This window comes from Chenopodium quinoa, unplaced genomic scaffold (assembly GCF_001683475.1).
Source record: "Chenopodium quinoa cultivar QQ74 unplaced genomic scaffold, ASM168347v1, whole genome shotgun sequence".
NCBI classification, from domain to species: domain Eukaryota; kingdom Viridiplantae; phylum Streptophyta; class Magnoliopsida; order Caryophyllales; family Amaranthaceae; genus Chenopodium; species Chenopodium quinoa.
The window spans coordinates 596,275-740,453 of NW_018743575.1; the positions used below are offsets into that span (position 1 = coordinate 596,275).

General features: G+C 38.7%; 5 protein-coding genes across 5 annotated transcripts; all 5 read left to right on the top strand.

Annotated features, from left to right (window-relative positions):
• The first annotated feature begins 6,028 nt into the window (after positions 1–6,028).
• On the top strand, positions 6,029–11,501 carry LOC110682671 (DNA repair protein RAD51 homolog 4-like). The gene is made up of 10 exons (XM_021859004.1): positions 6,029–6,473; positions 7,314–7,393; positions 7,485–7,597; positions 7,685–7,766; positions 7,888–8,022; positions 9,595–9,708; positions 9,797–9,875; positions 10,866–10,936; positions 11,057–11,206; positions 11,301–11,501. The coding sequence occupies exons 1-10, from the start codon at positions 6,386–6,388 to the stop codon at positions 11,340–11,342; spliced, it is 954 nt and encodes a 317-aa protein (XP_021714696.1). The 5' UTR covers positions 6,029–6,385; the 3' UTR covers positions 11,343–11,501.
• A 33,409-nt stretch (positions 11,502–44,910) lies between these two features.
• On the top strand, positions 44,911–45,498 carry LOC110682639 (basic leucine zipper 23-like). Its single transcript, XM_021858975.1, has one exon. The coding sequence runs from the start codon at positions 44,911–44,913 to the stop codon at positions 45,496–45,498; it is 588 nt and encodes a 195-aa protein (XP_021714667.1).
• A 6,206-nt stretch (positions 45,499–51,704) lies between these two features.
• Positions 51,705–88,276, top strand: LOC110682673 (basic leucine zipper 19-like). Its single transcript, XM_021859006.1, has 2 exons — positions 51,705–52,289; positions 86,822–88,276. Exon 2 carries the CDS (start codon positions 86,831–86,833, stop codon positions 87,599–87,601), a length of 771 nt encoding a protein of 256 aa, XP_021714698.1. The 5' UTR covers positions 51,705–52,289; positions 86,822–86,830; the 3' UTR covers positions 87,602–88,276.
• Positions 88,277–88,295: 19 nt separating this feature from the next.
• LOC110682672 lies at positions 88,296–90,938 on the top strand. The gene is made up of 2 exons (XM_021859005.1): positions 88,296–88,454; positions 89,049–90,938. The coding sequence occupies exon 2, from the start codon at positions 89,053–89,055 to the stop codon at positions 89,869–89,871; it is 819 nt and encodes a 272-aa protein (XP_021714697.1). The 5' UTR covers positions 88,296–88,454; positions 89,049–89,052; the 3' UTR covers positions 89,872–90,938.
• Positions 90,939–106,763: 15,825 nt separating this feature from the next.
• LOC110682640 (germin-like protein) lies at positions 106,764–107,417 on the top strand. The gene has a single exon (XM_021858976.1). The coding sequence runs from the start codon at positions 106,764–106,766 to the stop codon at positions 107,415–107,417; it is 654 nt and encodes a 217-aa protein (XP_021714668.1).
• Positions 107,418–144,179: the final 36,762 nt, after the last annotated feature.

A 144,179-nucleotide genomic window follows, 5' to 3' on the forward strand; every position in this document is an offset into this window, starting at 1 on the left:
TACCAGTCGGCATGCCCCTCAATTGATGAAAATGGAGAGTAGCCGACTGCTAATGAAGCAGGCGGGATGCCCCTCTGTTTACAATATAAATGAAGAAGAATAGCAAGTTTTATTAGTAGCTCTCGACTATTTACATCATTCAAAAATAATATTTCTTTAGATTATCTACATTCTAGGTTAGAGGCAAGGGTTGGCCGTCTGGTGTTTCTAGGCGGTAGGTGCCGTCCCTGACCTTTTCATAGATTCGGTAGGGTCCTTCCCAGTTGGGAGTTAATTTGCCCAACTCATTGGATCTACCGACTGCTTCCATCTTTTGTAGTACAAAGTCTCTCACTTTGAGTGGACGCCTGTGTACCCTTTTGTTATATGCCCTTGTCATTCTCAGGCGGTAGATTTCATGGCGTAGGGCTGCATTGCCCCTACGTTCTGGGAGTGAATCCAATGTCAGGCGCATGGACTCCCAATTTGTTTCTTCGTCATACAACATTATACGAAGAGTCGGCTCGTAGTGTTCAATTGGTAGAACAGCTTCTGCCCCATAAGTTAGGAGGAATAGAGTTTCTCCAGTTGCCCCTTTTTCAGTTGTCCTTATGGCCCAGAGAACATGTGGTAGTTCGTCTGCCCATAGGCCGCCTGCCCTTTCAATCTTGTTTTTGATATTGTCTGAGATGATTTTATTGAAAGCTTCCACCTGGCCATTTGCTTGTGGTCAGCCGACTGATGCAAAGCAGTGAGAGATACCTTGTTCACCCAGCCAGCTTTTAAGAACAGGCGTCTCAAACTGGGGACCGTTATCAAAAACCATGGACATGGGTACCCTAAATCGAGTGATGACATTTTTCCATATGAAGGAGATCATGTCTTTAGTCTTGATACCCTTAACTGCTTCTGCCTCCACCCACTTGGTGAAGTAGTCGACTGCAACCAGTATGTACCGCCTATCGCCTGTTGCATGCGTATAGGGACCTAGGATATCCATGCCCCACTTTGCGAATGGTATAGGACTATGGATGGCCGTGAGGTCTGTGGCCGGACAATGGATTAGCTTGCCAAACCTTTGGAACTTGTCACATTTCTTAACCATTTCCATGGCATCAGCTTCCAAGGTAGGCCAGAAGTAACCTTGCCGCCTGGTTCTTTGAGCAAGCGACCTACCACCTACGTGAGAAGCGCAGTACTCTGAATGTAGATCTTCTAAGACCTCTCGTCCTTTCTCTAGGGTAACACATTTTAGGAGGGGCTGAAGATACCCTTTCTTGAAAAGTTCCCCTTTACACATCTCAAAGTTAGACGCCCGTTTTTTCAGTAAGGCCGCCTGGGAGTAATCACTCGGCAAGGTGCCGGCTGTCAAATAGGCTCGGATGTCATCCATCCAAGTTGAGCTTCTATCAAGGATTCCAATAGGTTCTTCCTCAATTGCTTCGTTTCTCCATAACTTCCTAGAAAACGGTCCTTGGTGTGTCACAGGAGGCCGAGGATGCTAGTTTAGAGAGGGCGTCCGCTTGATTATTCTTGGACCTGGGTACTTGAGTTAGATGAAATTCCTCAAGTGACCAAGCTGCTTGTCTTACCGCCTGTAAATATTTAATCATGGCCGGATGGGTGGCTTCATAATCACCATTGTATTGGCTTACTATCAACTGTGAGTCTGAACAGGCGTCTATTTTCCTTGCCCCGGCCGCCTTGCACATGCGGATACCGGCCAGTAGGGCTTCATATTCTGCCTCGTTGTTTGAGGCTTGGAAGTTGAATCGCAGTGCATACTCATACCTGTCACCTTCAGGCGACTGACATATGACGCCTGCACCACATCCATTCATAGTGGAGCTCCCGTCCACATAGACCTTCCAGACTTGGTCTGGAATTGTAGAATCAGAAGGCCGAGTCATTTTTACTATGAAGTCAGCAAATGCTTGCCCCTTCACTGCTTTTCTTGGATCGAATGTGATTTCAAGGCTCTGTATCTTTATTGCCCATTTTATCATTCGGCCTGACGACTCCATGGTTGTCAGGGGCCGCTTGATCGGCTGGTTTATATATACCACGATCACTGGATGCGCCAAAAAATAGGGCTTCAACTTTCTAACTGCCATGAAGAGGGCAAGGCCAAATTTTTTAACCAGGGGGTATCTCAACTCGACATTCTTTAAGACATGACTGACAAAATAGACCGGGAGCTGGCAGCCGTCCTTCTCAGCAAGGAGGACGGCACTTAGAGCATGGTCAGACACTGCTAGGTACATATAGAGGACTTCTTTTGGCAAAGGGCTGACCAGCCTTGGTAAGGAGTGCAAGTGTGCTTTCAGCTTCTGGAAGGCCGCCTCAACATCCGGCCCCCATTCAAACATAGCCTTCTTTTTGATTGCCTGAAAGAAGTAAAGGCATTTGTCGCCTGCTCGACTGAGAAATCTCCCCAGGGCCGCCAGACAACCTGTAAATTTCTGGACCTCTCGAACAGTACGGGGCGGCTGCATGTCTATGACCGCCTGCACTTTTTCGGGGTTAGCCTCTATGCCCCTTTGATTGATAAGAAATCCGAGAAACTTCCCAGACTCTAACTCCAAAAACACACTTCTTGGGATTGAGCATGACTTGGTGCCGCTTGAGTGTGGTGAATGTTTCTCGGAGGTCGGTCAAATGGTTTGTTTTGAGTTTAGACTTCACAATCATATCATCTATGTACGCCTCAACGTTCCTCCCAATTTGGTCAAAAAAAGACCGTGTCAATCATTCTCTGGAAGGTGGCCGGGGCGTTCTTCAAACCAAACGGCATGACCGTGTAACAATAGAGACCCTGATCTGTGACAAAGGCCGTCTTCTCTTGGTCCTTCTTCCACAGGGGAATCTGATGGAAACTAGAGTAGGCGTCCATGAAACTCAATAACGCGTGGCCAGCTGTAGAGTCGACTAGACTGTCGATCTTGGGCAATGGATAACTATCTTTGGGGCACGCCTTGTTCAAGTCTGTGTAGTCCACATACATGCGCCAGGTACCATTCGGCTTTTTCACAAGTACAACGTTTGCAACCCAGTCAGGGAAATAACACTGCCGAATGAACCCTACATCAAATAGTTTTTTAACCTCGGCGGCGGCTGCCTGGCTTCTTTCTTCACCATGGTTTCGCTTCTTTTGCCTGACCGGCTTCTTTTTCGGATCCACAGCTAACTTATGCACTGCTAAGTCTGGACTTATACCTGGCGTCTCATGTACTTCAAATGCGAAGATATCCTTGAATTCCTTCAAGAGTTGGTGAAAGTCATCACCAAGCAAAGCAAGAGCAGTCGTCCCAACCTTAACTGTTTGGTCAGGACGTGAGTCGTCCAGGACGACGTCCACATGCTCACTAGCCGGCTGAGGCGGAACTCGTCTGACCGCTCCTCGGCCAGTGATTGCTATCGTTTTTCTTTTCTTTCGGCCCCTAGTTGGGCGGCCTTTCTCTTCTTGCCGCCTACTAGTTGAGCAGGCGCCTCATCCTTGATTTGCTCAAGGTCATTTTTCTCTCCACTGGGACCAGCAGTCGCCACAGTGGCCTTTCTTATAACTATTTTTATTGCTTTATTTAGGTACTCTCTTGGTTTTACCTTACTCTTAAAGTAGGGGTTTTACAAGTGAGTTTTTAATAATGTTTTAATTATTTTCTTAGTAGTAGTTATGGGGCCTTGGGCTTCCAAAGTTGTCTGAATTAATTAGTGGGCTCTCTTGATTCATTAATTAATTATTAGGGCTTTTTATTTAGTTTACTTGCAGGGCAAGTAGGATAGATTTATTTTTCCTATATATACTAGTTGTATGTCAATTATTTTAGGAAGATGTTTTATGAATTATAATTTGAGATTATTGAGCTTTTGCTTGAAGAGAACTTTGTTAAGGTTCAAACTAGTTGTTAACTAGGGTTTTGGGATCGTCGCTCCTAAAATCAAACTTAGAAGTCGTTGCCTTCTAAGACTATCTTTCAAATTTCCACCATTAAAACCACTCAAATCCTTCCATTAAATATAAACCGTCAAAAATACGCATCAGTCTGGTCTAGCAATTAATATGCACGTGTGTTTAGGCTTCTCTAGGCGAGAGTAATTATTGCTAAATCCTCTTAAATGGAGGCTTAGTTACTGTATTTATAGCCTCGGTATGCGTGCCTAATTCTAGGGTTTTTGGTAAACCCTAGATCTGACTGGGCTTCTCTCGGGAAGTGGGCGTAGGTGGCCTCCTTCCAAGTTGGCGATCAGTAGGCCACATGGCGTGGCATGACTGGTCCATGGTGGACAAATGGCTGTGTGCCACGTGGCAGACCCTGATAGATCCAAATGGGGGACACTTGGCAGGACCTGATTGGTCCACGTGACGTACACTGATTGGGCGGGGAAAATCCCCTAATCAGTTTGAATTGGACAAAATAGAATAGTTGTCCCAGGTCACGAGACAACAACACTTGGCAATCCAGTTTTTCGCCAAGTGTCGAGCCACGTAGGCGATAAATAGGTTTTATTGTGATTCATATAATGCTGAAGTAAGCGAATTTTGGATAAATTTTTTAAGATAGAATTATTGTGTAGAGTTTTATTATCGATATACTTCTAATATTCATATACAAAATTAATCATAAATTTTAATAAATGTCCTACAACTCAGTTCTATTTCCATCATAAAATTCGTTTTACAAAGTTCTTTAAAATAAGATTCATTTATAATATATTTATTTTATAAAATTAATAGAGAATTAGTAAAAATCAGTTTTAATCCGTAAAAATAAGTTTTAGTTTGGTAAAAGTACTTTCGGTTCAGTAAAATAATTTAAGTTCAATAAAAATAATTTCAATTCAATAATAACATAGGTATCTTATTTTATACTATTGAATAGTCTTTTTGATAAATTAAATATCATATATATAACTAATATATAAAGCTAAACTTTTAGCCAGGCCACGAGACAGCGACACTTGGCAATTAACTTTTCGCCAAATGTCACGCCACGTAGACAACAATTAGTTATTAGTATGACACGTAGGATGAAAATGTTGGATATATTTAGATATATTTTGTAAGATAAAAAAGTTAGTTAGAGTTTTATTTTCAATAAAATTTGGATAGATTTAAGGATAAAATTACTGGTTTAGAGTTTTATTTTCTACAAAATACCAATATTTTATGTGTACAAATAAAATTAAAATCCTATTAAAATAATAAATTATAATTTTCAATAATTATTATCTTAATAATTTATTATTCTTATATCATAATATTTGTGTTAAAGAGTATTTCAAAAAAATCCATTTATGATATACTTTAAAAATTATAACCCACAACTTTATGATCGGTAGTAATATATTTTTACTTAACAAGCTGATGGTTTCAAATAAAGTCTAGAAGTACTCAAATTATTAAATGTCAATGGAACTGTAAAATTAAATTATTCATTCGCTTATGAACATCTAAAGCAACTAATGTTTCAAACGTGGATAGATTTAGACATTAGTAATAAATGCGTTTGAGATTATAATTGTTCCTTATAATTATTTTAAAAGTAGCCAATTAATGCAAGGATTTTAAAACATAAGGATATATATTATAAAGGGAACGCGGGGCATCGCCCAGGGTTACGTACAAGTATATTATGAAGGGGAGTTTTTTTCCCGAGTTTTTAGAGAGCCACGTAGGATAAAATTTTCTAAACGCGCCATGTAGAATAATAAATTTTAGTGATAGCCAATCAAATAAAAAATTTGTAAATTCTTTTAGAATTAAAAAATTCAAATGCCACATAAGCAAAATTGGGAAATGAAATTTTAAAGTTTAAATTAATGAAATATAATATATTATCTTTAGAAATTAGAAATTTTGTTTAAATATTTAACTGGAATTCACAATTTATTTTAAAATAAAATAAAATGATATACTGCATATTACGAATAAAATAACAAATTTTATCACACATATAAAACAAATATTTGTTTTAAAAAAAACAAATAAGCCATGAGAGAGAAAATTGGATGTTGGATTGTGGACATATTATCAAATTCAATTGAAAAAGTATAGTAGATTTTCATTTTCAAATAAACGTATTTTCAAAAAAAAAAAAAAAAACAATCGGTTGAGGGCTCGACCGCTCTAGTTTGGGTTGAGTCTGATTTGACCAGCAAATTTACGGGTTGTATGGGTTCTGGCTATATTGGGCTTCCAGTCAAAAAAAATTTGTTCAAAACCCAAAAAAAGGGTTGGGATTGAGTCGGATTTGAAGATCAGGTAAAAATTAACAAGTCTAGGTGCAACAAATTGGTCGAAGGAAATAGTATTCGTTGTGCTTGAAAGATTTGATGCAAGTCCAAGTAAAATCTAGGAATTCCCAACATCTTCCATATTTCAATTCCATCTTAACAGACAATAGAAATGGTAATGCTTAAATCAATGGAAGAGAATTACCCCTTAATCGATTCCAACTTCCTCGAATTTTGCGGGTCTCGTGGCATTTTTACTGGTAATCTTTTCTTCATCTTTCTCTTCAAAGTTATAAATTCATTGCTTAATTTTTTTTTTTTTTTTTGAAGAAATTCATTGCTTAATTTGGTTTATTGCTACTGCTATTACTAATTGAGTGAATATATAACGCTGAAATTTTCCTACGAAACAAAACCCTTCATTAATTTTACTTTTTTAATTTCCTTGATTAGTTGGAATTCTCCAATTTGATGGGATATTATATTGCTATACATTTTCTGTGTCACCCAGTTGGTTTCTTCAGTTTAATGGAGTTAGTAATTTGCTAGAAAGAACTGAAACTTCTGGGACCTGAGGCCCTGAGGGTTACCCGTTTCTGTATTAATGAAGCTCTGGAATATGTGGGGCTTGAGGTTTTCCTGTTTTTGAAACGTTTCTGTTTCCGAAACCTGAGTCGTTTCCGTGCTACATACTTACAGGCAGTTCATGTCAAAAGTGTATTGCTCTCCGTTAATTTTTAGTTGCGACATTTTCATTTGTTTGGACAATGCATAACTTCAACCATTAAAGAATTATAACATTATTTGCCCATTAAGTAATAATTTGTAACAGTTGATAATTTGAAAGTATACATTGAGATGATCTAGTAGGAACCCATATGACCATTTTTTTTTTTCTTTAAAACTATCAAAGATGGTCAATTACGGTGTGTAAATAGCGAAAAAGTTAAAGTGTTGCAATTGATGATAAACGGGTTGAAACTGTTGATTAGAATAAGCTGATGTAATAGTTGGAAAATTTCGTTGCATTACACCTTGTTAACACTTATAAAAACATTAATTTTGTTATATGACAAATGCAACTTTCGATTTTTCTCCAGTGGAAGATTTCCTAATTTATGATCTGAATTCTTTGATTTCCTTCACTGAAAAGAAACCAAATACAGAGAGATTGAAGCAGGTTTTGCTCCACCTCCTTAAAATTGCTTATATGCTTCACACCGATGTCGGTTTTGTGCATGTCTGTGATAGGATGTAATGTGGGTGTTTAGGGAATTGAGCAAGTGCTTTCAATAGTTGATAGTCTTCATAGACCATGGTTGAACGGTGTGGAGTTACATAAAGATGCTCAGAAAAGTAAACAAACATTCCTTGCTTATGAAGGGTAAGATTTGAGCCTGAACACTCCCTTGTTATTCAGAGTTGGAAGGATGTTGCTTATTTGGAGAGTCCTATTATTGTGTGTTTGTAGGATTGATCCTTTTCTACATGGGGTGCTAAGAGAGGGGTTTGTAACAGAACTAGTTGGACCGTCATCTTCGGGCAAAACACAGGTGAATCTTGCCTCAGTTGATTGTCTTGTTATTTTTATACATTGCTGGGACATATATGGATGGGAGTACCTACTGTGAACATGTTGTAAAGATTGGATTTAAACTTACTGTTAATGTTTAGGTATGTCTCCAAGCTGCTGCAACTGTTGCGAAGGAATATGCAAGTGGTGTTGTATTCTTAGACTCAGGAAATTCCTTTTCTGCACCACGAATTGCACATCTTGTGAATCAGGCTTCATTTTCTACTTCGAAGCAGGTTTCCTTCTTTTCTTTGCGTGCATTGTTTTGTTTTGGAAAGTGATCTTTGCAGTTACATGGTTTTGTTTCAGTGCAAGGCTGTTTTTGTATCTTATTTTTCCTTGGAATGGAAACTTTCTGCTTTTTCGAGTGAGAAATAGGCAATGCCTATGATCTTTTAAAATGATGGACTCCTTTCATCCTGATATTATTCTTTCATTGCCTTAACACCCATCCCTATACAATTAAGGATTTCATTATGATTTCACCAATATATCCGTTATAATTGTTGTGCCATTCACACCCTCTCTTCATGCAGCACTTATATACTTGATTTAAGTGCATGTTTTGGAATATCTGATCAAAAGCCTACCATTCTCTCAGCAAATGTGGTTTTTATGCATCTCACAACAATACCTATTTCACAATACTTCGTATAAGGGAACATTATAGTAGGATTTGATGATCATTGTGATATTAATGACCGTTTTCACTTGATACTGATTGCTAACATCTCAAACATTTATGATGTAACTAGCAGAAACACATTGTATGATTGTTAACACATTTTAAGCTGATTTGCATCCTACATCTGTTTTTATAACATTGTTCTAAATATACTTGCTATCTTGCTAACAGAGCTCAGATTAACTTTGTATTTGCTACCTTCTGGAATCAGTTGACTTTCTCCAACTTTCTTACCTGTACTTGGCTAATATCCTTGTGCTATTCCTTTGCATTTGGTGCCAGAACTCTTGAATTTCTTACATAATATAAATGCATGTATCTTAAGTTAAAAGCAACATATTTTAATTAGGATTACATATATACAAATTGGAGTTGAAATGTTATTGGTTAGTTTGCTTAGAATCTGTCCACCTGGAGAAAATTCATGACACTTATCATAAAACTGAGTTAAGATAGAAGTATTAAAATCTGGTTGTTCACCCTGCCATGTGTTTGCATGCTTCTCTTGAAAGACAGACTTTTAAGGGCAGAATCGCGTTGGTCCAGAAAGTGAGCTATAGAGGAAATAGGCTGATAGAACGAGCAGATGATTTGGTTTGATTCTTGCAAGTCCAAAGTAACGGCATAGTTACCCCTTAAAGGAATTTGCTGGTAGAAGCACATTACCTGCTAATATTGCAGCTTTCCCTCTATCTCTGTATCAGGCCTGTCAGCTTTAGATTCATCTTTTTAATCTTGTCCAAGTTTTCCAGGCTCAATGCTTATGGTTATACCTTTGATATTTTTGTTTTTCATCTGTTGGATAGATTGTCAGTATTGAAAAGTGCAATTTTTTCATTTAAGACCTGAAAAACATTAGTCTCATTCTGGCTCACTGTGGAAGCCTCTAATTTTGTGTTTCACAAGGAGTCTCGTAGTACTTGACTGAATACATATTGCACCTGTAATTAATGTTGTGGCCTCAGTGACATTGCTGTTACGTTTTGAAATTTGTACCCTCTTAGGCAACTTCTTATTACTGAGCTTTGATGATGCCTTTTAGTTTGAACTTTTTTGTTGCATAGCTGTAAGTTTTAGTCTTAAGACTACTTTGCACTTATCTTGCTATATCATGATGTTGTAGGCCAATAATGAAGCTCTTCATATTGTTATGAAGAACATATGGTGCTACCCAGTATTTGATATCTTTTCCTTGTTCAATGTACTGCATCAACTAGAGTCGAAATTAAAAAGCGAGGTTTGTATTATTAATTTATGCTTGCAGAACACTGCATACAAGCTATCTTATTGTAGATGATTTTGGATTTATTTTTGGTTATTGTTAGATGTGTTCAGTGCGGTTGCTCATTGTGGACTCATTTTCATCTCTCATTATTCCTCTTCTCGGAGGTGGTGGTCCATATGGTAAGTTTCTTTTGTGCAAATTGAGCTTCCATATGTCTGCATTTAATTTTGTTATGCTTCATTCTTTATGGTATGGTAATTCTTTTAGCTCCTATCTCTTAATTTGAAGTGGGTTTTTGGAAACTCAGGCTTGAAATAATTTGTTCTGAAAAAAAGGTAAAGAAACCTAAATTTATTAATTCAGTTGCTTCTCATATGGCCATGTGTTTCGGACAAGATTAACACTTCCGCTGTAAAAAGAAACATGCTAATATATCTACATTCTTACTCTGTAGTACAGGATGTACTTCTTCCTTTTCCTCACCGTATCTCTAGAAGTTAGGCGTTTACTTGGCATTGGCATTTGTTAATTTCCAATGTATATAAACACCACACCAATGCACTGGCTATCTTTACTCACTCCTTGCAATAATACCTACTGTGGCTTTAGGCCAGTTTGTCTAGGTAATGGTAAACATGAGGGTGAAGTTGCTATATGTGGTTTGATGTGATGCTTTCCTATGACCAATCTGTCAGCAGACATCAATGGACTGAACCTAATTAATAGACGAGCAATTTCATGCGTTAAGAACCACTTAATTGGAGGGAGCCTATGGGCTATGGTGTTTGTGTAACACAGTAAACCTCTCTTGTAAAGCTAAAAAAAAATTCTGTGTTTTTTCATAGTGACATTACTAGAATTTTTTGATCTTATTCCCTGTTTCTCATTACATACACTTCCCAGAATTTTGTCTTTTCACAGTGGTATTATTACCAGAATTTTGTGATCTTGTCTCAGTCATTTTCATTACATACTCTTTTTATAGTTGTTTATGAGGGATTCTCATCAGATAGTTCATCTGTTGTATAATTGTCCATTTTTTGAAAGAGTGAGAAATTTGCTGATTGTATGTGGCTAATTGTTCATCTCTAACATGGCTAATTGTATGTGGGACTCAATGTTGACATTTGGTACTTTCATTAGATAATTACATGTTTGATGGATTTCAGGACATGCTCAAATGATTTCTGCTGGAAATTTGCTAAAGAAGATAGCCCACGAATACAGCATTTGCGTACTGGTGAGTGGCACTCTTGAATATTTGAAAACCTTGACATCTTTGAGTCAGGCTTAAGAAAGATGTAATCCCATAGCTATTGTATTGTCGCTTACATAGATATATTTGATGGCATTTGCTTAGGTGACGAATCATATGGTAGCTGGAGAAGGCGGTTCAGCAAAGCCGGCTCTTGGAGAAAGTTGGAAAAGCGTCCCACATGTGAGGTTCCTCCTCTCTCGTGATCGAGAGACAAACACATGTACCATCTCTGTTGTCAGACACCCATCCATGGTAGGTTCTTTAAAACGATGTATAAACTTCTGGTTACATTCAAGGGCATTTGTTTGTAATTCCGTAGTATTGTTCACAACTCCTCGCTTCACAGGCTGCTGGAAATCAAGCGAAGTTCAAGATTTGTGATAGTTAAGAGGAGCTCAGCTCAGATAGTGTAATGGTTATATACAACTATTGTAATGGTATTATAAAACTCTTTGACGTCAATTTATGACATTATCTCAAACTATTTGAAACAGAGATCTGTGAAACACACTTTTATACAATGCAAATATGCTAATATTCGAATTCAGTACCAGTAATTTATTTTTATTTTTATTTTATTGTTGAACCCTACATCCAAAGCACAGAGGCTGTATTCATACTGATTACAGTAACCAAAAATGTAATCTACTCACCTCCTTATGTTGCTACAAGTGCCGAATTCATTCTCGTTTCAATCCGCAAAGGAAACTGAAGAGTACATTCAGCTAGGTTCAATCAATTAAGGAACCTCGAAAGTGTAATCGATTAAATTGGTCCCTGGAGCATTCACATGAGTACTATACGTTCACATCTGAAGGGATGCATGTACATCACATACTGTCGTGCGTAGATACTTCGTATTAGACATGCTTGTTCAACCGCAAAGAATTCTCATATTAACTTTCCAAAGAGAAGTAGGGGTGTCTATTCGGTTTTCGGTTTGGATTTAGATCAGATCTAATCCGATCCCAAATAAAATTCGGTTTTAAATTTTTAAATTTAATCCAATCCGAAATAAAATTTGGTTTTTAATTTTTAAATCCAATCCGATCCGAATTTCTTATCAATCCAATTTGATACAATCCAAATTAAAATTCGGTTATTTGGATCCAATCCAAAAATCCGAATTAAAATACATTACAAATTTTTAGGGCCTAAAGTGACTATTAAAATAAAAATGCAATTACAAAAATTTTAGTCTTGAAAACATAATTGTACATGATTAATACAAGTATTGAAAACATAGTTTTACATAACAATATTAATGAAATTATTAATATGATTAATATAAATAATCCTTCTTTGTAAAAGTGTGATTTCATATTTTGGTTAATTCGGTTTCATGGATTCAAACAAGGTCAATCCGATTCGATCCAAAATCCGAATTTTTAAAAATTTTCAATCCGATCCAATCCGATTTAATGTTTGGATCCGATCCGAATTAATAATTCGGTTTGGATTGAATTGGATTTCGGTTTTTATCCGAATAATGAACACCCCTAATTATGAGAAGAGTAGCTTTGATTATGCACCATCTTTTTATTGTCTTGATATCTGATAAAACATAAAAATCAAGTCAGCTCAACATTAGAAGTTTGGAACCAATCAACCAAAAGATGCTGTGGAAGCCTTACTGACGACGGACGATTTAACATGGCAATGCCAATGTCTAAACAAGACCATGTCTTTACATGCTTCAGGAAAAAAAAAATGTACAAATCATATTAAATAACTAACTAGTTTTGCATCTGGGTGATGCCTAAGTTGTTGATTAAATTTTAAGATTAACTATTCATGACATTATCGTTATTTTTATGATAAGTTGATATAAAATATCATTGTTTTAAGTTGAAAAACTAGTTTTTGGGCCTAGCCGATACCCCAAATTATTACATGTATTACAATAATTATGAATGATATTCATGATTCAAAGTATTATAATGATTATGCATGACATTCATGATTTAATCCTACTTTTATTGATTTTTGGGAAATTATCACTGATACACTCTAGATTTTGACTTTTATCTTTAATACACCTCATTAAGTTTTCATTGTCAGCGGTACACTCATAATTATCACTAAATTACTACAGTAACCAAAATGTTAATCAAACGTTTAGTTAGTTAATCAAAAACGTTTTAATTGAAAAAAAAGGAAAAGACCTCAATGCCCTCCCATTTAATATCCCTCTAACATTTCCCACCTTATTTTTGAATAAAAATTCAATTCCCATCACATTAACACTTATAAATACATGCTCTTCTCCATACTTTCTATTCTAATTTCTTTCTCTTTCTTTTTTTTTGCTTTCTCACTTTTACTTTCAAATCTGCAATTGCTTCCTCTGGCACAAGATCTATTTCAAGCAACAGAAATGTAAGAGGTGTGTGGTTTAAAAGCATTACCTATAATTGAATCCTCCAAGATTTGCAGACATCAGGTTCTCAAACTCAGCAGCAAATCCCGGAAGGCCCTATTACAAATGCAGGCTCCGTGACTTCTTCTTGTGGGTGACTAATGAACATAGTGTAAGGGATGTTGGTGGAAGACCTGGTGACATGTCAAAAGCAACATATGTCAACTTTTAAGGGCAGAATTCACTGAGTTCATGAAGAAGACAGATGAATTTGCTGATTTTGAATTATGTAAGTTAGAAAGTAAAAAATTTAGCAAGCATACATAATCAAAGGCAAATCGAACATAAATCAAGGAAAAATCAAACAACATTAGAGCATAATTCAACCAGTCAACATAATTCAACCACTTACACAAAATTGCATACTTCATCTAAAACCTAGCAATTTAAAGCGAAAAAAATCAGAAATTACAACAACAAATAAGCACTAACCTTTTACAATCCACAAGCAGGCCTGAATCTCCACGAATTTTGCTTCAAAAGCGTGACAATTAGGGTTTAAGGAAGAATAAGAACAGGGGAGAAAGTGAAGGAGATGAAAAAAAAAAAAAAAAAATTGGAGTTAATGTTGACAGTTGGGCTTGGAGGGAGAGTTAATGAGTGGGGGAGCATTTTAGCCAAGTCAAGTCTAAGCAAAATCCCTGTCATTAACCCTAACTTAACGTTTGATACTGTAGTAATTTAGTGATAATTATGAGTGTACCGCTGATAATTAAAACTTAAGGTGTATCAAAGATAAAAGTCAAAACCTGGAGTGTACCATTGATATTTTTCCTAGATTTTTTGTATATTATGTTGTCATAATAATTTTTTATTGATTTTTTGCATTATGTTGTCATATAATATTTTTTTTGCTATTAAAGACACATTAAAACATGGTTCAATGGTTAAGTTCCTATTAGTTAACCTTGTGATCAAGAGTTCAAATATTGTGCAAATCATGAATCCAGAATTTTGAATGTGTAATTAATCACATGAAATAATAGTCAACAAAGAAAGTCAAGAAAGTACATGTCACGTGGCATGTGGACTTGATGTTGGGAGGAGAGAGAAAAGGAAATATTAAAATATGATAGTTGGGGGTCTACTAGGAAAGAAGAAATTAGTAAAATATTATAAAAGGTTTTCAAGAAAGGAAATGAAGCAAGTAATAAAATATGGCCGCAAAGGAAAGTGGAGCAAGTACTAAAATACGGAGGGAGTATGTTATATGAAGTACAATTTATGTGTTCTAATTCTGTTGATTCTATATTAGGAGAAAATACTATATTAGTTTTGATTAAGGAAATTTTATCAACAACTACCATTAAAATAATCACTTCTGACACCAACTCCCTACTAATTTTCTTTTTTTTTTTTTGAAAAAACTAGCACAAAAACACAGATTGTTTAAGTAGCACTTGCACTTTTGGTTTTCCGGCAAAAATCTCCGTTTGGTGGGGTTTACTTTATACAATTTCAATCAATTGGGGTAAAGACACCAACAGAATTCAGTGCCCGAACACAATTATAGGTTAATTATTATCTTTAATTTAGCATTGTGGATGATTTAATATCTCCATTGAATATTAAAATTAGGGTTACAAAAAAAAGAAAAAAAAAAAAAATTTAATTTAGGGTTTTACGAAGTTGTGGGCCGAATTTGGTGCAATTGAATTGTATTACCCAATTTAGTGTTAATGTAGAGACAATTTTGTTAGTTCATATAGATTTTTGGACGGAAATTTTATAAATTGGGTCTCTTTAACCGGAGATTCTTGCCGGCAAACTAAAATTGATAGTGCTACTCAAAATTTTTGTGTTTTTGTGATAGTTTTTTCAAAAAAAAAAATTATTAATAGGTAGTTGTTCTCAAAAGTGTTCATTTAAATGGTAGTTGTTGACAAAATTTCCTTTGATTAATTGCAACTAACGTACGCACTTTTCTTTCATCTTTAATTGCAACAATTACTTGTTTGGTAGTTTTATGAGGAGCTCACCCCAATTGATCTTTATGATCAACATATTTTGTCAATCTAGTGGTTAGTCATAACAGCCAACTCATACTTGTGTTTCTTCAGTTGCTTAATCACCAAACAACCATAGCCTAGATCGTAACTTTGTTTGTTAACGTACGCTAACAAAGGTATCTATGTTGCTTCCTCCATTGAAGCTACCACCGCACTATCATCTTCATAATCATGCCCAAGCTTCATCCATTAAACCGTCCATACCACATCTCTAACGGCTTTGCCGCCAAATTAAACAAAAATCCTAGAGATGAAAGGTGAAATTAAGGGCTTGGTCAACCCCAAAGGGTAGTGGTGACCATTTCACCTTAATAACTTGAGGAGCTTGCCATTGTTGAGAGGGAGAAAGAATGAGTGATTTTGGGGGGGGGGGGGGGAGGGGGGGTGGTTGCCCAGTTGAGAGAGAGACAGAGACAGAGAAGGAGTGATTAGAGACTTGCCCCTAGCTAACGGACGTTTGGTAGTAGAGTAATGAATTGGCAATTGCCAAATAATTTTGTTGCTTTTACGTACCAAAATGTCCCATATTAAATAAATGAAAATCCAAAATTGCGCATACGATTGATAAAATATGTTGATCTTAAAGATCAACATGTATTTAGTCTTTTATTAAGTAAATATATATATATATTTTTTTGACGAGTTTTATTAAGTTAATAGATGTCTATATTATTTCACTCTACTACTCATGAAATTTGTTATTTAAGAATTAATGATCACTCGAATACTCGATAATTATGTTTGTAAAATAAATAACATCACGTTTATTAATAATTTTACTATCCAAAAGCTACAACGCACAATATAACAATCATATTAGATTGGGTTTTTTTTAAATCATATAAATTATATTCTTAAGGCCCTATTTTCTTCACATTATTTTTATTGAAACTAAAATACTCCATTTTTACTTATAATATAACACCTTGTCTAATAGGACTAGAGGCGATAGTGGAAATAACATTAAGATGACAATCTAATATATCATATCATATCACCAATAAATAAAGCCGGTCTCGCAGCCAGGCCTCGAGACATCGACACTTGACATTCCACTTTTTCGCCAAGTGTCGCGCCACGTAGGTGATAATTATCGATATGCTTCTAATAGTTCATATATATAAAATTAATCACTACTTTTAATAAATATCCTATAACTCGAATCTATTTTCATCATAAAATTCATTTTAAAAAGTTCATTCTTTAAAATAAGATCCATTGATAATATATTTAATTTATTTAAAAAAAAAATAGAAAATCAGTAAAAATAAGTTTTAATAAGAAGTAAAATAGTTTTAATTTGGTAAAAATACTTTTAGTTCAATAAAAATAATTTAAGTTCATTAAAAAAAAATTTCGAGTCTAGCTGGAGGCCGCTTCCGATCAATAATATTAATGTATAATTAATATTACAGCTTAATCTTGACTGAACCCTTCGGGTCACACCCCAATCGAGTAACCAATCCGAGGCGACGAATTAATCCGAAGGATTAGATGAGTCATTAGAGTATTACGAACAAAGACGTCGGATATCGAGCTTAGAGCGTCGAAACCGAGCGCCGTAAGTCGATTCGAATTTAGAATTCTACGAGACGAGAAATCAAGCAAACGACAAGTTCGAGCTAAGCCGTAGCTTCGCATTGGCCTAGCCATGCAAAGGTTAGGCTAGCATAGGGCACCAACCGCATCGCATGGCTATGCCGCAAGCCAAGCATGCATGTGCGTGCTAGGCTTGCTGGGCGAGCATGCTTGCGGGGTTGGTGCGCCTAGTCGCACGCACGCTAGCACCAGCACGCATGGCTGGGCTAGCCAAGGCCTTGCAAAGGCATCAAGCAGCTGGCGCGCAAGGGCGAGCATCACCCCTCGCAAGCATCGCACCAGGTGCTAGTATAGCACGCTGGGCATCGCTAGCGAGGGATGCACCCAGCAGCAGCCCGCTAGCAGGCGCGGCATGCGTGCTGGTCTGCTCGCACTCGCTGTCGAGCTAGCAGGCCCAGCTAAAGTACCAAGCCGCCAGCTGGGCGTGCCTTGGTGCTTAAGCTCGGGGCCAGCTGTTGCGTGATGGTTGAATGCATGTGGGGAGCCCGTCCTTAGTGGATTTCTTGGGGAGCAAGGGGAGTTGGTTTCCCCTTGTGGTCCTCACCTAACCCCCTTGCTCACCTCTTGACACTTGGCGTTTTGTTGATTCACTTGCATTACAATTTGATTTTTGAAATTAAAATAAATTGAATGAAGTGCATTTTACCAACTCTCCCACATTGATGGGAGATTGGAATTCAAGGCTCCGTTCCCTATAAATACTCCTCATTTGGGATTGGGAAGGAACACTTGAGTTGTGAATTTTAAGAGATCTCCAAGAAGAGAATACCTTAATTCTAATACTCTAAGTTTTCTTGGTCTAGCCCCGACTAAGCTTCGGGCTAGGGGCCGTACGGGTCGGGTCTTGAGGGTGAGAGCTGTCGGAGGCTTGCGCATTTGCGGAGCTTAACGCTTTCAAGTACGAGCTCTTAGAAAGAACGAAGCACGTGTCAAGGGTAAGATCGTCTTTCCTTCATTCTCTCTCCTTGTTAATTAATAATGTGATTGTTAATTAATTAATATGCATGATTAGTTACTATAATTTGTGTGCGAATTTTGGGAGGGTTTCATCCCGCGTAGTGTCGGACACTACTAAACACAACAACGGTATCGGAGCAGCGCTCATTTAATTATTGTAACTAATAACTAATTAAGGTGATTTAAATGGATTTAAATTTTTGGTTTTGCTTTCTAATTAGATTAGAAGCTCGTTTTAATTAGTTTTAATCTCGTATTTATACTAATTTTGGCTAAGAACCCAGATTTTGACCCAAAAGTACTGAATTTTGGGTGGAATCGATGTTCTAAATCAGTTTTGACCTAGAAACATGTTTTTCGAGGGGTTTTTCGTTTTTGACGAAAATTTTTAAACCTTTAAACCTTGATTAATTATGGTATGTTAATGTTAGATTATGTGTATGGTTACATCATTAATCTACTGCAATAATAACCTTTATTAAGCATGTTTATGAAGTCATATTTGGTGCTTAATTTGGTGAATCCATTTTTCACATAAACTTGCAATTTCACATTTTTGCAAAATAATTGCTTCAAGTGTGAATGTTTATGGTGAATTTGTAAAAAATGTTAAAGATCCAATCTTTAATTGTTTATTTGGTTGGAACTGTACTTTCTAAATTCCATGTTGAACTAATTTTTAGAATTAATCATTTTTGAGTTGATTAAATTCTTAAAAGTTTAAACCTTGTGATTGAAATTTAATTAATCTTCATATTGGAAGATGTAATTTTTCAAGTTTACACAAGTTAGTGTTGGAAATTTTTCATTGGATGATTGTGTTTATTTTCCAACCCCTTTTATTTTGTCAAATCTCATTATTAATTTATGTTTGGTTAAATTAATTGTGAGTATAGCCCTTCAATTTTTGTAGCATCAATTTGAGCCAAAAATAATTTAAAGAATGGTTCTTGAATTAATTTTGGTTTGTGCACTAAAATTGAATATATTTAAGTTGGACTTGATTTATTTTAATTTTTTCTCAATATTAATTCTAAAATTAATTTAGAATTTATTTTAATATCACACAAAAAATCGGGATTAAATCTCGAGGTAAGAGCACAGAAATCAAGGCACATAATGCCCAAGCACTCCCTCGGCCAGCTGGGCTGCTTGCGCAGCTCATATCTGGCTGCTGAGGTGTGCGGGGCTGCTAGTGCGTCGATGGTGCACTGCAGTGTGGTGTGTGCGAGCTTCGTGCACGCTTGGTGCATGCTCAGTGCAATGTGTGGAGTGCTGCGGTGTGCGGCAGTGGGCAGCACAACCCTGCACACTATAGGGCCTTTGAGGCCATGTCTTGCTTGCACGCAAGCACTCTGATGCGGCCAGCATCACGTGCAAGTGATGCTGTCAGCCACTCCCACGTGCTTGGCACAGCAAGGGATGTGCGAGGGGTAGCAGCCACACATGGCAGTCGTGTCTTGGTGCCTAGCACACCGAGCCTGGGGGTTTGGTGATAGGCACTTGGGCATTGTTGGGCTATGCGATTTTGAGATTTTGCTGTTTAATTTATTTAGTTATTTTATTTTAACGAGGCTAGGCCTCGGTTTTTCCGGCACTTGCAAAATAATTTGGCAAAATTTGGGTTAAACCGGCTTAATTAATTGGATTAATTAAGTTAGATGCAGAATTTAGTGGGAGCTTCATTAATTAATTGAGCTAGTTTTGTTGCATTTTAATCACATAATCGGTTAACAACTTTGACTAGTTTTAATTAGGCGAGTTAATTGGATTAACCACCTAAGTTAGTTACTAGTTTGAGCGTGTTATGCATTGTTACTTGTTTTACGTTGTAAAATGCATGGGCCATTCACATATAACGAATAGATGAATGATTGTATATTCTATCACAAGTTTTGTAAAAATGACAACTAGTGGGGCCCGATTAGGATAGTAAATACGGACTGCGATCCGTTATGTATTTTTGTAAATCTAAATATGGTCTGCGTACCGTGGCGTATTTTTGTACCTTAATATTGAGATTAATCCTAGTCATAATTACTAGTAGTTGCATAATTGGTGGAGATGTCTCGAAGACGGCGTTTCTAAGAAGACTAGCTGAGAGGATGCAACGAAGACCCTTGAAGACTTGAAGACTCAAGGGGTCATGCTAGTTTCCAAATGCATCTTTTACTTATGTTTTCTATATATATATATATATATATGTATATGAATGATATGTTAGATGCATGTTTAGGATTTCGAATGTTGCGATGATTAATTAAGTTCACTTAAATCAACAAAATAGAAACCCTAGGTCCCTATAAAATTGAGCCAAATTTGCCATTCCAAGACAACACTTACTGAACTAATGCGCATAGTGATGGGCTATGCAAAAAGCAAGGCATCACTATCTCCCTAGGAACGTAAGGTATACTAGGTATACAAGTTGATCTTGGTTAAGCTCAACGATATCAGTGAGGAGTCCTTAGATGTCGTGGCAATGGAGATGAAACATCAAGAAGGCATTAGATGCGACGTTTTATCAAACCAAGAGTAACTTAGAGCTATTAGCGATTGGATTATTGCTTACCTTAAAATATTAAGTGTTAAGACAAGCCAAAGCATGCTTAATCACTTCTTGATTTTTGGGATCTTGGAATGCATTATTCTCGCTTAAAAGGGACAATTTTTTAATATGTGGATAAAACACTCAATAAGATTGAAAATTTGCATGTATGCTTTAAATTTCAAACTTATTGGTCTTATGAATGGTTTTTCATTGCAAATTCTTTCAATTGTAGAATCATGTCTGCAACTAACAACAACAACAACTTTATGTGCCCGGAACTCCCCAATAAGTTGGCTTTTAGCCTAAACTTGGTCAACTTCAAGGAATGGGAAGAGGAACTCCGGAAAACTCTTTGGAATTGTTCCATGGAGTACATTCTAGACACTCCCATTCCAATCTTCTTCTCTTAGGGAATCATGAGTGATGAAGCTCATGATGCATGGTCTTCCGATTGCAAGAAAGTCTCATGACTAATGGCTAGTTCTATCCCGGAAAAATGGAAGGAAAAGTTCTCCTCCTATTTTTTGGATATGTTTCTCAAAGCACTTGAGGACATTGTCAATGTGAGAGTCACCAAGAGTCTCAATGGAAACTATGATGGACTCGTGTTTGATGTGACTAGGTCACTCTCAAACATGAAGATAAAGCCACCGGAAGAGGGTTGTCTTCCTAGGGAGAGGTACCGACTTTGGTCAAGTTTCTAAAATACCAAATTGAGACCCGGTATGCCCCTCCAACCTCATGTGATAAGAATGACTAGGCTCTTCAAGCACATGGAGCTTCTCGGAATGCCGTTGGAGGATGAGATGGCGGGTCATATCTTGCTTGCCTCACTCCACTCGGGCTATGATGCACTTAGGATGCATATAGCTGCGGGAAATGAGTCACACTCTTTAAGAGATGTGGTGGAGCTACTTCGCCAAGCCACCTCCTATGGAGCAACCAAAAGGCCCTTGAGAGCAAAGAAGAAGGAGTTCAAGAACAAAGCAAAGATGCGATGCTTCTATTGTGGTGGGCAAGGCCACTACAAGAGGAATGCAAGATCTTCCAAAGGGATGAGGAGGAGAAGAATGTTTCATTTACCTCAGGTATCTTCATTAACACTTGTGTATAAAGTATGTTTAACTCACTTTATGCTCCCATTTTCAGGGACCAAGTGAGAGGGCTTCACAAGTGGATGTGCAACTACGAGCGGACGATGAAAATGGTCTTTTTGTCGTGCGTGTAGGCACATCATTTTTCTTTGGCTTGTAATGAACTAATTCTTGTTTGTTATGTTTTGAACATATTTTGATCTATGGCGTTGTATGCCGGGTTATTTAATCATAAGACTATAACAAGTTTTTTTTGAAGGTCTTGCTTATATGTTCTATTAGATTACACATTTTATATGTGATTAGAAAAATGTTAATGATACCACCAAAAGAGCTAAGACCATTGAGTCGAATCAAACCTACTTGTGGCATTGTCGTCTTGGCCACATTAACATCAAACGCATCAAGAAATTTCTTCATGAAGGTATTCTTGACTCATTCGACTTAGAGTCGTTTTAAAATTGCGATAATTAGGCAAGATGATAATGCAACCATTCTCCAAGTTAGGAGAAAGGGCTAGTAACTTATTAGTCCTTGTACATACGGATGTATGTGGACCAATGAGTACACCCGCAAGGTATAGTTATCGATATTTCATCACCTTGACGGAAGACTATATTAGATATGGATATTTCTACCTTATGTCGAACAAATCTGAATCTTTTGAGAAATTCAAAGAGTTTCAGAATGAAGTGGAAAATCAGCTTGGCAAGAAAATCAAAGCACTTCGATCGGATCGAGGTGGCGAGTATTTGAGCCATGAATTCGACGATCATCTGAAAGAACATGGTATTCTCTTAGAGTTGACACCTCCCGGGACTCCACAATGGAACGAAGTGTACAAGAGGAGGAATCGAACCTTGTTAGACATGGTTCGAGCAATGGTGGGTCTTAGTGATCTTCCAATCTCTTTCGAGGGACACGCACTTCTAACCGCGGCACTAACCTTGAACCGAGCTTCGTTAAAAGCTGTCGACAAGACTCCATATGAATTATGGACGAAGAAACCTCCAAGGTTGTCTTTTCTTAAGATTTGGGGTTGCGAAGCGTATGTCAAGAGATTAATTTCTGACAAACTTCACCCAAAATCAGACAAGTGTTTCTTTGTGGGATACCCAAAAGAAACTAAGGGGTATTACTTCTACAAAAAATTCGAGAACAAAGTGTTTGTTGCTCATGATGGTGTCTTTTTTGGAAAAGGAGCACCTTCCCAAAATGACAAGTGGGAGGAAAATCGAACTCGATGAAGTTCGAGAGGACAAGCAACAAAGTCAACCTGACAAAACTGACAATCAAAGTGCTTTAGAAGCAGCTATTGACATTAGTCAAAGTTAAACCGATAATGCAAATGCTCAACCTATTACCCTACGTAGGTCGCAACGGCCAAGATCTCAACCAGACAGATACCTCGGTGTTGTCTTAACCAAAGATCAAGACATCCTAATTATGGATAGAGATGACCCAACGATGTACAAACAAGCTATGACGAGCCCCAACTCTGCATAATGGCAAGAGGCCATGAAATCCGAGATGGGCTCCACGTTTGAAAATCAAGTCTGGGACTTGGTGGATTTGCCTGAAGGCTACACACCTATCGATTGTAAATGGATTTTCAAGTTGAAAACCGACAAAGATGGAAATGTATCTATATACAAAGCTAGATTGGTGGCAAAAAGTTACAAGCAAATTCACGGCGTTGATTATGATGAAACCTTTTCGCCAGTCGCCATGCTTAAGTCCATCCGGATTATCCTAGCAATTGCCGCATATTATGATTATGAAATATGGAAAATGGATGTCAAAACCGCCTTCCTTAATGGGATTTTGGAAGAAACTGTGTATATGACACAGCCGGAAGGTTTTGTTGATCCAAGCAATGCTGGGAAGGTATGCAAGCTTAAGAAGTCCATTTATGGATTAAAGCAGGTAAGCATAAGTTAGAATCTGTCATTTGATGAAGCCATTAGTAAGTTTGGTTTTATCAAAATTCCAGATGAATCTTGTGTTTACAAGAAGGTTAGTGGGAGTGACATCGCATTTCTCGTCCTATATGTCGATGAAATATTACTCATTGGAAACAACATTCCAATGTTGGAGTCTGTAAAGACTTGGCTTGGAAAGTGTTTCTCAATGAAGAACTTGGGAGAGGCCTAGTACATATTGGGCATCAAGATCTATTGGGATAGATCTAATAGGATGATTGGATTGAGCCAATGTACTTATATTGATAAGGTACTGGCACGATTCAACATGGAAGGGGCCAAGAGAGGGCACCTACCCATGTCACATGGTATAGCTCTCAGCAAGAAATAGTGTCCACAAACACCTGATGAGCGAGTGAGGATGAATCAGATCCCATATGCTTCGCTTATTGGATCGATCATGTATGCCATGATATGTACTAGGCCGGATGTATCATATGCCTTGAGTGCCACAAGCCGATACCAATCAGACACAGGAGAGGCGCATTAGATTGCGGCCAAGAATATCCTAAAGTACCTTAAAAGGAACAAGGATAAATTTCTGGTCTATGGTGGAAGTGATGATTTAGTTGTTGAAGGTTATACCGACGCAAGCTTTCAGACTGACAGAGATGACTCCAAGTCGCAGTTTGGGTACATATTCTGTCTAAATGGAGGAGCGTTTAGTTGGAAGAGTGCTAAGCAAAGCACGCACTACTGCAGATTCTACAACTGAAACCGAATACTTGGCAGCTTCAGAAGCAGCTAAGGAGGCAGTTTGGATTCATAAGTTCATTAGTGAACTTGATGTTGTACCCTCCATCAAGGGTCCGATAGACTTCTATTGTGATAACAATGGAGCTATTGCTCAGGGAGCCAAGGGAACATCAGAAGGTCAAACATGTCAAGAGGCGATTTCACATGATAAGGGAATGGAAGTCCGAGGGTGAAATAAGAAATTGTAAGATTGGAATGGACGACAATGTAGCCGATCCACTCACTAAACCTCTGCCTCAAGTGAAGCAGAACAAGCAAGTTGAGGCAATGGGAATCAAGCACGTTGGAGATTGGCTTTGATTTCCTTGTTCATGTGTTTTAATTAAATTTTGAGGATTTTAATGTAAAACGAGGATTTTAATGTAAAACACTATGCTGAACCATTCGTTTTTAGAGTAATTAAATTTTCTACAAAATTATTATCACTCCATTTCTATTTAATTGTGGTTTAGAATTAAATAATGAGTCCATTCGATTTATGAGAATATTCAAAACAGGGTATCAAGACCATGTCTTGGATAAAGAAACACCTGTTAAGTGAGCATTGAATTCAATCGAAATTTATCCCTAATCAAGGTCATTTAAATGATGGACGATTAATGACCACTTGAGATTAGTGTGTAGTATGATATAGCAACGTTTCTTGTGCTACAAGGACAGGATTGTCATAAGTCATTTGCACAGGTATTGGTTTAGAACTATACCAGATCGACCTATGAGAATACTTTAAGAGATTTAAAATCCTCATAAGTATATTTCTCATTATAGCTATCGTAACCTCTTTCCTCAACCATGAGTATTGTGAGTTCTCTTGTTTAAGTGCTAGTCCGTTTTGATGTTGTCAAACGTCTACCGTAAATGGGGATTATGACGGCAACACTCGGGCGGCTAGGTCCTCTTAGTAAGGAAGCTAACAATACAAGACTGGAAATGTCCCGCTATAACAATAGGGAACATGTCTTTGTTGTTTACAAGGCCTCTCGAAGAGCAAGACTGTGAAAATGTATGGAAGTGCTCGGATGGATTTTAGAAATCATCTGCTTATTGACAGTCGAACTCGAATCGAAAAACACTTCTGGACGTAATAAGGATGACGAAGAATCTTACCTTATAGTTCATGAAGAGACATTAAGTGACATAGGAAATGGGCGATACACTAACATCGCATTTGTTCGGAAGGACAAGTGGGAGATTAAAAGGAATGGTGTCCTTCGAACAAGTGTATTATTCCAATAGAGGGTTCGGAATTATTAGAAAGTTAATTATTCAGTGAGGTCAAATGATCGGAATGTATAGCTAGAGGCCGCTTCCGATCAGTAATATTAATGTATAATTAATATTACAGCTTAATCTTGACTGAATCCTTCGGGTCACACCCCAATCGAGTAATCGATCCTAGGTGACGAATTAATCCAAAGGATTAGATGAGTCATTAGAGTATTACGAACAAAGACGTCGGATATCGAGCTTAGAGCGTCGAAACCGAGCGCTGTAAGTCGAGTCGAATTTAGAATTCGACGAGACGAGAAATCAAGCAAACGACAAGTTTGAGCTAAGCCGTAGCTTCGCATTGGCCTAGCCATGCGAAGGTTAGGCTAGCATAGGGCACCAACCACATCGCATGGCTATGCCGCAAGCCAAGCATGCATGTGCGTGCTAGGCTTGCTGGCCGAGCATGCTTGCGGGGTTCGTGTGCCTAGTCGCACGCACGCTAGCACCAGCACGCATGGCTGGGCTAGCCAAGGCCTTGTAAAGGCATCAAGCAGCTGGCGCGCAAGGGCGAGCATCACCCCTCGCAAGCATCGCACCAGGTGCTAGTATAGCACGCTGGGCATCGCTAGCGAGGGATGCACCCAGCAGCAGCCCGCTAGCAGGCGCGGCATGCGTGCTGGTTTGCTCGCACTCGCTGTCGAGCTAGCAGGCCCAGCTAAAGTACCAGGCCGCCAGCTGGGCGTGCCTTGGTGCTTAAGTTAGGGGCCAGCTGTTGCGTGATGGTTGAATGCGTGTGGGGAGCCCGTCCTTAGTGGATTGCTTGGGGAGCAAGGGGAAGTTGGTTTCCCCTTGTGGTCCTCACCTAACCCCCTTGCTCACCTCTTGACACTTGGCGTTTTGTTGATTCACTTGCATTACAATTTGATTTTTGAAATTAAAATAAATTGAATGAAGTGCATTTTACGAACTCTTCCACATTGATAGGAGATTGGAATTCAAGGCTCCCTTCCCTATAAGTACCCATCATTTGGGATTGGGAAGGAACACTTGAGTTGTGAATTTTAAGAGATCTCCAAGAAGAGAATACCTTAATTCTAATACTCTAAGTTTTCTTGGTCTAGCCCTGACTAAGCTTCGGGGTAAGGGCCGTATGGGTCGGGTCTTGAGGGTGAGAGTCGTCGGAGGCTTGCGCATTTGCGGAGCTTAACGCTTTTAAGTACGAGCTCTTAAAAAGAGCGAAGCACGCGTCAAGGGTAATATTGTCTTTCCTTCTTTCTCTCTCCTTGTTAGTTAATTATGTGATTGTTAATTAATTAATATGCATGATTAGTTACTATAATTTGTATGCGGATTTTGGGAGGGTTTCATTCCGCGTAGTGTCGGACACTACGAAACCCAACACAAAAGGGATTATAGGATCATATTTAACATTCAAGCCAATAAGTTTAACCTAAAATTTTATTAATAATCTAGGCATCGCCTGAACAATCTAGGCGTCATAGGACTAGAGGCGATAGCGGAAATAAGCTCAAGACGACAATCTAATATATCATATCATATCATATCATATCATATTACTCATAAATAAAGCCGGTCTCGCAGTCAGGCCACGAGACATCTATACTTGTCATTTCAGTTTTTCACCAAGTGTCGAGCCACGTAGGCGACAAATAGGTTTATTATGACACATATGATGCTAAATAAGCGAAATTTGGATAACATTGGGGTCTAAGTTTTTGTATTTTTCACCTTTTTGGACCTGTGGTTAACAATCCGGCTAATTAACTAGATTTTAACCCACCGGAACAAAACTTAGGTCCATCAATTAATAAATTAAGCAAAAATCATAGGTCCTTCAATTAATACTATGTTAATTCATAAAAACATAGGTCCCAAATTAGATAAAGTCAATAATAATGTTCTTTTTTTCACTAGGTACTTTTTTTTTTAGTTCTCTATACTGTTAAATGATGAATTAAATTAGCAACAATGATGAATTTGAATAGGGGGAAAGAAAAATAGTGTCTCCTTGTCATCATCTACGTACTTCTTGCATTGTTAGGAATTTTACAACAATGGCATGCTCAAATTTCAACCGGTTTTGAGCTTTGCTTTTGGACTAGCAAATCTGAAACAACCTTTAAACTTTCTCTCCTATTTGTGAATTAATCCACATTGTCTATTGGCATTAAGGATTTAATTTGTATCCTAATTATAGATGACATCTTTCTGACAATCTGATGTATCTGCACCCTTAATTTGATATATCTATTAATGATTCCTTATGTATCTATAATTATTGCTCTTTTTCCTTTTTTTTTTTTTTTTTTTTTTTTTTTTTTTTTTTTTGCGTATTAATCCTAATTAGAGAATATTATAAGTTGGTCCACGTCCACAAATAAAATTTAGCTAGATTAAGTAGTAACTTTGAAGGCCTTAGGGTCTGCATGCATGTAAGAAGTGCCTAATGATGTTTATGATGAGCTTGTAATGGCTATATTAAGCCCCCCTCCTCCCTAATAATGCAACAGGTTTTTTGTCAAAAAAAATAAAATAAAATTGGTCCCTTAGTCTGAAAACCATTTATTTATTAATTTTTTTTAGCTTAAGAGTTTTGATGATGATGAATAAAAGCAAACTTCAACTAATGTGATTTCTCTAAGTGTTGTAACTAGAACAGGTGAAGTTGACTTTGGAAGTGGAAGAGTAACCTGACTATAAAGACCCAAGGAGACTCCAAGGAAAGTTAAAGAAAGTAGAAGAAGAGTTCCTTAATGGAACTACTGAGTTCCCTAACAGGAACACTAAGAGAAGTTCCCTAACAGGAGCTTGACAACAAGTTGAGAAGATTAACTTGGTCTGCATAGACGACATCAAGTTCCATAAGAACTTGGCCTGCGAAGTTCTAGCAAGGAGCTGGAGAGTAAAGGACAGCAGGATCTTAATCCTGGTCCGCGTGAAGCCCAAGTATCCTTAACTTACAACAATTGACGAGACAATCCAGCTAATATATAAGTTTATGTTAAATTTATTTTTCTAAGGATTGTTGTAAATATGTTAGGAAAGTTTTTATGCATGGAATTTATTAGAGGGGTGACAAAGCTTGGCAAGCTTTGTAAATGGAAAGTTTATAAAAAATAAGTTTTAACTTATGAAAAGATTTTCTAAAGATTTTATTGTGTGAAATCCGGTTTGTAAAAGATAAGTTGAGAAGATTGAAATGGTCTGCTTAGAAGATAGCAAGTTCCATAAGAACTTGGCCTGCAAAGTTCCAGCAAGGAGCTGGAGAGTAAAGGACAGCAGGATCTTAATCCTGGTCTGCGTGAAGCCCAAGTATCCTTAACTTACAGCAATTGACGAGACAATCCAGCTAATATATAAGTTTATGTTAAATTTATTTTTCTAAGGATTGTTGTAAATATGTTAGGAAAGTTTTTATGCATGTAATTTATTAGAGGCGTGACAAAGGTTGGCAAGCAATGGAAAGTTTATAAAAGATATGTTTTAACTTATGAAAAGATTTTCTAAAGATTTTATTGTGTGAAATCCGGTTTTATAAAATAATATTCTTTTCATAAATTATATCTTTGATAAGTTTTCTAAAAAGATTTTCTTTACAAATGATTTACTTAACAGCGTGTTTTATGAAAATGGTAGTTTTATAATTTCTATCTTTTTGAAAACCCTACTTTGATACGAGTACTTCTTGTATATAAAGTAGAATTCATAATTTACACAACTTGTGAGTTTATGCGTGAAGAATCTGAAGAGAGCTCTAAAGTGTAAGTTTGCCAAGTCTAAACTTTGTCATGTTAGTTTTGGATTCCACGTGTAGCTTTCCTATCACATATTAGAGTCAAAGAGTTTGTATTGTTTTGGTTTGGGTGAGTGTTTAGCTTATTGCATACAGATTGTAGGCTTCTAGTTTGAAGTTGAGAGAGTGGACATTCAGGGAGTGTCGAGTAGAATCTAAGTCCGGGACTTAGATTTGGTAGGATAAGGTCCTATCGAGTAGCAAGTTCAGTTTGGAACTTGTGAGTAAAGGTCTGATTATAATATGTTGTAACTAGGAGAGTTTGCCCTATTATAGTGGATTGTTTTGGTGTTTGAAACCCTTGGAGGGTCGAGGTTTTACTTCCAGTTGGGCCCTAGAAGGTTTCCTCCTAAAATCTTGTGTGCTTTGCTAAGTTCCTTTTATATTTTGTGTTATTTACGCAAAAGTACGTAGTCACTAGGAACTCACATACAATTCACCCTCCCTTGTAGTGTTCGTCTCAACTAACATTATGTATTTCTTTAAGGGAAAAACATAAAGATCAATAATATTAATATTTAGAGGGACTATCTTTTTTTTGGACTATCTTTTTTTAGGGGCTTTTTAGGGGATTGATTTTTTAATCCAAGGGACTATCTTTTTTACTCACCTTTGGTTACTTTTTGGTCGAAAATTAGATTTGAGGTCCCAAACGGTGAAAAAAACTACGAGATCCGAAAAGGTGAAAAAATAAAAAAGATAGAACCCATTATTACACTTAACTCACTTTTTTTAATAAATTTGTTGTACTATCTCTGTTTCATATTTTTTACAAATTTGGAATATTTTATATCTCACAAATAATACCCTAAAATTGCAAAAAATATAAAATGGAGGTAGTATAAAGTTTTATCTATTTCATATATATAAAATTAATCATAACTTAAAATATTATATCACATTCTTTCATTCTTATTACAATGATTAAAGGAATAATCTGCGTTGTATTTATTTAGACAAAGTCTGCTCATTCTTTCCTCTCCCTCTCTTTCATTTTCTCTGAACTCTCAAACACTACGCATTGACGTGTTATCAAGCTTGCCAACGAAAGGTACGCCATTTAGATCAATTAGCATCGTTTTTTTTTTTTTTTTTTTTTTTTTTTTTTTTTTTTTTTTTGTATAAACTTTCTATGTCATACTCTTAATTGTTCAAATTACATTTATTATTTATTATAGAGTGAATTATTTTATTTTGAATAACAAGTTTACGGGTATGGCTAATTTTGCTTGTTTGTTATCTAATTCCTGTATTATCGAGTACGAAGTATTATACAAATTAAAGCAAGGTTAAACCTATAAATACTAATCTTTAAGTCTTAATTGTTTTAATTTTGACTTTTTTGTAAGGTTATTGGCACTACAATGTTTCGAAGTATATATTATCACTTAATCTTGTCGTAGATCTCCTCTGATTAGAAAAAATATAGGTAGTTAAAAACACAATGCTTAATTTGTGTCAAAACAACTTGAGTGATTTGTTTTTCTGATGCCATGCAAGTGGCATAAATGCATGACCGCATAATGCAAGGTACACACAGTTTTTTAATTTTATTGAAAATAAGAAAAAATAACATTATAAAACCTTCCTCACGAATCAATGGTGCGCATAGCATAAAATTGAAAGGGTAAATCTAATATCCGGATATTGCGTGAAACCTACAAGTTGTTGACTTCAATAGACCAATTGTGACAGGTGCTTTCTACTGATTTCGAGCTATTAAGAAATTGTAACATAAATTATTGACATTGTAGGATCAAATCAGGTCAGTTTTTATTGTAAAGTGATGTTCAAGTTCTTTAAACATATATTGTGCACCCAAATTGTTTTAACAAAAAGGGCCATGTAAAATTTTCCAACTTAAATGGCTTAAGTCTACTGTGTTGAATGCGTGATGGGTGAGCAATAAGACCATGAGGGCGTGATTTGGGTAAAAATACCCAGGTTATGTGGCCCAATTAGAAGGGGACACGTGTCACCCCAGGAAAGGTTTAGAAAGGACCAATCACCAGCTGACACATGACATTCCCAATCATCAGGGAAAAAGGCGGCTTTCAAAGGCCCAAATCCCTAGAGCGCTGTAAAAAAGGCGCAACCTATTTACCTAGGTTGATGACCTAGAAAAGGGGAGCATTGATTCCCATGACCCTATAAATAGGGATATTTACCCCAATTTGGGGACACATTCATTCATTACATCACAATCAATTCTCTTACAATAGAGAAAACACCTGATCTCGGGATTCAAGAAGATCTACTTTTATTTTCCGCACTTTTACTCTCCTTCGACTCTTACTAACTTGAACGTTGGAGGCGAAACTCCACATAACCGGAGCTTCCGTTTGATTGCAGGAACAACCAGCGAGGACCCAGTCTTGGTGACGTAACTCTCTTGCAAAACACATAAAAAATCCCGAAATATTTGGCGCCGCCTGTGGGGAGAGTACCTCAAAGATGGTTTCTCAAGAGATTGTACCGCCTCTTGAGGACAAGCGTCCAGAAGTAGAGGTTCATTCGGACCATGATACAGGTTTTGATCCAGAGGTCAAAATATACACGGCCAAAGATCGGTCCCTTAAAACCAAACGCATCCGTTCCAAGGATAATAGGGAACCGGGCGTTGATCAGGCGGGTCCGAGTAAGTCAACCGGCCAGCCCCAGGCAGCAGGACAAACTGCTCATATCACCCGAGACGAGTTCATGAAATTCATGACAAGTTTCAAGGGAGAAATGAAGGACCTGATCTCCAAGAAAACGGCTGGATCCAACAAGAGTCAGTCGGCAAAGAGGCCCTCTCACTCTGAGAAGGCTAAGTCGGTGAAACACAAGCAGCCTACTCCGCATCCCAATACAAAGGAGGGGGCAAGCCTTTTATCTATTGGTCCAAGTTCTGCTTCCCAGACTAGGGAAAGAAGAAGAGCCGGATGGCAACAAGAAGACTTACTCTGATGCTCAACTTATCATTGAGCAAAAGTGAAACAACAACTGTTTGACTCGGCTTCAACGTCGACTATGCCAGACAGCTTTAGGAATACCTTGATAAGTTATTCCCAATCTATGCACGAGAACCTACAGGCAGCCCGTCCGTCCATTCAGGTCCTCAGATGATAGGCTCAGTCGCCCCAAAAACCGTACAGGTCGTTTGACCAACCATATCAGCAACCTACCCTCTTCGGGGGTCAGGCAGCATATCAAGCCCAACTAGTGGACTGGCAGCTCCATCTGCTAAAACTTGGTGAACAGCCTTCTGCGTTCTCCAAGGAAATAACCGATGTGGCACAGCCGCCCAAGGTTAAGAATGTTTTCATTGGAGCCTATGACGGCACCACCAACCCTGAAGACCACCTGATGGCCTAGACCAACCTTATGTATCTACAAGGGTTGGATGATGCCGCATGGTGTAGGTGCTTCCTAGCCACACTGAAGGGCATTTACTAACAGTGGTTCGGCAACCTGCCGCCTGGGTGTATAAACAATTTCAAGACGCTTGCGTTCTTGTTTGCCTTCGTTCTTATGTCAGGCGGTTCAATCTAGTGAGAATCCAAATCCAAGGACTGTCTGACGTTGTTGCTTACACAGACTTCTTCAAGGGTCCAAAAGACAGTTTAACTTAAGTTTGACCTCATCCGGAAAAGAATCGCCACTCTTCAAGAGGCGCTGATGGAGGCGGAAGCTTATATACAAGCGAACAAACTCTGCTCCACCAGCAAGCACTCGGACTCAAAGAAGTCTGACAAACAAAAAGGGAGTCGGCAAGATCAGCCGACTCAAAAAGGTGATGAGAGAAAGAAAAGAAAAGAAGTTTGGGCGGTTGAAGACTCTAATCAGCCGTCCAAAAAGAAGAAGAAAGAGTTTAAATTGTACATTCCAAGGTACGAGTTTAAAAAAGACTGCTATTCCATCCTCATGGAGATAAAAGACCGGGCGACTATTGAGAAGGCTGCAACAATGAAGGGTCCGGCCAAAAACAGGAAAAAAGAGAAGTACTACCATTTCCATGAGGATATTGGCTATGACACCAACGACTGTTATAGCCTCAAGCGGTTGTTAGACAGATTGGCTGATAAGGGGGTGTTGAAGTCATACGTCCTTAAGTCCAAGGTGACCCTGAAGACGGACCCCAGGCAGCCGTCAAAAAAGCAAGCTAAACTTGCTAGCAGTTCTGAAATACGGGCAAAGTCCGTCGGCCGCATTTCAGAGGCACCAGACCATATCAGGCAATTGGATGCAGCTCGGTCGATGAGGGTCAGGCGTCTACCGACACTTTTCCTAGTCATTATCTCTAAGAAGGACCGGGGCGAAGTCCGCCGGCCGCATGATGACCCCGTTTTCGTTGAATGCAAGGTGGCCAACCAAAGGGTTGGTCGTATTCTCATTGATACCTGTAGTTTGTCTGACATCATCAGCTAGAAATGTCTGTTCAAGCTAAAGTATAAGCCAGGCAACATGCACAAAGTCACTCACCCCCTAGTTGGTTTTGGGGGTGGAGTTGTGCACCCACTCGAACGAATTGATCTACCCATCCGGCTGGGAGAGAAGGGAGAGGGGCGTCACATGGTCGTCCGGTTCTTGGTCATAGACGAGCTAACTGCCTATAATCTCATTTTGAGTCGTCTGACTCTGAAAGAATCTAAGACCGCCATTATCCCATCCCTTATGCTGCTAAAATTTGAAAGAGATGATGGATCTGTTGGCTCCTTGAATGGAGACCAGAAGACGACTCGAGAGTGCTATCTCTCAGACGTTAAGCCCACGGTTGTTGACAGGGACGTGGAGTCAATAGACCTTGACGATGTCAAGGAAGCAGAGCCTGCCCCACAAGAAGTCGACAAGAAGAGAAATGCCGACCAGCTGGTGAATGTGAAGAAAGAGAAGCAATAGCAATCACTAACCAGGGAACAGTCAGATGACCTCCATCCCCAGCTGGCTGGTGAACATATTGATATCGTTCAGGATGACACACCTCTGGAGCATACTGTAAAGGTTAGGACGGCTGCTGTTGTAAAGTTGGGGCTGACTTGCACAATCTGCTGAAGGAATTCAAGGAAATTTTTGCCTTTGAAGTGGAAGAGATGCCAGGCACAAGCTCGCTGTGGATTCAAAAAAGAAGCCTGTTAGGTAAAAGAAAAGAAATCACGGTGAGGAGAGAAGTAAGGCGATAGCTGCCGAAGTAAAGAAGTTGCTAGACGTCAGGTTCATTTGGCAATGTCACTTCCCAGGTTGGGTTGCGAATGTTGTTCTTGTGAAGAAGCCGAATGGTACATGGAGCATGTGTGTTGATTATACTGATCTGAAAAAGGCATGTCTGAAGGATAATTATCCGCTTCTAAAGATCGATAGTCTGGTCGACTCTACAACCAGACATGCCTTGATGAGCTTTATGGACGCCTATTCAGGCTTACATCAGATACCCTTGTGGGAGAAAGACGGTGATGCCAGGTTATTCTATTATACTGTAATGCCGTTTGGCTTGAAAAATGTGCCTGCTACTTTCCAACAAATGATTAATACAATCTTCATTAATCAAATCGGAAGAAACATAGAGGCGTACATTGATAACATGATAGTCAAATCCAAACTACAGACGGACCACCTTGCTAACCTCCGAGAAACCTTCACCACACTAAGGCGACACAAGGTCATGCTCAATCCTAAGAAGTGTGTCTTTGGTGTTGAGTCTGGGAAGTTTCTCAGATTTTTGATTGATCAAAGGGGGATAGAGGCCAATCCAGATAAAATACAGGTGGTCATTGATTTGAAGTCACCCCATACTGTATAGGGAAGTTTAAAAGCTAACTGGTTGTCTGGCGGTATTGAGGAGATTCCTCAGCTGGTCAGGTGACAAGTGCCTCTATTTCTTTTAAGCGATCAGGAAGAAGACATGTTTGAATGGGGGGTTGATGCTGAGGCAACCTTCCAAAAGTTGAAAGAACACTTACACTCTTTGCCAAGGCTTGTTAGCCCTCTACCTGAGGAGATGCTTTACATGTACTTAGTTGTCTCAGATCATGCCCTCAGTGCTGTCCTCCTTGTTGAGAGAGACGACGTCCAGCTCCTAGTCTATTTCATTAGCCATGTTCTTCGAAATGCTGAACTTCGATATCCCACGGTTGAGAAAATTGGCCTTGCTCTATTCATGGCAGTCAAGAAGTTGAAACCATATTTCTTGCCACATCCGGTGGTAGTCTATACAGACCATCCTCTCAAGCGGCCAATGACAACCTTGGAGTCATCCGGTAGGATGCTCAAATGGGCTATTGAAATGCAAAGTCTTGAAATCTTTTTTGAACCAAGGAAGGCAGTGAAGGGTCAGGCGTTCGCCGACTTCATTGTTGAAATGACAAGGCTGGTTGAACTGGAAAATCTTGATCAGGTTTGGAAGGTGTATATAGACGGGAGCTCTACCATGAACGGCTGTGGTGCAGGGATAATATTTCAGTCTCCCGAGGAGGACAAATATGAATATACACTTCGGTTCAAGTTCTAGGCCTCAAACAATGAAGCTGAATATGAGGCCCTGCTAGACGGTATACGCATGTGTAAGGCGGCAGGGGCAAGGAAGATTGACGTCTACTCTGATTCTCAACTGGTTGTTAGCCAATACCATGGTGACTATAAGGCCACCCATCCGGCTATGATCAAATACTTGCAGGCGGTCAGAACAAAGGCTGGGACACTTGACGACTTTCACCTAAGGTGCTTAGTTCAGAAAACAACCAAGCGGATGCTCTATTAAAATTGGCATCATCCGCCTCTTGTGATACACCTCGGTCAGTCTTCTAGGAAGTAATGGAAATACGAAGTATTAAAGAGCAACCCATTAGAGTACTTGACCGAAGTTCAACGTGGATGGACGACATCCGGGCCTATCTGGTAGATAGCACTCTGCCGGATACATATCTTGAAATGGTTGTAATGAAAAAGGTGTGCGGCCAATTTTGAGATCCGAAAAGGAGAACTCTTCAAAAAGGGCTTTTTGCAGCCTCTATTGAAGTGTATCACCCTTGAAAATGGGCATGAGATTCTGGAAGACTTACACTCGGGCTATTGCGCCTCACATATAGGCGACAAGGCTCTAGCAGAAAGGGACAGGCGGCAAGGATACTTTTGGCCCACTCTTGAGGCAAACGCCGTGGAAAAGGTGAACAAATGTGATAAGTGTCAAAGATTTGGCAAGCTCATCCACTGTCCGGCCACTAATCTGGCGGCTATTCGTAGCCTTGTACCATTCGCCAAATGGGGCATGGATATCTTGGGTCCGTATACAACTGCGCCAGCCAGACGACGGTATTTTCTAGTTGCTGTTGACTGCTTCACCAAGTGGGTAGAGGCAGAGGCGGTCAAAGGTATTAAGACGAAGGATGTCATCTCCTTCATCTGGAAGAACATCATCACCCGGTTTTGGGTACCTATGTCTATTGTCTTTAACAATGGCCCTCAATTTGAGACGCCTACCCTCAAGAATTGTTTAGGAGACCAAGGAACCTCACACTGCTTTGCCTCAGTCGGCCGACCCCAAGCAAACGGCCAGGTTGAAGCCTTCAACAAGATAATCTCAGACGACATTAAGAAGAAAACTGAAAGAGCTGGCGGTCTATGGGAATAAGAGTTAACTCATGTCCTATGGGCCATCAGAACGACGGTAAAAGGGGAAACCAGCGAAACCCCATTCCTCATGGTATACGGTGCTGATGCCGTTTTACCTATTGAGCTTTATAAGCAGACTCTTCGAGTCATGTTGTATGATGAAGAGGTAAACTGGGAGGCCATGCGACTGGCATTGGACTCACTTCCTGAACGTCGGGGCAATGCCGCCTTACGCCATGAGATCTACCGTTTGAGAATGACTAGAGCCTACCAAAAAACGAGTACACAAACCCCTCGGGGACTTTGTGTTGCGGAAAATGAAGGCAACCGATAGGGCCAATGAGCAGGGCATGTTGACTCCCAATTGGAAAGTCCCTACCGGATCTGTGAAGAAGTAAGAGGTGACACTTACTGCCTGGAAACTCTAGACGGTGGGCAGCAAATCAGAATTTGGAATGTAGAAAACTTAAAGAAGTACAACTTCTAAGACTTGTAAAATTTTTGTAAATAAAAAGCTTATCAATGAAAAGTTGCTTTATATTTTCAATCTTTTTTTTTGCTTTATTAGATATGTCTCCCTATAGGAACACCGCTCGTGCAATGTGCAAGCAACAAAATCTAAACCAACCGTCTGCTCTTAAAAGAGTAAGACATCCAGCGACGCTCATCTGGGCGAATTCGTTGCAGAGAGCATCTCCCATTTGGGTGGTACATTGCTCTATAAACTCAAACACAAACGGTTTGATTGAATACCTTAATAAGGATTAGCTCATAGCCGTTTGACCTGGATAATCTAAAATGGAACCTAAACGGCGTAACAAACCGCATGTCTTATCGACAATAGCCGGTACCCCTCCGTCATTTAAACTTAGATTAAAAATTTTACAATAATTGTACAAATTAACAGTCCTCCCAATGGGGCAAAAGGACGCTTGAAGTGCATTATTTTCATAGAAAATCTAGTTAAACTTAACAAATGACCTAGACGGTGAAGAAAGTATTCTTTGCCCAACGGACAGTAATACCAAAAATCGTCTGGGTATCCAAGTTCATACCGCCTGAACCTTGGACGGCTGTGTACTTGGTTTTGGTCAATCACGGTAGTGATTTATTAACCAAGGAACTCGTCATACTCGTTAAAATATCAAGAGTTCCTAAGTTAATCAATTTACTTTTTGAAATTAACCACACAACCGCCCAGGGGTAAGAGGCCAGCCGGTTTGTTAGTTGCCGTATGCGATTAACATGTTAGGCAGAATTCAAAGCATATATAGCAAAAATTCAAAGAATTGCAAAATTGAAAAGTTAAACTCAAATTGAAGCAAAACCTACTCAGTCGGCCATTTTATTAATAAAACCCGACCCTAAAGCCGAGGGAGATATTGTCAAATCGGATCCACATCCAGGCAAATCAAAGATTGTTAAAATTACAACACAGATACTTGGCACGCAGGCCGGAAAAGCAGACGACTCAAGGCCGAAAGAAAGAAATAAAGCTTAATTTTGTTGAGGCGGGGCCACCGACGAGTCCTTCCCAGGCGGAGGCAGAGCACAGTTCACTTGTGCATCTTCCGCTTGCTACTCTTTCTCTATCTCCTTCGGCTCCTTGTCTTCCGTTGAGTCCTCTTTGTGCGCCCATACATCAAACGGCTCCGGCTCTGGCTTTCCCTCTGCCTTAGCAGTAAGAGCAAGATCTGCATATTGATATCTCAAGGAAAAGACACCCCATTCGGTTCTCGGATGAAGGAGGTCCCATGCCATCTTCATGCGATCTTCGCAGTCTTGTTCATTCTCCTCTATGAGGCGGCTCTGCTCAGCCTCCAAAGTTGCTTGATGACTGGTCCTTGTCTGAGCCAGCTCATTCTTCAGACGGTCAACGTCTGCCCAGAGAGTGGTGTTCTCCTTGTGAGCACCTTCCAAGGCTTTGAGGTCCAACTCGGCATTTTAGAGTGCTCCCTCAAAGTTGGAGGCTTTCATGTTCGCCTCATCCAGTGCTGACGTCAGCTGCCTGAAAGACATCCCCTGCGTCAGTAACTCAGCCTTAGTCTCAAGATCATTTATTATACATTGATATTGGGCGACATCCGCAGACTCAGCAGCCCGGACTTTGGCAGCCCTTACCTCTTCCTGTTTGTGGGTATACGGCTTCTTTAGCCCGTCAACTCTTAGCATGACCTATATTATACAAACGGCATGTTAGACACCCAGTCGATATTTTACTAAGTAGAATATCTAAGGGTTTGAGTTAAGTTAAGATACCTCAGACAGCAAGGCAAGGATGCGTTCAACATTGAACGTGTGCACCCCGGGGATGACCTCCTTGTCCTCCTTGGATGTGGACCTTACAATGGTCTTGGAGAACTGTTGCACATCCGGCCATCGGGGGGATAGATTTGCAGTATAAGGTAGATTTGGTGAGTAAGCAACATAGGCGACACCAATAGATTGCCGACTGCCTGAAAAACCTTCTGACTGCTGTTAAGAGTGTGACTTGACCCGCATGGGCCAAGGAAGATGAAAAGAAGTATCAAAGAGGTCATCCGTACCTTGGTGTAATGGCTGAAGGCTTAGATTGCCTACAACCGCTGCAAAACTGCTTGCAGCTTTGGGTGGCTCGCCACCCTTCAGCGCCTTAGTGGCGATCGACTTACCAAGGTTATCCCAAGACCAAAGTTTTTTGTGGTCTTCCCCCCGTTGGTCAGACGACCCTTCCCAAGCAAAAGATCAGGAACCGTCTAGGATGAAACCTTCCTGGACTTGGCTGAACTTTTGGCCTCATCCTCAGACTTTCGTTTCATCAGCTTTATAAATGATCTAGGAGGCTCCTTGTCTCCATCCTGGATGAAGAAAACAAATTGTCAGGCATAGTCGGCATATATGTATGAAAGAAGAATGATCATGACGGACGAGATATACCTGATCCTTCTGGGAAGCCGCCTGCTAGGCTCGTTTTTTCTTAACAATGTCCCTCCTTATTTGGGCAGCTGAGCGGGCAGGCGTCTTCTGTTCTAGAAGCATGCCTCTAGCGTCCTCTACAATAAAATCCGTATATTAGATCACCAATAATAAGAAAACTTAAGTGTTGAAGCAATAAAGACGGCATTAAAATGCCGGATGGTTTTGACATACGTTTGTCAAACATGGTATTGAGACCGCAGGCGGACAAGAAGCACTCATCCTTCAGCCACTCATGCTTTAGTACCCAATTTTTGGCCCCAATAATTTGTTTGTCGGTTGATAGGGGCATGGTGGTTACCCCAAAGAAATCCGGCTCTATTATTTTGTCCTAGTCGTCTGGGATATGGGGCATAGCACACTTCTTGCCCAGCAGCTCCGGCTTCTTATTGTAACGATGATATTCAGGATTTTCTCGCCGTTTAGGGGAAGAAACAAGATAGAACTTGTTCCTCCAATCAGACCACTTAGACGGTTTGTCTAAGGTCATAAGGTATTCCGGGTAAGTGGTCAGTGTGTACCACGCCTGCGAGCAGCCTGGGTTACGGCTCAAATAATGCATTTTGGAAAAAGCCTCCCAGCCGGGATGGAGGTTCTGCATCCCGCAGGCGGCAATGTAGCCCAGAATGTTGACCCAGGAGTTTGGGTCAACTGCCACACGCCTAAGCCATATCCTCGAAGAATAGCCATTATTGCGTCATGGAAGGGGAAGCGGAGGCCGGCTAAGAATGCCGCCTCATAACAGCCAAAGTAGTCATTGGTGTTTCGTTGGCCATCTTCCCATGCTATGATGCCCAATTCAGGCGGCACCCGGATGGCACGGTTCCCCCCAAGGGGTCGTTTCTTCTTGAAATTTTCAAGGCCTGCCTGCATGTTTGCCCTATCCCTGGCTGAAATATGAATTTAAAATGGACTCGTCTTATTACTCTAGAGGCGGCGCTCCTCCTCCTCATTATTCACCATCGGTTCTAATGAGTTGCTGCTGCCCTCTTCAGAGTCCGACCTAGAGGCGGACTCCCCACTATTTCTCTCCTCAGAGTTAGGCCTAGAGCTGGCCTCTTCACCGTCTCCAGACTCAGACTATGCTAAGATACTATCATTTGGAGTGCTAGGGGCAGCAGGTGGAGAATTCAATTCTACCTCAATCGGTCTAACTTCGTCAGACGATACTTCTACAATGTCTTCCTCTCTATAATCCGGATCAGGTGTCGTCTGCTTCGTCTAAGCCATAGTGTCCTGCACAGACACAAAGACGGCCGGATTTGGCAAAGAACAAGGGTGCTCCATACACCCAGAGGCGGCACCCCCAGTCCTAGACTTAGCCGTACCTGGAGACCGGCTGAATTCTGTCCTAGGCTGTGTCGTGTGTGTTGATGGTGAATCCATTTATTTCAAAACAATATGCACAACCGGTAAAAGGATGAGAGAGAGAGAGACGGTTACCTCAAATACATTTTTTTGAGGTGATGAGGTTTCAAGCGCTGACCGGCTGTAACAAGCGGGGAAAGTAAGCCAAATTTGTAGAAGGAAGTACAGGCAGTTATTAGAGTTTCTCTCTCTAGAATTGTTGACTTTCTCTCTGTAGACTTTGAAAAAATGACAAAAACGAGGGAGGGGTAAATGCCTATTTATAGAAGGATAAATTCAGGGGCATCCCTGTAATTTCCCCAAAAGGGGAACAGTTAAAATCTGTTCACCAATGCCAGAGTGACAAGTGTCACAAGCGCCACGTGGTAGCCACGTCACCCCTCTGAGGGGCAAATGATTTAGGTAAAAATACCCAGGCCACGTGGCCCAATCAGAAGGGGACACATGTCACCCCAGGAAAGGTCCAGAGTGGACCAATCACCACCTGACACATGGCATTCTCAATCATCAGGGAAAAAGGCGGCTTTAAAAGGCCCAATTCCCTAGAACGCTGTAAAAACGGCGCAGCCCATTTACCTAGGTTGAAGACCTAGAAAAGGGGAGCACTGATTCCCATGACTCTATAAATAGGGAGATTTACCCCAAATTGGGGACACATTCATTCATTATTACAATTAATTCTCTTACAACAGAGAAAACACCTGATCCTGGAATTCGAGAAGATCTACTTTTATTTTCCGCACTTTATACTCTCCTTCGACTCTTACTAACTTGATCGTTGGAGGCGAACCTCTGCACAACCGGAGCTTCTGTTTGTTTACAGGTACAACCAGCGAGGACCCAGTCTTGGTGACGTAACTCTCCCGCAGAACACATAAAAAATCCCAAAACATGGCGCATTCTAGTCACCCTAACAAAAAAATAAATAAATAAAAATAAAAAATAAAATAAAATAAAAAAATAAAAAAAAATTGTTAAGAAAAGTTTTTAGATAAGTTCAAAGCAATTTCAATAAATTTCATTAATTTCCGTTATGGTTCAATAAGATTAAAAACAAATTATAATCGGGTCTAATAAGTTTTTCTAATAAGGTTCAATAATAATTTTACATAAGTCAAAAGATACGTATTAGGAGTTTTGGTATAATTAATTTACTACTAGCTTATTAATTTATAATTGTTTATATATATGTTGTAGTTGTCTTAACAAATAATACGTTATAGTTAAAAGTGATGATTTCACTTTAATAAAAAAAAAATAGTAATTATTTTATTATTGATAAATAATTTAAATGATGATCCTGAAAAGGTTTCAAAATCATCCCAAACAACTTTTAATCAATAACTTTCAAACAAGTCCAATTAGTTTTAATACGATTATATCTTATTTGAATCTAATAAGTTGATAAGTTACGATATTGCTCAAGTGAGATAAGTTTAGGAAATTTAAGGTGAATAAATTGCATTCTAAAAAGAGAATGCATCCCCAAAAGCCTTACATGAAATTTCAAGTCTCGCCATAACATAAAAAATTAAAGTAAGAGAGATTTTAATTTAACCTTTAATACTTTTTCAATGATGTAAATAATATTCCCGGCTTAAATTTAATTATGCCTTTTTACTTTTGAGCTCCCCTTTTTTTTTTTTTTTTTTTTTTTTTGAAAGTAAGATACAGGGGTAAATTAGGAACGTCTTCTTGCAAGGTCGTGCCCTAATCTATCTAAAAGTAGGAAATAAGAAAATTTGCTATTTATAAATGGGTCAATATCTTGGTGCGTCGGAGTGAACTTTTGAACTACTTACAATCACTTCTTTGACTATTTTTATGACTTATAGATAACAAAAACATAGTCTTGAGCTTGTTATTTCTTTTAATATGTGTATTTTTACATTATCAACTTTGCATAATTTTTATTAATTAGAGATATTAACGGTTGAACTCAAATATTGATAATTGTAATAAAAAAAACAAATTAACTAATTTAAAACGGAGAAAGTACAACAAATTGTCATAAAAGATTTTGAGCATATCAATAAATTTTTGGCAAATTTTACATATCAACATCATGACAACTATGCGTAACATTTGTGACTTGGACTCGGGTGGTCATGTAGTCCTATAAGGTACCGATTTTCTCAATCTTAATTTCCATCTTTGTTACTTAGAATTGGGTGGTCATGTAGTCCTATACAGGTACCGATTTTGAGTGAATTGCAAAATGTGAAAGTACAAAAATAAACTTGTATTCACTTATTAGTCAAATCAAACATTTTTTTTCATAATAAAGCAGTATTCCTTGATTTATCATACTCCTCCATTTAGTAAAATTTGAATCAATTTACACGTTATAGTGATATTTTTGACTTTCTTTATTTGATTCATATTTTAGTTTGAAAAAATCAGATAATCTTAACTTTGGCTGATTAGCTTTTATTAATTCCAATCATCAATTAATTTTTACTAATTAAAATTTTAGAGGGGGAGGGGGTGGAATCGTTGTTTTCAATCCCAGTAGATATTTTATGGATTATAACTAGTTTCTTGTCATGTAACAACACCTAATTGGTGAACAAAAATTAATTTGATTGTATAATATTAAATTTACTTTCCTCCAATCCCTACCAATTACCTTCACTTCCAACACCACCACCCGACTAACAACCTGGCCGTGCCTAATCGGGCCAAAGGGTGGGCCAGGCCGTGCTATACCCGTGATGCTTGCGCCCGGCCCGTGCCCAGCTTTACTCCCACCCCTCTACTCCCCCACCATTGAAAACTAGCCCTTTCAAGTTTCAATTCCCCCCTCCCTAATTGTAATAAAGTGAGACAAATTTATTACGATACGATCCTAAAGTCAAAATAAAGTATGTAAATAGTTTCTAAAAGTTAAAATGTATTAACCAAAAAAAAAAAAAAAAGAAATATTCAAAAAACTCAGATATTTTTTTAAGTTAAGAAAAATGCATCCTGAACCTCTACCGTCCCTTGAATGTAGAGGAGGGGAGGATAACAAAATCCCAACCCCAAATTGATCAAATATTACCATTTTGGCATTCATGAAACTGAATTATCCCTCACTTGTGTCCCTTCCCATACGGAAAAATAAATTAAAATAACCCTAGCTATAGATCCCAATGATTTTAATTTATTTATTTATTTATTAATTTTTTTATTTGTTTAAAGTGAACACAATAATCTAATTTAACAGATGAGAGTCGTAGTCCCTGAAGCTGGCATCTTCAGTAATGTGTCCTCCATGTTGTAACAACAATTAATAAAGGAAAGAGGTCAACAACAATATTTGATCGTGCTTCTAACAACTGTTTATTTATTTATTTATTTTTATTCTATAACTACATTCCTCAATAATAATCATGATGATTTAGCATGTCAGATGGAATTCCAACAGCCGAGTTACATTGCTAAATTACTTCTCACCTTATAAGTGGTGTTGTGCATTGCCCTACTTAGAGTTTGTGTTATTGGACAATTCGACTTATAATTGTTCCATCCAATTTTACTCAAACTTTGTTTCATAATCCATATATTAAACATGTGGACCAAAAAGTTTTAATCTTAAAACAGATTTATTTCTATCAGTATATTATAATGATTCGTTACTTTTTGTTTTCTTTAGGTTATTTTCAAACTTAATGGATTGTAATAACAACTATTACGACAATCATATCAGTTTCAACTACAACAATGAGAGTTGCAATAGAGACCTAGTGACTCTATTAGATGGTACAAACCTCCCCAATACAAACGTAGGTGAGGATCACAACATCAAATTGGACAATATTTTACAAGATTTGTTCAAAGAAGTTGATACAAGTACGTGTAACTTGAGCGGAAAAAGTAGTACTGATAACGACGATTCTACTCCAATCAACATACATAAAAGCAAAAAAAGGAAGAGGAGAGGTCGAGAAGATAACAAAGAAGCTGTTCGAAGATACCGTGAAAAAGTTAAAGCGAAAGAAGCCTTACTAGAGGAAGAGATTCAAATGTTACAAGAATCAAATCAAGAGTTACTTAAGAGACTAGAAGGCGAAGGTGCATTGCAAGCAGAGATTACGTGGCTTAAGTGTTTGCTCGTCGATATAAGAGGGAGAATCGAAGGGGAGACTAGCTCTTTTCGGTATGGTGGACAACCCTACACAAGTTGTTATGATTATGATCAAAGGTTGACATACGACGGGTCTTATGGCATTGGTGGAAGTAATGAGAAATCAAATTAATTCGATGATATATATGGTCATGGTCTTAATGGTAGTGAATTGCATTGAAGAAGCTTAATTCAAATTTTAGTTTAGCATTTAAACCAAAAGACATTTCAAACTCTTGAGGTGAATTGAATGTACTAACTTTGAATTGTTGAATTGGAAATGCAAGGACCAAAAGTTATTTGTCATGTAATTTTAATTTGTTGTTAGTAATCCTACTTGGATTATTATAAAAATAGCAAAACAATATTGTTTATTGTTTGATTTTTTTTTTTTAATTTTTTATTTTATTTTAATTGAATCTTGTTCATTTTTAAAATCTTTGACTATATTTTTTTTTATTGAAATAATCAAGAGTAAGTCTTGTATGTGGCTAGCCACATGATGTGACCACATTGATTTATAAGAATAATCCTTATTAATATATATGAGTAACCCTATTTATTCATAAGAGTAACCTCATTTTGTCCATTAAAGTAACTCCAATTCATTACATGAGTAATATCAACTAATTTAGAAATAAGTAACCTCATTTGTTCATTTGAGTAACCCCTATTTTTTTGTTTTAGAATTTGAAAGAATGATTCCACTTATGTAAGAGATTAACCCTTTTTTTTCATTTAAGTAACCCACATAGGTCAAGGTAACCTCATTTATTTATCACCGTAACCCCCTATTACTTAATTAAATGCCTTACTATGAAGTGGCACACTGTGTGGCTAGCCACATATAAGAATTTGTGAATTGTCTTATATGTGTTTATGTGAAGTGGTCACACCAGGCCATGTGGCTAGCCACATATAAGAATTTGTGAATAGTCAATTTATTAATAAAAAGTCATACGACATTTACAAATGAAATCTAAAATTACCAAATATATAGAAACAAATCAAACAAAAGTTTTCTTCATTGAAGCCATGATCGTTTAATAGTTCTTGCACATTATTAGTACATCCCTCGCATACAGTACTAGAATATAAAACTTTTTCGGAGATATGGTCTAACAATTCTTTGTAGGCAAGAGGAGGAATTTCATCTGATTCTTTTGATCGTATTTGAAAACTTGACATCTTTGTAATCCTACACACACGATTCTTTACCAACGAATGAATTAAAGGGCAGAAGATAAATTTTTTTATAAACCCTATTCATAATAATTCCCTAAGAGGAACCAACAACTACACAACGACCAACAATGTAATTACCATATGGAGACCAGTACATGTACACTACTCGTGTAGATATTTAAAATCAACAATGAAAATTTAAAGCAAATCATGGAGAATGGGTCGGAAATATTCTAATTTCTTAAGAGATTAAACAATTTTAAGTTATAAACTACTTGTAAAAACAAAAACTCGGAATATATAAATACAGTATCATAATGATCAAAACCATATCATTTGGGATATTGCTAGATGTGTCTTAGAATTAATTTTCAAATTTTTTTTTTATAAAAAATATTACTCATATCAAACTGAACTTATTTTTGGCCAAAGTTATATGAATAGGAGACCATGTACGTACGAATGTTTATATATATATAAAAGGAGTAAAATAATTTATTCTACTTGCAGAGATTAATGACAATTATTATGTATACTGGTCTTACTACTTGTACAATGCATGGGTTTACAAATTTGGGGGAGCTCTACATTTTACATTGCATATTGCTTTATTCTTCTTTGGAAAAATAGCCTGAAATAATCTCACTTTTGGGACTTCCGTCCAAAATAATCCCACCTTTGTGTTATTTTTAAATAATCTGATTTTTATACTCAATCCGCTCAAAAAGATCCCGAGTGACTCGTAACTGGTTGAAGAGGTAATTTCTTTTATTAAGTTTAATTTACACGAGTCACAACTTGATTTGTCTAAAATTAAAAAAAAATTAACAAAAAAAAGTAAAATAGAATAAAAAAAAAAATCCACCACCACCTAAGTTTCAGCCACCACCATCCCCCACCACCACTCAAACCCAGACCCCTGAATCACCACCCGACCCAGACCCGAAACCACCGCACCAACCGGGATCCCACCCCAGACAACCCAACCCCAAAACCCCCTTTGAAAAATTGAAAACCGACCAAACAAAATGAGTTTATGAGATCGGCGCGACCTTAATCGAGATCGAAGGAGGACGGCCCGGTCGGATTGGGGGACAGGGAAGGTCGGCGTGGCTGAAAAAGGGAAATGGGACGAGAAAGGGGCTGAGATCGGGATGTGAAAAGAATTTTCAAGGGTTGGGGGGGGGGTGGTTTTAAGGTTGCTGGTGTTTTTGTTTTCGTGGGGGAGGGAGGGGATTAGTGGTTCAGGGGAGGGAGAGGGGGGTCAGTCACGTGCCGTAGCCGGCGCTGGGATTGGGGGCTTGCTGGCCGGAGCCGCGTGGCGGGGATGACGGTGGCTTGGGCGGTGGGTGGTTTTTTGAATATTAATTTTATTTTTAATTTTTTCTTTTAATAAAAAATTTAACTTTTTTAAAAAATTTATTTTATTTTATTTTTAATTTTTTTGACCAATCACAGGCCGCCACGTGTCTGGTAATTTGTTATAACAAGTTACATGACCGGTTGGGACCATTTTGAGCCGATTGATTATAAAGGCCGGATTATTTAAAAATAACCCAATGGTAGAATTATTTTTAGCGGACGCTCCAAAGGTGGGATTATTCCGGGCAATTTTTCCTTCTTCTTTTTTCCCTTTCTACCTAGTATTCAGAAAAAGTGTAGAAGCTAATAGTGTTACGGTTATGCAGCCAATGGCGGATCTAGCATTTTTGAGATGGTTAATCACCATTCATTATTAATCACTAGTGAAAAACAAATATTTTTTCCAGGTCTTGTTCATAATTAATTTCAATCCAAAAATTATACTACGTATAAAAAAAATATATTTCATCAAATTGATTTCAATCCAAAAAAAGGACTCAAAAATCCATAATACAGGATTTAAAATTTCAATTTTACAAGTCGAAAGTACTACAATAACATGTTACAAACAAATGGTACTATTAACTTTATGATTTTTTACTTAATTGATAAGCTTTGGGGGAAAATATTAATATTGGTTACACACATATAGGATATAAATAGAAGCAAAATTATAAAGAAAAAAAGAGTGAGATAACTTAAGAGACTGGCTACTAAATATAACCGGTCTCTTTAATTATAAAAGAAAGCAGCGCAAAACTCATGAAAATGCAATTCTAGCGCAAAGCGGTTGTTATTATTAAAAAAAAGCGCAGCGCAAAGCTCTTGAAAATGCAATAGCAGCATATAATAATCGGTTATTTTAAAAAAAAAAAAAAAAAAAAAAAAAACGCACCGCAAAGCTCTTGAAAATGCAATAGCAGCATATAATAACCGATCTCTTTGAATTTTTTTTAAGAAAGAAAAACTGAACAACAACTTTTTTTATTATTATTTTTTTTTACTAGTAAGTCACGTGCACCATTGTACACATGAATAGGTCCGCCCCTGTATATAGCCTCGAATCAGGTCCCAAGGTAAATAATATATAACTGAATTTTTAAATATTGGTCAAGTCTGGTGTAGTTTAAATTTTTCTGATCTGATCTAGACATCTAGTTAATTTAGTCAGATTGACCAATTTAACTAAATTTTGACCTTTTTGTACATCAATGTATAAGAAAAAAAAAGCACTATAAAGTGAGATTTTGTTAGATTCATCTCAACATGTATTTTTTGAAACATATAATTTTATAGCTTTACAAATACGAAATTAAAGATATATATCAATAAGCTTATATAACTAATACGATCTAGTCTTGCTTGTTTACAATACTCAGATTTGGTTTGACCTAGTCTAATTATAATAAGAATTATATTATACTATTAATATTACGGAGTAGTTTTATCTAGCAATAAAATATTAAATACTACATGCCATAAATAATAATGTACTCCCTCCGTATCTTTATTAAAGACCTATTTGAGTTTTTTCACGGAAATTAAGAAAGTTAGTGGAAGTACATAAGTGCATGTGGGGTTAGAGAGAGATAGAGAGAAAAAAAAAATGGTTGGGAATAATTGAAGAGAGAGAGATCAGAGAAAGTGTTGGAAACTGATGAAAAAGGTCATTATTAGTACAAAAAAGTGATGACAACTCATCAAAAAATGGAGATATTCTCAAATAGTACAAGCTTAAAATAGAAACAGGTCTTTAATTTTAATTTGCCAAAAAAGGAATACAGGTCTTTAATAAAAGGATGGAGGGAGTACATATTAATATTTTAATCAAAGAAGAATAATAGATGATAATAGGATTAACATCGCATTGCGCTTTTTGTGTGGCTGGTTGCATCGTCGTATGATCGTTGGTAAAAAAAATTGAGCAATCTAGATACATGAACAGTGTAACCCTTATTACACTGATAGACTAACCCCTTATTATACTTATTAAGTGATGAATCACATTTATATAGGATTTATAGGCACGTTTTTATGCTAGTTTTATTGTTGCTTTTTCGAGAGAGTGAAGGGTAGCTCAAGTTGTTAGGGTTCCCCTCCCGCTTCCAAGAGATAATATTGGGATCAATTCTCATCACCCGTCCTTGTGGCTCTCTAAACACCAAAAAAAATATAGTTGCTTTTTAGGTCTTTTGTTGCCTTTTAGGTAGAAAATGCATTTGTTTTATTCTCTATTATATTTCGTTTATGTTTTCTTAATGTTTCATGTAGTTTCTATAATTATTTGGACGCTTTCGGAGTGGTTTTAGACGAATGAAACAATGAAAGGATGAAAAGTAGATGAATCGAAGTCGTTGAATGAAGGATATGTGTTTGTGGAAGCCTAGATTGAGATTTATAAGCATATGGAATGAACGTAGCATCCTTAAGAATCGCTATGCACCTTTTGGGAATGAATTTGAATTAGAAACGAAACGATGGTTTTTTTACAAAGTAGCAAAACTGACATTTATTCACTCTTTTGATCATAACTTGAGTTCTACATATCGGATTAAAGTGATTCAAGTTGTGTTGGAACTAGATTTGAATAGGTTTCCAAAAGGTAGGTCACGTGGCTATATACAACTTATGAATTAGAAGTTATAAACCCGTGAAGTTGACGTTGTGCCTGTAGTGCGAGCTCGCGAGCTAGCTCGCATAGGCCGCAATCCCACCAGCAGTTTGCGATAGCTTACTTGACGAGGGAGCTATAACTCCAATTGACCCACGTTCAACAGCAGCAAGCAAGGGGCATCGCAGCACATCCTTTGCTTGGCCCTCGATTTCATCGAGCATCTTCGTGCCACGTCATCTTCTATCGTCCAATCGTTTGATAAGTTGTGTAATTTATATTTTCTTATTTCTTTTCTTTAATTATTTTTAGATTAGAATTTAAGGAATTATAAAGACTTAAGGAAATTTTATATTCTCCTCATGCTTTTTATTATTGTTTTACGTTCGTTTTAGTTTTCTCTCTAGCCATAGTTTCTCTTGGACAATTCCGTGATTCTTTCATGGTTTGCTCCTGAGTTTGTTACATTAATTCGTTAAGGTATTTTATTTCTCACTTTTATTATTCTTTCTTTGTTAGATTTAGTTTTAATTTTTTATTTTACTTGAATAGTTTATTTCTAGGGTTTGAGAATCCACATTTATACAATGAATTTTAATTAATGTTACTGATATTTTGATTATTCATATCTCTAATTGATAGTGTTATAATGTTAATCTTAAAACCTGGTCAATTGTTTGATTAATTATTGTTAGTAAGAGTTTGAATTGAAAGATCGTACTTTTAGAGGCTTGCCTACAATTAACAATTCTGATTATGTTAACGATCGTACTGCAAATGTTGAATTGAGAGTGTTAATACCCGACTGTAGGCTTAGCAATTGTTCTAGATACTTGATTAATTAATTGTTAATGGTATTTTGATAGATTTAGAACTATAATCATGGTGAACCATAACCCTAGAACTTTTTATTATTTTTATTCTTATTACAAATTAGACTACTTTTCTATTCCCGAATTTTGTTAAATAATTTAGTTTCTCCAATTCCTTAGAAGTTAGGTTCAATAGTCACCTCTCTGTGGATTCGACCCTACTTACCCTACTACATTGTTAATTGGTTTTGTTAGGAATTTATCTTTGACTGTTGTACGACAACCTATCATTAAGTACTATGAAATAACGTAACAAATTAGGTCCTACAAAACTGACAGAGTAACCCTTACAATACTAATTAATTAACCACTATAACCCTAGATGAATAACCCCATGTTGGCTAGCCACATATAAAAGTTAGTGTAGGACTAAATTTTTTTTTGAACTATCATCACATTATTTCAATTTTTTATTTATTCTATATTATATTACCATCAGCTTTGCACCACTTCTCATTTTAGAAAACCCCAACCTTATCCTCCCACTAGTTCAACTGTTCTCAACCCCTGCTCGCCGGCGCCCCTCTCTTAGCCATCGCCGGCGAGTCTTGAACTTCTTTAATTTGTTTTCTTTATTTTGCTTTATTTTCTAGGTTTTTTATGGTAAAGGAAACAAGGGAGTTTCCATAGCTGGTTTGTTCTTCAAGTTCATCGGTGGTTAATCTCGTTTTTGTTGTCGTCAAGTGGTTTAGCTTCTTCTCCAACGAAACAAGGAGCCAAGGCTATTCTTAACGCCGCCGTTGAAAGGAATTCCGTTTATTGTTTCCCGACGATTAAGGTGAAGTTAAGGTTAAGGTTTTATCGCTTAATCGAAGTTTTATTTAGGTGAGGCGGCTTTCTTGCGTTAGCCTTGACGGTTGATCAAAGTTTTTCGGGTGTATTTCTGCTAGTGAGGTAGTTTTTTTGTTTGCTTTTTCGCTCCCCTCAGTATTATTTTTCCTTGTTTTAGTTAGTTTAGCCTTAGTTCTCTTGGTTAGTTCTTTGTTTTGCCTTGTTCGAGTAATCTCTAAGTTTTATGTTGTATTTGTTTAGTTTATTTTCCTTAATAAGTCTGGTAATTAGGCTTCGAATAGTTGGAGTTCCTTTGTTTGAATTTGTTGTTGGCTGTCCATGATATGGATTTTCTATTGTCTCGGGCCGTATTGTTTTGCTCCTTGGTCTGTTCCTTGGTGGGTACAGGGGCTAAGAAAGGTAGTTTAATTTGGGGTATTGCTTTTAGGAATTGGCAGGTGCTTGTCCTTTGGTTTAATTCACAGCAGTTAATTCTATTTGTGGTTTTGAGGATGGGATGTTTTATCCTCTATAGGCTTAGAATTTTAGAAAAGCGTTTTAGCCTATTTAACTTTGCAGATTTGTAGTCTTTAGAATGCAGGTTGTTTATGGGTAGTGTTTTAGTAGTGGTTTGTAGAAGAACAAAGGATTGTGTCTTTTGGTCTTCGATTGAGTGTAGAAGGGTCGTGAGGTGTTAGGTTTTGCGGTGTACAACACCGATGGAAAAAAACCCGATAATCGAATCGCATGCATAATAATTACAACATAAACAAAAGCATGCAAATAGGCAAAACACAAACACATAAAGAGAAGAGAGAGAAAGAAACTCACCCTAGATGCGTGCTTTGCTCACTCAACGAGCTCAAACTTGGAAAGCTTCAAGCTTCGCAAGTGAGAAACCTCCGACGGCTCACACCCTCGCTCACCGAACCGGAACTGGCCCCTACCCCGTAGCTTAGACAAAGATAGACCAAAAATAACTTTGAGTTTACGAACTAAGGTTTCCTTGCTTTTGGAGATCACTTAGATTTCACCAATTCAATTGAAAATCCCAATACCCAATGACTGGTATTTATAGGAAATTGTTCCCAAGAATTCCCATCATCTTTCAATGTGGGATAGTTGGTAAAATGCCAAATGAAAGAATTAAATTAACTCTAAATTAAATTAAAATGGAAAAACAATCATCAAAAAACAAGTGGCACAAAAAGAGCAAGAGAGTAGGTGAGGACCACAAAGGGAAGGATCACCTTCCCTTGCTCCTCAAGCAAAACCCTTCTAACAAACCGGCCCACTATCATGCAGCCAGCAGGCAGGCTGCCTTGGCCACCAAGGCTACCGTGCTGGTGCTTGGTGCCTTGGCTGGCCTGCCTTGCTGTGCGATACGGGGATGTTGCTGCTCTTGTTGGGCAAGCCGCTCGGGCTAGCTAGCACTAGCAGTAGCTAATGAGGCCCAGCGCATTAGTGTGAGGCTAGCCTTGCTAGCACTGCTAGCACGCGAGCTCGGCCAACAAGCTCCAGCTAGCACCCGCATAGGCTGCTAGGCTTGAGGCTTTGCTAGAGTTCAGGTTAGCAACCCTATATAGCCTAGCCCTCATTTAGCTAGGCCAATGCAAGGCTAAGGCTATGTATTGACTTGTTGTTTGAGGTTATTTCTCGTCTCGTCGATTCCTAAATTCGACTCGACGTTCGACGCTCGGCTTCGACGTTCTAAGCTCGGAATCCAACGTCTTAGTTCGTAAAATCTTATCAACTCATTTAATCCTTCAGATTAATTCGTCGCTTTGGTTCGATTACACGATTGGGTATGACCCGAAGGATTAAGTCTAGAGCAATCTGTAATATTAATTATACATTAATATCACTGATCAGAAGCGGCCTCCAGCTAGACATTTCGATCACTTGACCTCACTTAATAATTAGCTTTCCAAATTAATTTCGAACTCTCTACCGGAATAATACACTTGTTTGAAGGACACCATTCCTTTCAATCTCACACTTGTCCTTTCAGACAAGTGTGCTGATTGTGTATAGCCTGTTTCCTATGTCACTTAATGCCTCTCCATGAATTATAAGGTAAGATTCTTCGTCATCCTTATTACGTCCTGAAGTGTTTCTCGATTTCCGAGTTTGACTGTGAATAAGCAGATGATTTCTAAAATCCATCTGAGCACGACCATGCATTTTCACAGTCTCGCTCTTCGAGAGGCCTTGTAAACAACAAAGACATGTTCCCTACTATTAATAGGGGGACATTCCCAGTCTTGCATTGTTAGCTTCCCTTACTAAGAGGCCCTAGCCACCTGAGTGTTGCCTTTATAATCCCCTTGTACGATAGAAGTTTGACAACATCAAAACGGACTAGTACTCAAACAAGAGAACTTACAATACTCATAGGGGTGAGGAAAGAGGTTCCGATAGCCATAATGAGTAATATACTTATAACGATTGTTAAACCTCTTAAAGGATTCTTATAGGTTGATTCAGTATAGTGCCAAACCAATACCTATTCAAATGATTTATGACATTCTTGTCCTTGTAGCATAAGAAACGGTGCTATAAATCATACTACACACTAATCTCACGTGGTCATTAGTCGTCCAACTTTCAAATGACCTTGATTAGGGATAATTTCAATATAATATTCAACGTTCACTTAATAGGTGTTTCTTTATCAAAGACATTGTCTTGATACCCTATTTTGAATATCCTCAAATCGAATAGAGTCATTATTTAATTATAAACCAAAATTAAATAGAAATGGAATAATAATTTACAGAAAAATTAAATTACTCCATAACTGAATGGTTCAACATAGTGTTTTACATTAAAGTCTCCAAAACTCAAATTAAAACACATAAATAGGGAAATCAAAGCCAATCTCCAATATGCCTGATTCCCATTGTCTCAATGTGCTTGTTGTGTTTCACTTGAGGTAAAGGTTTAGTGAGTGGATCGGCTACATCGTCGTCTGTTCCAATCTTGCAAATTCTTATTTTGAACCTCAGACTTCTATTCCCTTATCATGTGAAATCGCCTCATGACATATTTGACTTTTTGATGCTCCCTTGGCTCTCTGGCCTAAGAAATAGCCCCACTATTATCACAATAGAGGTCTATTGGTCCCTTTATATAGGGTATAACACCAAGTACAACAACAAACTTACGAATCCAAACTGCCTCCTTAGCTGCTTCTGAAGCTGCCAAGTATATATTCGGCTTCATTTGTAGAATCTGCAGTCGTGCTTTGCTTAACACTCTTCCAATTGAACGCTCCTCCATTAAGATAGAACACGTATCCTGATTGCGACTTGAAGTCGTCTCTATTAGTTTGGAAGATTGCGTTGGTATAACCTTCAACAACCAAATCCTTACTCCCACCATAGACAAGAAATTTATCCTTGTTCCTTTTCAGGTACTTTAGGATATTCTTGGCCGTAGTCCAATGCGCCTCTCCTAGATCTGATTGGTATGGGCTCATAGCGCTCAAGGCATACGATACATCCGGCCTTGTACATATCATGGCGTACATGATCGATCCAATAAGTGAAGCATATGGAATCTGACTCATTCTCTCTCGCTCATCAGGTGTCTTTGTACATTGTTTGTTGTTGAGAGTTATGCCATGAAACATGGGTAGGTGGCCTCTCTTGGCTTCCACCGTATTGAATCGTGCCAATACCTTATCAATATAAGTACTTTGGCTCAATCCAATCATCCTCTTAGATCTATCCCTATAGATCTTGATCCCCAATATGTATTGTGCCTCTCCCAAGTCCTTCATTGAAAAACATTTTCCAAGTCAAGTCTTTACAGACTCCAGCATTGGAATGCTGTTTCCAATGAGCAATATGTCATCGACATATAAGACGAGAAATGCGATGTCACTCCCACTGACCTTGAACACAAGATTCATCTGGATTCTTGATAAAACTAAACTTGCTAATGGCTTCATCGAATGGCAGATTCCAACTCCTGCTTGCCTGCTTTAATCCAAAAATGTACTTCTTAAGCTTGCATACCTTCCCAGCATTGTTTGGATCGACATAACCTTCCAGCTGTGTCATAAACACAGTTTCTTCTAAAGTCCCATTAAGAGAGGCGGTTTTGACATCCATTTGCCATATTTCATAATCATAATATGTGTCAATTGCTAGGATAATACGGACGGACTTAAGCATGGCAACTGGCGAAAAGGTTTCATCATAATCAACCCCGTGAATTTGCTTGTAACCTTTTGCCACCAGTCTAGCTTTGTATACATATACAACTCCATCTTTGTCGGTTTTGAACTTGAAAATCCATTTACAACCCATAGGTGTGTAACCTTCGGGCAAATCAACCAAGTCCTATACTTGATTTTCAAACATGGAGTCTATCTCGAATTTACTGGCTTCTTGCCATTTTGCAGAGTCAGGGCTTGTCATAGCTTGTTTGTATGTCAGTGGCTCATCTTCATCCATATCTAGGATGTCTTGATTCTCGGTTGAGACAACACCGAGGTATCTGTCTGGTTGAGATCTTGGCCTTTGCGACCTACGCAGGGTAATAGATTAAGCATTTGCATTGTCATTTTGACTTTGAACATTGTCGATTTTACTTTGACCATTTTCTGTTTGACCCTGACCATTTTCAACAGCTGCTTCCAAAGTACTTTGATTATCAGTTTTGTCAGGTTGACTTTGTTGCTCATCTTCTCGAACTTCATCAAGTTCGATTTTCCTCCCACTTGTCATTTTGGAAATATGCTCCTTTTCCAAAAAGACACCATCACGAGCAACAAATACTTTGTTCTTAGATTGGTTGTAAAGTAATAGTCCTTTATTTCTTTTAGATATCCCACAAAGAAACATTTGTTAGATTTTGGTGCAAGCTTGTCAGACATGAGTCTTTTGACATATGCTTCACAACCCCAAATCTTAAGAAAAGACAACCATGGAGGTTTCTTCATCCATAATTCATATGGAGTCTTTTCGGCAGCTTTTGACGGAGCGCGGTTCAGTGTTAGTGATACAGTTAGAAGTGCGTATCCCGAAAAAGAGATACAAAGAATACTAAGACCCATTGATCGAACCATGTCTAATAGAGTTCGATTTCTCCTCTCGAATACTCCATTCCATTATGGAGTTCCGGGAGGTGTCAATTATGAGAGAATACATAAGTAGACATGAAAACTTTCAATCTTATTAAGCGTTTTATCCACACATTTAAATTTGTCCCTTTTAGGCGAGAATAAAACGATTCCAAGACCCCAAAAATCAAAAAGTTATTAAGCATGTTTTGGCTTGTCTTAACACTTAATATTTTAAGGTAAGCAATCAAATTGCTACTAGCTCTAAGCTATTCTTGGTTTGATAAACGTCGCATCTAGTGCTTTCTTGACGTTTATCTCCATTGCCACGACATCTAAGGACTCCTTACTAATATCGTTGGGTTTAACCAAAACTAACACGTATACCTAGTATACCTTACATCCCTAGGAAAGTAGTAATACCTTACTTTGGCATAAGCCATTACTATTCTCATTAGTTCGGTAAGTGTCATTTTGGAATGATAAATTTTAACTTAATTTTATATGGTTGATTTAAGGGATCGGAACTAACTAATCATTCAACATTCAAAAACCTAAACATGCATCTAATATCGCAATTATATGTATAAGAAAATATATAAGGCATAAATAAAGATGCATTTGGCAACTAGCATGACCCCTTGATACTTGAATCTTCAAATCTTCAAGGGCCTTCATTGCATCTTCTTGGCTTCGTCTTTTTAGAAACGTCGTCTTCGAGACATCACCACCAATTATGCAACTACTAGAAAAGCTAAGACTAATCTAAATAATTTAAGTACAAAAATACTTAACGGCACGCAGTCCGTATTTAGATTTACAAAAATACAAAACAGAACGCAGTCCGTATTTACTATCCTAGTTGGGCCCCATTAATTGCCATTTTGTAAAACCTGCATTAGAATATCTATTCCATCACCCATTCACTTCTAAAGTGAATGGCCCATGCATTTCACAAAATAAATCAAGCAACAATGCAAAACCAGCGCAAACTAGTTACTAACTTAGGTGGTTAATCCGATTAATGCGCCTAATTAAAGTAATTATCCGATTATGTGAATTAACGCAATAATAATAGCTCAAAACGATTAATGAAGCTCCCACTACATTCCACATCCAACTTAATTAAAATTAATCTAACTAAAATTAATTAAGCCGGTTAACCAAAAAATTTTGCAAAATAATTTAGCAAGTGCTGGAAAAATCGAGGCTTAGCCTCGTTTTAATTAAAAAAAACACAAAATTGCAAGAACCGATAACAAGTGCCTAGCCTTGAGCAAAAAAGGCCTAGGGAATTGGCTAGGCACAAAGCATGGTGCGTAAGGTCGGCCGCACGCACGTGGCATGCGCACCAAGGCATCCTTGGCGCGCGCCACTGCTAGCTATAACAGCTGCCCAGCAGCTCCGAGCCTTGCAACATGGTACAAGTGCTTATTGCACCCAAGCCCTGCAACACTTTTAGGTGCTCCCGTGGGCATCCTAGCAGTGTCCATTTCTAGTTGTGTGGCACGTAGTCACCCGCCTAGCCTGCTAGCCCTCCTCGCATACACTCACGTCGTAGCCACAAGCATCTGCACGCTCGCACTCCCTCGGCAGCAATGTAGACACCTGATTGTGTTTCCCCAAAAACGAAACCCAGTGATGAGTACCTTTCACGTCTTTGATTATCGAGTTAGGTGAAGAGTTGAAGAATCTCACGAATTTCCTTTAGCCTTGACCATTTCTAGCCTTTCCCTAATGTTTTAAACCAAAAGTCATCTATTTCATGTCCTTAAACCCAAAATCATTCGTTTCGTGTCCTCTTTATAAAATCGTCCAAACCAGTCTATTTTGATCCATAATCATGGTCCAATTATTACTTAATTAGATGGGGATTGAAAAGATTTTTCCAAAGATATATTATAAGCCCAAATCTGAGTTATAACGAGGAAGTTATGGGCAAAATACTAAACCGAGCCCAAATCGAGCCTTATCTACGACCCAATGATCATGTGGAGGGTCCATTAACCTTAACCTCATTCCTAAATCCCTTAACCTTAACCTCATTCCTAAACCAATTAGGATTTATAACAAATTTCTAAAATCCTCTAGAAGGTAGTTTTCGATCCTAAATCCCTTAGGATTTATTATTAGCTTCTAAAATCCTCTAGAAGGTTCTAATTTAACCTGTGTTTGAAAAGATAAGACTTAAGAATTTTACACCGAATAAAACACTTGTTTTTTTTTTTTTTTTTAATGATTTTTACTTATGATAAAATTAGAATACATACGAAAATTCGATTAACCCAATTTAATTAGAAGTCGGATTCCATACGGATACAATCTTCCAAAAACCATTGCTGAGCGACAGTACCATTGCGTTGCGATAAGCCTGTCACGCCGCTATGGAACCTGTTTTATTCCGATTCGAATTCTGATTCTCTTCTAATCCTTCGATCCTTTTTTCTAATAAGTAGATTTTGTTTCACCGTGTTTTTAATCATCAACAAGCTTGATCACCAACAATCATCATCAATACCCTCTCTAATGTTTTTTCTCTCTATCTTGATTCTTTATATTCTTAGCCTAGCCTAAACAAATACTAACACATCCTTGATACTTTTACCTAACCAAACACCATACCTCCTTAACGAGCTACGAATACTCTTAGCCATCCTCGACGTTTCCTTCGACCTCGACGTGAAAGGTTGATAGTTCTAAGGGTTTGGTCCCAAATCTATATTTCAATTATTATTTTAATTCTTATTTATTTGATATATATTATCTTGAATTTTACTAACATGTTTATTGTTTTGATAGAAAGAGATACGAGGCATCAAACTAAGTAATTCGATTACTTAATTATTCCTTTGATATAGAAATCATGCTTACAATATTATTTTAATTCCTAGTATCATGTTAGGATATTGATTTTGATCCCTAGTATCATGTTTAGGATGTTTTTATGATTTCTAGTATCATGTTATGGCTAAAGCTTTGATCTTTATTATTATTATTATTAGTGACATGCTAGGATTCGTTATTAATCCGTTTAATATCATGCCTAGGATCTTGTTAATCATGTTTTGATAATAATATTTTGATGGTGATTGTTGTGTTAATTATTATGTTGCTTGATTATTCATGATTTATTGTTATTGCTTGATCACGCCTTTCAGCAGGTTTAAAGGGAATTTGTACTTGAAATCACGCCTAATAAGATAATTATTGATTTGATTTAGGTTAATATGATTTTAATTCAAGTGATCGCAAATAATAGATTTATTTGTGCATTAATAATCAACCAACATAGATTAAACAGGTTTAGGGCTAATTTAGTGTATGTATGTTGATCGAAAAGCGCACATGAATATCATAAGAATTAAGTAGAGGCCGATTTAGGGCGTGTTCAATCTTTTGTAGGTTGGATTCGTACCATCATCCCCGAATATCCAGTCATGGTTCCAGACCACTATGGAGTTAGCGATCTCCATGATCGTGAATGGGGTGTAACCTTCCCACTCGTGAATGGTTTACAAGTTTCTAAAACTTGTTGGCGACTCTTTTATCTCTAGCTTCCTTCTCTTTGGACGCTACCATGCCTAAAAGCATGATCACAGTGGGGCTCATCAAAAGGTTGAATTTGAAAAATTCCCTACAATTTTTTGGCAACTCCACTGGGGAGGATTTCTAATTTTTATTCCTAAATTTTTTTTTGGCAATTGACTATAGAATGAGTTGATGAGACTTGAAAGATTCTAGATATTCATGTGCGTAATTTTGTTTAACATTGTGGCATAAGCATAAAAAAGGTCCGCATTGGAAAGACCATCCGAAATGCGTAAAAAACATAGGATTTTCACACGTAGGAAAAGCTGGAAATATCTTTCACAACTAGAATCGAAAAGATACTACGAAAATCAGAAAAAAAAAATCGTAGAACATAGAAAACTGCCGCGGCGTGCAAGAACTGTCGTGAGACGACAGGGTCTATCGCCATGCGACAGCTTTATCGCGGCGCAATAGAGTTGTCGTTGTGCGACAACTCCTGTCTTCTCGTGCCGAGTTCTTACGACATCAAGCCAGGAATCTGTCTTCTTGTTTTGACCGATTCTAGTACTGTCTTGCCGATTCTACTTCCTGATTGAGTTTTTCCGACTTTTTTGAATCCATATGTGTTCTACATATGGTCTTATCCCCTGGGAATTCACGCTCCATCCACCCTAATGAACACTCCGTGCAACAATGGGTGCATCCGAGATTGTGAATTCACCAAACCATGGAAGCAAGTCTAACTTGCGGGGTCCAATCCATCGTGCCAACCTTTCCAAAAGTAAGGCTTCCGCATGATGCATCCGGAGTCATAACCATGGACCCTCTTTGACACCATAATCCTTGCCTTTAGAGAACTAGAGCAATGGTTAGGTTGCAAACTCATTGCATCATGTTGTGACTACTTTACTACTTGTGCATAGCTTGTTTGTGATTAAACTAACCCTTTGTTGACTTGTTTCTTGTAAATATGTCTAAACATAATAACCAAGGACTTGTTTCTCTTATTTAACTCTCTTCTTTTTTATTAAGTCGAGTCATAGTTCTTTTATTTTTATTTTTTTTATTTGAGTCAACTCGGATTTTTTTATTCCCGTATACTGTACAAGTGTCACTTTGTTTTGATCATAGCCAGAGTTCTAGAAAGAGTTACGTGTCGTGCCACTATGGATCTGTAGCCCAGAGTTTTATCTTTCATTTGGCGTTGGTTTTGTCCCAATCAGAGTCACAAATCAAAAGTTATGACTGAAATACTACATCATGTCAAGTTTAGGAGTTCTTTTTAGTGTCCAACCTTTTTTTTTTTATTTCTTTTCGTGTCAAGCTAGTCTTAGGAAATCTTCTACTTTTCTTAGTCCTCTAATCCGTGTCAACTCGTATAAAATAGGATTGTAGATTTTATTTTTATTTATTTATTCCCATGAGTCCTTACTTTTGTAGAATTTTAGTCCATCTTCCTAGTCTTTTGTGATTATTGTGCTAACCTCAACATGTGTTCTTTGTCAATGATTGTGGTTTAATCTTATTTATGACAAACGTTTGCCAATAGACTGCTTTCACATAGTAAATAGCACAAACATTAAAATTGGACAAAATTAATCAAGTTAGTTTGCCTATCTTTTAGTCTTTCGGCTATCTGGACCTTGAATCCTTCGTCTTTTCACATCGTTCTCATGTCTAGTCACATGGTCATGACACGAGTCTTGTACATATCACTTTCAATCACCAATCATAGAACACACTTTGTATATGTCTTTTCACCAAGACCATGTCTTAGGTCCATGCATGAGTCTTCTTTCCGTCATTTGAGTTGAGTGTTCATCTTATTCCCAAAAATTCCCATATCCTTCCACATTCACATATACCTTCCCACATACTTTCTATACATTACACTTTCTCTCTTAAAAAATTTCCACATTCAAATACTTTCCTCTTACATGCTTCCCCCAAACATATCATTCCCTCATATACTATGATCTTTCCCCATCTATGCATGTTGAATCGAGTTCGAGTCATGTGATTGACAAAGATAAAACACAAAACACAAGGCGGGCTTCAACGACAAGATTTCATGATTCTTTTCTTATTCTTGATTTCCCCTTTCCCTCAATGAGTCTAGCATAGGCACCCTCCATCATGTTCCTTCATGGGTTTGTTTTTACCTTTTCCATTTCAATAATGAGTATTTCTTTCCTTGCATATGATTATTACATTGCATTTCAAAAAAAAAAAAATCCATGCTAAATTAAGCATAAGGTATACCAATGATTTGAGGCACCCTTGTAGCAACATCATATCACCTTTACCCCTTTCGAATATACAATCCTTTCTTGATAAAACACTTTGAGCCTCGCTTACCGATAGACCTTTCACTTTTCAACCCACATCAACCTAACCTTGCGATGGGATGGTGTGCAACTTATGCAATTTTCAAAGACAAATACAAAATCTTTAGTGATTTTTACCAAATTTCTAACATTTTGAAAGTTCAAAAAAGCGATAAAAGTGTGCCAAAGGGCAAATGTTCCAATGTCTTTGATGTAAACACGCCTCAGATTGCGTCTCTTATCGAGTGCTCGGTACCGTGCCTGGGAAACATCAATGCCAAGTGAGTGATAGACCACATGATCGGGATTGCCCACACTTATAAAAAAATTAGAAAAAATAAAAAAAAAATAAAAAAATAAAAGAAGAAAGAAAGAAAGAAAAAAACAAATCTCAAATCCAAAAACAAAAAGTAAGTTCAAAAGTGAGAAACCTCAAGCATACAAATACCAAGATTCAAATGCAAGGTTACACACCTTTGGGAGTTATTTTGTGTCTGGAGCCTTTATCCTTTCTTCTTCAACCTTTAGCCTAACCCCGTTACAACCCTTGAAAGACCTTTTTGAGGTATACACACACGTGTGCGAGGTTTGGCTAGAGCTATGTTCGGCTTGATTCCTAACGGTACGGATACGTAGGCAACCATACATTGAGGTGCGGCCGTAATAAAAATGCATTCATTCATCCACATTCATGCATGATCACATTAAGGGATCTCCAATGCTCATCCCTATCCATTTAGAGCTAGACTTGGGGGCTTGATCCTTACTTCATTAGCCTACCTAGCCTAAAAGTCACCATCATTTGGCTCTTCTCAAAATATATTTTTTCCACACCCTTAGCCTTTGCAGCTTAACCTTAGTGTCACTCTCACACACATCACACATACATAGCCGAACCTTAGGAACCCTTTGTCATGAAATCTTGATACAACCCTGACGCATGCCTTGTCATCTTAGATCATTTATTATCATAATCATTATTGCATCACAAGGTATGAAGTACTTAGCCTCCGCACCTAAGTTACCCAAATACTTTCATTATCGAGTCATCATCAATTGAGATAGTCTAGGATGTTACAATCCTTGCACCATGAGATACAACATCAACGCATACACTTGATTAAGCTCATTCAACATGCACCATCGCCTGATTCATTCTTTTCATCTTGAGGAATTTCAAAGACTTCATCTTTCACCAACACTTTACCTCTTTTCCTTTTCACGTTTTTCTTTTCGGGAGAAAGTCGGTACCCTCCACAAAAATGACGGAAAATTTTCACGTCTTACATTAAGTCATGTCAAGTCATATCACATCGAGTTGAGTCGGCACACATGTGTCAAAACACATCGAATCGATTTAAACACATTGAGTCACAAAATGAGTTAAGTACACCAAGCCTTGAGTCAACCTTAAGCCAATCAACCACCATGAGTCAAGTACACCAAGTGTTTCGGGGTTTTCTGAAGTGTCCTGCGGGAGAGTTACAATTCCAAGAATGCCCTTCGACCGCCTGTACCTGCAAAACCACGAAGACTCCAGTTGGGTGGAGTTCCGCCTCCGACGATCAAGTCAGTTATGTACGGGAGGAAGAAAGTGCGTAAAAGAGTGAAATTACTTCTCGCGTAATGGGAGAATTCCGCAATTAAGATTGCTCGGTTTTGGTGTTAGTGTATTTATAAATGTATTGAATGCAATTGCCTGGAATTGAATGCCTGCTCCATTAATGAGGATTCTCCCACTATTTATAGTGGGGAGACTTGGTTCCCCATTTAGGGTTTCTAGGACACGTGTCAGCAGGGGATTGGATCCCGGCTGACCAATGGCGAGGTGCCATGTGTTGCTTGGCCATTGGGCCACGTGGCTGGGGTAATTTTACCCCAAACATTTGCCCCTCTCAGGTGCTGACGTGGCAGGGTGCCATGTGGCACCTGAGAAGAAAGCTAACGCATATATATATATATATATATATATATATATATATATATATATATATATATATATATATATATATATATATATATATATATATATATATACATATTTTTTTTTTTGAAACCCCGTATATTTTTTTTTTTTTTGAAACCCCTTCAAATTCGAATGGAAGAGGGAAAAGCAGAAGGGGAAGGGTCGCGTCCCTTCACCTTTTGAGGCAACCCCTTTAAATAGGGGAGGAAGCACACGAGAGTTCATTTACAAACTTCGTGAATTTTCTTGAATTTTGAGAGCATCCGGCATTTGAGAGCATCCGGTACTTGAAATTCAGAGCACACGGAGATTTGATAGTTTTAAGAGCAGCCAGTTTCAGACCGCCTGTGAAGTAGTAAGCAAGCAAAAGATTTTCGAGAGGGTACCCCAGAGAACCCAGCCGGTCTTCAAACCGTCTGTGTCTTCGCAAGCATCCCCAAGAAATTTCTTGAGGTTTTCAACACTCTACTTTAGGTACCGTCTCTATTCTTTCTCGCTTTTCCATGTATTTCCGTTTGCGTCTTTTGCTTGCATTTTTGTTTACAAGTCCCATAGGTAGATGGACCCTTTATACCCCTATCCGGACCATAGTTGTGAACTCAGCCGGTCAATTAGTACGGCTGAGTCTAGAACTGGATCTGCCGCCTCTGATCTTTGGAATTTCCCCTTTTCAACGCCTGTATCGACCGACTCCGTGTCTGTGCAGGACACAATGGCCAGAATTAGGGGAACAGCTATGGACCCCAATTACAGAGGCAGAGACTCAAATGAGTTATCGCCTGAAAATCAAGGCCCAAACGGGGCGGTTAGAGAACCATCCGGCAGTACCCCCGCCACCCCAAGCGATAGCATTCTAGGCTCCTACAACGAGGAGACCTCTCCGGCTCAGGAGGCTGAGCAGACAGAAGCCGCCAATAAGGCTCCCAACTCCCCATCCGGCTCCGATGACGGTCGGGCTGAAAGCAGTAGCTCTAGCTACTTAACCATGTCAGAGGATAGCGAGGAGGCGGAGAGGCCTTCGTGGAAAAGCCGAAACGACCCTCTCATGATCGCCGTCTCCTTGAAGGACCGCGCCCTCATGCGGTCTTCTCTGCAAGACTTTATTACCAGGCGGCCGCTTGGTGAAGGATACAAGATGACCGTACCGGGGGAGTTCGGGACGGTTGTATGGGAAGATGACCAGCCCAACGCTAACGGTTGGTTTGGATGCTATGAGGTGGCTTTCCTAGCCGGCGTCCGCTTCCCCCTTCACAACACGATCAAGGCCATACTTAGGGTGTATGGCCTAGGCATTTGGCAACTTACCCCGAATTCTTGGGTGAATATATTAGGGTACATCGCCGCCTGCGAGATGCAAGGTCTCAACCCCGGCTGGGAGGCATTTGCCCATATGCACTATCTGAGCCGGAGCCCAGGCGGCTGGAGGGCCTGGTATACCTTGACAACTCACCCCCAATACATGATGACCTTGGACAAGCCGTTAAAATGGTCGGACTGGAAGAACCGGTTCTACCTGGTCAAGGCCCCGTCTGAGGAGGAAAACAAGGAGTACCGGACCTACAACCGGAAACCAGAGCTTCTGGGGCAGAAGTGCCGGCTGCCCCCAGTTCCTGATAATGATAGGAAGGCCATTCTGGACTCCGGATTTTTTGAGCTGACCTCTACCTCTCTCTCAACCGGAGAGATAATAAGGGTACCCAAGAACTGGGTGCCCAAACACGAATTTTTCAAGGACGAGTGCTTCTTGTCCGCCTGTGGGCTTAGCGGAATGTTTAAGAACAAAGGTTAAAAACCCTAGCCGGTTAATTTGATGTCGGTTGACCTTTTTCTCTTGATTGCAATGAAATTCATATTTCTGACCGGATGTATGTTCGTTTTGCAGAAGAAGCTAAGAAGATGCTGCCCACCGCCAAAACACCCGCAAAAAAGGCTTCAGATATCAGTAAGGAGAATCTGGAGAAGAAACTCGCCGCTCAGGCGGCTAAAAAGGTTAGCCCGCTTGACCTTCTCTATGTGTTTGGATTTGATGTTGTTTTAGCTATTTATTCATCTAATCGTTTGTGGTCTTGTTTCAGGATGGGGGTGTTATTCCCCGCTCCTTGCAAAAACAGATCCGGCAAAGGCCGTCTGTTGAAGAGCCTGCACTCAAGGTGCAGAGAACCGCTTCTACCGCCTGGGCAATAACCGGCGGTAGAACAATAAAGACCCCAGGCGGGTCTAACACTGAAACGACCTCGAAAGAGGTCGCTCCAATAAGGACCGCAACCGGTCCATCTGCTGCCGGAGGCCAAAAGGCTTCCCAAAAAGGTACAAACCCCTTCAACCTCACGTTGCTCGACCTACCCATGCGGGTAAAATCATACTCCTCGTCACAATCGGGGGATTCTCCGATCAGCCGGCTGTCCGTAGGTGGAGCATACGCAGTATTCTCCCCGTCTATTTCTGGTGCAGATAACTCACCACGCTGGCCGGACGCTGCTCAATACGCCCGGGCCATGCTGAAAGCCGTCCCCCGGGACGAGAAGGAGGCGATTCCTGGAATCAATACCTTCATTGCCGACCGGGTGATGGTCGACCTGGCCGATGTAAGTCAATGAGTACGCACCCGGCATTTAATTTGTAGTATACCCATCCGGTCTTTCAACTAATACCGGTTATGTTGTTGTTGCAGGCACTGCTCCGCGTGGAGGGGCTTAAGAAGGCTTACATCCGCAAGCAGGAAGAGGTAAGAAGAGCCAAACGTTCTGCGGATGACGCACATAGCGTTGCTCACTATTCCATGATTGTGCATGACTTAGAAACTAAAGCTATAATCATGCAACAGGCGGATCAGGTCAAGTCCCTCCAACGGGCCCTCTCGGAGTCCAAGCTCAAAATCGACAACCTCTAGGGGATAACGCTGAAGATGAGCTAAAAAAGCATGAAGAGCCCCTCAAGCGGCTCGACCAGGCGGAGAAGAGCAGCAAACGGCTGCAATTAGAGAATGACCGCCTGGTCAAGGAGGCTGCAGATGCTCAGCGCAACTTCCAGGCCACCCTAGAAGCTGATCAGAGCCGGCTCATTGAGGAGAATGAGCAGGACTGCCAAAACAGAATGAAGAGGGCGTTCTCCATCATCAACCCGGGTGCAGACTACAACGTTTGGGAGCTCGCCTACAAATACGCAGACCTGGCCATTCTGGCTGAAGAGGAGAGCAAGCCGGGGCCCGAACCGTATGAGCAATGGGTGGACGTCGAGTTCCAACGAATGCAGGCGGAAGCGGCTGCTTTGGAAGCGACAATCGAGGATGAGGTTGCTCCCGGCTCCGTTTCCGACACCGACCCAACTCATCCGAAAGGGAGCCAGGCTCAGGGCGACCGGGTAACAGTGCAGCTAGAGTAGCAACGACCTCCCGGCCTGCGCGCCGTGCATTATCTTGTAATAGCGCCGGAAGGGTCGGCTTACTCTGCTGTTATATTTCATTTTGAGCACTAATATTTTCACCGGCTGAGCCGGTTTATTCTGTAAAGAAGTTAACATTTTCACCGGCTGTGCCGGTTAATTCTGCTATATTTCTACCGGTTGGTCCGGTTTTGAATGAATTTGCTTCTTTCTTTTTGCTGTTTAATTCTGCTATATTTCTACCGGTTGGTCCGGTTTTGAATGAATTTGCTTCTTTCTTTTTGCTGTTTTGAATGTCTTGAATATCGCATTTTTCTTGCTTTGAATGAATGTTTTCCCGCATGACTTGTTGGGGTTAGGGTAGGTAATTGCCCCTGGATAGGGGGCTGGCATAGGCGAAATGGTGCCAGGCGGCTATCCATATGCTATAGCGCAAATGCTAACGACTTTAGCTAAGTGCTAAGTGTCAGCCGTTTTAACCGATTTGCCGGCTGGGTTTTTGGGAAAGACCTTTTCAAAGGTTTTAGGGTGTCAATTTGCCGGTTCGGCTTTTGCAAGAACACCCTTCATAGATTATTGGCCTAACCCAAATTTTTGAGGCCTGCCTTCTCTTAGTCGACTAGGCGGTATGTTAAGTACCGGCTGTCTGTTTTGAGATCAGCTTTAAATGGTACTTGATCCAAAGAGGGGGCCGGTTGCATGTTTGGGAATGCTAACCCACAATTCTTTGGTGCCATGGATCATTCAGGCGGGTAGGACCACCTGATTTTTTATCACCAGAACAATTTTCCACCCAAATGGGAGATGTTCTCTTCGATGAATTCACCCGAATGGGTGTCACCGGCTGGTTTGTTAATTTTCCGGGCCCGCTTGTGTTGGGCACAAGAAAGGGCGCATGGGAAATCGGTAAAGGGGGCCGCTTATGTTAAGCACAAGACATGGCGCATGTAAGCACTATATGTAGTAAATCTTTCTCATTAATTATACAGAAGTATACAAAAACTATACAATTTCTAGAAGTAGTACTTTTTGAGATTATCTACATTCCAGGTTCTAGGCAGCTTTCTACCGTCTGGGGTTTCCAGGCGGTATGTGCCGTCTCGTACTTCTTCAAATATCCGGTAGGGTCCCTCCCAATTTGGAGTTAGTTTGCCTTGTTCATTGGCCCTACCGGTTGCTTCCATTTTGCGAAGCACAAAATCTCCTACTTTCAGGGGTCGCTTGCAAACCCGCTTGTTGTAGGCTCTTGTCATTCGCAGACGGTAAATCTCATGACGCAAGGCCGCGTTGCCCCTTCGCTCTGGGAGAGCATCCAGTGCAAGCCGCATGGCTTCCTAGTTGGCCGCCTCATCATATAGCATGATGCGAAGCGTTGGCTCATAATGTTCAATGGGGAGCACCGCCTCAGTGCCGTATGCCATAAGAAAAGGGGTTTCACCGGTTGCCCCTTTTTCAGTGGTCCTGATGGCCCAAAGGACATGAGGTAGTTCCTCTGCCCATAGTCCACCGGCTCTTTCCACCTTCTTTTTTATGCTGTCTGAGATCAGCTTATTGAAGGCCTCAACTTGCCCGTTTGCCTGAGGACGGCCAACGGATGCAAAACAATGAGAGATTCCTTGGTCTCCCAACTAGCTCTTGAGGACAGGCGTTTCCAATTGAGGTCCATTATCAAAGACCATAGACATTGGAACCCCAAACTGGGTAATGACGTTTCTCCAAATGAAGGAGATCACGTCCTTTGTTTTTATGCCCTTGACCGCCTCTGCTTCAACCCACTTGGTGAAGTAATCTACTGCCACCAAAATATATCGGCGACCGCCTGATGCAGGCGTATACGGACCCAAAATGTCCATGCCCCATTTTGCAAATGGAACCGGACTATGGATGGCTGTCAAGGCAGTTGCCGGCCGGTGTATCAGCCGGGCAAACTTTTGGCATTTATCACACCGTTTCACCAAATCCATGGCGTCTGCCTCAAGAGTGGGCCAAAATTAACCCTGCCGTCTATTTCTTCTTGCCAAGGACCTGCCGCCAATGTGTGAGCCACAAAAACCCGCGTGCAGATCCTCTAGAACCTCTCTTCCCTTTTCAGGGGTTACACACTTTAGAAACGGCTGTAGATAACCCTTCCGGAGAAGTTCTCCATGATGCATAACAAAGCTCAGAGCACGCTTCTTGAGCGCCATTGCTTCAGAAGAGTCATCCGGTAAGGTACCGTCTGCGAAGTAACCCCGGATGGGGTCCATCCAGGTGGCAATTTGATCTAGGATACCTATGGGGTCATGATCGATGCTTCTTTTCTCAATGACTTCCCAAAAAACCGTTCTAGGTGCATCACAGGAGGCGGATGATGCCAACTTGGAAAGGGCATCCGCCTGATTATTCTCGGACCGGGGCACCTCACTTAGATGAAATTCATCCAGTGACACGGCCTCTTCTCTGACCGCCTGCAGATATTTGATCATAGCCGGATGGGTGGCCTCGTAGTCACCATTGTACTGGCTAACAATCAATTGAGAGTCTGAGCAGGCGCTGATTTTTGTTGACCCTGCTGCCTTACACATGCGTATACCGGCTAGCAGGGCTTCATACTCCGCCTCATTATTAGAGGCTTGGAACCGGAAACGTAGTGCATATTCAAACTTATCCCCTTCCGGAGAATGGCATATAACGCCTACACCACAGCCGTTCACCGTAGAGCTACCGTCTACGAATAACTTCCAAACCTGATAAGGATTTTCCGGTTGCACCGGCCTAGTCATCTCGACAATGAAGTCGGCAAACGCCTGACCTTTCACTGCTCGCCTGGGTTCAAAAGTTATCTCGAGGCTCTCTATTTCAACAGCCCACTTGATCATTCTGCCGGAAGACTCGATGGTGGTCATTGGGCGCTTGAGTGGCTGGTCTGTATATACAATCACCGGGTGAGCCAAAAGTAGGGCTTTAACCGTTTGACTGCGACGAACAGGGCCAACCCAAAATTTTCGATCATGGGGTACCGGTGTTCAGCATTCTTGAGAACATGGCTGATAAAATACACCGGGAGCCGATTACCGTCTCTCTCAGCAAGGAGAACGGCACTAAGGGCATGATCAGAGACGGCTAGATACATATAGAGGACCTCCCGGGGCAGGGGGCTCACTAGCCTTGGCAAGGAATGCAAGTGTTGCTTTAGCTTCTGGAATGCCATTTCCGCCTCTTCACCCCACTCGAATCTGGACCTCTTCCAGATGGCTTGGAAGAAATAGAGACACTTGTAACCTGACCGGCTGAGAAATCTTCCCAACGCCGCCAGGCAACCGGTCAATTTCTGGGCTTCTTTTACAGTGCGGGGAGACCGCATGTCAAAGACCGCCTGTACTTTTTCCGGATTAGCCTCTATGCCTTTTTGGTCGATCAAGAATCCGAGAAACTTCCCAGACTCAACACCAAACACACACTTCTTTGGGTTAAGCATGACCCAGTGCCGCCTGAGTGTGGAGAATGTTTCTCGGAGGTCCAGTAGGTGATCCGTCTGCAGCTTGGATTTGACTATCATGTCATCAATGTACGCCTCTACATTCTTGCCAATCTGATTGATGAAAACGGTGTTTATCATGCGCTGGAATGTAGCCGGTGCATTTTTTAACCCAAACGACATCACCTTGTAACAAAATAACCCCTGATCAGTGACGAAGGCCGTCTTCTCTTGATCTTTTTTCCATAGGGGTATTTGGTGGAAACCTGAGTAGGCATCCATGATTTTCATCAGAGCATGACCGGCTGTAGAGTCGACCAGATTGTCGATCTTTGGAAGCGGGTAACTGTCCTTTGGGCATGCTCTGTTCAGATCTGTGTAGTCTACACACATCCGCCAGGTACCATTCGGCTTTTTCACGAGGACAACGTTTGCTACCCAATCCGGGTAGTAGCATTGCCGGATGAACCCAGCATCTAACAATTTTTTGACCTCAGCCGCTGCCGCCTGAGATCTCTCTTCACCGTGATCCCTCTTTTTCTGCCTGACCGGCTTCTTTTTAGGATCCACGGCAAGCTTGTGGACAGCTAGATCCAGGCTGACGCCTGGCATCTCTTCCACTTCAAAGGCAAAGATGTCTTTGAATTCTCTTAGAAGTTGGAGCAGGTCTGCTCCCAACCGTCCCAACCGTGACAGCTCTGTCAGGACGGCTGTCGTCTAGGACGACATCAATGCAGTCACCAGCCGGCTGAGGTCGTTGATCATCTGATCTTTCCCCGGCTTGTGATTGCTATTTTTCTTGCTTGACGGGATCCGTCTGGCCCGCCTCTCTTTTCTTACCGGCTACCCTTGGAGCCGGGACTGCTGTATCGCAGTTATCAAGGTCTATGGGGTTGCCGTCTCCGGCTGCCCCCATAGTAGGTCTGACGTCAGAGAGATAGCACTCCCTAGCCGTCCTCTGGTCCCCCTTAAGGGAACCGACTGCTCCATCGTCCTTTTCAAATTTGACAAGCATGAGAGAAGGAACGATGACAGCCTTGGACTCATTGAGGGTCGGACGGCCAAAAATCATGTTGTAGGCGGCGAGCTCTTCTACAACCAAGAATTTAATCACCATATGACGTCCTTCCCCCTTTTCACCAAGCCGGATGGGAAGATCTATGCTTCCTACCGGATGCACTACGCCTCCCCCAAAACCAACAAGCGGGTGGGGCGCCTGGTGCATGCTACTGGATTTGTACTTGAGCTTGGTCAAGCACTGATAACTGATTAGGTCAGACGAGCTCCCGGTATCTATTAGGATCCGGCCAACCCTCTGATTAGCAACCTTGCATTCGATGACTATGGGGTCATCGTGGGGCCGCCTGACCTTGCCTCGGTCCTTTTCAGAAATAAGGACCTCAGGAAAAGTGTCTTTTGACGCCTGGCTCTCCTCAACTGAGTTGACCAGCTTCCTGATGTTATCTTTGGTGCCCCTGATAGTGGGACCCCCTCCGGCAAAGCCGCCTGCTATTGTGAAGATGGTCTCTTCATCCGTTTCTGAATTTGCAAGAACAACTTTTGCTGCCTGCCCTTTCTTGGCCAAGGTGTTACCCTTGGCTTTGGGCAAATAAGACTTCAGAGCCCCTTCATCAGCCAGACGGTCTAATAGCCGCCTGAGGCTATAGCAACCATTATTGTCATGGCCAACGTCCTCATGGTACTGGCAGTATTTGCTTTTGTCCCGGCTGCCTACGGAGCTTTTCATAACAGCCGGCTTGTCGAGAGACATCCGGTCCTTGATCTCCATGAGGATGGAGGAGCAGTCCTTTGTGAACTCGTACTTGGGAACGTATGGTCCAGATTTCCGTCTGAGCTTCTGAGCCGGCTGACCAGATCGGTCTGCCGCCCAGACCTCCTTTCTCTTCTTTTCTTCCTTTTTAGCCGGCTGTTGTTGTGGTTGCCGGCTGTCTCTTCTGTCGGATTTTTTGAAATCTGACGGCTGCTTTACAGCACAAAGCTCCGTCGCCTGTATGTAGGCTTCAGCTTCCATTAACGCCTCTTGGAGGGTGGCTACCCTTTTCCGGACGAGGTCAAACTTGAAGGTTGACCCATCTCTCAGACCCTTAAAGAAGTCTGTGTAAGCAACTTCATCAGACAGCCCTTGAATCTGAATTCTCATCAGACTGAACCGCCTGACATACGACCGGAGTCCTTCTCTGTCACCCTGCTGTATTGCCCCCAGATCGAGGCTAGTCTTTTTGGCCGGGATGTTCATTGAGAAGTTTGACGTAAATAGGTACGCCAAGGTCTTGAAGCTGTTGATGCAGCCGGCTGGTAAGTTACCAAACCACCGTCGGGCAATGCCCTTCAGGGTAGCCGGGAAATATCGGCACCAGACGGCATCATCCAACCCATGTAGGTACATGAGGTTGGAATAGGCCATTAAATGATCTTCTGGGTTGGAGATATCTTCATAGGCCCCTACCAACACGTTTTTAATCTTAGCCGGCTGTGCCGTCTGGGTTATCTCAGGGGAGAACGCCGAGGGCTGTTCTCCCAAATTCAGCAGGCGCTGCTGCCAGTCCATGAGCTGGAACGACTGCTGCATATTTCTGCCAAACGGATTCGTTTGGGTAAAAGGGGATCCACCCAGCCCATTCGGCGAACCAAATAGACCAGGTTGGATCACTTGGGGTCCAGACCGGGCGGATGGTTCGCCTGTCTGACTCCCTAGACTTGTTCCCGTACGCCTGTTCGAGGTGTCACGGAAACTGTCTGGAAAGGTCTACGTTGAAGCCGACGCAGATGCCAGACTTCTCTTTTCTTGGAGAAACGTCCGGGCGTCAGAGAATATCTTTTTTGAACCATCCGGCTGCAAGTGCCGGATGGGTTTTCTGGGTTCCGCTTGCGGGAGGCGGAGCCGATTTTGATCGAACCTGAGGCCTTCCCCCTCCTTTGGCTTTGGATGAGGGGTAGGGACCCGGTCCTTGATTGCCTTCTTGTTAGAAGGCTTTTTCGCCGGCTGACTCTTCTTGGGAGTAGCTGGCCGAATAAGGCTCTGAATTTCGCCTTTGAAACTATTCATGAAGGTCATGAGTTCGTTCCTTGTGACGGGAGCAGAGCCTTCTGCCACCTGTGCAGCTCCAATCGGGTTGCCGGCTGGGTTGCTTGGAGCAGCTTGGATGTTATCCCGTTCCTTTTTATCCCTGGAACGGGTGTGCTTTGTTCTGAGGGACCCGTCTGGGGCCACGTAAGTGTTGAGTCCGTAATCATCACCGCTTTCATGGTCCGTCTGGACCTCAGGCTCAGCCGATGGCCGCTTGTCCTGATCCGGTGGTACAGGGTTAGAAGTCATCTCAGAAGTACTCTCCCCACAAACGACGCCAAATGTTTCGGGGTTTTCTGAAGTGTCCTGCGGGAGAGTTACAATTCCAAGAATGCCCTTCGACCGCCTGTACCTACAAAACCCCGAAGACTCCGGTTGGGTGGAGTTCCGCCTCCGACGATCAAGTCAGTTATGTACGGGAGGAAGAAAGTGCGTAAAAGAGTGAAATTACTTCTCGCGTAATGGGAGAATTCCGCAATTAAGATTGCTCGGTTTTGGTGTAAGTGTATTTATGAATGTATTGAATGCAATTGCCTAGAATTGAATGCCTGCTCCATTAATGAGGATTCTCCCACTATTTATAGTGGGGAGACTTGGTTCCCCATTTCTGGTTTCTAGGACACGTGTCAGCAGGGGATTGGATCCCGGCTGACCAATGGCGAGGTGCCACGTGTCGCTTGGCCATTGGGCCACGTGGCTGGAGTAATTTTACCCCAAACACCAAGTCTTGGGTCAACCCCAAGAAAACCACTAGCAAAGTCCATTGGCAATATTTGATTTTACAGGATACAACAAATCATCAAAGCTTTTGTTCGAAGTCAATCGAGCAATCTCACCAATTCATCAAGGCTCCTGTTCGCAGCCAATCGAACGCTCTCACTATTCCTTTTCAAAGCTCTTTTGTTCAGATACGCGTGGATATTTCATTCAAAGCTCTTTTTCTCAAAGACGCGTGGGCATCCTTTTCAAAGCTCTTTTGTTTAGTGATGCGTAGACATTTCATTCAAAGCTCTTTTTCTCAGAGACGAGTGAACATCTATTTCAAGCTCTTTTGTTCAGAGACGCATGGACATAACATTCAAGCTCTTTTGTTAGGAGAGGCGTGAACATTTTTCCGAAGCTCTTTATTCAGAGACACGTGAACATCCTTCCAAGGCTCCTCCATTGTTCAGAGACGAATGAACATTTCAACAAAACAAAGTTCTTTTGTTCAGAGACGCGTGGACATTTCTTTATGAGCTCTTGTGTTCAGAGATGCGTGGACATTTCTTTCAAGCTATTTTGTTCAGAGACGAGTGAACATTTCATCCAAAGCTCCCTTGTTCAGAGACGAGTGAACATTTCATCCAAAAGCTCCCTTTTTCAGAGACGAGTGAACATTCCTTAAGTAAGCTCTTGTTCAGAGACGAGTGAACATTCCTTGAGTAAGATCTTATTCAGAGACAAATGGACATCGACAGCGCTTCCTAATAATGAGGATGTTATCAAGCAAAAACAAATTTAATTCGACAAGATATCACCCAGAGACCTGTGCTCAGCAAACCCAGATACGCGTTTCTTTTCCCTTAACTCCTTTATTTGTGGAACCGACGCTTTTCTGCAGGTATCGGCGTTAAAAAGGATGATTTAGGATCGCAAAACATTTTGAATCATTCTCCATCCCTATTGATCTGCTTTGAATTTTGTTTTCGAAACTTACATTTCTCCAAACTCAGTCAAAGTAGGGGCTTCTTTAGACACCTGATTGTGTCTCCCCAAAAACCAAACCCAGTGATGAGTACCTTTCACGTCTTTGATTATCGAGTTAGGTGAAGATTTGAAGAGTCTCATAAATTTCCTTTAGCCTTGACCATTTCTAGCCTTTCCCTAATTATTTTAAACCCAAAATCATCTATTTCGTGCCCTTAAACCCAAAATCATTTATTTCGTGTCCTTTAAAATCATTCGTATAGTGTCCTCTTTATAAAATTGTCCAAACCAGTCTATTTTGGTCCATAATCCTGGTAAAATGGGGCTTGAACAGTGTTTTCCAACGATATATTATAAGCCCAAATCCGAGTTATAATGAGAAAGTTATGGCTAAAATACTAAACTGAGCTCAAACCGAGCCTTACCTACGACCCAATGATCATGTGGAGGGTTTATTAACCTTAACCTCATTCCTAAACCAATTAGGATTTATTACAAATATCTAGAATCCTCTAGAATGTTGTTTTCGATCCTAAATCCCTTAGGATTTATTATTAGCTTCTAGAATCCTCTATAAGGTTCTAATTTATCCTGTTTTAGAAAAGATAAAGACTTAAGAACTTTACACCGGATAAACACTTGTTTTTTTTTAAATGATTTTTATTTCTGATAAAATTAGAAAACGTACGGAAATTCAATTAACCCAATTTGATTGGACATCAGATTTCGCACGGATTCAATCTTCCAAAAACCATCACTGAACGACAGTACCATCGTGTCGCGATAAGCCTGTCGCGCTGCGACAAGCTTGTTGCGCTGCGATTGAACCTGTTTTATTCCAATTCGAATGACTCTCTTCTGATCCTTCGACCCACTTTTTCCTAATAAAATAGAGGTCGTTTCACCCCGTTTTCAATCATCAACAAGGTTGATACCAACAATTATCATTAATACCCTCTCTAATGTTTTCTCTCTCTATCTTGATTCTTTATATTCTTAGCCTAGCCTAAACACATCCTAACACATCTTTGATACTTTTCCTTAATCAAACACCATACCTCCTTCACGAGCTTTGAATACTCCTAGCCATCCTCGACGTTATTTTAATTCCTAGTATCATGTTAGGATATTGATTTTTATTCCGAGTATCATGTTTAGGATGTTTTTATGATTTCTAGTATCATGTTTAGGCTAAAGCTTTGACCTTTATTATTATTATTAGTGACATGCTAGGATTTGTTATTGATCCGTTAAGTATCATGCCTAGGATCTTGCTAATCATGTTTTGACAATAATATTGTGATGATGATTGTTGTGTTAATTATTATGTTGCTTGATTATTCATGAATTATTGTTATTGCTTGATCACGTCTTTTAGCAGGTTTAAAGGGAATTTATACTTGAAATCACTCCTAATAAGATAATTAATAATATGATTTAGGTTAATATGATTTTAATTCAAGTGATCGCCAATAATAGATTTATTTTTGCATTAATAATCAACCAACGTAGATTAAACAGGCTTAGGGCTAATTTAGTGTATGTATGTTGATCGAAAAGCGCACATGAATATCATAAGAATTAAGTAGAGGCCGATTTAGGGTGGGTTCAATCTCTTTTAGGTTGGATTCATACCATCATCCCTGAATATCCAGTCATGGTTCCGGACCACTATGGGGTTAGTAATCTCTGTGATCGCGAATGGGTGTAACCTTCCCACCCGTGAACGGTTTACAAGTTCCTAAAACTTGTTGGCGCCTCTTTTATCTCTAGCTTCCTTCCCTTTAGACGCTACCATGCCTAAAAGTATGATCACAGTAGGGCGCAAAAGGTTCAGTTTGAAAAATTCCTTACAAGCAACATGTGGGCTGCGCAAGCAACCCTGCTAGCCGAGGGTGGTGCTTGAGGCTTAGGGCCTCGTTTCACATGCTCATGCCTTGGAATTTCATTCCGAATTTTTGTGTGTGACATAAATTAATTCTAAATTGATTTTATAACAAATATTGAGCAATATTGAAAATAAAACCAGTTCAACTTAATTAAATTAAATTTTAGTGCATAAACCAAAATTAATTCAAGAACCATTCTTTAAATTATTTTTGGCTCAACTTGATGCTACAAAAATTAGGGCTATTCTCATAATTAATTTAACCAACATAAATTAATAATGAGATTTGACAAAAATAGTTGAATAAATAATCAATCATCCAATGAAATAATTTATCCAACACTTACTTATGCACATTTGAATATTGTAACCTTCCAATATGAAGAACCATAATATTTCAAGCACAAGTATGAACATTTAAGATTTTAATCAACTTCTAAAATGATTAAAACCAAAAATTAGTTCATTATGAATTTTATTAGCAAGTTAAGATTCAACCGTTTAAACCATTAAAGATTGAATCTTTAACATTTTAAGGGCTTCAAAAATCATCTTCACCATAAACTTTCACACTACAAGCAATTTATTTGCAAGAATGTGAAATTTCAAGTTAATGTGAAATTAAGAGCTCACCAAATTAAGCAACCAGTATGACTTCATAGACATGCTTAATAAGGTGTAAAATTACAGAAGATTAATGGTACAATCAAACACATAATCCAACAATTGCATGCCATAATTAATCAAGGTTTAAAGATTTAAAATTTTTCGTTCCAAATGAAAAACCCCTCAAAAAACCACTTTCAGGGTGGAATTTGGCTTCTAGAAGGTCATTTTTAAACTTTTTGTGGGTAAAATGAATGATTTAAAACGTCGATTCCACCCAAAATTCACTATTTTTGAGTCGAAATCGCGGTTCATAGGCCAAAAATAGCATAAATACGATTTAAATCTAATTAAAAACGAGGTCATAATCTAATTAAGATGCTAAACCAGAAATTTAAATCCATTTAAATCACCTTAATTAATTTTTAGTTGTAAAAATGTAATGTAAGAGGCTCTTATACCGCTGTTGGGTTTTGCGATGTCTGACATCGCGCGGAAACAAAACTCGATAACCGGTTCGCATGCATAATAATTACAACATAAACAAAAGCATGCAAATAAGCGAAACACAAACACAGAAAGAGAAGGGAGAGAAAGAAGCTCACCCTAGACGCGTGCTTCGCTCACTTAACGAGCTCGAACTTGGAAAGCTTCAAGCTCCGCAAGTGCGAAACCTCCGACGGCTTACACCTTCACTCGCCGAACTGGAACCGGCCCCTACCCTGTAGCTTAGACGGGGCTAGACCAAAAGTAACTTAGAGTTTACAAACTAAGGTTTTCTCGCTTTTGGAGATCCCTTATAGTTCACCAACTCAAGTGAAAATCCCAATACCTAATGATTGGTATTTATAGGGAATTGTTCCCAAGAATTCCCATCATCTTTAAATGTGGGATAGTTGGTAAGATGCCAGAAGAAAGAATTAATTTAAATCTAAATTAATTTAAAATGGCAAAACAATCATTAAACAACAAGTTGCACAAGGAGAGCAAGGGAGTAGGTGAGGACTACAAAGGGAAGGACCACCTTCCCTTGTTCCCCAAGCAAAGCCCTTCTAACAAACCGGCCCACTAGCATGCAGCTAGCTGGCAGACTGCCTTTGCCACCAAGGCTGCTGTGGTGGCACTTGGTGCCTTGGCTGGGCCTGCCTTGCTAGCCCATGCCGCGCCAGGCCGCATAAGTTGCTTTACGATGCGGGGCTACTACTGCTCTTGCCGGGCAAGCATCCCGGGCTAGCTAGCACTAGCATTAGCCAGTGAGGCCTAGCGCGCTAGCATGCGGTTGGCCTTGCTAGCACTGCTAGCACGTGAGCTCGGCCAGCAAGCTCCAGCCAGCACCCGCATAGGCTGCTGGCTTGCGGCCTTGCTAGCGTTTAAACTAGCAGCCCTATATAGCCTAGCCCTCGCTTGGCTAGGCCAATGCAAGGCTAGGACTATGTATTGACTTGTTGTTTGACTTTATTTCTCGTCTCGTCGATTCCTAAATTCGACTCGACGTTCGACGCTTGGCTTTGACGCTCTAAGCTCGGAATCCGACGTCTTAGTTTGTAAAATCTTTATCGGCTCATTTAATCCTTCGGATTAATTCGTCGCTTTGGTCTGATTACACGACTAGGTGTGACCCAAAGAGTTCAATCAAGAGCAAGCTGTAATATTAGTTATACATTAATATCATTGATCGGAAGCGGCCTCCATCTAGGCATTCCGATCTCTTGACCTCACTGAATAATTAGCTTTCCTAATGAATTCCGAACCCTCTATCGGGATAATACACTTGTTCGAAGGACACCATTCCTTTCATGAGGGAATTAGCAAGGAAAGGTAATTCCCAATGTCGGCTAGCAATGATCTTTGAAGTCATTGCTTTCGAAAATTTCTATCTGAAAAAGGCTCCCCTTACACAATGTTTGGGGGTTCATAACGCTTTAATAAAGTTGTATCTTATCCCTTTCAAGGAGGATATACCAACTGTACCCTTTCAAATGGGTACCGAGTCACAAGAAAATGTGACTTAAGTTGTGGTAATGAGCCAAGAATCTCACTTGACTATTCTTACTTTAGGTTATTGGGATTGCTCATATTGTGAGCATCAAGTCTAGATCATAAGTTAGTATCTCTAAATTAGGCCATGGTTTCTCGTTCCTTTTGCTTTTCCCATGTTTTGTCAAGCTCTATTGGTGTTTTTTTTGTTCCATTTTGAGTATTCTACCCCAACTTCTACACTATCTCCTACATCAGTGCAGCCAGCTGGTGTTATAGGTTGATGTCAATGCATAGCACAACCCAGGTATAGTTTGTTTTGACAAGTTTTACCGCTACCATTTGTGAATTTCGTCCAACAATCAAGCCTCCATCAAGCGCAAAAGCCGCATTTTACCATTTGTTATTGTTTTGTTTCAGTTCGGTTTGTACAAGCTAGATTTTAGTGTGTTGTGTTTTACTTCCTTTTACTTAGTCTAGGTTTTAATCATTTTTTTAATTAAATGATCTTTTTGTCAAAAAACAAAACAAAAAAATTAAATAAAAACCATCACCTTTGTGTAAATACTTTTCATTATTTGCTAACTAAATATATATTAATGGTGAAATATTTACATTTGCATTGTATAGGTACTCCATCCAGTTCAGATTAATTAGAACACTTTCTTTTCTACATATTCATGATTTATTACCACACTTTTTTTGTTTGTTAAGGGCTGCTATTGTTTTATTAACTCTCACTAACTAAATATACCCGTACCTACTATACTATATCTTACATTATAATCACTTTATCGAGTAATAACTAGTCAAAATATAGCCAATTTTTTTTTGTTTTTTTTATTTTTTTATTTATTTTTTTTTTGTTTTTGTTTTTTTTATTTTTTAGACAAGAGCTTACACAGAATAGGAAAAAACAGAACAAACTGAGAAACATAATCAAAAGAGGAAAAACTACAGTTCGCTGTTGTAGCAAGAATGTGAGCTCTCTCCACTACTGCCCGATCCACCTTTAGAATGCTACACCACTCAAAACTGCTGCTCAAGCGACGAATACTAGCAAGTGTCTAATGAATAGAAATTTTCGAATCTTGCACATTCGAAGGCACCGGACGACCGTAGTAGAGTCTGTATAAATTGAAACCGCACAAATCGACCTTGTGTCGCCCATTGTAACCCCGCCAGACATGCTGAGCATTCAATTCCGCATGCAGAGCTGATTGAGCAAGCCCAAAAGAAGCCCCTCCAAGCCACCCCTGTTCCCCGTACTCCCCAAATTTTGGACACCAACCCATATTTGATCTGTTAGTTTGCTTATTCCACGAGTCATCACACAAAATAACCGTCGGCATTAGTAAATTTCCAGATTCTGATTCGTGAAAAACAACTCGTAAAACCCCCGGAGGGTAATCACTAACCAGTTCAGGCGGGTGTAGAGCGCGAAGGCCCCTTGCTTTCTTAGCAACAAAAAGTTGTTGTTGGCGAAGACCTTCTGAAATGATTGCCGGAGTCGACAAAGGAACAGCACCCACCGGGTTGAAAACCCTCTGATTACGCAATATCCACAACCCCCAGAGAGTTGCGATAAAAAAAGGTCGTTCTGTGACCATCATAACCATCCTGGCTTAGAAACAGCCGTATATAGTACAGAATCCAATCGCCGAAGGATTGGTCCACGTTAGCTTGTGAGTGGATATGTAAACCACCCCTCGTTGCATCCCGTGCAACACTGCAAAATCTGAATAAGTGCTGTAAATCTTCTACTTGTGTCCCGCAGAGGTCACAGTGTATACTTATAGCCAGACCCCGTCTCCCCAAATTAGTCTTTGTAGCTATTCCATTCTGCAGGAGTTTCCACATAAACAGTTTCCATGCCCAAGATACCTTTGAACAAAGTTTGTAAGGAGCGCGTAGCATTAGGGATCACTTTAAAGTGTGACTTGGCCAGGTTAATTTGTTATCCTGAGATGTTGCTGAATTTGTGAATAACGGCTGCAATGGCCTGGGTACTACGAACACTAGCTTTGTAGAATAAAAGGGTGTCGTCTGCAAAGAAAAGATGAGAAATAGAAGGACCTTTGAGTCCCAACTTTATTCCGTCGAAAAGGTGCATGTCACAACCTTGCTGTAACATCCTCGAAAGAACATCCATACAAAAAAGGAAGAGGTAAGGGGATAATATATCTCCCTGACGTAACCCACAATTAGGTCTAAACTAGTCACTCATCTCCCCATCTAGTAAAACTTTGTACGATACCATTAAGATGCATTGGCCTATCATTTGTAACCAAGTAGGAGGAAATTCGTAACGTTGCAGTACTCGGTTTAGAAACACCCAATTAACACTGTCATACGCCTTACTCATGTCGATCTTTTACGCTGCCAAGTAGTCATACCCTATAGTCTTCGATCTTATTGATTTTGTCCAACAATTATATTCGTGGATTAGAAGTCAATTATTTTGGGATTGAGGAAATACTGATCATGAAGGTGGGGGTTGACAAAGTTTATTTCTTGAATTAAATATATATATATATATACCAATTCTGTTTGATTATGAATAACAACATTAAGAGTTATAATTCTTAATTTCGTTAGTCAACCTCTTGTAGATGTTTTTTTTTTCTTTTTTTTTAATTTTAATTTTAAAATTTTTTTTTAGAGGAACCTCTTGTAGATGTTAAAAATCAAGAACTCCAACTATAATTCTAAATTTCGTTAGTCATAATCAACGAGAATTGGTATGTTATTAAATTACATTATATTGATTTTCTTCAAGTTCAAATATTATTTAATTAGCTTTAATAATTCAATGATAATTACAAGAAGATGTTGCTAAATTACACATGAATGACGAAAACAATGATTAGGGGAATCTACTAAACCATGTCAAACTGGCTGCATGCATGCCCACTAGGCCACTACTGCTCTTATTAATGCAAAGTCTTCTCATCCTCCTTTCTTTCGAATTATGTGTGCAAATTAGTCTTCTCATTTACCTAATTAATTTCCTCCCTTTAATTTTATTTCTTTCTTAAAATTATCATAATTTCAAGATCTTTTTACCAACCACAGGTATGTATTTTTAATTATTATCCTGTTTTTGTTATACAAAAATTATGTTGTTTTTTTTTTTTTGGCATTGGCAATATATAAATATATGAATTATGATAAAAATACTAAGGTTGGTTTGAAATATTTACATGTTAATTATATTTCAAAGATTATTACTCGTAGTTACTTGTTGTCCGGTTCTTGTATTTTTGTATTATTACAAAGCAATATACTAAGTGTTAGCGCACCAATATGCGTTTACATTTGATTGGTTTTTTTTTAACAAAAGAGAAATGATGTAAAGACATGCATATACTTGATTAAATATTTTGTGGCTCTTTTCCTAAAAATAAAAATAAAAAATAAAAAATAAAATAAAATAAAGTAAAATAAAAAAAAAAACATTTTGTGGTTCTTACTCAAATAGCTAAAAAGTGTTCGAACTACCCAACAAATCTAATTACATAATACTAAAAACGAAATTAGGAGGACACTTGGCAAAAAACTATTAAAAATTTTCCCTCCAAAAAAAACTTTCTTTAAAACAAAATCATTGTTATACAAAAATAAAGTTTGTATCTAAATTATAACTTTTCCTTTATACAAAACTTCTAAATTATCAACTTGCACATTATAACTATTACATACAAGTATTTAAATATTTTATTATCTCATACTGTATGTTTTTATTGTTTTAATATATTTCATGAATTCAAATACTTGGTGAATCAGTTCATTATGTTTATATTCTTTTAAATAATTATATTGTCATTATAATTACGAGTATTTAACATCCGTGCATTACACGGGGTTTAACGTAGTGATATATAAATGAAAGATAGTTCATTAAATAAAAAATAAAGTATGAAAGGTAACTATTTCAATAAATTAATGAAATGTTATGTGGCAATAAATTTAAAAATAACAATTAAAAACCAATTTATCCTAAGTTTTAGGTAATATTTTCTGTCCAACCCCAAAAGGAAAAGTTAATAGGTAAGCACTTTTATGTGTTATAATACATTAATACTATATGTAGTAATGTTTTTAACACATCATTTATTCATTTTAAATGTGCTTAACATATTTATTCCATTTTTAAAAACATTATCCTACTACATTAGCCCTCTTATCACTCCATAATATTTACACCATTTCCCTCAATTTCTCTATCTATCGCCACCACTCTTTCTCGTAATTCATCCTCTTTTTTTTTTTTTTTTTTTTTACATCTACCACTATCTTGCACTTTTGAAAACCATGTTGTTTAGATTTAAAAAAATAAAATAAAATAAAATAAAATAAATAAATAAAACAACTACCAGATGGATTGTTTTTTATTTTTTTTATTTTTTATTTACTTTTTTTTTGAAAAAGTCTACCAGTGATGAATTGCTCTCTTCCTTAATACTTGTGCACGAATATTTTTGAAACAAAGGTAGTATAATTTATTACAGTATTTTATTGTTACACCATTTCTCACAAGATCAAATTAGACATTGCCGATTTTGATATTCTTTTAGATAATTTTTCATTTTTTTGTTTTTTTTTTATATGGGCAATAGGCATTAGTCGTTGATTCCTTTGAATTATTTTACATATTGTTTATATTAGCTATTTATATACGAAATATATGTTATGTTGGCTATTTTATGAGAGATAACTTTTATGAATTTTTATAAACATAAAGTCTTAAGTGTGGCTGACTGGATGATATAAGAATTTATGTATTCAAAGAGTATCTCGGTCTGGATTAGGTTTCTATCGATATAAGAAAATGACAACTAGAATTTTTAAAAATGAACAGTTAAGATTCAAGGAAATTTTAACTATTTTTAAATGTTAATATTAATTAAAATGTAATTTTATTATTTTTTGATAAAACATTTAATTTATTTTACTTACTTTAAATTTTACTAATAATTAAAAAAGTTTCATAAAATAATTTGAATTTTTTTAAAAATTAAATTAATTAATTTCAAATTTAATATGAATTCTAAAAAACATAATAAATTAATTAATTTTCAAATTATAATTAATATGAGGATTAAAAAAAATTCATAAATCATTGTATCACCCATCCAATTCTTAAAATTGTGGTCAAATGACTACTATAGAAAAAGGCGGCTGGCCACACTTTGTGGCAGACCATCATGGGGTTTACATTGTTAGTGTTAGTTATAGGGGTTACTTGATCAATGTTACAGGGATCACTTCATTAATGTTACAGAGGTTATTACTCGATTAGTATTACAGGGGTTACTCGGTTGGTATTGTAGGGTTTTGTTCTTTTACAAGCGTTCACATGGTGTGGTGTGACTAGTCACACACAAGACGAGCTGATATACATATAAACACAACTAAGGTTTTTACATAAGGCAAAATTGAAAGACCTTTATTACAAACATGGCTATGCTAGCTATGCTGTGTGTATCGTGCGCGTTTATTCTCCTACATGTCATTTTTCTTTTTTTTTTTCATATTCATGAACACATAACATATTCAAAAAATAAATTTTTTTGTAAATTGTATTAAAAGCCAAAACGTGTCAATATATATAAATTATCCTTTACTACTATGGTTGAGTAATTTATTTGATCTTTTTACGCGATTTTCACAGATTGCATTGATGGAAAATAACCAATATAATGGCAATAGCAGCAGCATAAGCAGTAACAACATCAACAACAATGGCACAAACCTTCATGTCTCAAACGTCGATGTGTTTTCGAGTATAAGCGTGGGCGAGGCTGCTCATAGTGGAAGATCCATGGAAAACATATTAGAAGACTTGCTACAAGACACTCAAGCTTGTCCCGAAACCAATACTTGTAGCTTGAGCGAAGATTGTAGTCATACACACGACTTCTTTCATAAGCAAAGTGATGAAATGTTTCCTTCTAATGAAGAGAAAAGTAGTTACGACGATTCTCTTCAAATTGAGGAGCAACAAAGTAAGAAGAGAGGAAGGAGACAACGAGCGGATAACAAAGAAGCTGTACGTAAGTACCGCGAAAAGTTAAGGATAAGAGAAGCCTCACTCGAAGAAGAAATTAAGATGTTAAAGGAGTCGAATCAACAATTGTTAAAGAAGCTAGAAGGCGAGGCAGCATTGCAAGAAGAGATTTTGTGGCTTAAGTGTTTGCTTGTTGATATACGAGGGAGAATAGAAGGGGAAACTAATTCGATTCGATTTCGTAGACAACCCGATGTGAGTTTGATTGGTAATGATCGTATGGTTCATTGCAATGGGAATAGTGGAAATGGAGGCAAAACTAAAAAGTCAAATTCAATGTTATATGGTGAAGGTACTAATGGTGGTATTTCTATAAACTTTAACTATACTCCGAGTATTGGATCTGAACCAAAAGATACTCTCAACTTTGGACATCAAAGTTGATAGCCTTTAGGAGTTCAATTGGTAATGACAAGAACAAAAAATCAAGGTTTTACTCATTATTCCATTTTTCTAAATTTTTACTCTTTTATCTATGAAAATTGTAATGTTGTATTCAAAATACTGACTTAACAATAAGCTTCATCCAAAAGTTAGAACCGTAAGATTGGTTTTGTACTCGGATGCAATACACCTCGTATGACTATATGAGGGCTCGTTGGACTGGAATATGGATGTAGAATAAGCCTCCTCATATCGACCTTCTTGATAGTATGTCAAAGTAGCATATTTTAAGGAGTAAAAGTAATATGATATTTATTGTAAACTCTTTTTTATATTTATTTTTTTATAAAAAAAAAAAAAAAAAAAAAAAAACCTTAGAAGCATTTGGGATGGATAAGAAAAAAAAATTGTAGGGAAAAAAATAGAGTATGCTTTACTATAGGTACTAGATAATTTCTGCGCCATACTTGGATTTTAAAATTAATACATATAATATATAAAACTTTAGTAATCTAATTACTATAAATTGGTGTTTGATTGCTATTTGTTAATAAATTCAACTTAGGAAATATTATGTACTTCATATAATACACAGTGGCGGACTGGGCCTTGTGCCTGGTGGGTCAAATGACTCACCAGGGCCCAAAAAAAATTTTAAGTTTTTTTTTTAAAAAAAAAATAAAAATAAAATTTCTAACTTCTGAGTTAGCCCTAGCCCACTTCGCCAGTTCGCCTCTTCCTCAGTTCCTCTTCGCTTCATCTTCCTCTTCGCATAATCGCATCTTCCTCAGTTCCTCTTCGCTTCATCTTCCTCTTCGCTGGGTTGCTGAATAGCACTTGCTGTGATTCTTTTGTAAGTTTCTAGGTTTTTATTTAATTTTCTCCTTGTGTATATATGATTGGGTGAGTAATTATAGATTTATCTATTCAGCTATTCTTTGGGCTAATTGGTTCTCAATTTTCTTAATGGGGGAAATTGAGGGGTAGTCGAACACTATCTTTTATGATGTAATTATTTTCCAAGCTTTAACATTTGTTTTTCTAATTAATGATCACACGGATCTAATTTGACATATGGCAGATTCTTAATCTTATCTTTGCAGTCTAATAGTTGATGATGATTGGTATAATGGCTTTTTATAATGTTAATTGATACTAAATTTCTAGTTTATTGCGGTTTATAAGAAAATCTATACTTTTTTTTTTTCAACATTCTAGGCTCTGACCATTATCATGTCGCTGGAATTACTTTTGCTAATGTAGACAACTGATAAACACAAATTCCATTCATGTTTGTTATTTTTACATTACTATATCTTGAGATATACACCCGGGTGTTTAATCGGATTTTCTACGGGTAAATCCTAGTTATTTATTGGAGGAAAACAATCTCTATCCATGGTATTAGAAGTTCCTAGTTTGTTTGATTAGCCGCTTTTGTGTGTAGGGATATGGGGATAGAGAGAGAGCAGAGTAGCACATCCAAAGCCGAAAGAGAGGAAAAAAGAATTGTGATGCTGGCATGGAGCGATGAACGCTTGCCTTCGGAAAGACTACAAGGTGGTACTCAATTATATCACACTCGTGCAGAATTTCACTCGGTGGATCTGAAGCACAATATATTAACTCGTTCTTGCTTTCCTTCAATTATCATGACTAAGTTCTTTTCATCTGCCATGGTGTCATCTTTGAATAAATTTATCTACTTAGTGGGAGTGGGAGGAGCGCGATTATCTGTCGTCCAATCATCTAATGAGTCTTCCTCTTCCAACCACACATTCTACTCCGGCGGTTCATGTCTTGACATGTCTGATGAGGCTCCAGTGTGGTGTCCAGCTCCTGTCTTCTTTGAGGATAACACTTCTCCCAACTATGTTAGCTTTCTTGGCAATATTTACAACTTTGGATCTGTTTGCCTTGCGCCCCAGGTTCTTGAATGTGGTGCCCTTGGCCACTATAAGTCAATTCGCTCTCTCCCTATCCCTCAAAGCCTTGCTGGTTGTAGTGTGTCTGTTCCTGTACTTCCCGACCCTTCCAACAAACGCATTCTTATGCGCCTCTATGGTGGTCCCCTTTCGTCGCCTTCCCTCTATGCTTTCACTCCCGATCCTTGTGCTGATGCTATTGGGACATGGGAATGTCTCACCTCTGATTTCCATCTTTGGGCTCATGCTGCTGCTGTTGTTAATGGGGTCATATATTTTCACTGCCATAAAGTTCCATCTCTTCTTTGTGCTTTGCTGGTTGGACACCAATATATTCCCATATGAATGCCGAAACTTTTAATTTCGATGCAATGCTTCATTTGGGCCACAATATTTTGTGCTTTGCTGGTTGGACACCAATATATTCCCGGACTGCTGTTTTTACCATCGAAGTCATATTTTACAAGTTCCAAGTGTTGGTCACCGGTGAAACTGTAACCGTCAAGGTCTGTGACTCCTACTCATATGAACTTCCGGGAAGTACCAATGTGTTTCATTTCCTCCCCATTTAGCAGGTACTCTTCTCCATCTAACCATCTCTTATTCTTGCTATTATTCTGTTTATAATTAGAATACAGTTTGGACTAGTTAGTGCTTTGACTATTAAATTGAACTTATTAGTTTATCTGTTTATGTCATTATGTGAAATTGTGAATATGTGATGCCGGACATTGTATAAGACAACAATTAAACTATTAGTGTAAGGAGGATTATAAATTTATAATTAGAATACAGTTTGGACTAGTTAGTGCTTAGTGGTGCTAGTCGCATATTCGGCTGGAAGTTCCGTATAGACTAGTGGAGATATTAGTTTGTTGATTTTAGTCTTGTCAATTTTAAGCTTTTTAATTATTAGTTAGTATTGTAATCTTGTCAATTTTCTATTTGGATGATCTTTGTAAATAATTTTTCTGGGGAATATTGCTTGATTTAGTTGAATATTGCTTGATTTAGTTGAATATGAACCGTCCAACCAATTATGAATAGGGGTAATTCGCTGTTGGGGTTATTTGCATATGATTCATACTTGTGATTTCATTTGTTTTGTTAACTTTGTGTTTGATTAGGTTGTTGAATTTATATGCAGGGAAGACTCAGCTTATCAATCATTTTCTAATCAACAAGAGTTGGTATATTGTTAATTTGCCTGGATATGGGTGAGTCTCTGTAATTTTGGTTTTAATTTGGGCAATTTCTGTAATTCTTGAGTCTATTTCATGCTGGGAATATTGTATACTTGTATTGTGAATCAATTGTTATTCGTGTTTATTCCTGATCATATGCTTGAATCATATTGAAGTGCCAAAAAAGGATTGCTTTTACGCCTTGAGGCATTGCTTCAAAATTATTGATCATCCTGTAAAACATGTTGCGGACTGATATGTATTTAGGCTACATCCGCTGTAGTTAATTTGGTCTCCAATCGTGTTGTTTATTTTCAAGTTTATGAAGTAAATGTCTCCTTACATGTCATTGTGAAATTTTTTTTTACATATTTGATTATCGATTGTGACTCACCAGTCGGAAATTCCTGGGTCCGCCACTGATAATACAATACCTTTTTCTAAAAAAACTAATAAGGAGAAATAGTATGTACCTAACTACGCGAGTAGTATAGATTTTACTTTTTATATGGATTTATAGTAAATTAAGAGTGCATATTATTTATTCGGAATAGTTGTACGTTTATATGGGGTGATTTTTTTTCTTTTTTTTTGAGGAATTTACATGGAGTGATTTTAATTAATTTGTTTGTACAATATGTTTAGATTAATTTATTGTAAATTGTGTAGATAAAGGAAATCAGTTACAAATTTTTTAAGAGTAAAAGTAGAATAATGAATATTATAAACAAATTTTCAAATAATTAAAAAAATGAAGCATTTGGGAGGATAAGAAATGATTTTGGTGGAAAAAAAATTTCTGCTTTAGTATAGCTATATAGATATATTGTATATATAGATACTATGTGGAATTCGAGCGCAAGATACGTAGCTTTTAAGGCTAAGAATACGTCTTTAATATCTTTCTCAATTTGATGTTAGTATTGGATTCCATGCATGATATTAAAATCGAGATTCTACTTTATATTGCTAAGGGCTTCTAAAATCGAATCGTAGAATACGATTCTACAGACATGCATAATAAAGGCGTCACATTCAATTTTAATTGAATGTACTTAAATTATAAGTTAAAAGCCTAATTATTGATAGAATATAGTGTTTAACTACTAGTAGCCAATTATTGACAATTATTTTAATAAATAACTTTGTAGACATGTTTTAAACTTGTAAGGTTTTCGCTATCTAAGAGAAATATGTAAAAATCGGGTGGAATCATAAATCAAATTGTATGGAAATACATGAATCGTAAAATTGTAAGATCTAAGGTTTAAATTGGGATTTTAATAACTTGGATTGCATGAAAAAATCACGTGCAAATTAGTATAATTGATGTAAATTTTAATTAATTTAATTTTTTTTTTTCAATTTTTAGCTCTCTATATGTTAGTCATAAAGGCTATGTATAGCATTTTCTGTAGGGTTTCGTAGTGACTCACACTACGCGGAATGAAACCCGCCAAGACCCGCCCAATTAATAAATGCAATTAACAAGCAAAACATAATCTAAAGCTTTAAGAAAGGATAAAAGATTATACCTTTGACGCGTGCTTCGCTCAACTATGAGCTCTTACTTGAACCCCGATAGAGCGAGGTCTCCGACGGGATCGTACCCTCGAACCCGACCCAATCGTCCTAAGCCTCGAAGGTTAGTCAAGGCCCGGACAAAATAAACTAGAGTTTTACGAATTTTAAGGTAAGCTCATTAATGGAGTTTCCTTTACTTTTCAACTCAAGTGTGTTCTTTCCCAAATACCCATGCCTTGGTATTTATAGGGAGATGAACCCTTGATTTTCATTCCCCAACCAATATGGGAGAATGAGTAATTTTGATAATTAATTTAATTCTAAAATAAATTAATAATTAAATCAATCACAACGCAACAAGTGTCAAGGGGAGAGAGAGAGTCAAGTGAGGACCAAGAGAATGTGGGAGGGACCATTGCCTTGCTCCCCAAGGCTTTGCCCAAGCCTTGGTCCCCACCCCTCACAAAACCGGCACAAGGGGCTGCTGGGCTGGCAGCCAGCTAGCACGCCAGCTAGCAGTGCCAGCAAGCCCAGCCAGCTAGCACTAGCCTAGCCAGCACAAGCATGATGCGTGTGGCCGTGCTGGGCAGTGCCTACGCTGCTGCTGCTGCTGCTTGCTAGGCGCTGGGCGATGCTAGCAAGCTGCTGGCCCCTGCCTCCCTAGCCATCGCACACGCACACGCAAGACCCTCGCACTCCCAGCATGCGTGCTGCTAGCGAGCCACGCATGCTGTGCATCGCCTCGCCAGCCACACGCACAAGCATGCGATGCTTGGTGCTGTGCCAGCGATGGTGCGATGGCATGCATGCACACGCACTGAGCGAGGCTAGTGCTGCTGCTGCAATGGTACGAGACACACACGCACACACACATACGCAAGCGCCCAGCACTGCGATGGTTGTGCTTGGTGCATGTGGCCTGCGATGGCGCCTAGGCACCCAAGCACACACGTTGCGGTGCTGTTGTGCCATGCGAAGGCACGCACACACGCACATGGTGCTGTGATGCTAGGCATGCACGCATGCTAGCGATGGTGCGCCTAGCACACCTAGTGTGTCTAGGATTGCGTCTATCCATGCTAGGTGCATGCTAGCTCGAGTTTGCCTAGCGTTCACATGGCTAGGCCACTGTGATACTACGGCTATGCTCGAACTTGTTGCTTGTGATTTTGCGACGCTTGGCCTCGACGCCCTAAGCTCGATGTCCGACGTCTGTGTTCGTAAAACTCCGACGACTCATTAAATCCTTTGGATTTATTCGTTGTATCGGATCGGTTGTTCGGTTGGGTTCGACCCGAAGGGTTCAGTTAAGATTAAGCTGTAATATTAATTATACCTTAATATTACTGATCGGAAGCGGCCTCCACCTAGGCATTTCGATCACTTGACCTTACTGAAGAATTAGCTCTGTAATAATTCTGAACCCTCTATCAGAATAATACACTTGATGGAAGGACACCATTCCTTTTAATCTCCCACTTGTCCTTCCAGACAAGTGTGCATACAATGTATAGCCATTTCCTATGTCGCTTAATGTCTCTTCATGAATTATAAGGTAAGATTCATCGTCATCCTTATTACATTCAGAAGTGTTTCTCGATCTCCGAGTTCGACTGTCAATAAGTAGATGATTTCCAAAATCCATCTGAGCACAGCCATGCATTTTCACAGTCTCGCTCTTCTAGCGGCCTTGTAAACAACAAAGACATGTTCCCTATTGTTGATAGGGGGACATTCCCAGTCTTGCATTGTAAGTTTCTCTTACTAAGAGGACCTAATCTCCTGAGTGTTCCCGTTATGATCCCCAGTTACGGCAGAAGTTAGGCAACATCAAAGAGACTAGTACTCAAACAAGAAAACTTCACAATACTCATGGTCGAGGAAACGAGTTCCGATAGCTATAATGAGAAATGTACTTATGACAATTTTGAATCTCTTAAAGTACTCTCATAGGTCGATCCAGTGCAGTTCCAAACTAGCACCTGTGCAAATGATTTATGACCATCATGTCCTTGCAGCACAAGAAACGATGCTGTAAATCATACTACACACTAATCTCTGGTGGTCATCAATCGTCCATCAGTTAGATGACCTTGACTAGGGACAATTTTCGATTTAAATATTCAATGTTCACTTAACAGGTGTTTCTTTATCCAAGACATGGTCTTGATACCCTGTTTTGAATATTTCCATAAATCGAATGGACTCATTATTTAATTCTAAACCAAAATTAAATAGCAATGGAGTGAATGATAATTTTGCACAAAAATTAATTACTCCATTAATGAATGGTTTCAATACAGTGTCTTACATTAAAACATCTAGTTTAATTAAAACACATGTACAGGGAATTTCAAAGCCAGTCTCCAATGTGCTTGATTCCCATTGCCTCAACGTGCTTGTTGTGCTTCACTTGAGGCAAAGGTTTAGTCAAAGGATCGGCCACATTATCATCCATGCCGATCTTGCAAATTCTGATTTCACCTTCGGATTTCCATTCCCTTATCATGTGAAATCGCCTTTGCACATGTTTGACCTTCTGGTGCTCTCTTGGCTCTCTAGCCTGAGCGATAGCTCCATTATTGTCACAGTAGAGATCTATCGGACCTTTGATGGAGGGTACAACACCAAGTTCACTAATGAACTTGCAAATCCAAACAGCCTCCTTAGCGGCTTCTGAAGCAGCCAAGTATTCGGCTTCAGTTGTAGAATCTGCAGTGGTGCTCTGCTTGGCACTCTTCCAGCTAAACACTCCTCCATTCAGACAGAATATGTATCATGACTGTGACTTGAAGTTATCTCTGTTAGTCTGGAAGCTAGCGTCGGTGTAACCTTTAACAACCAGGTCTTTATGGCCACCATAAACCAGGAATTTATCCTTGTTCCTTTTCAGGTACTTCAGGATATTCTTGGCCGCAGTCCAATGCGCCTCTCCTGGGTTTGATTGGTATCGACTCGTAGCACTCAAGGCATACGATACATATGGCTTGGTACATATCATGGCATACATGATCGACCCAATTAGCGAAGCATATGGAATCTGATCCATTCTCTCTCGCTCAACAGGTGTCTGTGGACACTGTTTCTTGCTGAGAGTTACGCCATGGGACATGGGTTGATGCCCTCTTTTGGCATTCTCCATGTGGAATCGTGCCAGTACCTTATCAATGTAAGTACTCTAGCTCAATCCAATCATCCTCTTAGATCTATCCTTGTAGATCTTGATGCCCAATATGTACTGTGCCTCTCCTAAGTCCTTCATTGAAAAACACTTTCCCAACCAGCCCTTTACGGACTCTAGTAATTTTGCGTTGTTTCCAATAAGCAGTATGTCATCGACATATAGGACTAGGAATGCGATGTCACTCCCACTGACCTTCTTGTATACACAAGATTCATCTGGATTATTATGAAACCAAACTTGCTTATAGCTTCATCAAATCGCAGATTCCAACTCTTGCTGGCTTGCTTTAGTCCATAAATGGACTTCTTAAGCTTGCAAACCTTTCAAGCGTTGCTCGGATCAACAAAACCTTCTGGCTATGTCATGTACACAATTTCTTCCAAAATCCCATTTAGGAAGGCGGTTTTGACATCCATCTGCCATATTTCATAATCGTAATATGAAGCAATCGCTAGAATAATCCGGACAGACTTTAGCATTGCAACCGGTAAAAAGGTTTCATCATAGTCAATCCCGTGGATTTGTCTATAACCTTTTGCCACCAGTCTAGCCTTGTATATCGATACATTTCCATCCTTGTCTGTCTTTAATTTGAAGATCCATTTGCAACCAATGGGTGTGTAACCCTCGGGCAAATTCACCAAGTCCCAGACTTGATTTTCAGACATGGAGTCCATCTCGAATTTCATGCCTCTTGCCATTTAGCAGAGTCGGGGCTCGTCATAGCTTGCTTGTATGTCGCTGGCTCATCTCCATCCATAATTAGGATGTCTTGATCATCGGTTAAGACAATACCAAGGTATCTGTCTGGTTGAGATCTTTGCCGTTGCGACCTACGAAGGGTAATGGGTTGACCATTTACATTGTCTGTTTGATTCTGACCAATCTTCTCAGTTGCTTCCAAAGCACTTCAATTGTCAGTTTTATCAGGTTGACATTGTTGCTCGTCCTCTCGAACTTCGTCGAGTTCGATTTTCCTCCCACTTGTCATTTTGGAAAGGTGTTCCTTCTCCAAAAAGACACCATCACGAGCAACAAATACTTTGTTCTCGGATTTATTGTAGAAGTAATACCCTTTGGTTTCTTTTGGATACCCCACAAAGAAACACTTGTCTGATTTGGGGTGAAGTTTGTCCGAAATTAATTGTTTGACATATGATTCGCATCCCCAAATCTTGAGAAAAGACAACCTAGGAGGTTTTCTAGTCCATAATTCATATGGAGTCTTTTCAACAACTTTTGACGGAGCTCGGTTCAATGTTAGTGCCGCGGTTTGTAGCGCATGTCCCCAGAAAGAGATAGGAAGTTCACTAAGACCCATCATTGATCGAACCATGTCTAACAAGGTTCGATTCCTCCGTTAGGATACTCCGTTCCATTGAGGAGTTCCAGGAGGTATCAACTCTGAAAGAATACCATTTTCTTTTAAGTGATCGTCGAATTCAAGGCTCAAATATTCGCCATCTCGATCCGATCGAAGTGCTTTAATTTTCTTGCCAAATTGAATTTCAACTTCTTTCTGAAATTCTTTGAATTTGTCAAAGGATTCAGATTTATTCGACATTAAGTAGACATAACCATATCTACTAAAATCGTCGGTGAAGGTGATGAAATATAGGTAACCTTGTCTTGCGGGTGTACTCAATGGTCCACATACATCCGTGTGTATTAGAACTAATAAGTTACTTGCCCTTTCTCCAAACTTGGAGAATGGCTGTTTTATCATCTTGCCTAATAGTCATCCTTCGCAATTTTCAAACGACTCCAAGTCGAATGAGTCAAGAACACCTTCTTGTAGAAGTTTCTTGATGCGTTTGAGGTTAATATGGCCAAGACGACAATGCCACAAGTAGGCTTGATTCGAATCGATGGTCTTAGCCTTTTTGGAGGTATCATCAATGTTATAGACTTGTTTGTCAAGAGAAAGCACATAAAGACCATTTTCTGAATATGCTTTACCATATAAAACATTATCGAAATAAAATGAACAACTATTGTTCTTAATTCGAAATTCAAAACCTTTAGCGTCCAACGCCGAAATTGAAATAATGTTTTTGGTAACTCTAGGAACATGATAACAATTGTCAAGTTCCAAAATAATCCCAGAGGGCAACGACAAACTGAGAGTTCCAACGGAGACGACAGACATTCTTGCTCCACTGCCGACCCGAAGCTCGACCTATCCCTTCTCTAGCCTCCTATTTATCCTTAGTCTCTGAGCATTGGAACAAAGGTGTGATCCACATCCGGTATCTAATACCCATGATGTTTTGCTAGCGAAGTTTAAGTCTATAACAAAAATACTTGATGAAGAAGCAACGGTGCCGTTCTTCTTATCTTCCTTGAACTTAAGGCAATCCCGTTTCCAATGTCCCTTCTTCTTGAAGTAGAAACATTCGGAATCGAATTTGGAAGAGGCTACCTTTTTGTCCTTGCTACCCTTGGCAGTGTTTGACTTAGGCGGAAAATTTCTCTTTTTCCCCTTAAAGCTCTTCTTCATGCTTGGACGTTTGAATGGCTTGCCCTTCCTCACCATGAGCATGTCATGCTTGCCCTCATCCTTGAGGGTTTTCTTGGCTTGCTTCAACATACCATGAAGCTCGGTGAGGGTTTTTTCCATGCTATGCATATTATAGTTCATCTTGAACTGATCATAGCCTTTGTGAAGCGAGTGGAGAATGATGTTAATTGCCATATCGGTTGAATACCCAACATCAAGCCTTTCCATGTTCTCAAATAATCCAATCATTTTGAGGACATGCGGGCTGACTGGCTCTCCTTTCTTGAGCTTGCTCTCAAGGATCTGCCTGTGGGTTTCGAACCTTTCAGTTCGAGCCTGCTCTTGAAACATATTCTGAAGCTCAGAAATGATCTCAAAAGCCGTCTCCTTTTCAAAGAAAGTCTTTTGAAGGTCCGGAGACATGGTGGCCAACATGATGCATTTGACATCCCCATTGACACTTTGCCATCGATTAAGGGCAGCCTGAGTGACCTCCTCATTTGGTGCATCGGGCATTTCCTCATCAAGGACGTATTCCTTTTGCTCTTGCATTAGTACAATGCGCAGATTTCTTTGCCAATCAAGAAAGTTTAGCCCGCTCAATTTCTCCTTGTCGAGAATTGAGCGTAAAGAGAATTGGTTGTTGTTTGAGTTACTTGCAGACATTGTTCTACAATTGAAAGAATTTGAAATGAAAAATCATTCATAAACCAATAAGTTTGAAATTTAAAAGTGTTCATGCAAATTTCTCAATCTTATTGAGCATTTTATCCACGCATTGATAAATTTGTCCCTTTTGGGCGAGAATAAAATGATTCCGAGATCCCAAAGATCAAGAAATGGTTAGCATGCTTTGGCTTGTCTTAACATTAAATATTTAAGGTAAGCAATCCAATTGCTAATAGCTCTAAGCTTCTCTCGGTTTGATAAAATGTCGCATCTAATGCATTCTTGACATTTTATCTCTTTCGCCACGACATCTAAGGACTCCTTACTGATATCGTTGAGCTTAACCAAGACAATTTGTATACCTAGTATACCTTACGTTTCTAGGGAAGTAGTGATGCCTCGCTTTGGCGTAGCCCATCACATACGCGCATTAGTCCGGTAAGTGTTGTTCTTGGAACGGCAAATTTTAGCTCAATATTATTAAGGGACCTAGGGTTTCTATGTTGGATGATTTAAGTGAACTTAACTAATCGTCGCAACATATGAATCCTAGACATGCATCTAACATTCATATATAACAAAAATATATATATAAAGCATAAATTGACGCATTTGGCAACTAGCATGACCCCTTGAAATCTTCAAATCTTCAAGGGTCTTCATCTTGGCTCGTCTTCATCGAAACGCCGTCTTGAGACATCTTTGCCAAAATAAAATAACTAGCTACTACGACTAAGATTAATCTAAAGTAAAAAATACTTAACGGTTCGCAGACCGTATTTAGATTTACAAAAATACATAACGGAACGCAGTCCGTATTTTCTATCCTAGTCGGGTCCTACTAGTTGCCTTTTTCTCAAAACCTGTTTTGAAAACAATCTTTCATTCACCCATTCACTATGTGTGAATGGCCCATGCATATTACGAAATACATAATTAAACATGCAAAACTAGTAACTAACTTAGGTGGTTAATCCAATTAATACGCCTAATTAAAACTAGTCAAAGTTGTTTAATCCATTATTTCTAAAAGCAAATTGCTCACTCGATTAACTAAGCTCCCACTAAATTCCGCATCCATACTTAATCAATCCGATTAATTAAGTTGGCATAACCCATAATTTGTCAAAATCAAAAATTTTGCAAAACCGGAAAAATCGAGGTCTAATCTCGTTAAAATAATTACATAAATTATTTAAAAACGGCAAAATTTTCACAAAATTACATAGCTCAAAAATTAAGCAACGTAGCCCCAACCAAGCATGGTGCATTGCGCACCATGGCTGCTAGGCAGCAGTGGGTTGGCTGGCTGGGGCTTGCTACCTCGCTGCCCAGCAGCAGCACAAGCACGCCAGCAGCCTTCGCCACACACGCATCGCAGCAGCAAGGCCTGTGCTGGCGCTTGGTGCTAACATGCTGCGCACAGCACAGCACACTACGCTAGCCAGCACCAGCTGCTTGTTGCGCATGCTACGCCTGCCAGCAAGTGGGGGGCTTGTTGGTGCTTGCTACCACGCTGCCTAGCAGCATCCTAAGCAACCAACAGCCAATGCCACTGCCCAAGCCCAGCGCCTTAGCACCCCTCGCCACACAGCCACGCACCATTGATGCTCAGCACATGCGTGCACCATAGGCAACCTACATGTGGGCTACTAGGTAGCTCGGCTAGCCTTGGTGACGCTTGCGGTCTTGCATCGATTTGCGTGCATTTTACTCAGGATTCTGATCCCGATTTACGTGTGGCATAAATTAATTCTTAATTTTATTTTAGAATCAATTTGAGGAAAAATTAAAATAAAATAAGTCTAACTTAATTAAATTCAATTTTAATGGTGCATAAACCTAAATCATTCAAAAAATTATTTTAAAACAATTTTTAGGTCTTTCTTTATGCTTAAAATTGAATGAGCTATGTCCACAATTAATTTAGCCAATATACAAATTAATAATGATTTGACAAATGGGAGTTGGAAAAAATAAATTAACCATCTAATGATAAAAATTTACCAACTTTCATACTTGTGTAAAATACCAAGATTACATCTTCCAAAATGAAGATTAATCAAAATTTTACTCACAAGTATTTGAACTTCATGGATTTTAATCAACCAAAATGAAAAATCCAAACTTTGTTCAATATGGAATTTAGGGTTAAAGTTCCAATCATTTAAACTTTTAAAGATTAGATCTTTAACATACTTGGAAGCTTAAAATTACACATTCACATCAAATTAAACATTCACACATTAATGCAATTTATTTGCATAATTGTGAAAAATCAAGTTTGTGTGAAAAATAGCATATCAACTCAAGCACTAATTAAAACTCCATAATTATGCTTAAGGATATTTAAAATAGCAGTAGATTAGGGATGCAATAATGCATTTAATCTAACCTTGTAATGCTTGCATTAATCAAGGCTTAAAAAGATTTAAAATTTTCGTTGAAAAACGAAAAAAACCCCAAAAACTTGGGTTTCTGGTTCGAATTTGGCTTCTGAACAGTCCTTATAAAGGACTGAAACTGTTTCAGAATGTCGATTCCACCCAAAAAACACTATCTTTGAGCAAAAATCTGGGTTCGACATCCAAATCGAGAAAAATACGAGTTTTAAAATTAATTAAAACGAGCTTCTAATCTAATTAGAAAAGCAAAACCAGAATTTAAATCTTACTTTAAAACACCTTAATTAATAAATAATTGCAAAAATTAAAAGGAGCGTGGCTCCGATACCGCTGTAGGGTTTCGTAGTGACTCACACTACGCGGAATGAAACCCGCCAAGACCCGCCCCCATAATAAATGCAATTAACAAGCAAAACATAATTTAAAGCATAAGAAAGGATAAAAGATTATACCTTTGACGCGTGCTTCGCGCAACTATGAGCTCTTACTTGAACCCCAATAGTGCGAGGTCTCCGACGGGATCGTACCCTCGAACCCGACCCGATCGTCCTAAGCCTCGAAGGTTTATCAAGGCCCGGACAACATAAACTAGAGTTTTACGAATTTCAAGGTATGCTCAATAATGAAGTTTCCTTTACTTTTCAACTCAAGTGTGTTCTTTCCCAAATACCCATGCCTTGGTATTTATAGGGAAATGAACCCTTGATTTTCATTCCCCAACCAATGTGGGAGAATGAGTAATTTTGATAATTAATTTAATTCTAAATTAAATTAATAATCAAATCAATCACAATGCAACAAGTGTCAAAGGGAGAGAAAGAGTCAAGTGAGGACGAAGAGAAGGTGGGGGGGACCATTGCCTTGCTCCCCAATGCTTTGCCCAAGCCTTGGTCCCCACCCCTAACAAAACCGGCACAAGGGGCTGCTGGGCTGGCAGCCAGCTAGCACACCAGCTAGTAGTGCCAGCAAGCCCAGCCAGCTAGCACCAGCCCAGCCAGCACAAGCATGATGCGTGTGGCTGTGCTGGGCAGTGCCTACGCTGCTGCTGCTTCTGCTTGCTAGGCGTTGGGCGCTGCTAGCAAGCTGCTGGCCCCTGCCTCCCTCGCCATCGCACACGCACACGCAAGGCCCTCGCACTCCCAGCATGCGTGCTGCTAGCGAGCCACGCATGCTGGGCATCGCCTTGCCAGCCACACGCACAAGCATGCGATGCTTGGTGCTGTGCCAGCGATGGTGCGATGGCATGCATGCACACGCACTGAGCGAGGCTAGTGCTGCTGCTGCGATGGTGCGAGACACACACGCACACGCACACACGCAAGCGCCCAGCACTACGATGGTTGTGCTTGGTGCGTGTGGCCTGCGATGGCACCTAGGCACCCAAGCACACATGCACATGGTGTTGCGATGCTAAGCATGCACGCATGCTAGCGCCTAGTGCTAACGGTGGTGCGCCTAGCACACCTAGTGTGTCTAGGCTTGCGCCTTGCCATGCTAGGTGCATGCTAGCTCGAGTTAGCCTAGCGTTCACATGGCTAGGCCATTGTGATGCTACGGCTATGCTCGAACTTGTTGCTTGTGATTTTGCGACACTCGGCCTCGACGCCCTAGGCTCGATGTCCGATGTATGTGTTCGTAAAACTCCGACGACTCATTAAATCCTTCGAATTAATTCGTCGTATTGGATTAGTTGTTCGATTGGGTTCGACCCGAAAGGTTCAGTTAAGATTAAGCTGTAATATTAATTATACCTTAATATTACTGATCGGAAGCGTCCTCCACCTAGGCATTCCGATCACTTGACGTTACTGAAGAATTAGCTCTGTAATAATTCTGAGCCCTCTATCAGAATAATACACTTGTTGGAAGGACACCATTCCTTTCATTTTCCTTGAATTGATTTTTAAGATTTTTTTGGAGCTTTTTTTTTTGTGTAAATGACGTGTTATTTTATGGGATTTTATGGGGAGACTTGGGCTGATCGTGTTATTCATTTATTTCAATTAGTATTTCATCCGTTCCCCTAATATTGCAACACATACGTTGAATTTTACGTTTTTCAATTCATATATATCTAATTTAATACAAATATTAAAATAGCATATATAGATAGCATTGAAAGAAGAGAAGGTATTGGATGCGGATTGCCGCTATTTGCGTGCGGCAGACTTGGCTGATATATTTCACTTGTTGGCTGATATGTTTCATGTGTTGGCTGATATGTTTCATTTGTTTCCTGATATGATTTTTGTATTGGCTAATATATTCCTTTTGTTGGTTGATATGTATTTATTTATTTATTTATTTATTTATTTATTTATTATTTTTTTTTTTTGATATGTTCCTTTTGTTGGCTGCTATTAGCTAGACATCAGTTGACTGATATGTTTCTTTAGTTGGCTGATATCTTTTATTTTGTTGGCTGATATGTATATTTTAATTGTTGGCTTTTATGTTTCTTTTTGTTGGTTGATATGTTTATTTTGTTAGCTTACCTATTGCTTTTCTTTACTGATTTCATCCTTTTGTTGGTTGATATGCTTCATTTGTTGGCTGATATTTTCCTTCTGTTGGCTGATTTATACATTTTATTAGCTGATATATTCTTCTTGTTGGATAATATGTATCTTTTGTTGGCTGATAGGTTCCTTTTGTTGGCTGATATGTTTTTATTAATGTCTAATATGTCCCTAATGTTGACTGATATCAGACATCAATTGATTGATATGCGTCATTTGTTGTCTAATATGATTAACAACATACAAATAAAGTATATACAAAGTATTTTTATTTCCTTCTCTCTCCTCTTTCCCCCTCTTCCTCTCTTTCTTTCTCTCACCTTCAAATGAGAATGGGAACAAACAAATAAAATCAACAGCTCTCAAATCCTCACGCCATCACCACGCACCCCCACGCCACCACACACCCTCACGCCAAGATACCATTATAAGGAACTAGTACAACAAGATACCCTTCCTTCGCCAATAACTCAATTAGATAGCTGAAATAGAAACAAAAATCACAAAGAACTAACAGTAACACTCGATATCCAAGCTTTCTCTCTTAGCAACAAAAACTATAAATTCACATAATTAAATCCGAAAATCAAAGTCCCAAATGCCGATTATACACATGTATAACGCAAACAACTCCTTAAATAACTCCTTAAACAGCTGAAACAAAGAGCAACACCCCTCATGATTAATTAAATCCTCACGGCACCACCACAAATCCTCACGCCGCCACCACAAACCCTCACGCCAATTGCAAATCATATCACCACTTACCACCAACGGCAAATCGCAAATCGCATCACCACCAACCGCGAACCGCAAATCGCATCACCATTGCATCACCGGTCGAAAATCGCAAATCGCATCACCACCAACTGCTTCACCTTTGTCATCGTCATCTTCATTTTCGATTCAATCAAAAAATGAATCATTTTCTCCGATTTGGTTGGCTAATTTAAGCATTATAGTTGTTATGTGAATTGTGAGCCCTAAAATCACAGTTTTGTTTGAGAATTGAAATGAATGAGTAAGTTTCAATTGTGTTTGAAGGGAAAATGGGGTGCCGCACGAGATATTGGGTGCAGACTGCCACACCCAATAATTTGTGTTGAAAGAATTTAAATTAAAAGAAAAACAAGATTTTGCATACATCTACCTACCACTTATTGGATATCGAAACAAAAATACCTAACAGGCTAACATTCTTTTTATAATCTGTGAATCAACTTCCTAATTTCAACTTATAAATTACTTAATTAGTTAAGATGACCAATTTTTGGATTAGGGTTTCCAGCATTTATGGTTTTTTTTCCCTATATTAGGATTTTGGGTCATTTCCTATAAGAGTGTTTTTTATTGCGATAGTTGCATAATAATTCTTAGGCCACACTTTTAGAATTTTGTAGCAGGTGCTCTCGATAAGTAATGTCATCGAAAGATTGAAGTTAGGTATAAATTAAAATCAGCCGGACTAAATCAAGAAGTTAAAAAACAATAAACAAATGATAATTTCGTATTGTAAACACATTTATTAAACAGCTACTTCGTAAAACAATAATAACAAAAGGGGGGAAACAAAAGGGCGATGAATTACTATACAACCTGCCAGATAAAATACTACGCTATTAAAAAAAAAAGTGTTCCGTTCATATATCTTTATATTCTTTACAGTTATTATTCATGTTCATCATTCAGGATGACTATTTATTTCAAGTAGAGCTGTCAGTTTTTGACTCGAATTGTTAAATTCGACTATTTTAAACCGATCCGAAAAGAAATCGAATCGTTAAAAACCCATTTTTTGAAAACAGAAAACCAACCCGACCTAATTTTTTCTAACCTGAAACTGAACCGAACCGAAGTTGTGCAAACCGTTAATGACCCGACCCATTATCAGGTCAAACCATTACAACCGAAAACCGAAAGCAACCCGAACTGATTATGTCCGAACCCGATAGTAACCCAACCCATTTTAAACCGAAAACCGTTTAAACCCGGCAAAAATCCGATTAACCTGAACCGTTCCAACCCGTACCCGCTTTGACCGAACCGTTTATAACTTGTAACCCGTTAGGACCGAACTGTTTACAAGCCATAACCCGTTGTGACCGAACTGTTTACAAACCGTAATCCATTATGACTGAGCTATTTACAACTCGTAACCTAATATGTTTATGATCTGATTCGTTTCAATCCACTACTCGATAAACCCAACTTATTTAAGACTTAACTTGATTATAACCTAACCCGTTCCTACATATTATCTGATTAACCAGACTCGATAATGATCCGACTCGATTTTAACCTGATATGATTTGAACTTAAACACGCTTCATATTCGTTAAAACTGTTTTCAAACAAACCCAATTCAATCTAAACCGATTTTAACCTTAATCAATAATGACCCGACCCGATTTCACCCGATTTGTTTTGAACCAAAACCCGTTTTCAAACCGACCCAGTTTTACCCAAACTGATTATGACCCGAACCGATTACAATTCGACCCGATTAGGACCCGAACTATTTTGAACCAAAACCACTTTAAACTGGCTAAACCCATTTTCTAACCTACCCGGTTTAACCCAAACTATTTATGACCCGAACCGATTACAACCTGATCTGATTAGGACCCAACCCGAATAGAAATCGCAATTAAAAAAACCAAATTGAACTGATCCGATAATTTTCAAAGCCGACCCAAACTAACCCACTAATCATTTCAACCTGTTATAACCCGAAACAGTTAAACCCAACCCAAAACTAAATCGTTTACCCAAATTGACACCCCTAATTTCAAGTTACTATTTCATCTCGACCAAGATGAACTAATAAATTATTTAGAATTAATGCATGTAACGCGTGCATACAGGGCTTGTATATTTATGTGGAAACGACTTTTCTAATACCTAAAACAAATTCTATAAACTTGAACGCGTACACATACACTATTTTTACTCAGCAATTAGGCTACAATCCAAGAATTAATTACTCTTTTAAGTCTTTTGACATCATCCAATTTTCATCATTTTGAATCAATCGTATTCTAGGCATTTACGTGACAAAGAACAAGTCATTGACATGCACAATTGATACTCTTCTTATGACAAAATTAATATCCTTCTATTTTTGTTTATGTTTATAAATTTTAGGATTTTTCTATATTTATGCAGCGAATTTCAGCATATATAGGGTGCTAAATGTTGCTAAGAGATGCAAGAACATAAATCCACAAAGCTAATTAAAATTATTCGTAAACAATGATGAATGGTCTAGCAGTTTTTTCCATGCTCTTTCTTTTAGCTAAGCCTTTTTCAGCAGGTAGTGCAAATATCGAAATCGATTATTGTATTGCAGACCTTAGTCTCCCTAGGGGACCTCAAGGGTATGCTTGCAAAGATCCTGCTAAAGTCACAACTGATGACTTTGTTTTCACTGGATTTCGTGGTGAAAAATCCATCACTAACATATTTGGAAACAATGTAACTCGAGCAAATCACACTACATTCCCAGCCTTAAACGGTTTAGGCCTTTCTATGGCAAGGTTAGATTTGGCTGTAGGAGGAGTTGTTCCTGCACACTCTCATCGAACATCAGAAATGATTGTTCTTATAAACGGGACAATTATTGCAGGGATTATTGACACAAACAACACGGCATACTATAAAGTATTACTGCCGGGTGATTCTATGATTTTTCCACAGACCTTGCTTCACTTCCAGATCAATGTTGGTAAAACTCGAGCTCTTGCTTTTGTTGGGTTGAATGGAGCAAACCCAGGATTTCAAATTGCTTCCACCGCGCTGTTTGCCGGCAATTTACCACCCGAAATAGCTTCGGCAATCACACTCATAAGTCCTAAGGAAGTGAGACGCTTAAACCAAATATTTAGCGGAAATATCGCAGCTTCGTAAACTTATGTTTAAATCATTGATTACATGCATGTCATCACTTGTGTTTAATATGAAGTCCGGTTTATATATTAACCTGGTAGAATGTAGCAACTTTAAATGTCACACATACTCGTATCATATTGTAAAATAAAAAGTGATGAATAATTCGTGTTTTCTAGTATAAAAGTGTTACAATTGTGTTGTATATACTTATACGGGGCGTTTGACAACAGGCATAGGGATATTGAGGATAAGAAGGTAAGATAAGAATAGGGAATTATTAGGTGAGATAAAGATAAAAATTATGGTACCCATTATATAGAATGAGTTGGGAATTAAATTGGAATAAGTAGCAAATTTACTTAACTATCCTTACTAACTTTTCTCCTCTCTCCTTCCTTCCCTTTCATTAAGGGTAAAGTTGTCTTTTATTTTTAATTTTTATCCCCCAATCTTATACTTGCCCCCCCTTGTTATAGAAATAGAGGGATAAGCCCTATTTTGTCCCCATCCCTTTTATATGGGATAACTTGTATTCCCTCAAACAAACAAGGGATAAAGAGATACAAGGGATTTTAAATCTTTATCCCATCAATAATCCCCCCAAACAAACATTCTAATACTATCATTGCTTTTTTACATAGATCTTATGTTAAAACCTGGACAATTCTTCCAAATTTCAGCCAAATTCACGTGTAACCCAGCCAATTTTATTTTGTTATTAAAATAATTATCAAAGATAGCCTCCATTAAAGAACCCAAGTAAATGAACCTGCATACTATATACTCCCTTCATCCATAATATTTTCTCCCATTATAAAAATTTAAGTCAAACTTTAAAATCTTTGATAAAAAAAATACCCTTAATTCATTAATACTATATACTAACGTAATGACCAGAATTATCCCAGAAGTACAGATGTCGCGTTCATATTAAAAAATTTCCCGTCAATTTTTTTTTTTTTTTCCTTACAAAATATTAAGATAATTTAACTTTTAAAAAACCTATAACCTAAACAATCCAAAAAATAGAACAACAACAATTACTTTGAATAAATAAGAAAAGTGAGATAACGGATTAAAAAAGATTAAAAACAACTAACAATAACGTAAAGTCATAGTAAGTTAGTGATTTTTTACCCTTCAAATTTCTAACTCAATTCTACTGAAATTTATAGTTCCAAATAGAAATTTACCTAACTAAAAACCTTTATTTATATATCCAAATTTAGAAAATCTTTTATATTCCCTTAAATCTTCATTTACTGATCTATAAAATGAATTGTTCATTATTTACTTAAAATAGGGATTCCAACTCAATTTTAAATTTATAATTTGGGAGCAAACTACAAAAGTAGAGATACTTTATATTAATGTGTCTCATCAATAATAATTTGATAACGTAAATAGATATTTAAATGTATACAAAACCTATAAACAATACAAATTAAACTTAATGTAATTTATAAGAAAAAAAAGAAAAAATGAATATCCGAGCGTTGCTTGAGCAAAGAACTAGTAAGAAGTAATAAAGTCATATGGATCTTGTTGGATCCGTCTCATTGTACATTATATTAAAATCTAGTTTTTGTAATTTTTACATGTATGAAAATAGAGATAAATTTGTTTTAAAACGCGTCTTGGATATCGTGAAAAATCAAATAGAGTAAAATATCAAGGCTGTGAGAGTAATTAGTTCTTTTAGATGAAGACAGATGAAGACAGGTTGGCTTGCCTTGCATGGCTTCCTGTTGAAAGTATTGAACCCATTATTGTTTAGATTGGTAAGGTGTGCATCAATTCGTTTAGGAAGATGTTGGAGATTAGATATTGGCCGGATTATAAAGTAGTTTGTTACCCATTTTCTTTAGCTAATGTACTTAGTTGTATAAATAGCATACTTGTAAATAGTATGATGTAATAGTATCTTAATATCCTAACATTTCATTCTACAGAATATACTCTCATTTTCTCTCTCTTCCTCCAAGCTCCTTCAAGCTCTTCAATGGCAGCACTCTCTCTCTTCTCTTTTCTTCCTCCTTATTAGATTCACAAATTTAACATGGTATCAGAGCAGGATCGATTCCTAGCTCATAAATTCCGCGAATTTCTCTTTCAGTTTCAGAAATTTTCATCTTACTTTTCCAAATTTTCATTTACAATTTGTGGGTCGTATTTTTCTTAGTTCTTGATTGAATTCGAATAGTTCTGACAAGGATATACTTATATTCATACTGATTTTGTTCAAAACAAATTGGATTGATCGATTTATCGACTCTTGATTTTTCCCCAATTTCTAGGTTTATATTTCCAATTTCACTATTGTTGTTCGAATGTGAGAAAATTAGCGTCAAATTATAGGAATGTGAAATATGGAATGTGGGATTTATTCTTTAAGCGTGTGACCTAAACCATTGGTTTGTGCACTCGGTAAATCAAAAGTCTAAATTCGAATAACATAAAGGCTAAAACAAATTAACATGAACCTTATAAGAACATAAGAGTTAAGAAAAATAATATAAACCCTAAAGCAACTAAAAACATAGAGTTTAAATGCAAAGAATTTGTCTAATATATACTTCGAAACTCAAATACGCATATCGCAATCCTAAGTTTCATCCATTTCAGATATTCTTCGCTTTAAGTAATCCAAGGACCGAATGCACACACGCATATTGCAATCCTAAGTTTTTCATCAATTTATCATTATCAAAGGCTTCTTGCGTTCTTTTGTTATTGGCTACTTCTCGAGTCAAATCAGAAACATTGCCCCAATTCTGTATGAGCAGGCACACGTTCATATCTTAAACCTAATTCTTTAATCAACTCGTGATTATCAAATGCTTCTCGGGTTATGTCTTTATTAGCAACCTGTATAATCCTTTTCAAAATCTTGTCCCAATTATGGATCAAAAGTTCGTGTCGTTCGCTTGACACGCTATTAATGAAGTTTCAATTTCTCTAAATCGTATGGCCTCTAAAATGTGAAGTGTTAGGGTAAGAACAATAGTGAAAACGTAATTAGTCGAGAAATTGACAAAGTATGAGCGGCAAAAAAAAGCTATTAAGAAAATAACACCCAATGAGCACTTGAAAATAAATCCACTATATTAAAATGAGAGTACAATGACCCTAATTTATTAGGGTGAAAAATATTACAATATAACTCTCACAAATAAGGAACTCACTAGGGAGTATTAAAAAACATTTCATCTGTTCAAAAATACATGACACAGTTGACATTGTGCACATGCCAAATGCACTAGTTTGACTTTATTTTTATATAATTAAATATTATTGAAATTTATTTTAAAAATTATATTATGAACTTTATATTTATACCTATCTAACAACATATTTTATAATAAAAAAATATTTTTATTGTGTTAGTAAAAAATTTATAGTCAAAGTTAATGTATGAATAGTGAAAAAACTCCTGCATCTTATGTATTATGGGACAGAGGGAGTAGTGAAATTATACAAAGAGCAAATATAAATATGTGGTTTAGTAGGAAGGCTTTTATGTATTTTGGAATATGACAATATATTTGGAAACGAATAATCTTGTGGATGGATATAAAATGAGCCAAACCTCAACTATTTATACTTGTTGAGGTCGGTGGAATGTTGATGATATTTTACGAAGAAATTATCTAGATTTGCTTATGATATTGTAAGTTGACCATCGAGAATTGTTGAGTGTGTGTGCACTGACATACTCTTTAGAAGCATGAAGAATGCTTTTGGGCTTCTAACTGTTTTGGGCCACATGATACCCAACATGAAGAACAATGAGGGTAAAGTTTTTGTGTAAATAACCAATTCCTCCGTTTTTATTTAGTTGACACTTTTCTCTTATCACACTTGTCAACGCACTATTCCAACAATTAATATCCCTAATTCTTGATATTGTAAAATTATAAAAAGTAGATATTAATAAAATATACATTAAGATGATTTAAACAAGATTCCACCTGATTATGTATCGTAGCTATAAATCACAAAAGCTAATCAAATATAATTTGTAAATAGTGTAAAAGTTAAGTGGTGTCAACTAAAAATAAAGGAGGTCGTGTATTCTTAAGTGTCCTTCTTGAGAATGTAATTGAACTCTTCAACTGCATGACTGCATGTTGCAGGGTTAGGGGCCCTGCTGTAACAAGGCCTTTGAAAAATTGTAGTTCAAGTTTTGTAAGGTACACCAATCATCATCTTCCGAAAGTTTACATGTCATACCATACAAATCATCCTTTTAACCTTTATCATAAGGTCAATTACTTCCAAATTGTCCTTTGTTAATTTCTAAAGAAATTTAAAATTCTTTACCTTTGTTTTTATTGGATAAGGCTGGAATGCCATCAACGCATTCAACCCCCAACCGTGTTCGGAGATCGAGAATTAAACTCCAACCGTGTTCAGAGATCGAGAATTAAACTCCGGTACCGCTGATCTAAAGTAGGTTAAGTAGCTGGGCCTTTGATGAAACGATTCACGTTAATATGATCGAACTGTATTAACTTCATAATTGATAACTTTATTGCGATTGCCTAATCCCAAGAATTGTCTTAATGATATTATCTTCTTGTAAACCATTTTTGGTATGATTAAAGAGCTTAGATTTCTTGAAATGAAATGTGAGTAGCAGTAGTTGTAAGAACAAACAACTGTTTTTATAGAGGAGAGGAAACAAACTTAGGCGGTGTATGTAAATATATAATTATAAATGGATAATCTTTGTTATAAAATGGATAATCTTTGTTTTATGCCCAACTACTTTTTGACTTCCTCAAAAATAAAAATAAAAATAAAAAATTTTGACGGTTGATGATATTAATTTGGGAACATTTTTACTTCTAGTAGCATTTTTACCTCTAGTCCCTCTTACTAAAAATGATGTCATATTTTTTTTTTATTTCTTCACATGAGTACTTAAGTAAATATATCTTCCTTGCAAAATCGTTAGTAGTAATTTATTAACTATTACTAAAACAAAACGTTGCTAACGTCATTACTGTCCACAAGTTACTCTCATAATAAAAAATTTCCCGCCTAAATGCATGAATGATGCCATTTTTTTTTTTTTGGTGGAGCTATCATATTTAATAATTTTGAAATTTGAATATTAGAACCTTCTACATTACAACCACAACCTATCAATTTATTCTTACAAAATGAAATAATTTTAGGTAGCACACTAATAAATAGACTTCTAGATTGAAATATATATTAGGCGACATTGAACAAGCATTATATCATAATGTTGATAAAATCTAAAATTTTAAAAGTAAAGATACCTTTGTACAAGGTGCATACTTTTAATTTATATTTATCCATTTTTTAAAAAAAAAATGTACAAATTATAATAATAGATTTTATATAAATCGTGCATCGCACGGGTTCTAACATAGTGTTTGAACATTATCTCTATTCCATGGATGACTTTTTTTTTTTTTTTAATCATTGTTGATTTTTTTTTTTTTAACTTTTTTTTTGTGTCGTTAGTAATTAAGTGATGTTATTGGATTAATCAATGTATGCAAGTAGTTTCAATGACATTAGCTCTTATCAGATTTGATATGCATAGGATTAATCAATGTATGCAAGGTTTCTGAGTCCATATCAGCGCATAGCGCCTATGGATTAAGAAAGTAAATAGGAGGGTAGTAGTGTAATTTACCAAGCTTAAGAAATGCAAAAGTAAAAGGCTGACTTTATATATCCCGTTATAATCTAAAATGTAACGGGATTTCATTTTTTTGAAAATGAAAAGGTTATTTTTCATAAACTAACATCAAAAGTGCATTCTCTCTCCTCATTTTTTCTTTTTCGCTCCTCCCTGTAGTTACTGTACTCTGTTCCAACAAAGAGACTACGACGGTGGTTGCTGCCGGAGCTAGAAAAGAATTTTGGTGCGTGGTAATCGTGAGCAGTTGCATGAATTGTATACCGGTAGTCGTTGGTTCCTTTGATTGAAGGTATGAGATCGAAACCGACTGTAACAATTTTGCTATGGACGCATTTGTTGGTTATTAAGAAATTTAAAAAGCAATTGTTGTCTTTGATAATGTTGGTTGTTGGTATGATGTATTAGGTTATGTAATTTAGGGTTATCGACTGAAATTAGCGAATTAGGGTTTCCACCTAATTCATTAAGATGAGATGAGATTATTAATGAAGATGAGATGAGTTTATTACTAGGTGATTATATGAATTTGCGTGAGAAATTTTGTTTTTGTTGATAATTAAATAAGCGAATTAGGATTTCCTTTGTTGATGATGATATATAATTGGAATGAATTTGATTACTAGTGTTTTCAAAAACCGTAGTTATTAAGATGTATGGCGATTGTTGGAGTTATTGTTGGATTTGCATTATGAATAAGTGAAATTGATTTCGCTATTTTGGTAGTAGTATTGATTATGAAAGTATAATTTTTGGTAATGTTTTTGGGTTTGTGAATAAAGTGTATTTTAGGAGTGAAAATTTTATATGTGAACAGTTAAGGGTTGGTTGAAATGGTTATATGCATTTGGAAAATGTCATTTATGTAGGGTTAATTTTAACTTGGCAGGAGGAAATAATGGCGAGGACGAAGAAGGGATCAAAATTGGTGAGTTATTGTTGGTTGAAATACAAAGATTGTATGTTTGGTTAGTGATGGTTGTGTGGTGTAGTTGATTTATGTTGTAAATTATTTGTATCTGTGTAGGAAAGGTGTAATCCCGTAATGAGTCGGGTGAATGAGGCGCCTAAAAAGAAAGCTGTAAATAAAGGCAAGAAGAAGTTAAAAAAGGGATGGTTACCAGGATCTCCTAGTGAATGAGGCGCCTAGTGAGGAAGAACCTGAACCTAACAGAGATGGTTACCAGGATCTCCTGATTAGGTTATGGCAAGAAAAAGTTAAAAAAGGGAAGCGCAAGCAAGGTACCAGTGATTAGAAGCAAACAACAAAGAGGCCCAAGCAAAAGGTATTGCATGTTAGATGATTTTGATAAAAGGTTTTGAATGAGTAATATTTGGATGGATAACTTACATGTATAATGTTTTCTGTAGGTTGACAAGACGAAGGGAGAAGAGGTGAAGGAGAAAGGGGTTGTCGTTACAACCCAATCAAGAAATACGCAAAAGGTACTTTCTCAACCTTTTTTGTCGCCAAATTTTTTATATGGAGATGCTTGCATGTGGTTGTCCCTTTGTTTGGGTAGGTGGAAAAATGTAGCGAATAAATATGCATGTGAAGATGAGGAAAGTTTTATAAAATAGATTAATTGTTAATTCTAGTTGAGTTATAAGTTTGGTAATAATATTGTGAGTCCTTAAGTGGTTGTGAAAGATTAAAATACCTCATAAAACATTCACAAGTAAGTGTAGTGGGAATGTATTGGCATTGTTTGTTTAGCTGGTTTTTTTAGTAATGAACAAATAAAGGCATGGACATGTTGAAAATGGTGTAAAACAAAGAAATTGGAAATTACAAGTAAGTTAGAAGTAGTTGTTGTAATAGAATGTATGTATTTTCAATAATATGTTAAGTAAATGTAAAGGGGAATAAACTTGTCACAGAAATGGGTTTTGGAGGGTTGTTAAGTATACCCTTAACTTTTGTACCTCGGAAGTTTGTGTACTGGCTGTTGACAAGGGTGATGGGTGATGGGTGATGGTTTGGGGATGAGTATGTTCTTTTTTTGAGTCTTGTTCAGGTCGTGTACGTACTTGGGATTCCCATGGGGTCTTGCCGTGTACGATTCCTGAGGATAAGCAGGCAGAGCATAGTAGAATTTTGGAAAAGTTTGGGAAAAATGATAGCATTTCATTAGTAGCTGCTTTGGGGGCACTGATTCGAAAGGATGAGGAAGGCAATGTGTTGTCGCTGTTGGATGACGAGAAGGCTGATTTCAAGATAGCCTTTCTCATAGTAGCTCTGGGCTACGTGTTGCGTGCTACGACAAATACAAGCTATCTTGGGGTGAAGCTTGTACCGTCGTTATTGGTTTACGATGAAGCTGATGAGTATGACTGGTGCACTTATGTATTTAACTGGATGGTTGCAGCAGCCAGGAGTTTCCAAAAGAAATTTGCTCGTGATGGATATGTTGCAGGTTATGAGGGTTGTACCCTTTTTGTGTTGGTGAGTTAATTGGACTTGTAATCTAAATATGTATTGTGTAATTCTAATAAATTATTTAGCGTTCGTAATGGTTACTTGAACTACTTCTTCCTCTGCATTTTGTGTAGATTTTCTATCTAGATCACCTTGGTCACGTCCCAATGAGTTAGGTGTTAGACCGAGGTTGGAGGCATGGTCGGAAGAAAAAAAATCAACGAGGTTGTTGTCGATGATAAAAAAGAATCTGGTGATTATGGGAAATTGCCGGTTAGTATCAGTTTGACTTTCATTTGATTTGAATACTACAGAATTTGTTGTGTTTTAGGTTCTTATTTTGCTTTATGCTTTTGCAGTCTTGAATATAGCTTATGGGGAGGAGCATTCGTTGACTCCTCGGGAGGTTCCAAAGCAAAGGGTGGACATAGTAGATGTGCAGCAAAGGGTGGAAAGAGTTGACATGCAACAGACTACGCAGGAGGTAGACGTGGAAAATATTACGCGGCAGGTATAATGCATATCAATGATAGTTTTAGATGTAGCTTTTTATTTTATAAAATAAGTGATATGTCCTATGCCAGTTGTTAATAGTTTGTATTTATGTTTTCCTGAAGGTGTTGGATAGAATTACACCAAAGTTGATGTCAGTGATAGAGTTGAAATTAGGTGATGTTATGAAATCAATGCATCAGTTAATGTCATAGTGTGTTGACGTAGCTAATGCCCAAAGAGTGATTAGGGGTAAGCCAATGGAGAAGGATGTTGTTGTGCATAAAAACTTATCTGGTGAAAAGCATGATGTTGTGAATGGTGCAGATCAGGATTTGGCCAGTTGTTTGTTGGAGAAGGAACAATTGAAACAAGGTGGGGAAGGACTTGGTGAAGATCCTTCTACTGATACAGTTTCAGGTGAAGATGACCTGGAACGCGTGGTTTAAAAGATTGCGGTTGATCCACTGTTTGCAGAGGATGGGGGTGAGGTTAAGGTGGTTGGAGATGAATCCAAGGTGGATGTCGTTGTCGATGAAGGTGTTGTTCCGGAGTTCCATAGCTGTTCTGATATTGAAGTGGAAGATGAGAACATGGAGCCTAGACCTCAAATAGTTGTGGGCTTGGTTGGGACGAGGGGAAGTACTGTGTTGGTTGATGCTGAGTGTAGTTTGGAAGATGAGTCTAGTGGGAAGGGGGGACGGAACTACGGATAAGAGGGTGGTGAAACCTACAGAGGCAGCCTTGTCAGCCGTGTTCACCAATGTGTCAAACACCCGACGCCATACAACGCTTGAGGCACGTTTGCTGTAGTTTGTAAAGCTCTGGAAGGACCTGAGGATCCACTTAGGTAATTCAGAAACGTTTAATTAAGTGAAAAGTCTGTTGTGTGCATGCCTTTTGTAAATTTTTGGTTTTAATTGTAAATTCTAATATGTTTATGTGTATACTTGGTGTTATGTTGTTGCTTCATAGCCCTGGTATTCTGTTAATAAAGTGTGACCACATGCAAGCCAACCAGAGGGATTGCTTTGAAGTAGTGTACCATAAATCGCGGGTTTCTAGTGATTATGTTAGAATGGCCAGTGTGCTATACACCAAGCAATAGGCCACCAAAGACTTTGTGAACAGAAGCAAGCGTATTTTGCTTGACCCAAGCTTTTCAGTAAGTGGTTCTTGGTTCATTTCAGCTTTGGTGTGTCATATTTACGTGCACAGTTGATGTTCATGCTTGTTTTTTTTTGTTTAGGTCGTAGAATCGACTGTTGTTGAGCGAAGGAAAAGACGAACATATTGGTAACAAGTATGGCAAATTTCTTTTGAGCTTTAAGCTATCGCAAATTCAAGCGGTCAGCTACTTACTCTCATAGTTCAATACTCTAGGTTTAAGTGTGTTTCATGTATATAATCTTAATTGTGCTTATTGCATAGACTTTGTCATTTTATCAGGTCTTTGTCCTAGTGCTTGAAGTTCCTAATTAAGGATTCCCCTAACGAGTCACACTGGTGGTGCTTAGCATTAGACATGAAGGGTCGACAGTTGTGGATGATAGACTCTATGTACCCTGACCCGTTCACCACATATGCCTAAGAGTTTGATCTTCTAGTACTAATACTAATGCCTTTCATTCTAAACAAACATGGTATTTATTGGGACCCATTTGGTTATGTGTAATGTGTTTGTCAAACTACAGGTTAGTGGTATCGACATCCTTTTTCAACTCTGTGACCCAGAAATGGAAGACTGGTCAGCTAAATTCTTGGACGAGATGCACTGTTGAGATCTTAGAGCTAAGGGATAAGTAAGCACTTGTTTCCTTATTTGGTTGAAAGGCTAGAAGTTGTGGTTTTTGTTTATGTTGATTGTGGTCCTCCAATGTGCAGCTCATACTGTGGTGTTCTTATGTTGGCGTGTATTAAGTTCTTTGCCAAAAGATTCACCACGAGGTTTAGTGTGGTAAGAGGTGTATATATCTGTGTTTTGTGTCAAGTTCTCTAAAGTGGTTGTCTATAGTGTGTGTTCATACATTTACAGGGGAAGATTCCTAATGCTCGGGCAAATTTGTTCTTGGACGACGTGCAATGTGAATTGAACAAATTGAAAGATGGTTTAGGGGATTTGATTCTAGGTTCTAGGAAAACAACGCGAAATTTGTGATGTGTTATGTTAGTGGCCTGGGCAATGGTGTAATTAGGTTGAACTGTGGTGGTTCTAAGTAGTCTGTATTGAACATGTAAACATTTGCTGGCAAACGTAATCCTCTCTGAGGTGGTCTGTCCACTCAAGGGTAACTATTAGCTTGCTTTGGCTGTGGAGGTGGTCTGTCCACTCATGGTTAAGTGTTTTATGTGGTGTCTATATTGGATGGAATGGATTTCCTAATGGTACATTGCAAGTACCACTGGTAGAATGTAAATGATATTCTTACAATTTAGTTCGCAATGGTATAGTACAAATGTCGTTTGTCTTTGCAATGGTACATTGAAAGGTTGTGGTTTGTACCATTGATCCGTCAATGTATTCATGAATTAGGATAACTGTCACTTAGAGTTAGATTGTGTCGAGGAAATAATACAATACAAAGAAGGAAGTTGCTTATACTAGTCTGAAAGTAAACGCAATCCAAGAATTTACTAATTAACACAAAGTGCAATTTAATAAAATTATACAAAGGAAATTAAACATAACAACACATAACTGATAGAAGTGCAATTCAATAAAATAACAGCAACAAAATTGAACATTACAATCCATAATTCATATAATAATTCTTAGGAACGCAAATAGTAATCCAACTACAAACAAAACATGGAAAGTAATTAGAAGAATTGAGCTGCAGTAATTAATATATCTTTTATTTGGACTTCCTCCTAATTTAAATGAATTCGTTGTTACCAAGGGTAACCATTGTTTACATTTCGTATAGGTACCAGTGGTACAATTATATAGTAACCCGAATATCAAGTAATAATTTATAGTATGAAACGGCGAGTGTGGGTTTAGTTCATGCCTGCGTAACTCACTCTCAGTAATATAAAGTGTCACCAAAAAATGGAGAGCTAAAGAAAAAAAGAGTGCTGGCAGATAAGATCCCATTGGGTCATATTATTCTAATACCTTTGATAGACAAGCTTAACAATATGATTTTTCAAAATATTCAATATTATAAATTGTTAGATGTATTGGTTTTGGTTTAAACATTTTATGCCATATTGGGTACAATACTTGTCTTATTTTCTGCATCTTGAGAATAGGAAAATTCGTTTCACCCTACATTTAGATGACAAATTTTGGACTGATTGTCCCATATGAAAGGGTCATTATTCTTGTATCACTAGTTTCTAGTGGTATAATTCAAAGTACAAAACGTACCACTTTGATTGTAGTGGTGCATATTGACTTCATGTACACAGCATAGGTACGTAGTATGTACACATGATGCATATGAAAGGATCATTATTCATGTACACGGCATAGGTACGTAGTATGTACACTGCATAGGTACGTATCACTTTGATTAAATGCACCAACATGATTTCAGTGGTGCATTTTCTGAGTTTTAAATGTACCACTATCACAGTTAAGTGGTATATTCATGGTTCCCCCTATTCGTATAATTAGTAATATTACAACAGTCATTACACAAAGGTAGAATAGTTAAGCATTATTTAACAAAGGCTGCAAACTGACAAATGTAATCACTTCTGAGCTAATACATGCATTAAACAATTAAGGCATAATCGAACATAGTCAAGGGATAATCAAACATAATCTTAGGTATAAAGAAATTGAAAGGAATGGTGTCCTTCCAACAAGTGTATTATTCTGATAGAGGGTTCAGAATTATTACAGAGCTAATTCTTCAGTAAGGTCAAGTGATGGAATGCCTAGGTGGAGGCCGCTTCCGATCAGTAATATTAAGGTATAATTAATATTACAACTTAATCTTAACTGAACCCTTCGGGTCGAACCCAATCGAACAACCAATCCGAGACGACGAATTAATCCGAAGGATTTAATGAGTCGACAGAGTTTTACGAATATAGACGTCAAATATCGAGCCTAGGGCGTCGAGACCGAGCGTCGCAAAATCACAAGCAACAAGTACGAGCGTAGCCGTAGCTAGGCTAGGCTAGCTCATCGCAAGCCTAGGCGCACCATGTGTGTGCTAGGCGCACCATGGTGTGCTAGGCGCGCCATGCGTGCTAGGTGCACAAGGCAGCCCATCGCAGCCTAGCATGGCTAGGCGCAAGCCTAGGCACTATCGCAGCACAAGCACAACACCATCGCATGGCTAGGCCTGTGCGTGTGTACGTGTGCTTGTGCCTTAGCCTATCGCACCATCGCAACAGATGGCTACGCATAAGCGTGCCCTCGCATGGCACTGCACCGCAGCATGCGTGCCTGGGTGCTATGCACCATCGCAGGCCCCTCGCACAAGCACAACACTATCGCATGGCTAGGCCAGTGCGTGTGTGCGTGTGTGTGGAGGGCATCGCAGCAGCAGCACGAGCCTCGCTCAGTGCGTGTGCATACAAGCCATCGCAGCATCACAGCACCAAGCTTGTGCGTGTGGCTGGCAAGGTAATGCCCAGCATGCGTGGCTCGCTAGCAGCACGCATGCTGGGAGTGCAAGGGCCTAGGTGTGCATGTGCTTGCAAGAGCCAGGCAGCCAGCAACGCTTGCTAGCAGCGCCCAGCGCCTAGCAAGCAGCAGCGTAGGCATCACCCAGCAGCAGCATGCAGCGCGCATGGGGGCTGGCTGGGCTAATACTTGCTGCCTTGTGCTGGCTGGCTGGGCTAGCTGGCAGTGCTAGCTGGCTGCTAGCCCAGCAGCCCCTATGCCGATTTTGTGAGGGTGGGGACCAAGGCTTGGGCAAAGCCTTGGGGAGCAAGGCAATGGTCCCCCCCACCTCTCTTGGTCCTCACTTAACTCTCTTTCTCCCCTTGACACTTGTTGCATTGTGATTGATTTGATTATTAATTTATTTTGGAATTAAATTAATTATCAAAATTATTCATTCTCGCACATTGGTTGGGAAATGAAGATCAAGGGTTCATTTCCTTATAAATACCAAAGTTTGGGTATTTGGGAAAGAACAACCTTGAGTGGAATTAAAAGGCAACTCTTGATTTGAGTAAACCTTGATTCATAAAACTCATAGTTTTATTTGTCCGGGTCTCGACTAACCTTCGAGACTTAGGACGCTCGGGTCGGGTTCAAGGGTACGATTCCGTTGGACACCTCGTATTTTCGGGGTTCAAGTAAGAGCTCATTGTTGAGCGAAGCACGCGTCAAAGGTATAATATTTTATCCTTTCTTGTGTTTAATTATGTTTTTCTTGTTAATTGCATTTATTATGGGGGCGGGTCTTGGCGGGTTTCTTTCCGCGTAGTGTGGGTCACTACGAAACTCAACAGCGGTATCGGAGCCACGCTCCTTTTAATTTTTGCCATTATTGATTAATTAAGGTGTTTTAAAGTAAGATTTAATTTCTGGTTTTGCTTTTCTAATTAGATTAGAAGCTCGTTTTAATTAATTTTAAAATTCGTATTTTTATCGATTTGGCTGTCGAACCCAGATTTTGGCTCAAAAATAGTGATTTTTGGGTGGAATCGACATTCCAAAACAGATTCAACTCTCTTTGAGGACTGTCCAGAAGCCAAATTCAAACCAGAAACCCAAGTTCTTGGGGTTTTTTCGTTTTTCAACGAAAATATAAATCTTTTTAAGCCTTGATTAATGCAAGCATTACAAGGTTAGATTAAATGCATCATTGCATCCCTAATCTACTGCTATTTTAATTATCCTTAAGCATAATTGTGGAGTTTTAATTAGTGCTTGAGTTGATATGCCTTTTCACATAAACTTGTTTTTCACAAATTTTGCAAATTAATTGCAATAATGTGTGAATGTTTGATGTGAATGTGTAATTTTAAGTTCCCAAGTATGTTAAAGATCTAATCTTTAAAAGTTTAAATGATTGGAACTCTAACACTAAATTCCATATTGAACAAAGTTTGGATTTTTCATTTTGGTTGATTAAAATCCATGAAGTTCAAATACTTGTGAGTAAAATTTTGATTAATCTTCATATTGGAAGATGTAATCTTGTTATTTTACACAAGTATGAAAGTTGGAAAATTTTATCATTAGGTGGTTAATTTATTTTTCCAACTCCCATTTGTCAATTCCATTATTAATTTGCATATTGGCTAAATTAATTATGGACATAGCTATTTCAATTTTAAGCATAAAGGAAGACCTAAATTGTTTCAAAAATGAATTTTTGGATAATTTAGGCTTGTGCACCGTTAAAATTGAATTTAATTAAGTTGGACTTATTTTATTTTCATTTTTGCCCTTAAATTAATTCTAAAATAAATTTAGATTAATTTTATGTCACACGTAAATCGGGATTAAAATCCCGAGAAATGGCACGTAAATCAAGGCAAAAACACCCAAGCGCCACCAAGGCTAGCCGGGCTGCCTAGCAGCCCACATGTGGCTGCCTATGGTGCGCACAGGGGTGTGCCTTGAGGGGCTGTTGTGTGGCAGTGGGAGCAGCGTGCTGCCGTAGTGCTAGGTGCATGGCAAGGCTGCTGGAGATGCTTGTGCGTGCTGCTGCGCAGCGAGGCAGCAAGCCCCAGCTAGCTTGCCACACGCTGCCACGCACCAGCTAGCAAGCTAGCATGCGCAGCATGCGTAGCGAGCTGCTAGTGCTGGCTGGCACAGCATGCTACGTTGGGCGTGGATGCTGGCACACAGCGCAGCACATGGGCTGCCTAGCAGCCATGGTGCGCACCCACCAAGTGCTTGTGTGGGGTTTTTTGCTTGATTTTGAGCTATGTAATTTTGCGAAAATTTTTGCCGTTTTAAATTATTTATGTAATTATCTTAACGAGGTTAGACCTCGGTTTTTCCGGCTTTTGCAAAATTTTGATTTTGACAAATTATGGGTTATTCCGACTTAATGAATCGAATTAATTAAGTATGGATGCGGAATTTAGTGGGAGCTTAGTTAATTACGTGAGCACTTTGCTTTTAGAAATAATGGATTAGTTTTAATTAGCCGCGTTAATCGGATTAACCACCTAAGTTAGTTACTAGATTTGCGTGTTTAATTATATATTTCGTATTTTGCATGGGTCATTCACAAATAGTGAATAGGTGAATGGAAGATTGTTTTCAAAACAGGTTATTGAAAATGGTAACTAGTGGGGCCCGACTAGGATAGAAAATATGGACTGCGTTCCGTTATGTATTTTTGTAGATCTAAATACGGTCTGCGAACCGTTAAGTATTTTTGTACTTTAAATTAATCTTAGTCGTACTAGTTAGTTATTTTATTTTGGCCAAGATGTCTCAAGACGGCGTTTCGATGAAGACGAGCCAAGATGAAGACCCATGGAAATTGAAGATTTCAAGTGGTCATGCTAGTTGCCAAATGCATCAATTTATGCTTTATATATATTATTGTTATATATGAATGTTAGATGCATGTCTAGGATTTCATATGTTGCGACGATTAGTTAAGTTCACTTAAATTAATCGACATAGAAACCCTAGGTCCCTTAATAATATTGAGCTAAAATTTGTCGTTCCAAGAACAACACTTACCGAACTAATGCGCGTATGTGATGGGCTACGCCAAAGCAAGGCATCACTACTTCCCTAAGAGCGTAAGGTATACTAGGTATACAAGTTGTCTTGGTTAAGCTCAACGATATCAGTAAGGAGTCCTTAGATGTTGTGACAAAAGAGATAAAATGTCAAGGATGCATTAGATGTGACATTTTATCAAACCGAGAGTAGCTAGGAGCTATTAGCAATTGGATTGCTTACCTTAAGATATTTAATGATTAAGACAAGCCAAAGCATGCTTAACCATTTCTTGATCTTTGGGATCTCGGAATCATTTTATTCTCGCCCATAAGGGACAATTTATTAATGCGTGGATAAAATGCTCAATAAGATTGAAAATTTGCATGAACGCTTTTAAATTTCAACTTATTGATTTATGAATGGTTTTTCATTTCAAATTCTTTCAATTGTAGAAAAATGTCTGCAAGTAACTCAAACAACAACCAATTCTCTTTACGCTCAATTCTCGACAAGGAGAAGTTGAGCGGGCCAAATTTTCTTGATTGGCAAAGAAATTTGCGCATTGTACTAATGCAAGAGCAAAAGGAATACGTCCTTGATGAGGAAATGCCCGATGCTCCAAATGAGGAGGTCACTCAGGCTGCCCTTAACCGATGGCAAAGTGCCAATCGGGATGTCAAATGCATCATGTTGGCCATTATGTCTCCAGACCTTCAAAAGACTTTCTTTGAAAAGGAGACGACTTTTGAGATCATTTCTAAGCTTCAGAATATGTTTCAAGAGCAGGCCCGAACTGAAAGGTTCGAAACCCACAGGCAGATCCTTGAGAGCAAGCTCAAGAAAGGAGAGCTAGTCAGCCCGCATGTCCTCAAAATGATTGGATTATTTGAGAACATGGAAAGGCTTGATGCTGGGTATTCAACCGAGATGGCAATTGACATCATTCTCCACTCGCTTCACAAAGGCTATGATCAGTTCAAGATGAACTATAATATGCATAGCATGGAGAAAACCCTCACCGAGCTTCATGGTATGTTGAAGCAAGCCGAGCAAACCCTCAAGGATGAGGGGAAGCATGACATGCTCATGGTGAGGAAGGGCAAGCCATTCAAACGTCCGGGCAAGAAGAAGAGCTTTAAAGGGAAAAAGAGAAATTTTCCGCCTAAGTCAAACACTGCCAAGGGCAGCAAGGACAAAATGGTAGCCTCTTCCAAGTCCGATTCCGAATGTTTCTACTGCAAGAAGAAGGGACATTGGAAACGGGAATGCCTCAAATTCAAGGAAGATAAGAAGAATGGCACCGTTGCTTCTTCATCAGGTATTTTTGTTATAGACTTAAACTTTGCTAGCAAAAAATCATGGGTATTAGATACCGGATGTGGCTCACACCTTTGTTCCAATGCTGAGGGACTAAGGATAAATAGGAGGCTAGAGAAGGGAGAGGTCGAGCTTCGAGTCGGTAGTGGAGCAAGAATGTCTGCCGTCTTCGTTGGAACTCTCAGTTTGTCTTTGCCCTCTGGGCTTATTTTGGAACTTGACAATTGTTATCATGTTCCTAGAGTTACCAAAAACATTATTTCAATTTCGGCGTTGGACGCCAAAGGTTTTGAATTTCGAATTAAGAACAATAGTTGTTCATTTTATGTCGATAATGTTTTATATGGTAAAGCATATTCAGAAAATGGTCTTTATGTGCTTTCTCTTGACAAACAAGTCTATAACATTGATGATACCGCCAAAAAGGCTAAGACCATCGAGTTGAATCAAACCTACTTGTGGCATTGTCGTCTTGGCCATATTAACGTCAAACGCATCAAGAAATTTCTACAAGAAGGTGTTCTTGACTCATTCGACTTGGAGTCGTTTGAAAATTGCGAAGGATGTCTATTAGGCAAGATGATAAAACAGCAATTCTCCAAGTTGGGAGAAAGGGCAAGTGACTTATTAGGTCTAATACACACGGATGTAAGTGGACCAATGAGTACACCCGCAAGACAAGGTTACCGATATTTCATCACCTTCACCGACGATTTTAGTAGATATGGCTATATCTACTTAATGTCGAATAAATCTGAATCCTTTGAGAAATTCCAAGAATTTCAGAAAGAAGTTGAAAATCAACTTGGTAAGAAAATTAAAGCACTTCGATCGGATCGAGGTGGGGAATATTTAAGCCATGAATTCGACGATCATTTGAAAGAAAAGGGTATTCTTTCAGAGTTGACACCTCTCGGAACTCCTCAATGGAACGAAGTGTCCGAACGGAGGAATCGAACCTTGTTAGACATGGTTCGATCAATGATGGTTCTTAGTGAACTTCCTATCTCTTTCTGGGGACATGCGCTACAAACCGCGACACTAACATTGAACCGCGCTCCGTCAAAAGCTGTTGAAAAGACTCCATATGAATTATGGACTAAGAAACCTCCTAGGTTGTCTTTTCTTAAGATTTGGGGATGCGAAGCATATGTCAAGCGATTAATTTCGGACAAACTTCACCCCAAATCGGATAAGTGTTTCTTTGTGGGATATCCAAAAGAAACCAAAGGGTATTACTTCTACAATACATCCGAGAACAAAGTATTTGTTGCTCGTGATGGTGTCTTTTTGGAGAAGGAACACCTTTCCAAAATGACAAGTGGGAGGAAAATCGAACTCGACGAAGTTCGAGAGGAGGAGCAACAATGTCAACCCAATAAAATTGACAATCTAAGTGCTTTGGAAGTAGCTGGGAAGATTGGTCAGAATCAAACAGACAATGTAAATGCTCAACCTATTACCCTTCGTAGGTCGCAACGGCAAAGATCTCAACCAGATAGATACCTTGGTATTCTCTTAACCGATGATCAGGACATCCTAGTTATGGATGGAGATGAGCCAGCGACATACAAGCTAGCTATGACAAGCCCCGACTCTGCTAAATGGCAAGAAGCCATGAAATCTGAGATGGACTCCATGTCTGAAAATCAAGTCTGTGACTTGGTGAATTTTCCCGAGGGTTACACACCCATTGGTTACAAATGGATCTTCAAATTGAAGACAGACAAGGATGGAAATGTATCGATATACAAGGCTAGACTGGTGGCAAAAGGTTATAGGCAAGTCCACGGGATTGACTATGATGAAACCTTTTCACCAGTTGTAATGCTAAAGTTTGTCCGGATTATTCTAGCGATTGCTGCATATTACGATTTTGAAATATGGAAGATGGATGTCAAAGCCGCTTTCCTAAATGAGATTTTGGAAGAAACTGTGTACATGACACAGCCAGAAGGTTTTGTCGATCCGAGCAACGCTGGAAAGGTTTGCAACCTTAAGAAATCCATTTATGGACTAAAGCAAGCCAGCAGGAGTTGGAATCTGCGATTTGATGAAGCCATCAGCAAGTTTGATTTTATCAAGAATCCAGATGAATCTTGTGTATACAAGAAGGTCAGTGGGAGTCACATCGCATTCCTAGTCCTGTATGTCGATGACATACTGCTCATTGGAAACAGCACAAAATTACTGGAGTCCGTAAAGGGCTGGTTGGGAAAGTGCTTTTCAATGAAGGACTTAGGAGAGGCACAATACATATTGGGCATCAAGATCTACAGGGATAGATCTAAGAGGATGATTGGATTGGGCCAGAGTACTTATATTGATAAAATACTGGCACAATTCAACATGGAGAATGCCAAGAAAGGGCATCTACCCAAGTCCCATGGCGTAACTCTCAGCAAGAAACAGTGTCCACAGACACCTGTTGAGCGAGAGAGAATGGATCAGATTCCATATGCTTTGCTAATTGGGTCGATCATGTATGCCATGATATGTACAAGGCCAGATGTATCGTATGCCTTGAGTGCTACGAGCCAATACCAATCAAACCCAGGAGAGGCGCATTAGACTGCGGCCAAGAATATCCTGAAGTACCTGAAAAGGAACAAGGATAAATTCCTGGTTTATGGTGGCCATAAAGATCTGGTTGTTGAAGGTTACACAGACGCTAGCTTCCAGACTGACAGAGACGACTTCAAGTCACAGTCAGGGTACATATTTTGCCTAAATGGAGGAGCATTTAGCTGGAAGAGTGCCAAGCGGAGCACAACTGCGGACTCTACAACTGAAGCCGAATACTTAGCTGCTTCAGAAGCTGCTAAGGAGGCTGTTTGTATTCGGAATTTCGTTAGTGAACTTGGTGTTGTACCCTCCATCAAGGGTACAACAATGGAGCTATCGCTCAGGCCAGGGAGCCGAGAGAACACCAGAAGGTCAAACATGTCCAAAGGCGATTTCACATGATAAGGGAATGGAAATCCGAAGGTGAAATCAGAATTTGCAAGATCGACACGGATGATAATGTGGCCGATCCTTTGACTAAACCTTTGCCTCAAGTGAAACACAACAAGCACGTTGAGGGAATGGGAATCAAGCACATTGGACACTGCCTTTGAAATTCCCTGTACATGTGTTTTAATTAAACTGGTAGTTTTAATGTAAGACACTATATTGAAACCATTCATTAATGGAGTATTTAATTTTTGTGCAAAATTATCATTCACTCCATTGCTATTAATTGTGGTTTAGAATTAAATAATGAGTCCATTCGATTTATGGAAATATTCAAAATAGGGTATCAAGACCATTTCTTGGATAAAGAAACACCTGTTAAGTGAACATTGAATATTTAAATCGAAACTTATCCCTAATCGAGGTCATCTAACTGATGGGCGATTAATGACCACCAGAGATTAGTGTGTAGTATGATTTACAGCGCCGTTTCTTGTGCTGCAAGGACATGATGGTCATAAATCATTTGCACAGATGCCAGTTTGGAACTGCACTGGATCGACCTATGAGAGTACTTTAAGAGATTCAAAAATTGTCATAAGTACATTTCTCATTACAGCTATCGGAACTCGTTTCCTCGATTATGAGTATTGTTAAGTTTTCTTGTTTGAGAACTACTCTCTTTGATGTTGCCTAACGTCTTCCGTAACTGGGGATCATAACGGGAACACTCGGGAGATTAGGTCCTCTTAGTAAGAGCAACTTACAATGCAAGACTGGGAATGTCCTCCTATTAACAATAGGGAATATGTCTTTGTTGTTTACAAGGCCGCTCGATGAGCGAGACTGTGAAAATGCATGGCCGTGCTCAGATGGATTTTAGAAATCATCTGTTTATTGACAGTCGAACTCGGAGATCGAGAAACGCTTCTGAACGTAATAAGGATGACGTTGAATCTTACCTTATAGTTCACGAAGAGACATTAAGCGACATAGGAAATGGACTATACACTATATGCACACTTGTCCGGGAAGACAAGTGGGAGATTGAAAGGAATGGTGTCCTTCCAACAAGTGTATTATTCTGATAGAGGGTTCAGAATTATTACAGAGCTAATTCTTCAATAAGGTCAAGTGATCGGAATGCCTAGGTGGAGGCCGCTTCCGATTAGTAATATTAAGGTATAATTAATATTACAGCTTAATCTTAATTGAACTCTTCGGGTCGAACCCAATCGAACAACCGATCCGAGACGACGAATTAATCCAAAGGATTTAATGAGTCGACAGAGTTTTACGAATATAGACGTCGGATATCGAGCCTAGGGCGTCGAGACCGAGCGTCGCAAAATCACAAGCAACAAGTACGAGCGTAGCCGTAGCTAGGCTAGGCTAGCTCATCGCAAGCCTAGGCGCACCATGGTGTGCTAGGTGCACAAGGCAGCCTATCGCAGCCTTGCGCCTAGGCACTTTCACAGCCCATCGCACTATCGCAGCACAAGCATAGCATCATCGCATGGCTAGGCCTGTGCGTGTGCTTGTGCCTTAGCCTATCGCACCATCGCAGCAGCATGGCTGCGCATATGTGTGCCCTCGCATGGCACTGCACCGAAGCATGCGTGTCTGGGTGCTAGGCGCCATCGCAGGCCCCTCGCAAAAGCACAACACTATCGCATGGCTAGGCTAGTGCGTGTGTGCGTGTGCGTGGAGGGCATCGCAGCAGCAGCACGAGCCTCGCTCAGTGCGTGTGCATACAAGCCATCGCAACATCACAGCACCAAGCTTCGCATGCTTGTGCGTGTGGTTGGCGAGGCAATGCCCAGCATGCGTGGCTCGCTAGCAGCACGCATGCTGAGAGTGCAAGGGCTTGGGTGTGCATGTGCGTGCAAGAGCCAGGCAGCCAGCAACGCTTGCTAGCAGCGCCCAGCGCCTAGCAAGCAGCAGCGTAGGCATCACCCAGCAGCAACACGCAGCGCGCATGGGGTTGGCTGGGCTGATGCTTGCTGCCTTGTGCTGGCTGGCTGGGCTAGTTGGCTACCAGCCCAGCAGCCCCTATGCCGGTTTTGTGAGGGTGGGGACCAAGGCTATGGCAAAGCCTTAGGGAGCAAGGCAATGATCCCCCCCCACCTCTCTTGGTCCTCACTTAACTCTCTCTCTCCCCTTGACACTTGTTGCATTGTGATTGATTTGATTATTAATTTATTTTGGAATTAAATTAATTATCAAAATTATTCATTCTCCCACATTGGTTGGGAAATGAAGATCAAGGGTTCATTTCCCTATAAGTACCAAAGTTTGGGTATTTGGGGGAGAACAACCTTGAGTGGAATTAAAAGGCAACTCTTGATTTGAGTAAACCTTGATTCGTAAAACTCATAGTTTTATTTGTCCGGGTCTCGACTAACCTTCGAGACTTAGGACGCTCGGGTCGAGTTCGAGGGTACGATTCCGTGTGAGACCTCGTATTTTCGGGGTTCAAGTAAGAGCTCATTGTTGAGCGAAGCACGCGTCAAAAGTATAATCTTTTATCCTTTCTTGTGTTTAATTATGTTTTGCTTGTTAATTGCATTTATTATGGGGGCGGGTCTTGGCGGGTTTCTTTCCGCGTAGTGTGGGTCACTACGAAACCCAACGGAAACATAGTCTTAGGGAAAGGGAAATAAAACTACAATACTAATGAAACAAAGACACAGAGCATGGAGGAGTATTTGATCCCTAGCATCTTCATCTTAGGTCTTTTCCAAATCCCCAGTGGTGGTTGGAGCCATCAAAAACTAAACCAGAATTGAAGTAGTGACTACCTAGCTCTGCCTCCTCATCCGAGCTGCACGGGTCATTGTTCAATTCAAGTTGTGTTGGAGGCCATGATGGTGGTGGTGGAGCCTGTAACTGCAAACAACATTTATTTCGATAAATAACCTACATTCCAAACAATATTATAAAACAAACAAATTACCTGGAAAACAGCATCAACAAGCAACCCATGTGGCACACTCGATCTGTGCAAGAAATTGGCTCTTAGCATATTTGGTTTCCAAAACATCATAACTCCACCATGACTCCGGACCACATATCTCCACTTGATATTCACCTGGGAGGTTACAAACAACCTAATTGTTCGCGTAATGTTTACCAATACGAGCTTCCAAAATGATGACCAGCTAGAGGATAAATTTTTCGTGTAGGGTGGCGAAGTGCTCGCCAAATGAGGGCCTTGTGCACCCTCGGGCGTTCCAAAATAGAATGAGCGACCCAAGATCGACTACAGCATACTCTCGGGTAGAGACAAGATGCTCTCCTCTATAGCTAACGCGGTTGTAGCGTTTACAAATGGGCCAACAATGGTTAAGCCTCGGCTTCAAGGTACAACCTTCAACCTGGAACCTCAGGTGGGTGTTGGTAGTATTGATTGTCATGATGTGGAGGGTATCCGTGAAAGAGCCAACAAATATGTGGCACCAAAGCATGGGGAAACTGTAAGCAACTATGGAGTCGGTGTTAAGATTGGGCTTCAAGTCAATTGCTTCCTTTATCTCAGGTGGTACTGTAAGCGGGGACGACGAGGAATAGAACCTCCGTATCAACCAATACAACATGACACAAGCTCCCTCATTGTAGCAACCCACCAAGTCCTCTACAAGAGGAAGGTGTCCCAAAATCGGCTGCCATCTTGTAGAAGCATGTAATCAGTTTGGCAGCACATTGATTGGAGGAGATGTGCTCTAATGGTTGCACAGGCTGGTATATCTCATTTACCATTTTGTAGTCGCTCTTAAAAATCTTCACTAAATTCAGGTGTATTTCGGACACCTCCCTCCGGTTTTTTCGAAAGTACATTATTGGTTTATCTGGGTGGGATTTGGTGACCTGAGGTAGGGAATGGAGAGTGTTTGACAATGGTATTTCCGGCCATTTGAGTACCTTGTAACTAGGGAAGGTAATGGAGATGAGATGAAATGGGAAATGGAAGGCAATGGAGGGAAACTTAATTTTTGGTGATGAAATGCTTTGAAATTTTTTTAAACTTGGAAATACCGAGTTATTGCAGTCACTTATAGAGTGAAGAAGTTCCCCAAGGAGTTGTCTTGTCAAAAGAAGCACAAAGTCTGGGAAATGGTACAAGATAATCACTGGTGGTACATTTGATTTTGTATTCACTTAAATTAAATGTACCGTTGTATGTATTGTTTTAATTTTTACCTTCAGTTACGGTGGTGAATGTATGTTCACCCTGTTACAGGCTACATGGCCTAGGTCTAGTACTATGGCACAGAGTTGTCGTTTCAAAATAAACACACATTCATTCCAGTGGCATCCATATCTACCACTAACAACATTAAAATAACCATTGCGTATATTCTATACCACTGGATGACATTTGTATAGAAGGACAAATTAAATGAAAGTTACCAACTATCCACTGTAACTAATAAAGCTTTTATTATTCGGATAACTCTGAATTAAATATTAATTGATTTTTACCACAGTAACCACTGTTCAATACAACACCTCTACTCAATTCTTACGTGTAAGTTCCAGTGGAACAATTTATAGTCACAAACATATAGGAACACTTAATGTAATGGTACAGTTGTTGTACCACTGGAAGTAACGAAACTAACACAAAGTAGTTGGTAGTGAATTTAATGCATGTTGATAGTTGCGAGTATAAGAAAAGGCAAGTATTAAATTAGTTCATGGCTGGTTTCCTCGGAGTAACAAAAGTTGTCAAAAAAAAAGATTGCTAGCCAAAGAATTAAGAGAGTGGTGGCTGATAAGGGAGTGGTTGGTGATAAGACCCCAAGGCGCCTTATGAAGCGGTTGGAATTCATGAAAAAAATGGGTATCACGACGCAAATGGTGTTGTTCGAGACTTTTACCTCCCCAAAAGAGGTAAAGAGATGATGTTCGCCCACCAGTCAGCCACAATTGCCCCTGGAGGGCTTGAAAATCCCATCACCAGGATAGATTTCTATTCGGAGTACCCTTTCCTAACTCCTTTTAAAGTAGGACGTCCCGGGTACTTTCAGAAGGAAGCATTCTATTTCATGCACTACATTGTTGATGCTTACAAGATCGCTATAAGTGTGAATCTTCGTGAGTTCCTGGAAAACATGATCTATTGGATGCGATATCCATACTATTACAGCCATGTGATAAAATTTTGGGAGCTTTTTCTCCCTATGTATGATTGACATCAAAATGTTGAGTTCATGCTCAATAACCACAGTGAGGAAGGTGACAAATTTGGTCTTCTACTACTTGGTCATGATTTCACGTCGGACTACGACAAAGATTTGGTTCACGTCACCGTAGAGTGGCTGAATTTCTCTCAAGAGGATCCTTTTGACATGATCCATACGAGCGAAGAATGATGCATGTATTTTAGAAGCAAGATGTTGGCTGAAAACGGGTACGATGAGATGCAACACTTAGATCATATCACAACGGAGCCATTTGAGTACAACGACTACCCATCATGGTATGTGCGTCATTGACCGAGGCGAAGGATAGGTTCGAGAACAAGTCCAATGTTGATTCCGGTGACTTTTAGGATGGTTATGAGCCTGATTATGGTGACCCATATGGGTATCCGTGGGAAGGGTACCATGATTTTGTGTTCAACTAATTACGTAGTGTTTTGTTGCATTTTCTTTGTTAATTACATGTACCCATTACCTTCATTAGTTTTAGTATGTATTACATACCACTGGCCAATTAAATGGTACCATTCTGTAGCATTCTCGTAAACACGGTACGTCTTACTATGTTTTATGTACCACTAGCTTGTTAAATGGTACTCGGTTATGTTTTTTGTCATCAAAAAGTGCTTGGGTGTTCTTTTCAGGACTCATCGTCTAATGTACCACTATTGTATAAGGTGGTACATTCACAGCACTATATCCTGTTATTAGTTGGCTATAATGTACTATTTTGTTGACAGTGGTACATACACTTTTGTGTTTAGTACCAGTGCAAATGTCCTATTTTCACATGAAATTGAACTAGTTGAACTACATAGATCTTCATATGGAATTTTAGCACACAAGAGTGCAAACAATATTTTGATAATTAATATTGAACTACGCTACTACTAACCATAATTGAACGACTTGATCATGAATAATGTAATTACAATTTTAAATAAACGAAAACGACAATTATAAAAATAGTTAGCCCAAATTTTACGATCTTTAGGTGTTGGTGCTCTAAGACCTCTACTTAATTTTATATTATTATATAATTATTGTTCTTTTTATTCTTCTTCTTCTTATTATTATTATAGTTCTTTACTATTATTTATGTTATATTATGGCCGTGCCTGGCGTGTCGTTCTGGTGAGCCAAACTACCGTGCCGCCCGCGGGTTCGTGTCGTGCTCGTGCCGGATTCTTGAAATCGTGTTCATGGTACGGCCAATGGTCCACTCCTCGGTCACCGTGCCATGCCGCTGGCGGGCTCATGCCGGACCAGGCCAATCTCCTGTTAGGCCCATGCCGCCCGCGGGCCGGCATGACCCATGCCCACCTAAGTGGAGTGAATTGTTTGATGGTGAAACCACACAGAGCGGGAAAGTTATTGTGTTTAGGCGCCAATTTTTCACCATGTGCCCCATTTTATATAAAGTGTGAATTTGTAAAGACGACTAGTTCCACTCGTACAATGCAACGATACCCTTGCTTGTGATCATATAAATGATATCCTATGCTGCATAAAATGTACTACTTTGTGTACAATGATACAATCATGACATAAAAAGGTACCACTGTACTAAGGCCTTTATAAATTTCATTGTCATTAGGGTAACGAAGTAAGTGTTAAGTCCAATTTCATAAAGTGGACTACATATAAAATCATTGTTCATTACAAGGTATAATTGGTTAAATCATTTAACAATCGATAACGAGTAAGGACATGAACGAACCAAGCAACAACTGAATGACTCAAACAACGAATTAAATCAGATGGACGTATATATTGTATTAAAAAGTAATTGAATTCATTAATGAGGTAAATATCCCAAAGTTTGTAATTACGAATTTAAGGTACATGTAACGGTTGTGATTACGAAATCATTAAAATATTACGAATTAGTTAATGAGGTAAACTCTAGTATTCATACATGTAGGTCTTATTAACAAAATATTAGTGAAACCGAAAATTGTCATTAAATAATGTTCTACAATGTCCTACTATCAATGTAAATATCCCAAAGGTTGTGATTAAGAAATCATTAAAAGATTACGAATGAGTTAATGAGGTCAACTCTAGTAATTAGTTATTTGTACCAAAGATATTAGTGAAACCTACTAAGAAGGATATTAGTGATACCAAAAATTGTGATTAAACAATGTCCTCTTATGAAGGTTTTGTACCACCCTGAACAAGAAACATGTCTTTTCCTTTTTAGTGGTTCATTTTATAAGGTCATTTGTACCACCCTGACTATAGTGGTACCCTAATTGTCTTAGTGGTACCGTCGATCAGAGGACAACGTGTACTCTGACCTTGAAACCTATGCTGAAAATGTACCACCCTGATTACAGTGGCACTCTGCGAATCATACGGTATACTATTATAGGAACCTATTCATGTAAACACCTGTATTTTCAACACATGCAGATAACTGATCAATGGTACATTTCATGAACGATAAGTGTACCACTGTAAGATGTTTTAACAAGAAATACAACAAATAAATACCACTGCATTAATAAACTAGTTGAATCGATTACATTACAAGTGATTGGAACCTGATGTACCAGGAGTACCTAGTACACTTGCGAAAAAACCACCAGAATTTGTTCCGTTAACAGAAGTGAAGTACCCTAAGGAACCATCCACATCCCTCATTTGAATCCCTCCAACCGATTGCATATAGTCATTCGTTGACAATGACATACTATTCTGTGCCGCCGCAGCTTACTTATTGCTGCATTTTTTGCCCTAGTAGCCTTTTTTTTCCCTTTTATCTATGCAAGATGGATATCTCACATTGGTTGTACAATAGGCCTTCTTGTTGGGTAACGGTGGATCTTTAATCACTGTCGGAACGGATCCATCACAACTCCCCACAAAGGCACTAACTGGTGTAGGGATTGTATTTGGCAACCTAGATGAATGTGTGGCTGATGTATTTGTACAACCAGGCCCCTTGTTCTAAGCCACTGAAGAAGGCGTCCGAACAACAACATGTACGCCATCATCCTCACCTTTGTTTTCATTATCTTAGCTACTTGTTCTTTTTTTTTTTGGCAACCATTGCCAACACTTCATCGACTCTGAGGTCCATCAATTGCAACAACTCTGCCACATCCTCAACACCCTCCTTACAAGCTGAAGCCTTTGAGCAAATTGGTTCATACATCCCCATCAAATTGTGATATTGCCTAGCTTCATCGGTTTTAAGTGGATCATGGTAAGCTACTTTCACTCATGTGTATTTCCTTTTAATATCCTTCCTCCAACGACGTAGAATATACTTCTCAGGAACAATGGAAACACCACAATGGTCATACACAAAGATCATATGTCGACAAATGATTCCATGGCACTCAAAGTGTTTACATTCACAAGTAGCTCTATATGTATTATTGTCATAGAACACCCTATAGCATCTCCGAATATTAGTCACGGATTCTTTCTTTGCATATTTTTGCTTGATCCACACTCAGTCCTCAATAAAAAACTCAACTTGATTCTCACCAACTTCATAGTCATCTAGGCGACGCACGTACAACATCCTCTTGCACTCCCGCTGAACTTCTTTTAATTTGGCGTTCGTGTAACACTTCTGGAACACTTCCTTCGCTTGGAAATCGGTAGCTAAATGCCTGATGTACCGTAGTGTGTTGGAGTCTGCAATTCTTTCCGACTCGGCCCTTATCTACATTGCATCGCAGTATCGAAGCACAAATTCAGACAACGTTGTATGCTTGTCAACATAACCTTTGAAGAAGTGTCAACATAACCTTTGAAGAAGTGATTGAAACTTTCCGAATGTAGGGTTGTTTTCATCCCGGCCCAGGATAAATGCTTCAAATGCGCTGGGATCCACATGTGCCTTTCCTCATACAACCCTACATTTCAAATAATTACAATTAGTGGCTTATCTAAAAACATACAAACCTCATACACCTGGACTCCTGTGAATGGTACATTAAATGTTTTTAAAATGTGCCACAGGTAAGAAAAACTTGAAAAAAAAAAAAAAAAAAAAACATTCAGTGGTACAAAAGTCTACCACTAGACCTGCTCCTACTCTAAATCAGAACTGAAACAGCTTCTAGTCCCCTGCACACAAACAACTACACCTCTGCATATTCTAACAGAAATCAGTAACAATCACAAAAAAAAAAAAAGAAAAGAAAAAGAAATGGAAGTGCGGTACCTTCAAGCCAATTGTTATCTCCTAGTTTGTAATTGTCAAATACGTCCACCCAACGATCTACAAATTCATCAACATCTAAACTACCATAAATGATATATTCAAACTCATCCTTTACAACTTAATAGTCCTCATGCTTACCCACATACTTCCCAAACTTCTGAAGTATGTGCCATATGCACCACCTATGCAACTCTCAGGCATAGTCAAGTTTACAAGTTTCCTAATCGCCGGATCTTGATCCGTTAGGATTGAGATAGGTGCTTTACCCCCCATGCAATGTAGCCAAGTCCTCAACACCCACTCATAGGTCTCCGCCGTCTCCCGAGAGATCAATGCACACCCAAACAAAATACTCTGCCCATGATGGTTAACACCGATAAACACAACAAAGGGAAGGTGAAATTTGTTTGTGAAATACGTATACTGTCAAAACACATAACATCTCCAAACTCCTCATACGCAGCTCTACTCCTCGCGTCTACCCACACAACATCTTGTAATGCCTCGTCCTTCCCAAACCGACATAGATGAAAATTTTTTGATTGTCGGCACCCATTTTGTTGAAGTACTCTATCATGCCATTTGCATCACCCTCAGTAAGCTCAAGTCTGGTTTTTTGAGCCACTGCATTCTCCAAGTCTTTTTGCGTAAATGTCATCTCATCCACTCCATTACGCTCCCGAGCATAACAACTGTACATTTGGGATACCTTCACCTTAGACTTCTTCGCTGTTGCACCTACTTGACCAAGTGATTGTTTTTCACCATTAATTGGTGCTTCCGGTACATCGCTACATCCTTTGACTTTCTCGGAGTAACAATGTGACCTTTGTGCTCCAAATTCAGCCTTCGAACAACCCAGTTCCCTTCCTCATTAACACTGGTGTTTAGGGTGAAAATACCCTAAGACACGTGGCCCAATAAAGGCTTGACACGTGTCAATCTTTCAACGGTCTGCAAAGGCCCAATCCCTTTGCGACACGTATCCCTTGTACCCTAATTGAGGTACAGTAATCCCTTACTATAAATAGTAAGGGTAGACCTCATTTATGGGGATCACAAATTAATTACAAACCTACTGAAACGCTCTCGAACCGAGAAGCTTTTATCGTTCTTATTCCACTTCGAAAAGATACTAACTTAATCTTCGGAGGCGGAACTCCTACCCCCATCCGGAGTCTCCGTTACTTGTGCAGGTACAGGCGTAAGAAGGAAGTCTGCTAGGAAATCGTAACTCTCCCGAAGGACATAAAAGACCCCCAAACAACTGGCATACAACTCCACAGGACACCCGCACTTTTTAGTCTTCCGTTTCTAAACTCTCTCCTCATCTTGCAACAACCCTTCCTTAAGTGCATCCTGTTTACGCTTCCTTGAAGCGTAACCATAACAGTCACAAGTCCACTTAGCATTCCTTCTTTGCTTACAACACTTCCCCTTTTCCAATTCCTTCTTCACATCCACCCACCCAGAAGCAGCCTTCACTATACCAAAACCCTTTTGCCTAGCATAACGCCAGAAATAGGTATCCAACTGATCCAAACTTCCAAATATCATGCCCAAAGTTGGGGGTGGTACTTCCTCTTCCACACCAAACGTAGTGTTCACCATTACCGTGTTCTTCTTTGGGCTTATGAATGAGGAACCTTTTGCACCAGCCCCATCAAATTCCCCTTCAACACCAGGCTCAACTTTATCTTCCTCATAATGTGCCCCCTTATCCTCAACCTCGACACCTTCCCCCCTCTTCATCCTCCTGCTCATCTCCTTCTCTTATTCCATCATCACTCTCTAATCCCTCCTCATAAACAAATACATCATCCTCGCCACCATCTTCATATCCATCACCAACATCCACCTAATTCACATATACAACCATGACTCACCATCTTCATATCCATCACCAACATCCACCTAATTCACATATACAACCATGACTCATTCTAAATAAAGCATTACAACAAACAACAAACAACCAATAACCAAAACATACACAAAAGCACCAAACCCAACAAACTTTATCATCACATAATTCATAACAAAATAAACCAACCACAACAACTTCGCATGCAAACCCACAATCCCATCACTGTTAAGGAAAAAACACAAGCTCAATACTTTTTTTTTTCCTTCTTTGACAGCAACTGGTTCGAAAAAACACAAGCTTTTTTTTTTTTCACACCAACAAGTTCTAAAATAAATTAATTACACTCATAGAATTAGGAGATACTCATCCTTTAGTCCATTCCCAATCTAAAACCAACACATTCTCAAAAATTATAATACATAAAACAAATTTCATCAACTCAAGTACGATACCCATTTTATCAAATAACAATGATCAATCAACATTCATATCAAAGATTTACTCAATTAAACATTACCAATTAGCCATATACTTACTCAATTACATGGATTGAAGTTCAAATGAAATTTACAACAAACTGTCCTAACCCTAATATCTTCATCATCTAATTAAAAGACTCTATATTTCATAATTACCCACTTCAAATACTCATTTATAACCCTGAATTTCAAAAATAACACTAACAAAGGTAAATACTTACATTCTCAGCGTCGAATCGCAATTCCCTTGTGCATCCATGGCCGACTTCGCCATCTTCCACCAATGCTTTGGCTAGATAGACACCCAAAATGTCGGCTAACTGATTTCTCATCCTGATAATCTACTTCACCACAAATTATTAGCAATTTGGCCTTTACAATTTAAGAATTTGAGAACTGTTAAAGATTTTACCAATAGAAAGTTTTTAATTAGTGAAAGTTTTTTTGTAGCTTGCCTCATTCACAATAGTGAACTTGCTCCTTTATAGGCAAAATTTCTTATTAAAATATTTTACATGATGTACTACTACACAAATTATTGTACTAATTTTTCTACAAATTATTGTACTAGAATTACTCATATGAACTTCATATTTGACATTTTCTCAACACTCCCCCTTGAATATTCACATGAAATGGGGTGTGAGTTGCCTTATCAAAACCCTTGCTAGGTAAAAACCCTATGGGATAAAAACCATAGCTAGGGAAAAGGAGTATAATGATATTATTGTATTATATGCTTTGGTATACTGCCTCGTTAAAAAACTTGTCAGGAAAAATCCAGTGGGATAAAAAACCTGATCGAAGGGAAAAAGAGTGCAGTGCATATAATACTCCCCCTGATTTCAGCATAGTTCACAAAGATGTCGCATTCCAATTTTGTGAACTAATTGTTCAAATTTCTTGGAAAGAAGTGATTTGGTGAACAGGTCGGCAAGGTTGTCACAAGACTGAATTTGCTGGATATCTATTTCCTCATCCTTTTGCAGATCATGTGTGAAGAATAATTTTAAGGATATATGTTTTGTTCTATCTCCCTTAATATATCCTTCAGTTACTTGAGAGATGCATGTTGTATTGTCTTCAAAGATGGTGGTTGGATTTTCTGTTATTGCTTTCATTCCACACTCTTCTTGGATATTATTGATCATCGACCTCAGCCATACACATTCTCGTCCTGCTTCATAAAGGGTTATCAACTCTGCATGATTTGAGGATGTCGCAGTCAACGTCTGCTTTGTTGATTTCCATGATATTGCAGTGTCGCCATAAGTGAACAGATATCCATTTTGTGACTTGGCATTTTGAGGATCTGATAAATATCCAGCGTCGGCATACCCAATAAGGGCAGCATCTTGTTTTGATTGATAATATAGACCAAGGTCTTGTGTCCCTCGTAGGTACCGGAGTAGGGGTCGGACTCCCATTCAATGCCTATATGTTGGTGCATTGATGTGCCTAGCTAACAAGTTCACAGAGAAAGCTATGTTGTGTCTAGTGTTGTTAGCTAAGTACATTAAGGCTCCAATTACACTTAAGTATGGTACTTCTGGACCTAGAATTTTTTCATTTTCTTCTCGTGGTCTGAATGGGTCGTTTTTCATACTCAAAGAACGAACAACCATTGGGAAGTTGATTGGAGTTGCTTTGTCCATGAAGAATCTTTTCAAAACTCTTTCTGTATAGTTTGATTGATGGACAAAAATACCATGACTCAAGTACTCGATTTGCAATCCAAGGTAAAATTTAGTTTTTCCAAGGTCTTTCATCTCAAATTCTTTCATCAAGTATTTTGCTGTTTTCTCAAGTTCATTTGGCGTTCCGATGATATTCAAATCATCAACATAAACTGCAATAGTAGCGAATCCTGATTGTGATCGCTTTATGAAAACACAGGGACTAATTTGGTTGTTCTTGAATCCTTCTCTCACAAGGTGTTCACTGAGGTGGTTATACCACATCCTTCTTGATAGTTTCAATCCATAAAGACCTTTTTAGTTTTATGGAAAGTAATTGTCTAGGCTTGTGGTTTTCAGGTAGTTTTAGTCCTTCGGGGACTTTTACGTAAATATCTGTATCGAGTGACCCATACAAATACGCAGTCACTACATCAACCATCGGAGAATATGTTTCTTCATAATATAATTTGTAGTCCTTTTGTGACTGTCAAACTTACCAGAAATCTTAATATAGTTGCATCAACTGTTGGAGAATATGTTTCTTCATAATCAATCCCTATGATTTGAGAAAATCCTTGGGCTACAAGTCTTGCCTTGTATCTAACTATCTCATTTTTCTCATTACGTTTTCTCACAAATACCCATTTGTATCCAACGGGTTTTACACCTGCTGGTGTAAGAGTTATTTTTCTGAAAACTTCTCGTTTTTCAAGTGACTTCAACTCAGCCAGCATTGCCTCCTTCCAATTTGGCCAATTACTCCTGTGTCGACATTTTTCCACTATTCTTGGTTCAACATCATTTTCATCAGACACAATATCGATTGCAATGGAATTTGCAAATATTTCATCCACCATAACATCTTTCCTATTCCACCGAGTCTTGGTAGAGACGTAATTAATTGAAATTTAATTGTTATCGATGTTTTGAACATCTTGTTCATTCCCCGTAGGGTTTTTTTCTTGTTCGTCCCCTTTTGGATTATCATCATTTTCTATACTTTCATCCACATTTGGTCTTTCTTGACTTTCTGACGGGGGAACATCATTAATCACATTTTCTATTCCATCCAATCTTTTCAATTTCCTTGGTTTAGAGTCTTTTGAACCAAGTGGTCTCCCACGCTTTCTGCGTGCTTGAGATTCATTCTCAATGACCTTATTATCTGTTGGGATTTCAATACGTGCAGGGGCATTTTCTGCTGGTATATGTGATTTTGTCACCTTCTTTGTGTTTACAAATGCATCAGGCAATTGATTTGCAACACTTTGTAAATGAACGATTTTCTTGACTTCTTGTTCACACATATTTGTTCGTGGGTCTAACATCAACAGTTGTGTTACATTCGAAATAAGTTCTGTTTCTTTCTTGCGTGGGTCCACTTTCTCTCCCCCTAAGGCTGGGAATACTGCTTCATTAAAGCGACAATCGGCAAATCTAGCCGTAAATAAGTCACCAGTCAATGTTTAAGATATTTAATTATTGAGGGGGATTCAAACCCAAATAAATTCCCACCTTTCTTTGTGGACCTATTTTTGTTCGTTGGGGTGGAGCAATGGGAACGTATACAGCACAACCAAAGATTTTTAGATGTGAGATACTTGGTTCTCGACCACAAACAAGTTGTAGTGGTAAGAATTTATGATAAGCTGTAGGTCTCAATCTAATTAGTGATGCTGCATGTAATACAACATGTCCCCAAACAGATGATGACAATTTTGACCTCATTAATAATGGTCTTGCAATCAATTGCAATTAGAGTTTAGTGGTTGTCCAAGCTTTTTGTTTGGAAATGGGTGGGGTTGTGGCTATAGGGTGCAAAGTACTCTTCTTTGTAGCTGTAATGCACCTTAAACAGTCCAATGCTTGGAATGACACTGTTCTATGGCACCCATGTGCAAAGTACTCTTCTTTCTTACTATCATCAACATGTACGAAGTATATAGTGTTATTAATTTGTGCATTATTTGACGGTTGCTGTCATTTTTTTCTTGTGTAGATTGCAGATGAAATGAACCCCCCATTTATTGTGACCGAAATTTTAATTACAACATCCAAGTTTTTTTCCCCAAATAAAAAATGGTTTTAATAAGAGATTAAGCTAATTTGATTTGGTGACCACCACTTTAGTAACGAATTGTTGTCACTAAAATTTTAGTGACCGTTTCGGACGGTCACTAAAATCACATCTTCTAATGTGAGTAGCTGTTGATTTGAGGTTGCTATGCATGAGTATATTAGCTTTCTATTAATATGAAGAAACCGAGTAAAGTTTATTGCTAATAATGGTTGTAACCTCACATGTCATGAATAATATATTTTTTTAGGATCTTGTAGTGTCCTTGCCAGCAAAATGATGTTGATTGTGTATATTATGTGATGCAATATTTGAAGGAAATTATCTCACACAAGTGCCTCTAAATTCCTAAACTTGTAAGTCTTCACTCTCTAGGTGTGCATAATTATTTCCTTGAACTTCTTGGACCAGTTGAAGTTATGGGTAATTTATCCTTTATTTAGTTTCAATAATGGTCTGATATTCTATAGTATCCCCTCATCAATTTGTTGGAATTGTAATAACATATATGAATTGGATAGCTTTTCTTAAGTCTTGTTCTATTTGTCTCAACTATATAATTAATTATATTAAATGGTTTTATAACAATATCATTACCTGTGCTTAACCTTATATGTACCCGCCCCTACTGCTCCCCTATGTTGCCCTTGTTGCTCCCTTATACTGCCTAATGCAACTGCCTCTGTTGCTCCCCTCTACTGTTTGCAGTTTGTTGCATTTTCTGTGTGACATGTTATAAGGCAAAAAAAAAAAAAAAAAAAAAACAATTTTAGTATGAGTGTGCAAGGGAAATATTGAACAGAGTATTTGTTTTAGTTT

What these genes read in the sequence shown, in the direction of transcription:
- LOC110682671 (XM_021859004.1), top strand. Translation starts at nt 6,386, where the DNA reads ATGGTAATGCTTAAATCAATGGAAGAGAATTACCCCTTAATCGATTCC. An exon ending in CATCTTCGGGCAAAACACAG is followed by an intron (nt 7,767 to 7,887) that starts GTGAATCTTGCC and finishes GTTAATGTTTAG; the next exon opens with GTATGTCTCCAAGCTGCTGC. An exon ending in AATACAGCATTTGCGTACTG is followed by an intron (nt 10,937 to 11,056) that starts GTGAGTGGCACT and finishes GCATTTGCTTAG; the next exon opens with GTGACGAATCATATGGTAGC.
- LOC110682639 (XM_021858975.1), top strand. Translation starts at nt 44,911, where the DNA reads ATGGATTGTAATAACAACTATTACGACAATCATATCAGTTTCAACTAC.
- LOC110682673 (XM_021859006.1), top strand. Translation starts at nt 86,831, where the DNA reads ATGGAAAATAACCAATATAATGGCAATAGCAGCAGCATAAGCAGTAAC.
- LOC110682672 (XM_021859005.1), top strand. Translation starts at nt 89,053, where the DNA reads ATGGGGATAGAGAGAGAGCAGAGTAGCACATCCAAAGCCGAAAGAGAG.
- LOC110682640 (XM_021858976.1), top strand. Translation starts at nt 106,764, where the DNA reads ATGATGAATGGTCTAGCAGTTTTTTCCATGCTCTTTCTTTTAGCTAAG.